The following is a 128,268-nucleotide window of genomic DNA, read 5'->3' on the forward strand; positions in this document are numbered from 1 at the left end:
AATATAATCTCTTGTCTCATACGAACGCAAGACCTCAACGACCATACTAACGATACGAGTAAGTCTTTATAACATTTTGCATCTGCTGGTTAATTAGGCTGCTAATTACCAGAAGGACCTGAGCGAGTAAGGGTGTATGAATAAATCACCTTCCACCTGATGCTGCCCTTGGTCACCTATCTGCAAATAAAAAACTAGTAGGAAGTGTTTAGTCTGTTGTGTGTTGCATCCTGGGGAAGAGGTCCGAAGGTAACGGTAATAAGCTGTACTGATTGACTTCCTTGGGTTATCCTGGGTTGGCTTAACGGAGGCTTTATCAGGTACAGCAGAGTTTATCAAGTACAGCAGGCTTTATCATGTGCAGCAGGCTTTATCAGGTGCAGCAGGCTTTATCAGGTACAGTAGGCTTACCAAGTACAACAGGCTTTATCAAGTGCAGGAAAAATGTTGCGAAACATTGATGTATATCGTGCCCAAAGGTAGCCATATTAGCTGCTGCTTCTGCTTCTGTTGTTACTGCTGCTGACGCTGCTTCTGTTGCTGCTATTGCTTCTGTTCCTGCTCCTGTTGCTGCTGTCGCTGCTGCTCCTCTTGTTGCTACTACTGCTCCTTCCGTTGCTGCTGTTGCTCCTTCTGTTGTTGCTGCTCCTGTTGTTCCTGCCCCTTCTCTTGCTGCTGCTGCTCCTTCTGTTGTTGCTGCTGCTCCTTCTGTTGCTGCTCCTTCTTCTGTTGCTGATTCTTTGTGTTTGTCTTCGTCTTCTCCTTGTTTCTGTGGTCTTACTCTTCTCATTGTCTTGTTCCCTTCCTTCTCCTCCTTATCTTCCTTCACCACTACCACTCCTCTTCCTCGCTTCTCTCACTTCCTTTTTTTGGTCTAAAAATTCTCTTATGTTCTTAACGTGTAAGTAAAGCCACTTTGATGGTTGAGGTTCGATCCTCCGTCTGCTCAAATAGTTCCTTCTTAATTAAAATTGAAATATTAAAGCTGGCAAGCTGCTCTTTAGACCAGAAGCTTGATAAATGTACCATCCTTCAGAAATTGTTGTATTTGAAGAACAAATTGTTAAACTAGACGCAAAACAAATATGTTATGACATGTGAGTAAACTGTTGTCAAGACTGACACCATTTTAACAGTGGTTGAGGCGTAGTAGTAGTGGCATTATTCCTATTCCTCTTCTTCTTCCTATTATTCTTCTTTCTATTATTCTTCCTATTCTTCTTCCTATTCTTCTTCTTCCTATTATTCTTCTTCCTATTATTCTTCTTTCTATTATTCTTCCTATTCTTCCTATTCTTCTTCTTCTTCCTATCCTTCTTCCTATTCTTCCTATTATTCTTCTTCCTATTATTCTTCCTATTCTTCTTCCTATTCTTCTTCTTCTTCCTATCCTTCTTCTTCCTATTCTTCTTTCTATTCTTCTTATTATTTACTAGATTATTTTTATTTGATTCATATTGGTATTATTATTATTAATATAGCTATTATTAATAGATTATCATTTTTATTATGATTCATATTGGTATTATTATTATTATTATTATTATTATTATTATAGCTATTATTAATAGATTATCATTTTTATTATGATTCATATTGCGTATTGTTAAAGTATTATTTTATAAGTATTATTATTATCATTACACAAGCGCTTAAAATGCAGTGTTATATAACACTTGGCGTACAGGAGATAATTAGGTTAGATTTAAGGGACATTAGCTCCAGTTCCTTGGATCAAGAGCCCTTCACCAGCTTCTCATGAAGGGGGGTGTCACAGACGGGTGGTTCAGATGCTAGTGAAGAACTCCTGATCCAAGCACCTGGAGCTAACAGACCTTCCCTCCTTCCTCGGATCAAACCAGATCACCTCTCAGTTCCCGGGCGCTGTATGACCCTTGCGAGTTTAGCGCTTCACACGACGGTTATTATTGTTTAGACAAAGTATATAATTTAATTATTTTACTGATCCTAAATATTTTTTTTTTTGTCTTTACGAAGTTTAACGTTGTTTTTACGACGTAAAATATTATTGGCTTCCTTTTTAGCTTATTTTTTTATAAATCCATCTATATATGTGTAAAAAAATGTTTCTTTTTTTATTATTTTAAGAGATATAGTTCATAAACAAGTATCACAAATAGTGATTGTAGGTAGAGGAATTTGAGAAGATGGAGGTAGGGGAAGTATGTTAGGTGCTGGTGGAGGTATTGTTAGGTGCTGGTGGAGGTATTGTTAGGTGCTGGTGGAGGTATTGTGTTAGGTGCTGGTGGAGGTATTGTTAGGTGCTGGTGGAGGTATTGTGTTAGGTGCTGGTGGAGGTATTGTTAGGTGCTGGTGGAGGTATTGTGTTAGGTGCTGGTGGAGGTATTGTTAGGTGCTGGTGGAGGTATTGTGTTAGGTGTTGCTGGATATATTGCGTTAGGTGCTGGTGGAGGTATTGTGTTAGGTGTTGCTGGAGGTATTGTGTTAAGTGTTGCTGGAGGTATCATGTTAGGTGCTGGTGGAGGTATCATGTTAGGCGCTGGTGGAGATATTGATAGGTGCTGGTGGAGGTATTGTTAGGTGCTGGTGGAGATATTGTTAGGTGCTGGTGGAGGTATTGTTAGGTGCTGGTGGAGGTATTGTTATGTGCTGGTGGAGGTATTGTTAGGTGTTGCTGGAGGTATTGCGTTAGGTGCTGGTGGAGGTATTGTGTTAGGTGCTGGTGGAGGTATTGTTACGTGCTGGTGGATGTAACATGTTTGGTGCTGGTAGAGGTATCGTGTTAGATGCTGGTGGATTTATCGTGTTAGGTGCTGGTGGAGGTATCATACTAGGTGGTGGTGTTAGGTACTGGTGGCAAGTCTAGAAAGAGGTAGGAGAGAGTGTTGAACTTCTCAAGCCAGTAACTTGCCTTTTAAGATGAAGCTTATTATGTATGCATAAATACGAAATACTAAAACGTTTACTGCTTATACGCTCAGAGGGAGACTTGCAGGGGCAGGAATGTTTTAATGGCTGCTTAAAGCTCTCTGAGGCAATTTAAGGCAAGGGTTGCTCGTTTCTTGTTGAGACGATTAAATGCATTTCTGTATTTACCCGATGCATATAGTTATTAGTGCCTTTTGATGGCACTAATTTCTTTATGGAACTTTTATAGTTTAGCTTAAAAGTGTATATATTTTTTTTTAAGTTTCACCGGTACTCTATTATCTGTATTTTGAGCTCAAAGATTTTTAACATTAGACAACCTGTAGAAACTTAAGTTTTCTAATTCCACATTCTGTTAGTACCTGCTATCGACGAAATTTACTTTTTGATATCTTGTTGTTGAAGAGATTACGACCTGTAACCTTCACCTTGTTCCTGTATACGTTATCTTGGTTTTCCGATGATTCTGAAGCCTTCACGAGTCACTGATGTAATCTTAATGTTCTGGGCTATAATTTTCTTATCAGTGTTATGCTTTCAGATGTACTGTTGTGAATAAATGAACCACGGTACGGGTGGGGGTTTGAACCCATGGCAAATGAGTAGTAAAACCCCAGGCCAGTTCGTAGGCCACTGGGCCAGTGGCCTACGAAGTGGCTAATACTGTGGTTTGTAATCGTGTTATTACGATTTCGTGAGTCAGATATGAATAAATGATTTGGAAAGCCAACGAGTTGATAAATGAGAGATTTGTGGAACTTTTGAGTATCTTTATTCTGGAAACGTTTCGCCAGTCAGTGGCCTCTTCAATTTGATGTAGAGAAAGGTGAAAGATAAGGAAAAGTTTGAGGTAATCAGTCCCTCCCCTGGAGTCGATGGACTGAACATATCGACTCCAGGCTGAGGGACTGATTGCCTCAAACTCCCCATCTTCCACTTTTCTCGGCATTGGTCTGAAGAAGCCAGTGACTGGCGAAACGTTTCCAGGATAAAGATACCCAGATGTTGCACAAGTGTCTCATATAGTTCTGTTGGCATTATATGATAGTGATAGCTTGTCAGGGAACTGGTTATTAGTTATCAAATAAGTGCTGGCTTTTCAGTGCTGGGTATCAGTGATTATGTAAGTGCTGGTTTACCATTGCTGCATTGCTGGGTATCAGTGGGTAAGTGCTGGTTACGTAAGTGCTGGCTAATCATTGCTGGGTATCAGTGATTGGTGTCCAGCCTCCACACATCTTCTCTCTCTCTCTCCCTCTCTCTCTCTCTCCCAGTAAGTGAACGAAACACACATCTTATGCATCCATACATTTTCCCCCTCTCCCATTCATTTTTTCATTAAGTTTGACTTCTCAGTGCTGGGAATCAGTGATGAAACAACTACTGGCTTATCAGTGTTGGATATCAATGGTTAAGCCACTGCTGGTTTACCTCGAATGGGTATCATTTCATAATAAATCCGCTGGCTTACCAAAGCTTATTTTTTTTCACCCTAGTTAAAAAGAAGAGAGACTAGTTACATGATGTACTGGAATAAATTCTTTTACACCCGCTCGTACTAGTTTATCTACCTTCAACAATTTATTCACTCTAAATCCTAGTTCTTTTTCGAGTGAGGGACTGGTTGATTATTATAATCAAAACGAAGCGCTAAGCCACAAGGGCTATACAGCGCTGCAGGGGACTGCTTGAATTATCAGTGTAGATAATTTTCTATCTTTCATTTTGCGACACAATAATTAAGCAATTTGAGTAGAATGTTAAGTAACAATCTAATACTATGTAGCTATTTAATTTTTTTTTGCACAGTGAACTAACCACTTCAGCGGCAGAATCTACAACGTATCGTGTAATACGGGTTCTTTGCCAGACTTTAAACTGACCTGATGTAGCGTAAATGATTTTTACTTGTAGAACATGTACGCAGTTTCATCATTAATACTGTATAAATTTCAGTGTATGTTGCAGCTCCTTTGTGCCTCAGCTCTATCCTTCTCCCTCGTTCCTCCCTCTATCCTTCTCCCTTACTCCGTCAAGCCCACTTACTCTCTTTCCCACCTCCCTCTCTCCGCCCCTACCTCTCTTCCCCTTTCACCATCACGCACCTCCACCTTCCTTCTCTTCAGCGCTGTTCCCTTGCTTCTTTTACTTTTCCTTCTTTGCTTCTTCCTCTGGCTTAGGTGACTGTGTGCAGTAATTAGTCACTCTTGAGGAAACTAGGATAACATAGCATCGTATCTCCAATATCCCCTATATCCCTGCCCTAGCATCACCACACTCTCTGCCCCAGCATCACCACACTCTCTGCCCCAGCATCACCACACTCTCTGCCCCAGCATCACCACACTCTCTGCCCCAGCATCACCACACTCTCTGCCCCAGCATCACCTTCAATGCCACAGCATCAACATCTTCCCTGCCCCAGCGTCACCATCTTCCCTGCCCCAGCATCACCACCTTCCCTGCCCCAGCATCACCACCCTCCTTGCCCCAGCATCATTACCCTCCCTGCCCCAGCGTCACCATCTTCCCTGCCCCAAGCATCACCACCCTCCCTGTTCCAGCATCACCACCCTCCTTACACCAGCATCACCCTCCCTACCCCAGCATCACCACCCTCCCTACCCCAGCATCACCACCCTCCCTACCACAGCATCACCACCCACCCTACCCCAGCATCACCACCCTCTCTCCCCCAGCATCACCACCCTCCCTACCCCAGCATCACCACCCTCCCTACACCCAGCATCACCACCCTCCCTGCCCCCAACATCACTACTCTTCCTGCTCCCAGCATCACCACACTCCCTGCCCCAGCATCACCACCCTCCCTGCCCCAGCATTGCCACCTTCCCTGCCCCAGCATCACCACCCTCCCTCAGCCAGTATCACCACCCTCCCTGCCCCAGCATCACCACCCTCCCTGCCCCAGCATCACCACCCTCCCTGCCCCAGCATCACCACCCTCCCTGCCCCAGCATCACCACCCTCCCTCAGCCAGCATCACTATCTTCCCTGCCCCAGCATCACCACCCTCCCCGTCCCCAGCATCACCACCCTCCCTGCCCCAGCATCACCACCCTCCCTGCCCCAGCATCACCACCCTCCCTGCCCCAGCATCGCCACTTCCCTGCCCCAGCATCACCACCTTCCCTGCCCCCAGCATCACCACCCTCCTTGCCCCAGCATCACCACCCTCCCTGCCCCAGCATCGCCACCTTACCTGTCCAAGCATCACCACCTTCCCTGCCCCCAGCATCACCACCCTCCTTGCCCCAGCATCACCACCCTCCCAGCCCCAGCATCACCCTCCCTGCCCCAGCATCACACTCCTTACCCCAGCATCACCACTCTCCCTGCCCCAGCATCACCACACTCCCTGCCCCAGCATCGCCACCTTCCCTGCCCCAGCATCACCTTCCCTGCCCCCAGCATCACCACCTTCCCTGCCCCCAGCATCACCACCTTCCCTGCCCCCAGCATCACCACCCTCCCTGCCCCAGCATCACCACCCTCCCTGCCCCAGCATCACCACCCTCCCTGCCCCAGCATTGCCACCTTACCTGCCCCAGCATCACCACCTTCCCTGCCCCCAGCATCACCACCCTCCTTGCCCCAGCATCACAACCCTCCCTGCCCCAGCATCACCCCCCTCCCTGCCCCAGCATCACCACCCTCCTTGCCCCAGCATCACCACCCTCCTTGCCCCAGCATCACCACTCTCTCTGCCCCAGCCTCACCACTCTCCCTGCCCCAGCATCGCCACCTTCCCTGCCCCAGCATCACCACCTTCCCTGCTCCAGCATCACCACCCTCCCTGCCCCCAGCATCACAACCTTCCCTGCCCCCAGCATCACCACCCTCCTTGCCACAGCATCACCACCCTCCCTGCCCCAGCATCACCACCTTCCCTGCCCCCAGCATCACCACCCTCCCAGCCCCCGCCTCACCACCCTCCCTGCCCCAGCATCACCACCCTCCCTGCCCCAGCATCACCACCCTCCCTGCCCCAGCATCACCACCCTCCCTGCCCCAGCATCGCCACTTCCCTGCCCCAGCATCACCACCTTCCCTGCCCCCAGCATCACCACCCTCCTTGCCCCAGCATCACCACCCTCCCTGCCCCAGCATCGCCACCTTACCTGTCCAAGCATCACCACCTTCCCTGCCCCAAGCATCACCACCCTCCTTGCCCCAGCATCACCACCCTCCCAGCCCCAGCATCACCCTCCCTGCCCCAGCATCACACTCCTTACCCCAGCATCACCACTCTCCCTGCCCCAGCATCACCACACTCCCTGCCCCAGCATCGCCACCTTCCCTGCCCCAGCATCACCTTCCCTGCCCCCAGCATCACCACCTTCCCTGCCCCCAGCATCACCACCTTCCCTGCCCCCAGCATCACCACCTTCCCTGCCCCCAGCATCACCACCTTCCCTGCCCCCAGCATCACCACCTTCCCTGCCCCCAGCATCACCACCCTCCGTGCCCCAGCATCACCACCCTCCCTGCCCCAGCATCACCACCCTCCCTGCCCCAGCATCACCACCCTCCCTGCCCCAGCATTGCCACCTTACCTGCCCCAGCATCACCACCTTCCCTGCCCCCAGCATCACCACCCTCCTTGCCCCAGCATCACAACCCTCCCTGCCCCAGCATCACCACCCTCCCTGCCCCAGCATCACCACCCTCCTTGCCCCAGCATCACCACCCTCCTTGCCCCAGCATCACCACTCTCTCTGCCCCAGCCTCACCACTCTCCCTGCCCCAGCATCGCCACCTTCCCTGCCCCAGCATCACCACCTTCCCTGCTCCAGCATCACCACCTTCCCTGCCCCCAGCATCACAACCTTCCCTGCCCCCAGCATCACCACCCTCCTTGCCACAGCATCACCACCCTCCCTGCCCCAGCATCACCACCCTTCCTGCCCCAGCATCACCACCCTCCCTGCCCCAGCATCACCACCCTCCTTGCCCCAGCATCACCGCCTTCCTTGCCCCAGCATCACCACCCTCCTTGCCCCAGCATCACCACTCTCCCTACCCCAGCATCATTCTCCCTGCCCCAGCATCACCACTCTCCCTGCCCCAGCAGCACCCTCCCTGCCCCAGCATCACCACCCTCCTTGCCCCAGCATCACCACTCTCCCTGCCCCAGCATCACCACTCTTCCTGCCCCAGCATCACCACCCTCCCTGCCCCAGCATCACCACCCTCCTTGCCCCAGCATCACCACCCTCCTTGCCCCAGCATCACCACCTTCCCTGCCCCCAGCATCACCACCTTCCCTGCCCCCAGCATCACCACCCTCCCTGCCCCAGCATCACCACCCTCCCTGCCCCAGCATCACCACCCTCCTTGCCCCAGCATCACCACTCCCCCTGCCCCAGCATCACCACCCTCCCTGCCCCAGCATCACCACCCTCCTTGCCCCAGCATCACCACCCTCCTTGCCCCAGCATCACCACCCTCCTTGCCCCAGCATCACCACCCTCCCTGCCCCAGCATCACCACTCTCCCTGCCCCAGCATCACTCTCCCTTCCCCAGTATCACCACTCTCCCTACCCCAGCATCACCACCATCCCTGCCCCAGCATCACCCTCCCTGCCCCAGTATCACCACTCTCCCTGCCCAAGCATCACCACTCTCCTTGCCCCAGCATCACTCTCCCTGCCCCAGCATCACCACCCTCCCTGCCCCAGCATCACCACCCTCCTTGCCCCAGCATCACCACTCTCCCTGCCCCAGCATCACCACCCTCCCTGCCCCAGCATCACCACCCTCCTTGCCCCAGCATCACCCTCCCTGCCCCAGCATCACCACTCTCCCTGCCCCAGCATCACCACTCTCCTTGCCCCAGCATCACCACCCTCCCTGCCCCAGCATCACCACCCTCCTTACCCCAGCATCACCACCCTCCTTACCCCAGCATCACCACCCTCCCTGCCCCAGCATCACCACCCTCCATGCCCCAGCATCACCATTCTCCCTGCCCCAGCATCACCACCCTCCTTGCCCCAGCATCACTCTCCCTGCCCCAGCATCACCACTCTCCCTGCCCCAGCATCACCCTCCCTGCCCCAGCATCACCACCCTCCCTGCCCCAGCATCAACACCCTCCCTGCCCCAGCATCACCACGCTCCCTGCCCCAGCATCACCACCCTCCCTGCCCCAGCATCACCACCCTCCCTCCCCCAGCATCACCACCCTCCCTGCCCCAGCATCACCAGTCTCCCTGTCCCAACATCACCACTCTCCCTGCCCCAGCATCACCACCCTCCCTGCCCCAGTATCACCAATCTCCCTGCCCCAGCATCACCACTCTCCCTGCCCCAGCATCACCACCCTCCCTGCCCCAGCATCACCACCCTCCCTGCCCCAGCATCACCACCCTCCCTGCCCCAGCATCACTCTCCCTGCCCCAGCATCACCACTCTCCCTGCCCCAGCATCACCACCCTCCCTGCCCCAGCATCACCACCCTCCCTGCCCCAGCATCAACACCCTCCCTGCCCCAGCATCACCACTCTCCCTGCCCCAGCATCACCACCCTCCCTGCCCCAGCATCACCACCCTCCTTGCCCCAGCATCACCACCCTCCTTGCCCCAGCATCACCACCCTCCTTGCCCCAGCATCACCACCCTCCCTGCCCCAGCATCACCACTCTCCCTGCCCCAGCATCACTCTCCCTTCCCCAGTATCACCACTCTCCCTACCCCAGCATCACCACCCTCCCTGCCCCAGCATCACCACCCTCCCTGCCCCAGTATCACCACTCTCCCTGCCCAAGCATCACCACTCTCCTTGCCCCAGCATCACCACTCTCCCTGCCCCAGCATCACCACCCTCCCTGCCCCAGCATCACCACCCTCCTTGCCCCAGCATCACCACTCTCCCTGCCCCAGCATCACCACCCTCCCTGCCCCAGCATCACCACCCTCCTTGCCCCAGCATCACCCTCCCTGCCCCAGCATCACCACTCTCCCTGCCCCAGCATCACTCTCCTTGCCCCAGCATCACCACCCTCCCTGCCCCAGCATCACCACCCTCCTTACCCCAGCATCACCACCCTCCCTGCCCCAGCATCACCACCCTCCCTGCCCCAGCATCACCACCCTCCTTGCCCCAGCATCACTCTCCCTGCCCCAGCATCACCACTCTCCCTGCCCCAGCATCACCACTCTCCCTGCCCCAGCATCACCACCCTCCCTGCCCCAGCATCACCACCCTCCCTGCCCCAGCATCACCACTCTCCCTGTCCCAACATCACCACTCTCTCTGCCCCAGCATCACCAACCTCCCTGCCCCAGTATCACCACTCTCCCTGTCCCAACATCACCACTCTCTCTGCCCCAGCATCACCAACCTCCCTGCCCCAGTATCACCACTCCCTGCCCCAGCATCACCACTCTCCCTGCCCCAGCATCACCACCCTCCCTGCCCCAGCATCACCACCCTCCCTGCCCCAGCATCACCACTCTCCCTGCCCCAGCATCACCACCCTCCCTGCCCCAGCATCACCACTCTCCCTGCCCCAGCATCACCACCCTCCTTGCCCCAGCATCACCACTCTCCCTGCCCCAGCATCACCACCCTCCCTGCCCCAGCATCACCACCCTCCTTGCCCCAGCATCACCACTCTCCCTGCCCCAGCATCACCACCCTCCTTGCCCCCAGCATCACCACTCTCCCTGCCCCAGCATCACCACCCTCCCTGCCCCAGCATCACCACTCTCCCTGCCCCAACATCACCACTCTCCCTGCCCCAGCATCACCACCCTCCCTGCCCCAGCATCACCACCCTCCCTGCCCCAGTATCACCACTCTCCCTGCCCCAGCATCACCACCCTCCCTGCCCCAGCATCACCACTCTCCCTGCCCCAGCATCACCACCCTCCCTGCCCCAGCATCACTCTCCCTGCCCCAGCATCACCACTCTCCCTGTCCCAGCATCACCACTCTTCTTCCCCAGCATCAAACTGTTGCACATGTGTTTATTTATCAACAAGCTATAGAATCAAGCGTGGTAGAAACAAAGTTGGTGCAGGGCAAACTTTTTAAAAAAAATTTCTCTAATATTTGTCAATAGAAGGTATGAGACAGGTATTCTCTAATCAAGGAAACGTTTATTCATGATAGTGATAAGAGGTGGTGGCAGTGGTGAGAAGAGCACGAGTAAATATTAAGGCTAGAGCCAGGTGGAACACGAGGAACACTGCAGAAGGCCTACTTGCCCATACTTCGCAAGTCCTTCTCAAACCCAAACTTACTTTCAAAAATATTTGCCCAACCCATTATCAGTCTTACCTGAGGAATAAGCTTTGATTCCCCTATTAACTCCTGTGCATGTCCCACTCAAAGCCAACCCCCCTCCCTTCCCCCTCTCACTCATGTATTGAATAATATAAGAATGGAACACGGTAGTAGGCCTTTTGGCCCATACTGGGCAGGTCCTTCTAACCTAAATTTGAAATTACCCAAGGTTTTATAAGAAGAGGAATATAAAGGGTGGTGAGAGGAGAGAGACTTGTTGTGGGTCTTACAACTCTTCTTAAACCAGCACTTACTCATACCTCTGGTACATTTACCACGTTTCCCTTCCCTTCCCCACGAGTGGCTCTCCACGACACGCTGTCTGCAAGATTGTCCCATTACCACATTTCCCCGGACGGTGATTCTCCGCCTGGTGGTGTCGTCGACCGGGGTCCTCCGGGGGGTGCTTGTGGCCACAGGTAATGACATCACGCCTCTGTCCCTCAGGGCCACAGCCTCAACCTTCACCCGTTTTCCTGTTTGCCCACACCGCCTCTCCCTCCCTCCCTCCCTCCATCCCTTTCCTGTCATGATTGGAATATTTGCCACATCAAGAGCTTCTTATCATCAGTGATTCTATTCTGAGATGTGTATGTTTTTGCATGTGAAACAAATATAAGAAAGCTTGTTCACGTTTTCAAGATTGCTGGTATTTTTCTGTCTCGTTAACGTGAAAGATGGCGGGGAAAACTTGCCATCTATTTCTTACATTCATTATCAACTTCACTTTCCTGTTTTTTAATTGTTGGTCATTTAATATTTAATTTACATTCTAGAAGGCCTAGTCTGAGCAGGCCTGCGTTAATGATGATTCTCGGAACCATTAACACGTGCAACTGCACACCGAAGGCAGCATTTCCAATGAGCTGTGAATTTAAAAGTGATGTAAACTGTACTTTTAGTTGCCCACCAAGAGGAAAATTTTCAGGTCCACTGTGTATTTTCTTTTTTTTTCAAATTAAAAACGAAGAGAATAAGCCAAAGTAAAGTAAATGATATGCAAGTGTTTCCTAATATTGTTTCGTCTGAGTGTTGACCTTGTGTGTGTGTGTGTGTGTGTGTTTTCCTGCCTGCATCACTTTGTTGTTCAGGTCACTACACTTCCTGACTGCTCTGAGGCTGAGAAATACTAACATCCCTTTAACTTCTCTGTTTTAAATTTGCAACTGTGCCGTCGTGTACCTGTTTCCTGCCTCTTGAACAGCCTGTTCGTTTGTGTATGTATATTTGTACGTGTGTGTGTGTGTTTGTGTGTGTGTTCGCTTGTATGCTTTATTTTTTTATTTTATACTCTTCAGTCTGTTTTGCTTACGTTTTTTTATTACAATGTAAATACCTTTATACGGAGGTTATTTATGTGCGGTGTTTTGAGAATCAAAGTTGTAGAGAAAAAAGGCAAGAAAAAAGGGAATTATAAAGGTTGGACAAATGTTGGCCAACCTTTGGACGAAGACCTACTTAGACTAGTGGATGGTACCACTATGACCCCGCCGCCTCCTGCTTTGCCTCACCTCACTACAGTATATAAGCTACGTCTACGGCGCTATATACATTCTACAAGATTGATGGACTCAACACATCGACTCCAGGCTGAGGGACTGATTACCTCAAACTACTCCTCTCCTTGCACCTTTCTGCTTTGTATTGGACTGATTAAGCCACTGTGTGGCGAAACGTTTCCTCAATAAAGATTTCCATATGTTGCATAAGTGTCTCAATCTTCAACTTGTCTTTTTTTCAACCCATTTATCTCATAATAAAGATGGCATGTTAAAGGAAGTAGTATAAGAGGGGACGAAGCAACAGATGATCATTTGGTTGCCGTTGGTTGAGTAGGTAATGTGATAGTTGTTGGTTGCCAGGAGCAAGCTCGACACAGCTATCAGGTGTGGGCGTGCTACTCCACCGTGGAAGACTCGCTGACAACACCCCTTCATCGTGGGGACCTACGTCATGGATGAGGACAAAAGGGGATGAGGAAGAGGAAGAGGAGGGAGTAGGAGGCATTGCCGTTCTTAGGGTTGCTAACCCAGGATAGCCCAAGGAATTCAAGTAATGTCGATTATTTTTATTTGACTCCTTCCGTTTCTTCTCTAGAATGCGTAATACAACAGATGACTAACACCTGTTGACTGCTAGGTGAGCAGGGACAGTGAGTTTAAGGAGACTTGTTAGCATGTCTTGAACTGCTCAAGATGCAACCCACAATAGTCTACTAATAACCAGTTTTCCGATTACTCTTAGGTGAACTGGAGCAGCAGGTGTTAAGACACCCATACGTCTCGCCTTGCCATGTTGCAGTCCGTGGTAATACTGTCGTAGAGTATACCAGCAGTATGTAAATAAGACACAGTGAGGTTTATGGTATTTTATTGTGAAGACGTTTCGTCCATCAGGGACTTTATTAATTCATACAAAGAAGAACAAAACATGGTTATTTATAGGGGTTAGACAGAGGTCCTGAGGTAAGAGGAGGTCAGGAAGACATGTGTGAATAATCAGCCCAGTAAGTGACGTTAGTTGATCGCAGTATCAGCTACTGGGAAAACAAACCTCACTAAAACTTCGGAGAGTGTGAATGATCCCGAGTTTTGATTAATTTTATTAGTTGTGACTGTTACCCTGGATTCTAAACATAATCTGCGACGGTCACTTTCTTTGATGGTAAGTCTTGCTTCCTAGAAGTTCATAGGAAGGTCATACGGTGAATAAATCACGGAACGTGTGAGTCTCGAACCTCTTGCTAGCGAGTCTTAAAACTCGCATGTCAGTGTGTTAAACTCCTTATGGTGCATATATATATACCTAGTTGGATGCATCTTAAAAGAGGCAGCTGACCCAGTAGTTAACGCACTGTCCTCTAAGTTTTAGGACTCACTCGCCATGGGTTCAAGCCCCACCATTCCCTGATTTGTTTGCAGTTGTGATATTACGATTTAGTGAGTCATACAGTGGTTCTCAAGTGTTTAGGTGTAGAGAACAGACGCATCGGTATTCGTTAATTAATACGTTCTTCAACTCTTGTACCTGTGAAATTCACTGATATATAAGTCTTGTCACAACCTTCACATGGTATATGGTGTACATGTACATACCGTCATTGGTGGACACTATGTGGATGAGCCACTGAACTTTATAACCCCCACTTAAACTGGATACCATTATCCGTATTTCAGTATATTCCATTATCCTTTTTCCAATATTCCTACCCGCTCGTTACCAGTCGTTCAGTCACTTTGCGTCTGGTCCAGCGACTCTTTGCATCACACACGACGGGTTGGCAGTTCCACCCTCATAAAATTCCTTCCTCGTACACACTACAACCTGTTCTCCACAAACTAGACAAGAAAAAAAATATGCTGTTCTGCATATCGCATAATCGTCTACGTGTTTTTCCTTTCTTTTCTCTCCAGTTCTTTTCTCTCGCTATCTTCTTCAGGCTCTTTCCTTCTGCTTTCCCCTTCTCTCTTCCCATCTATTCCTTCCCTCTTACGAGGGCTTAGCCAAGAGCCGTCCCCCCCCCCTCCAGAAAAAAAATAGTGTGTGTACTCTCCTATTTGTACTCACCTGCTTGTAGTTGCAAGGGTCGATTCACAGCTTCTGCCCCCCGCCAGGAGCGTGTGTGTGTGTGTGTGTGTGTCACGAAATCGTAATGCCACGATTGAAAACAAACCATACCACGGGCGGGAATAGAACCCGCGATCAGAGAGTTTTGAGACTTTGATCGCGGGTTCTATCCCCGCCTGTGGTATGGTGTGTGTACTCACCTATTTGTACCCACCTATTTGTACTCACCTATTTGTACTCACCTATTTGTACTCACCTATTTGTACTCACCTATTTGTGGTTGCAGGGGTCGATTCATAGCTCCTGGCCCCGCCTCTTCGCTGATTGCTGTGTGTGTGTGTGTGTGTGTGTGTGTGTGTGTGTGTGTGTGTGTGTGTGTGTGTGTGTGTGTGTGTGTGTGTGTGTGTGTGTCGTGACTGAGGTAAACTGCCTCATTTCCATACAGGTAAGGCGAGGGTTTTTTTTCTTGCAGAAAGTTGAGGATGTAGCATTACAGTGTGTTTGTTGGTTAAGAGGAGTTTGTATAGAGGGTGTTTTCTGATATAAAGATTTGTGTATTTGTTTCTATGTAATTAAGAAAATATAATTACGTGAGTTCTCGGGGGTTAAGATATAACTTGGGTAGTTTATTACTAGTGTCTGACTAGTGTGGTTCAGCTTCCTCGTGAGTTTCCTTGTTCTGGATCCTCCCGTGTTAATAAATACAATATGCGGCTTTATATAATTTCATTTTCAAGACTTTCCGTAAACTAGGGACTTCATGAATTCTTGTAACAAGCAGTGTGTTGTTTTCATCTCCTTGGTTGCGCTGCAATACACTGTGATCGTAAGAGTATCTCCGCTCATGCTGTGTTTTCCCAGTGTATGAAGCTGGTTGGTAACTTTCAATATCATCTCCTCCACAGCTAAGATAACAGCCTAGTGGTGTAATTCTACTTGTGTAATTCTACTTGGTTTGCCATTCAAAAGGAAGAGAGGGAAGGCGCCTTGATGCTGGTGAAAGATTCTTCATCCAGGGAATTTAGAGGCTCCCTTTCCATTCCTCCATTCAGACCTGGATGTTCCTGAAGCCTCCCATTCGCCAGATTTTGTACGACCTTGATGGGTTTAGCGCTTCTCCCTGGATATAAAATAATGCACTTCGTGGAACTGAACACTGCTCAGTTACTGGTCTTATGTGTGGTGGATCGCATTTTTAAATATTTTTATTGTAGTTCTTGAAGGCAGTTATAGTGTTTTCCAACTTTGTATTTACCTAGTTTTAATACATGTGACCCATTGCCATATATTGATGATTATAATTGTTTTATTAAAATAGTCCTTCACTTTATTCATGTCAACGCAACATCACTTCTTCCTAAATTGGCAAAGATTAGGATTCTAGCTAACAAAATTAGGGCGGCAGTTATAACCATCTCTGAATCCTGGTTGGATGATACGGTGACTGACGACGAGGTCAAAATAGAAGGTTACAATATAAAACGCTTAGATAGGAACAGAAAGGGTGGTGGAGTATGTGCCTACATTAGAAATGACTTAGCTTACAACCCAAGAGCTGATTTAAATAACAATAAACTGGAGATTCTATGGTTTGAAGTGCTGCTTCCTAAGACCAAACCCATCTTAGTAGGAACTAGTTACCGCCCTCCCACCCAGGACCAGTTCTTAGAAGACTTTTCCAGAGTATTGTCCGGACTTGAAAACAATTGCGAGACAATAATACTGGGAGACTTCAATATCTGTTTTCAGCAGCAAAATAACGGGCTATGCAAAAGGTATAAGCAAATTCTAGGTTTAAATAGTTACGCTCAACTAATTAATACACCAACCCGGGTCACACAGTTCTCAGCCGCCATAATTGACCACATACTTTGTAACCGCTCTGAGAACATTAGTCAGTCGGGCGTCATTACCATAGGTCTTAGTGAACATTTCATCATTTACTGCACTAGGAAAATCACTAGGGATAGGATAGGCCTACACAGGACAATAAAAATAGGTCAACTAGAAACTACAGTAAAGAAACACTGGTAAATAGGCTACACAATTGTGACTGGACAGAGATAAGTTGCACGGACGTAAGCGATGCCTGGGAAAAATTCAAAACAATGTTCACTACCATCCTTGATAATATTGCACCAGTTAAAGAGGTTAGGATTAAACGAAGAACTGAACCCTGGATGACTACTGAGATATTAGATAATATGAAATTCAGAAACCAGCTGCTAAAAAGATTTAAAGCAAACAGACAGGATATTGTAGCACTAAATGAATTCCAAAGGGTGAGGAACAGAGTGCAGAGACTTATAAAAGGAGCAAAGGCAAAGCACTATTGCTCAAAAATTGAAGAGTATAAGCATAACCCCAGAAAGCTCTGGCAACAACTAAAACAGTTGGGGTATAGCCGTAAGCCAGCAGATAGGTCTAACATAGTACTCACTATCGATAATGAGGTATGCCACGAAACATCTAAGGTGGCAAATTGCTTTAATTCTTACTACACATCTGTTGCATCAACACTAGTAAGTAAACTACCAGCTGCATCAAATACCTTTAACACACACTGATAAGTTTCAAACATACTATACTAATAAAGGGGTAACCCCAAACAGTTGTCAACTAGTAAGTGTATCTCATGACTATTAAAAATGAACTAAGCAGGTTAAACCCAACTAAGAGCACTGTCCCGGATAACATCCCGTCTAAGTTCCTAAAAGATGGTGCTTCTAAACTGTCAATCCCTATTGCTCACATAATAAATCTATCAATCACCACTAATACCGTACCGGAGGGGTTCAAGGAGGCCAGAGTTACTCCTATCTTCAAGAAAAATAGTAGGTCTGATGTAAGCAACTATAGGCCTGTTAGTATACTCAGTATAATATCCAAAATTCTAGAGAGGGCGGTGTACTCTCAAGCAGTTAAGTACCTTAATGACAACAACATTCTCCATAGCTATCAATCAGGCTTTAGAAGATCTTACTCAACCGACACATCCCTAAATAATCTGATGGATTACCTGAGAACTGAAATGTCAAAGGGGAACCTCATAGGTATGGTAACCTTAGACCTCCAAAAGGCCTTCGATACTGTCAACCACAATATATTACGTAAGAAACTTCAAGCTATCGGTATAGGTTCTGTAGATTGGTTGAAGTCCTACCTTAGCAACAGGAGACAAATTGTCAAAATCAACAAAACGGAATCAGAACCCCTGCCGATAGCATGTGGAGTTCCCCAAGGTAGTATTCTGGGTCCCTTATTATTCTTATGTTATGTCAATGACATGCCTATCAAGTGTCAAGTGCAAACTCCTACTGTATGCAGGTGACAGTGCTCTGTTAGTGTCAGGTAAAGACCCACAAGATATTGCTAATGTTTTAACACTGGAACTGGAGTCCTGAAGCAAATGGTTAGTAGACAACAAACTATCATTACACCTCAGGAAAACTGAAGCCATTCTCTTTGGCACGAAACAAACTGAGAAGGGTAAATAATTTTAATGTCCAGTGTAATGAGGAGCCCATCACTTTGGTTTCATCAGTAAAATATCTGGGAATCCCCTTTGACCCATGCATGTCAGGAGAATTGTTAGGGAACAGTGTAGTAAAGAAAGCGAATGCCAGACTGAAGTTCCTGTATAGACGAGCACAGTGTCTACCTACTGAGGCTCGCAGGACCCTATGTCTAGCCCTTATACAATGCCATATGGATTGCGCTTGCTCTTCATGGTACTCTGCCTTGACAAAAAAAACTGAAAGATAGACTGCAAATCACCCAGAACAAAATCGGAAGATTCATCCTGGGGCTGGGACCAAGAGAACATGTAGGCCAGGATGAATTACAGCAGTTGGATATGCTGAATGTTGAAGACAGAGTAAAACAACTGAAGCTAAATCATGTTTATAAAATTGCTCACAGTGTCCAGAATATCTTGCTGTCGATTTTGTCAAGGTCGGGAACCAGAGCAATCATAGTACGAGGGGGAGGGAGCACAACTTTGTAGTACCCACAGTCAGTGGCCAGGCTTCAAACACCTTTTATTGTACAGCAATAAAGGAATGGAACAGACTACCCGCACATGTCAAAGCCAGTCATAGCATGAACCAGTTCAAGAAGAGTGCCAAAAGGTGTCTGAAGAATGTAGCTACAGAAAGGGAGGGGAATGATTTTCTACTTTTTAGCTAACATACGTGTAAATTTTACCTTATTCCTAGTAATGACCCTCGTATTGTAGATAGTCTTAATGACCCTCGTGTAGTAGATAGTCTTAATGACCCTCGTGTAGTAGATAGTCTTTTTAGTATGATAATAAGATGTTATCTTCATTATAGAATAATAAGAAAATATTATAACCTTTATATTATAATAATAAGGTAAAAGGACCCCAATGGAAATAAGTCACTCTGTCTTGACTTTTTTGTGTTATCCCAGGTTCTCTACACATATGCTGCTATGTATGATAATTCTATGTAACTGTATTTGTGTATACCTGAATAAACTTACTTACTGAAGCTATTATTTGTGTATTCTTAGGGACAATTGTAATGTGATCCTACTCCCATTCCTATCTTTGACACGTTGAGCTGCGTACCCTTAAAGCTTTTCTCCAGTGCTCATTTATATTACCTTGTGGAGTTAAAACCAGAACGAAATATTTCACAACTAACCCACAGATTGGGTGGAAACTGCGGACGAATTTCGGGCCATGTCAGCCTCGACTAAGAGAGAAAAGGCGAGGAGGCCAGAAAATCGGTCATTGTGAGGTGATGTCAATGTCAGGAAAGAGCTCAGGTGAATAGAATATGAGAGTGAGGTGAGCCAATATGTCTTAAAAATTAGAATGTTTGACTGTGTACTGGGAAAGGCAGGTATTGATAGAAACAAAATCTTAGTCCAAAGATTCTTGTTAGAAATATTATGCATAATGATCGAGTCTAAAAGACAGCCTCTCTGAATGCCGGAAGAGGTACAGATACTGTTGACAAAGTAACCAGCATAAATAGGATGGTTATTGTATTCTAAACAAGAGCTTTCTTAGTGATCCTTGTATAATTATGTATCCCTCGTCTAGCCATCACATACTTAAAGGCATCTTTAGTGGGCACGGCAGACTAGTGGAGTACCCCAAGGATCAGTGCTTGAATTCGGTTCTATTCAGTGCAAAGTAATTAAATTAGAAGGGGAAAAGACAGAACGCGAAATGGAACTTAGGACATCGTCAGTAAGGGACACTACCCACAGGACCATCCCTCCGCAAGTGAATACACAATCACTTTCAACGATTGCAACCATGTATACGTGGGCGAAACATTCGGAGACCTCTGAACACCAATACACCAGAACCTACCTACCTACCTACCTCCCTCTCTCTCTCTCTCTCTCTCTCTCTCTCTCTCTCTCTCTCTCTCTCTCTCTCTCTCTCTCTCTCTCTCTCTCTCTCTCTCTCTCTCTCTCTCTCTCTCTCTCTCTCTCTCTCTCTCTCTCTCTGTTGCGCCTCCCCTCATTAATAAAGTTAAGTAAACCCCGCAGTTAGTTCGGTTTTTATCTCCGTGTATAATGAAATGTTAATGATCTGTGGGTAGTGTGGATTGTATGCTGTGTGGGTAATGTGGATTCTATGCTGTGTGGATAATGTGGATTCTATGCTGTGTGAATACAGTTATACATGGTGTGGTGTATGTTGCCTCTGTACGTACTGTATGTAGTATGATTGTGAAAGTGTACATTATGGATGTGGGTATCTAACGTATAATATTTCTGCTTGTATGTTGTGTGTGTGTATTTATGGGTCAGGAGAGGTTGTACACTGGCTGGGACAGGCGAGGTTGAACACACTGGCTGGGACAGGAGAGGTTCAACACACTGGCTGGGACAGGAGAGGTTCAACACACTGGCTGGGACAGGAGAGATTGAACACACTGGCGGGACAGGAGAGATTGAACACACTGGCTGGGACAGGCGAGGTTGTGTACACTAGCTGGGACAGGAGAGGTTGAACACACTGGCTGGGACGGAAGAGGTTGAACACACTGGCTGGGACGGGAGAGGTTGAACACACTGGCTGGGAGGGGACAGGCTGAACACACTGGCTGGGACGGGAGAGGTTGAACACACTGGCTGGGACGGGAGAGGTTGAACACACTAGCGGGGACGGGAGAGGTTGAACACACTGGCTGGGACGGGAGAGGTTGGACACACTGGCTGGGACGGGAGAGGTTGAACACACTGGCTGGGACGGGAGAGGTTGAACACACTGGCTGGGACGGGAGAGGTTGAACACATTGGCTGGGACGGGAGAGGTTGAACACACTGGCTGGGACGGGAGAGGTTGAACACACTGGATGTTCTGTCCTCTCTACCTCTCCACTCCTTAATTTACAGTGAATCACTAAAAAAAAATTACAGCTCGCCTTCACTCGAGGCCCTCCAGTCCTTGTTTGGGCTTCCTCCTCCTGGGCGTGGGCGCCGGCGTGGGCGCACTGAGGGTCATCTACGCCCTTTGTCATGTGATGCAACTTTCTAGAGGTTATGTGGTGTAAAAGGGGATGTGCTGGGGAATTGAACTAATGTAGGGTATTATATGGGGAAGAAAGAAATGCTGAAGGTGATTAGGGAAAAATAAGTCATTCAAAAAATATTAGATTTAAATTTAGTGGTCCTAGCTGCTATAGGCCTATAAGTTTTCCCCACATATCAGTGTCCTCCCTTCATGCATAAGGGGAATTGCCAACAAATCTCTGGCTATCGTCAATAGGAAATGTGACAAGTTCCTCGGATAAGGTTTTGACCATCCGGGCTGTTTGTTCCTACGTTGGACCGCATGAGGCCAGCTGTAAGAGCTTTGGTTTATCAAAGCTTGATCCACCAGGAAGCCTGGTCTGGGGCCGCGCCCCGTTGACCCCGATATTCTAGTTGTGTTTTCAGGGATGAAGCTATACTTCCTGACCCATCCACTCAACTCTTTAAGAATCTGCCTCACTGATTTCTGGCTTCCAACCTCCCTATTATACTTGATATTGAAGCTGTGTGTAGTGTTTACTCAACCAGTTAACGAGGGAGGTGTACATGATTAGTCACTGTTTCGTTATAACAGCTGTTGCCTCCAACTGTCTGACATTGGCAGTCAACACTTAAAATGTGTTATGTGGTTAAATTTTACATTTAATTTTATATTCAGTATTCATAAAACTATTATTATACAAAATGAAGATGTATGGTCCCTAAGTAGGAGGGAAGTGGGTGGTGAGGGAGTCTTATGGTCGCTGCGTGGGAGGGATGGAGGATGAGGATTTGTTATGGAGTCCTTGGTCCTTACCTGGGAGGAAGGGAGGGAGGTGGTAGGAAGGTAAGATTATAGTGGGGCCACTGGTCTCTTCTACATGGGAGGGAGTGACACCTTGAGGTCTTGCTGACGTGCTGATGCATTTAAATGAGGGAAAATCTTGACACCATTCATGTACACTCTTCTGTGTTTACCTTACTTGGCTAGAGGGCAGGCACCCAGAAGACGGAGAGTGAGAGGAGAGAAAGGTAGCGAAGAGTGATTGAGTGAGAGGTGGAGAGAGGAATGAGAGGTGGTGGTGAGTGAGAGGGGAAGGTAATAGAGATATTGGAAGGCGAGAAGGGACACGAGGATTAGATTAGAATGTAAAAATAGTTGAGCAGTGCAGACGATAATTCTGTAGCTCCAGGTAAGAAGACAATGTATCATCACGCATGACCATTATAACTATGTGTTGCATATTACGTGCGTGTAAATCTCTTTCAAGTTTAGGTGTGATGGAACGCATCGATTATGTTTTCTGACGTAAGTAAGGAGCCAGTGGACCAAAATGCGAGAATGCTTATGCACAGTTATCGTCAAAACCTCCTTACACAGTTGTTGGAAGTAACTTCATCAGTTTGGAATTTCGCTGCAGCAGTTCGTCGTCTTGTTTCAGCAGTTCGTCGTCTCGTTCCAGTGGAAGTAATTCGGAGTTTCACTCTGGCAGTAGTTTCTGCCCACTGATAAGGAGGACCAATCAGCTGCCTTCATTATTAAACTTTGTCACATGCAGTTTCAACTATGTCATTATAAATTACATTATAATTAATATTTTGTTATATTTACTATTTTACGTTAAACTATTTAAAGGGTATATTTTTATATATTGTAAGATATATTTTTTGATATGTTGTATGGTATATATTTTGTATATTGTAAGGTATATTTTTAAAGTAGTTGATTTTTATATTCTGCCATCATTTACCATCAAAATGTCAAGTGTTAATTGTTGCAGTTTTTTTTTTCAAGTAGCGAATAAACCGTCTTAGATTTTCTTTGTCGTAGAACAATTCGCCAGTTTGTGCTACAGAGGCTAGTAGTGAACGTCCCAGTGGTTGACCTGATAGCATTTGTAAGGTTTATTGTAAACGATTCCGAGGATCTACTCTTGATTTTATCATTGTCGTGGAACCTAACCTGCTTCAATAGGTTAGTAACAGTGGTGTCGTGGAACCAGTGGCCCCAACCTACGCCATTAATTTAAGTGAGAGTGGGAATTATGATACTGCTGATGGACATATGTGCTGCTCATAGCTATCTTTATTGCCGGTGCTTTACACTATTAATGTTATCCATTTTGCTGCCGTAGTGTGTTCCTGTGGACACATAAGTAAGCTTCTAGTAGTTTACCCGACTCAGGCTACGTCATATACTCCACAGATTACACTGTAAACTGTCCTTGGGTCCGGAGTGTTGCTTAGATGTCCTCGTTAAGTCTCGTATTATCTTGGTAGTGACCACAGAAACTTCTGTGTTAAACTTCTGTTGCACAGAAAGAGGGGATACTGTTGTGTATCATATCTGCTTTCCGCTTCCAGTAGATAATCACGTGTCGAGGGAAACCCAGTGATGGAGCATCTTTTTTGCATAGTTTTGTTGATCCGTCAGGAATTCGAAAATGAAGGCTCCCGGTGCTCGTAGAAAAAAATCCCATGGGCACTCCTTTCTTAAAAAATGGTCTGGTGATACTGACAAGATATGAAAAAAAAGACCTATACAATTCAGGAGATTTATGAGAGGAAATGTTTCCTCTAATAAATATCCTGAATTATACATAAGTGTCCTTTTCCACAGTCCTTTCTTACTCGTATTATGGTGGGAGAAAAATGAATAATGTCGTCATGGTTGGTGTCAGATATACTGTTCGTTTCGGGACGTTATTCTGTCTGGTAAGTCGGGCAGTTAAGAAGGGAAGCAAACTGTAGTCCCACCTGGTTTAGTTCACAGAAGTGCTGTAAATTAAATTGCCTGGGTACGATGACCAGCACATCGTCAGCGTATTTGAACCAAGCGATGTTTTGCCCAGTAATGCACCTGACTTCTGCGCCGTATCCAAGACACCACTCCCACGAGCCCTCCTAGGGTGGGGATGGTGCCAGAGCCAGAACTTGCTCCCACCTGCAGCTCCCAAGACTGCCACTCCCACGAACCCCCCTGGGGCGGGGCAGATGGCAGACCAGAGGCCTAGCTACTCCCTACGAGCCCCATGAGGGCAGGAAATGGGGCTAGGCTTGGGGACTGTTGGTCCCAGAAGATGAGGAGGTACTTGTACTTTCTCCCGTGAGAGACATAGGTCTCAAGACACAACACAGGGAGCCAAGAACCGGGTCACCATCTGGAAAAGACCCGGGCCGGGAGAGTACCAGCGAATCAAGAGTTTATTTAGTTTAATATGTTTATTATGCACCCCATACCCATCCTGTGGGCGGTAGTCAAAAGATTACAGAGGTACATAATTGGTCCAGGGACTGGACTCCAAAGTTTTGATAGCTGAGCAAGTTACAGAGGTAATGAACTCACAATTTACAAAGGTAATGAACTCACAATTTACAAAGGTAATGAACTCACAATTTACAATGGTAATGAACTCCAGGTAAGTCTGGTCACAATCATGACAAGTTACAAAGGTATTTACAGATTACAGAGGTACGTAATGGGTCCAGGGACTGGGCCCCCAAAGTTTTGATACCTGAACTAGGTACAAAGGTAATGAGCTCACAAGTTACAAAGGTAATGAATTCTGTAGAATGGTTATTTACGTTTATACTTTGGCTACAATCATGAACAAATTATAGAGTAATGAGCAATTCACACTTCCACACCCGGTCACAACTGTAATGAGTTATTGGTGCAAATATTGATTGTTGAGTCACACACACACACACACACACACACACACACACACACACACACACACACACACACACACACACACACACACTTTAGTTTAATATCTTTATGCACCCCATACCCATCCTGTGGGCGGTAGTCAAAAGATTACAAAGGTACATAATGGGTCCAGTGACTGGATCCCAAAGTTATGATAGCTGAACTAGTTACAAAGGTAATGAACTCCAGGTAGATCTGGTCACAATCATGGCAAGTTACAGAGGTAATGAATCAGCTTCACTCCTATACATGGTTACAGTCATGAACAAATTACAAAGTAATGAACCACTGATACGTCGAATCAAGAACAACAACATTTCTGCGCCGTACCTCCGCACTCTTTGTTTGTTCTGTTATGTACGTAAATATATTTATCCATAGCTCGTCTTCATCATCATACCATTTACAATCATATATGTTATGTACTTCAAAAATCCACCCGTGGATTAAACGTTGTGCCAATGAAGGACTCTGTTGCAATTAGTATCTTAACCACTTGTTTGCATTAGGCTAGGGTCTCTAGACACAAGCGTCATCCCACAGACTCGTAAAAAACACACTGATATAAACCCACTCCATAAAAGTGGCAGTAAATATAAAAACTAGTCCCCGCTACAACACGCGTGAAAAGTACCTACTTTTAAGAGAGACTTCTCACTGCCGAACATGTTGCCCCCTCCCTTTTTTTTCTGATACGCTGTTAAAATCAGCTTTTGTCAGTAACCTGCTGTGCCCTAACCTAAAATAAAAAAATATATATATTACCATTATTGTAAAGATACGTTAAGCATTTAACTCTGGGTATTGCGTACAATAACAAACGTTGTAAACCTTAGGATGAGTTGCAGTAAAGCACTTCGTACAAAGTTATAGACTGATAACGTAGAAATCATAACATTTAAACAATTCATGACAACACGAGTTTCCAGCATCACGTTCCTATATCTTGCAAAATGATACAAAACTACCATTTGGTTTTCGCCTCTTGAAGACAAACAAAATGACTTAATGTTCACAGATTTGGGAAAAACTTCAAATGTAACTGAATATGTTTTACAGATTTAAAATGGGCATGAAAGAAATAACTAGAAAAATGGGCGAGTGGATATTTACCTTTGAAACCCTTCGGACCTGAAGAGTACGTCAGCAAAGTGAAATCAGATGCCTCCACAGTGAAAAGCTCAAGCAACAGCATCCTTCCCGAATATGGAGGTAACCAAGTCAGATCTTATCTTCAAGGAACACAGTAGTGTTACTATCAATACTGTAAGGAAAATAATAGACTTTAAAACAAGATCCTTAAAACCAAGAGATGCTGAGTCACTGATGATCCTCTTTAAGGAACTTATGTGTAGATTAAAATATTCCTGTATTCTAACAGCCCAATTCAAGGTAGATGAAATTTCAGATCTGGACATTTTATCTTAAATTGATTCAAGAAATATAAGGTAAAGAATCCAGATTACTGGGATCGCCTAAAATATTTCAAACTGTACTACCTAGAACACAGGTAAGAAAGATATACAAAAATCTACAACTTGAGAATACTGGAGGCATTGGTTACAAATCTACACTCCGAATCAAATTCTTTTTGAAATTGAGTATGGCATATGGTCTCTCTCTCTCTCTCTCTCTCTCTCTCTCTCTCTCTCTCTCTCTCTCTCTCTCTCTCTCTCTCTCTCTCTCTCTCTCTCACACACACACACACATACACACAGTGATGAAAAGCAGATGGACACTAAGTACATTAGATGTAATACGCATAACGAGTACATTACTTTTTCAGTGCCTTTCTTTTAAGAATAAGGCTAATTACCGTCTTCCATGACGGAAGCTGAGCTGTTGCTTCAAACTATCGCTGATCACCCAGGATGTGGCGTCTTTTATCGGATATACGCTGTGGGCTACACCAGCCTAACTGACTACGTCTTCAACCAGGAGGCCTGGGCTGAGATCGAAGCTGGGACGATGATTCCGCTGGCCATTAATACTAGATTTCAAGTAAGGATACTTCAGCGGGTGTGGGCTTCCTATTTTTGTTTACCAGTCTCACATTGGCTACCAATGTGAGACTTCCAGTAAGCTGGACGGTGTGATTTTTACCCGATTTCTCAGTATTTGGAGTTATTTTTCTTAAGGTTTGTTCTTAACCACTGTTTTTTTTTTCTTTTCCTTCCCCGATTCTCATGACTTTACACTTGTTGACGTTCTACTCAATTATTCACTTAATTGAACACTCCTGTAACCTGCTCTGTCTTCTTGTAGCCTTTCCCAGTTTTTCTTTCTTTGAATATTTCTAATTAGCTTTTAGTCTTCTTTGAAGAGAGGTATAGGAGATAGTTTCCTCCTGTAGGATGAGAGGTATAGGAGATTTTTTCCTCCTGTAGGTCGTTTGTGAATATTAAACATAATATAGGTCTTTGTGGCCTTCCGTTATTTTACATTGCATCCATTACCCATACGGAATCTTCCTCGTTATCACTTTGTATTGTGTTTTTCTCTTATTCCTTGAAGCATTGAAGCGTGTTTCCTCACCCCGTACCTAGATTTCTGATCTACAGATCAATCACTGTTAGGGCACCGTGTCCGAGACCTTCACCCAGACCAGAACTAGGCCACATCTCGTTAGGTTTATCTCTTTGATTCAGTCGTGATGTGGCACGGCCGTGAGTTACGAAATCGTAATAGCACTACTGTAAACATACCCCACCCGTTCCGTGGTTTGTTTACGCTCGTGAGACGCTTGCTGGTGTTCCCTAGCAATCTCCAGTGATACACAAATTAATTCCTACTTTTTTGTTATCTGTGTGCATGTAATTGAATTATTTGAAATAATTTTCATTGAACGTTCAACACTAACAGTTTTTTTTTTACCCTTCCAGGTAAGTGTGAGTGGAATGGACGATCTGTTTCCCAAGGTAACTGCGAGTGGGATGCAAGATTGTTTCCCAAGGTAACTGCGAGTGGGATGCAAGATTGTTTCCCAAGGTAAGTGTTAGTCGAAATACCTGATTGTTTAAGTGTGAATTGGATGGAAATCCTAATTGTTTCCACAGATAAATGTTAGACAAGGCGAATGACGAGACCTGGAGGTAAGGGAAATGACCTGGAGAATAATGATCATGACCTGAGTAGGTACCAGGAAGACCTAATACGGCTGACCAGGACAGATTATTTGAAAGTTGGAGATCAAGGGGAAAGAGGCAGCAATGGAAGTCACAGATGCAAATGAGCTACAGGGACATCAGAGAATATTTATTTTGCCCCAGGGTGGTCAGAAAGTTCAATGACCTGCGTGAAGAAATATTAAAGCTGGACGCAATACACAGCTTTAGGAATAAGTACGATCAAAAAAAATGTGAATCCTGCATTGCCAGGATCAAGCGAATAGGCACCTGCACGCATGTACGTGCGCATAAGTGCGTACCTACTCTCCATCCTCTACTCTTAGTCCATTTTTTCTTCTCCAGAGCTTCTCGTTTGCCCTCTCAACGCTGAAAATCGTGTAGAGAGGCAGATGCGTTTCTCACGAAACATTAAGAATCATGTTCCAGGAACCTTAGACTGGGCCGGCTCACTGTTATTGAGTCCATCAGCCCATGTGTAGCGTCCACCTTCTCTGTAATGTGTACTCACCTATTTGTGGTTGCAGGGGTCGATTCACAGCTTCTGGCCACGGCTTTTCGCTAATCGCTATTAGGTCCACTTTCTTTCTGCACCATGAGTTTTATAGTGTGTGTTCACATACGTTTGTGAGCGCACGTGAGCGGTTTGTGTTTTGTGTGTTTTTGCTCACTGAATTTTAATTTGCAGTTTTCTAGCTCCCGTTCTTGCTTTCCTAACTGTTGGTTGACATGACTTATCTGTGTCATATTTACTTTTAAACTCTTGACCCAGTGGTGAGAGGTAAAACACCACTGGGCTACGGCTGTTGGTACAAAACTGTAATTACCTAAATATGTTGTTATTATTATTTGCGACTATTAGCCTTTAGTTGCTACCGGGTTTTGCTCTGTCACTTCCCTTTACCACCGAGTCTGTATTTAATACTATACAAATCATTTTTTTCATATTCTGTTACGCTCGTTTTTGTCTAAGCTATGCTAAATAGTAATATATATATATATATATATATATATATATATATATGTATATATATATGTATATATATATATGTATATATATATATATATATATATATATATATGTCGTGCCGAATATGTAAAACTGGTCAATTAGCAAGAACTCATTTAAAATTAAGTTCTTTCTAAAATTTTCTCTTATACGTTTAAAGATATATTTTTTTTCATTAATGTTAATGTAAAAATTTTTAATTTTGCTCCAAAAGAATCTTAGAAAACTTACCTAACCTTATTATAACAAGAACAATTTATTTTAGCCTAACTCAACCAAATATATTTTAGATTTGTTTACAATAATTTAATACTAAATAAACACAGTGAAATATATTTTTTTCGTTAGGTTCAGAATGATTTTAGCGAAATTATTGCATACAGAAATTTTCGCTTGCCCTATATGGCAAGATGAACGTTGCTATTTAAGCCAAGATCGCAAGTTCTGCCTATTCGGCACGACATATCTATATATATATATCTATATATATATATTATTATTATTATTTTTTTATTATCACACCGGCCGATTCCCACCAAGGCAGGGTGGCCCGAAAAAGAAAAACTTTCACCATCATTCACTCCATCACTGTCTTGCCAGAAGGGTGCTTTACACTACAGTTTTTAAACTGCAACATTAACACCCCTCCTTCAGAGTGCAGGCACTGTACTTCCCATCTCCAGGACTCAAGTCCGGCCTGCCGGTTTCCCTGAATCCCTTCATAAATGTTACTTTGCTCACACTCCAACAGCACGTCAAGTATTAAAAACCATTTGTCTCCATTCACTCCTATCAAACACGCTCAAGCATGCCTGCTGGAAGTCCAAGCCCCTCGCACACAAAACCTCCTTTACCCCCTCCCTCCAACCCTTCCTAGGCCGACCCCTACCCCGCCTTCCTTCCACTACAGACTGATACACTCTTGAAGTCATTCTGTTTCGCTCCATTCTCTCTACATGTCCGAACCACCTCAACAACCCTTCCTCAGCCCTCTGGACAACAGTTTTGGTAATCCCGCACCTCCTCCTAACTTCCAAACTACGAATTCTCTGCATTATATTCACACCACACATTGCCCTCAGACATGACATCTCCACTGCCTCCAGCCTTCTCCTCGCTGCAACATTCATCACCCACGCTTCACACCCATATAAGAGCGTTGGTAAAACTATACTCTCATACATTCCCCTCTTTGCCTCCAAGGACAAAGTTCTTTGTCTCCACAGACTCCTAAGTGCACCACTCACTCTTTTTCCCTCATCAATTCTATGATTCACCTCATCTTTCATAGACCCATCCGCTGACACGTCCACTCCCAAATATCTGAATACGTTCACCTCCTCCATACTCTCTCCCTCCAATCTGATATTCAATCTTTCATCACCTAATCTTTTTGTTATCCTCATAACCTTACTCTTTCCTGTATTCACCTTTAATTTTCTTCTTTTGCACACCCTACCAAATTCATCCACCAATCTCTGCAACTTCTCTTCAGAATCTCCCAAGAGCACAGTGTCATCAGCAAAGAGCAGCTGTGACAACTCCCACTTTGTGTGTGATTCTTTATCTTTTAACTCCACGCCTCTTGCCAAGACCCTCGCATTTACTTCTCTTACAACCCCATCTATAAATATATTAAACAACCACGGTGACATCACACATCCTTGTCTAAGGCCTACTTTTACTGGGAAAAAATTTCCCTCTTTCCTACATACTCTAACTTGAGCCTCACTATCCTCGTAAAAACTCTTCACTGCTTTCAGTAACCTACCTCCTACACCATACACTTGCAACATCTGCCACATTGCCCCCCTATCCACCCTGTCATACGCCTTTTCCAAATCCATAAATGCCACAAAGACCTCTTTAGCCTTATCTAAATACTGTTCACTTATATGTTTCACTGTAAACACCTGGTCCACACACCCCCTACCTTTCCTAAAGCCTCCTTGTTCATCTGCTATCCTATTCTCCGTCTTACTCTTAATTCTTTCAATTATAACTCTACCATACACTTTACCAGGTACACTCAACAGACTTATCCCCCTATAATTTTTGCACTCTCTTTTATCCCCTTTGCCTTTATACAAAGGAACTATGCATGCTCTCTGCCAATCCCTAGGTACCTTACCCTCTTCCATACATTTATTAAACAATTGCACCAACCACTCCAAAACTATATCCCCACCTGCTTTTAACATTTCTATCTTTATCCCATCAATCCCGGCTGCCTTACCCCCTTTCATTTTACCTACTGCCTCACGAACTTCCCCCACACTCACAACTGGCTCTTCCTCACTCCTACAAGATGTTATTCCTCCTTGCCCTATACACGAAATCACAGCTTCCCTATCTTCATCAACATTTAACAATTCCTCAAAATATTCCTTCCATCTTCCCAATACCTCTAACTCTCCATTTAATAACTCTCCTCTCCTATTTTTAACTGACAAATCCATTTGTTCTCTAGGCTTTCTTAACTTATTAATCTCACTCCAAAACTTTTTCTTATTTTCAACAAAATTTGTTGATAACATCTCACCCACTCTCTCATTTGCTCTCTTTTTACATTGCTTCACCACTCTCTTAACCTCTCTCTTTTTCTCCATATACTCTTCCCTCCTTGCATCACTTCTACTTTGTAAAAACTTCTCATATGCTAACTTTTTCTCCCTTACTACTCTCTTTACATCATCATTCCACCAATCGCTCCTCTTCCCTCCTGCACCCACTTTCCTGTAACCACAAACTTCTGCTGAACACTCTAACACTACATTTTTAAACCTACCCCATACCTCTTCGACCCCATTGCCTATGCTCTCATTAGCCCATCTATCCTCCAATAGCTGTTTATATCTTACCCTAACTGCCTCCTCTTTTAGTTTATAAACCTTCACCTCTCTCTTCCCTGATGCTTCTATTCTCCTTGTATCCCATCTACCTTTTACTCTCAGTGTAGCTACAACTAGAAAGTGATCTGATATATCTGTGGCCCCTCTATAAACATGTACATCCTGAAGTCTACTCAACAGTCTTTTATCTACCAATACATAATCCAACAAACTACTGTCATTTCGCCCTACATCATATCGTGTATACTTATTTATCCTCTTTTTCTTAAAATATGTATTACCTATAACTAAACCCCTTTCTATACAAAGTTCAATCAAAGGGCTCCCATTATCATTTACACCTGGCACCCCAAACTTACCTACCACACCCTCTCTAAAAGTTTCTCCTACTTTAGCATTCAAGTCCCCTACCACAATTACTCTCTCACTTGGTTCAAAGGCTCCTATACATTCACTTAACATCTCCCAAAATCTCTCTCTCTCCTCTGCATTCCTCTCTTCTCCAGGTGCATACACGCTTATTATGACCCACTTCTCGCATCCAACCTTTACTTTAATCCACATAATTCTTGAATTTACACATTCATATTCTCTTTTCTCCTTCCATAACTGATCATTTAACATTACTGCTACCCCTTCCTTTGCTCTAACTCTCTCAGATACTCCAGATTTAATCCCATTTATTTCCCCCCACTGAAACTCTCCTACCCCCTTCAGCTTTGTTTCGCTTAGGGCCAGGACATCCAACTTCTTTTCATTCATAACATCAGCAAACATCTGTTTCTTGTCATCCGCACTACATCCACGCACATTTAAGCAACCCAGTTTTATAAAGTTTTTCTTCTTCTCTTTTTTAGTAATTGTATACAGGAGAAGGGGTTACTAGCCCATTGCTCCCGGCATTTTAGTCGCCTCATACGACACGCATGGCTTACGGAGGAAAGATTCTTTTCCACTTCCCCATGGACAATAGAAGAAATAAAAAAGAACAAGAGCTATTTAGAAAAAGGAGAAAAACCTAGATGTATGTATATATATATATGCATGTGCGTGTCTGTGAAGTGTGACCAAAGTGTTAGTAGGAGTAGCAAGATATCCCTGTTATCTTAGCGTGTTTATGAGACAGAAAAAGAAACCAGCAATCCTACCATCATGCAAAACAATTACAGGTTTTTGTTTCACAGTCATCTGGCAGGACGGTAGTACTTCCCTGGGTGGTTGCTGTCTACCAACCTACTACCTAACTATATATATATATCTATATATATATATATATATATATATATATATATATATATATATATATATATATATATATATATATATTTCAAGTATGTTTTATTTAAAGACAAAAATACATTGGCCATACATTCACAAAAATACAACAGAAAGCGCACACACACACACACACACACACACACACACACACACACTAGAGTATTTTGTACACCTGTATCTTGTTCGCGGTCGTTCCAGAGACCCAGTGGCAAGTTCAGTCAGCCATTCCAGCCTTTTAAGTTTTATTTCAAAAACCACCTGGGGGGCAAATCTATATTTTCTTTAGTTTCTGTTTGTCTTCAAAGCTGAAGCTCCTCACAAGAGTTCAAACCTGAGACCTCGTCTTACATATGTGGTCAGTGCTGCTTTAAGGACTTTCTCTTCATATATCGAAAAGCTGTTCTTACGTTGGCTGCGGCTTGCTGTGCCTTTCACGTACATTAGTTAGGAACATTGTGGTCGAACGAGATTTTATTGGTTAAGCATCTGTTGCTACAAAATTATTATATTCACTGTGTGTTAAATTCATAAGACCGTGAGAAATAGAAGGCAGTCAGATTTAAACTAAGTAGAGGGAGGGTAGTTCCAGTACCTTGGATCTAGAGCCTTCAGCATCAAGGCACCACCTTGAAGGGTTGCTAGTGAAGGCATCTTTTTTTCACCCTCGCTCCGCCCCTTGACGTCAGTGACAGCACCTGCAAAAGCCAGCAGCGACTCGCTTTTAATACTTCACCAGGCAAAACTCCCTCTACGACCACTTAACACACTGAGACCTCAATAACCTGCCTGTTAATGGTGCACCAGTCACTGGCAGCTGGTGCTTGTTCTCCTGCACGGTGCACTGATCACTGGCAGCTGGTGCTTGTTCTCATACACGGTATATCAATCATTGGCAGTTGGGACTGGTTCTGCACGGTGTACTAATCACCAGCAGCTGGTACTTGTTCATATACACATAGCAAGCTTGCTTGTAGCTATTACGTAGGAGAGCGATCTTGCTGAAGCGCGGGGCAGTAAAACTTTTTGGTTCTTTGAAAGTCGGATTTTTATGTAACAAATCACATTTAAGCGGTTAATAACTATATAATTATCTTGTAAAATAAGCAAACTACCGTACAAGCCCACAGCACTTTGTATTGCTACAGAAAATTACTCCATTGTTCATCTGTCACAACCTTACTGGGCTTCACTGCTAGTTTGTCACTACTATATATATTAATTTTGCACATATCCCAGTGTCATCAAACTAAGGTTTTAGTCTCATAGATAAGGCCTGCCAAGGTTTCGGAGCTCATGGCTACTGGATGCACGGGCATTATACCAACAGGTATCAGAAAAAAATCACATCATCAACTATTATAACCCAGGAGTCCAAATGGCCTGTTATCCTGGGTGTAAAGGGAGCAAAATAAACACAGCAGAAAACTTTTGACTTATATTATCCTTCACCAATTTAGAACAGCAATATGTACACTATATACACTATGTACAGTGATAGGTATTAGTGCACTCCACGGTAAGCAAGGCAGAATAGAAGCCACAAGAGAGCAGACCGTGCTTCAACCAGATCTAGAATGGGAATAACAAGGGCAGACAGGAGAGTGGTACCCACATAACCTCTGCGATTGCCAAAACCATCTTCTTGGCTGGAACCTGGTTACTAGTTGAACGACGGGGCGCCATCGTCAACTCTCAATCACCTGACTCAAGAAATCGTAATGACACGATTGCAAATAAACCATACCCCCGGCCGGGATTGAACCCGCGGTCATAGTCTCAAAACTCCAGCCCGTCGCGTTAGCCACTAGACCAGCTAGCCACAATAAGATTCATCCAACTAGGTATATTTCTACACCATAGGAAAGTTAGCACAAGCACCTCTGTGACCACAAATGCAAGTTTTTACAGACGAATCTCCAGCTAGCGTGGCCGTGACGAACTCTAGCTCAAGTCCCTTCACTGCCGTCAACATGACTCAAGAAATCGTAATGACACGATTGCAAATAAACCATACCCCCGGCCGGGATTGAACCCGCGGTCATAGAGTCTCAAAACTCCAGCCCGTCGCGTTAGCCACTAGACCAGCTAGCCACAATAAGATTCATCCAACTAGGTATATTTGCAATCGTGTCATTACGATTTCTTGAGTCATGTTGACGGCAGTGAAGGGACTTGAGCTAGAGTTCGTCACGGCCACGCTAGCTGGAGATTCGTCTGTAAAAACTTGCATTTGTGGTCACAGAGGTGCCTGTGCTAACTTTCCTATGGTGTAGAAATATACCTAGTTGGATGAATCTTATTGTGGCTAGCTGGTGTAGTGGCTAACGCGACGGGCTGGAGTTTTGAGACTATGACCGCGGGTTCAATCCCGGCCGGGGGTATGGTTTCTCAATCACCTGGTTCGCTGGTTGGGGGAGATAGCCTGTAAATGAGGGTGTGTACATGCGCCGAATAAAGGTTACGTACTCTTTGCATGCCACATCAACTTATGACTTAATAAAGCTCTTCCCTGAGAGAACCATTGACCTCGTGTCTTACTAAGAGCTGCTACCTAAAAGGCTCTTTCAAATTGACGTTTACTGGTGCAGCTCGCTTCAGTATGTATGACAGAATTCTGTCTCTTTCAGTGGCTGAGGTTGGTCAAGTTAAATTATATCTGAGAAACAGTTGCGCAGTTTCAGGATCGTTAATATTTACAGACCTCAAGGTGTCGGTAGCTCTAGACACGTAGATTGCGTCCTGATTGACTAGGTGTCTACATCTAATAAACCACTACAATCATCCTCCTGTTTCTAGTTCCTGCTTACCTTTAGATCCCTGTTTACAGTGACTGCTTATTGATAAGTATTTCCAGTTAGGACTCAGCCATAGATCCCTGTTTTGTGGTTATGCTCCTTTCAGTACCTATGGAGATATATTTTCTAATACCGTTACGTTTGTTACATCAAGCTCACGTAGTAGTGCTTCGTGCGTGCGTGCGTGCGTGCGTGTGTACTCGCCTAGTTGTGGTTACAGGGGTCGATTCATAGCTCCTGGCCCCGCCTCTTCACTGGCCGCTACTCTGCGTGTGTGTGTGTGTGTGTGTGTGTGTTTTGTTACCTTCCTTTGAATCCGCTTTCAATAGCTGTTCAACTTCTAATCCCTGTTTTTAATAGCTGCTTAACTTTGAATCCCTGTTTCCAGTAGCGGCTTAACTTTGAATCCCTACTTCCAGTAGCTGCTTAATTTTGAATCCCTGTTTTTAATAGCTTACCATAGGATCATGGTTTGAAGAAGCCGCCTGCCTCTGAATGATTTTTCTAATAGCCCCTGAGTATCGATCGCCTGTATCCAGTAATCCATAAAGGACGGATCATTGTATTTAGTAGCCTTAAACACCGACTGCTATTACTAGTAGCATCAGTGTTGCGGCGGCCATCATGTCCACCAGTTTCTGAGTCTTTAACCCATGTTTCCAGTAGCCGATGAGTTTTAAACCTATATTTCCAATAGCTGATGAATTTTAAACCCGTTTCAAGTAGCCGATGAGTTGTAAACTTATTTCCAGTAGCTGATAATTAAAACCTGTGTTTCTCTAACTTTCCTTTTCTCTTGGACTGTGTTCTGTCAGAGGTTTTACAGTCCAAGAATATAACAGTCTGTGTAGATCCTGTTAAAGCTCTGTGCAAAGTGTAACATTGTCACAGTAAAAGCTGGTGTTGTGTTACACTCATCACTGGTGTTACACTCATCACTGGTGTTACACTCATCACTGGTGTTACACTCATCACTGGTGTTACACTCATCACTGGTGTTACACTCATCACTGGTGTTACACTCATCACTGGTGTTACACTCATCACTGGTGTTACACTCATCACTGGCGTTACACTCATCACTGGCGTTACACTCATCACTGGCGTTACACTCATCACTGGCGTTACACTCATCACTGGCGTTACACTCATCACTGGTGTTACACTCATCACTGGTGTTACACTCATCACTGGTGTTACACTCATCACTGGTGTTACACTCATCACTGGTGTTACACTCATCACTGGTGTTGTGTTACACTCATCACTGGTGTTACACTCATCACTGGTGTTACACTCATCACTGGTGTTACACTCATCACTGGTGTTACACTCATCACTGGTGTTACACTCATCACTGGTGTTACACTCATCACTGGCGTTACACTCATCACTGGCGTTACACTCATCACTGGCGTTACACTCATCACTGGCGTTACACTCATCACTGGCGTTACACTCATCACTGGTGTTACACTCATCACTGGTGTTACACTCATCACTGGTGTTACACTCATCACTGGTGTTAGGTTATATTAATCACTCAAAGCGTTTGTTGCGGCTTTCATGTCTCTCTCTTGAGTGTTTCCTCTTTATGACGCTTCATCTGCTGCCTTCTGTTCTACCACCTGCTGTCTCTTGTTCTACCACCTGCTGTCTCTTGTTCTACCACCTGCTGTCTCTTGTTCTACCACCTGCTGTCTCTTGTTCTACCACCTGCTGTCTCTTGTTCTACCACCTGCTGTCTCTTGTTCTACCACCTGCTGCCTCCTGTTCTACCACCTGCTGTCTCTTGTTCTACCACCTGCTGCCTCCTGTTCTACCACCTGCTGACTCTTGTTCTACCACCTGCTTCCTCTTGTTCCACCACCTGCTGCCTCTTGTTCCACCACCTTCTGCCTCTTATTTCACTCCCTATTGCCTCTGCTTTTAATTTCACCACCTATTGCATCTAACCACCTCCCGGTCCACCTATGACTTCGCCCTTGCTCCACCTATTACCTTCTTCCCTCCCCCCACTCCACCTGTTGACTCTTTCTCCTACTTCCCCACCTGAGACCTTATCCCTCCCGCTCCACCTGTTGCTGCGTCCTCCCCCCCCTCCGCTCCACCTTTTCCCTACTGCTCTACTACTTGTTGCCTTACACCCCCCCCCCCTTCCCACTCCACTACCTGTTGCCTCCTGCTCCACCACCTGTTGCCTATGGCTTCACGGTTACTTCTTTACCACCTGTTGCTTTTTTTCTTCGGCAGTTGCCTATAGCATGACTGTTACTTCTTTGCAACCTGTTGCCTCTCGCCTGTTGCCTTAACCTGTTGTCTATAGCATGAATGTTGCTTCTTTACCACCTGTTGCCTCTTTTCTTCACCTGTTGCCTATAGCATGACTGTTGCTTCTTTACCACCTGTTGCCTACTTCACCTCTGCTGTTGTCTCCTTCGCCTGTTGCCTCCTTCCTTCACCTGTTGCCTCCTTCCTTCACCTTTTGCCTCCTTCCTTTCCCTGTTAACTCGACACATCTCTGTTGGCCTCGCCTCCTGTATTGTGGGTTGTGTGGTCGGTCAGGGTGGTCGTGTTGTTTACCATCCACCCTGGATGGTACCTGAGGTACTATGTCTCTGTAAGTGGTAGTTGGAGAGGCATCAGTGAGTGGTTCCCTTAATGAGCTTGACCAGCTTCCCCGAGCATGATTCGGTTCTTGCTTCAAGTTATGAGATGTCTGATGGGTGGAAGAACTAGGTATAGATGTGGTTGGAAGAACTAGGTATGGGTGTGGGTGGAAGAACTAGGTGTGGGTGGAAGAACTAGGCATGGGTGTGGGTGGAAGAACTAGGCATGGGTGTGGGTGGAAGAACTAGGCATGGGTGTGGGTGGAAGAACTAGGTATTGGTGTGGGTGGAAGAACTAGGTATGGGTGTGGGCAGAGGAACTAGGCATGACTGTGGGTGGAAGAACTAGGTATGGGTGTGGGTGGAAGAACTAGGCATGGATATGGGTGGAAGAACTAGGCACGGGTGTCATGTGGGTTTCGATAACGTGGATGGGATAAGAATACTCACGTAGGCTGGTAGTACGTATAATATAACGGAAAGTATGGGAAGGCACCAACAGCCGACCTGCCTCTCTCTGCTCCCTATCTTGACTGACTCACAGTGCCTATGGGTGAGGGGGTGTTTGAAATCCTCCCAGAGATGACACCCATTCTGCATATATCAATCTCACCCTAGTAGAGTTGGGGTTAAATGTAAATAACCTGTATAGATGAATAATTACAGTATCAACTTATCAGTATTCAAGAATTTTTTTTTGTGTTCACGTTCTCTCCGAATTCTGAGAGTTAACAATCTAGATTTGAGTGCACCGAATCTGCCTTTCTGTTAAACTCTTCCTCAGAATCCATAGATCACATGAATACAGATCGATCGATCAAATTTTTTTTTATCACTTCTATTGTGTAATCTCAACGTTGAGTTTCATTCGATGAGTTGTGCTATATTATACCTTGTATTGCATTACAGTTTTATTACAGTTTCAATTATGTAAGCTTTCATTCCAATATTCTACTTGTGTATGTTATAATGTTCAATTGTTGTGTAATTTGACTTTGTATAGAATCAGCCCAAGCCGTACACCTGCCGTCTCTAGTTTGTATTAGTTGTATGTCGGGACGACATACGTTAGCGTCGCCGAGCTCTCAGTAGTAGTACCAGTTCCTAGTAACCAGTTACCAGTAACCAGTGTACCAGTAGATGACTCACTACCAACCGTCTGTGTGAATCATTGACTGTATTCATATTGCTGCTGACCATAGCAGGATTTCAAACACCCTCACCTGTAGGCACTATGAGTCAGTCGTAGTTAGCCAGCAGAGAGAGACAGGTCGGCTGTTGGCGCTTCCCATACTTCCCGTTATATATTATACGTACTACCAGCCTACATGAGTATTTTTACCCATCCACGTATCGAAAACCCACATGACACGGGTGTGGGTGGAAGAACTAGGTATAGGTGTGGGTGGAAGAACTAGGTATGGGTGTGGGTGGAGGAACTAGGTATGGGTGTGGGTGTAGGAACTAGGTATGGGTGTGGGTGGAAGAACTAGGTATGGGTGTGGGTGGAAGAACTAGGTATGGGTGTGGGTGGAGGAACTAGGTATGGGTGTGGGTGGAGGAACTAGGTATGGGTGTGGGTGTAGGAACTAGGTATGGGTATGGGTGTGGGTGTAGGAACTAGGTATGGGTGTGGGTGGAAGAACTAGGTATGGGTGTGGGTGGAAGAACTAGGTATGGGTGTGGGTGGAGGAACTAGGTATGGGTGTGGGTGTAGGAACTAAGTATGGGTGTAGGAACTAAGTATAGGTGTGGGTGCAGGAACTAAATATAGGTGTGGGTGCAGGAACTAGGTATGGGTGTGGGTGGAAGAACTAGGTATGGGTATGGTTGTGGGTGTAGGAACTAGGTATGGGTGTGGGTGGAAGAACTAAGTATGGATGTGGGTGGAGGAACTAGGTATGGGTGTGGGTGGAGGAACTAGGTATGGGTGTGGGTGGAGGAACTAGGTATGGGTGTGGGTGGAGGAACTAGTTATGGGTGTGGGTGGAGGGACTAGGTATAGTTGTGGGCGGAAGAACTAGGTATGGATGTGGGTGGAAGAACTAGGTATTGTGGGTGGAAGATCTAGGTATGGGTGTAGGTGGAGGAACTAGGTATGGGTGTGGGTGGAGGAACTAGGTATGAGTATTGGGGGAGGATCTAGGTATGGCTGTGGGTGGAGGAATTAGGTATGGGTATGGGTGGAGGATCTAGGTATAGTTGTGGGCGGAAGAACTAGGTATGGATGTGGGTGGAAGAACTAGGTATTGTGGGTGGAGGAACTAGGTATGGGTGTAGATGGAGGAACTAGGTATGGGTGTGGGTGGAGGAATTAGGTATGGGTATGGGTGGAGGATCTTGGTATGGGTGTGGGTGGAGGAATTAGGTATGGGTATGGGTGGAGGATCTTGGTATGGCTGTGGGTGGAGGAATTAGGTATGGGTATGGGTGGAGGATCTTGGTATGGCTGTGGGTGGAGGAATTAGGTATGGGTATGGGTGGAGGATCTTGGTATGGGTGTGGATGGAAGAACTAGGTATAGGTGTGGCAGTGATCAAGAATTAGGACATGTAATGCGAGGGAGTTGCTACTCGTACGTTGTGTTCATGCTGTCGGTTCTCTCAGCAACAAACTATACCAGTATCGTCATGACAATTAAATTGGTGACTGTTTAATGAGAGTTTTGAACAGTGATTACTTGACTTGGAATTTTATAGTGTGCTCGGTTGCTCCCAGTTCTGTGTTCGCAGGTCAGAGCTTTTTTTTTATTGCGTTTATCATGGTTTCAATTATTGCCGTTATGGTATGTTATGGTTGGTTAATTTTATTGCTATAGGACAAACTAACCTAAATAAACCTAAGCAAATCTAAATGGAGACATTTACCATAAAGCTTATCGTGCCACTCTGGCTGCTCTCGTCCTGATTATCAGTGTGTTTAATTAATGTGGATTGTTCAGTGCAAGATGTGGTGGAGGCTTGAATGCTTCCAGTTTGTACTAACCTGTATGACTGTCAGCTGTAGCGCAGAAGCATCTTTCAAGGGAAAGGACTCTTGATTCAAAGAATTTGTAGCTACCCTGTCCTTCGGGAAAACGTCTGGTGGCCGAAAATAAGCAAGAAACTTCTAAATCTGCACTATCATCACTGGTGGTGAGAGAGTGGGCTCCTCTTGTATTTACCTTTGGTCATGAAGATCCATGAATGACTCGCCTGCGCCAGGAAACACATGTCGTGTTTTTTGACAAATCTTACCTAACCTAACCTGTTGCTATACTTGGCTCAAGATTTTTTTTTCTTACCTGTGACGTGTTTGAAGTTTTTTCCTACTGTCGTGGCCAGACAGTGAATGGGCGGATGCTGAAGTGGACACTGCTGTATCTAGTGTGATCTGTACTGACTTCTGCAACGCAGTTTCAGGCTCGATGGGCCTTACAGAGCAGCAGCAAGTTGGCGGCATTCAACAGGACGTGAATATTTGAGAAATCATCACCATGACGATGCTGGGCATCGTGCTTCTGTTTGTGTCACTTGTAGTGTTGCTACGGCTGACTGTGTAGTTTTAAAGTCGTATTCTGAGTTTTCACCTTTTAGAATCGTGAATAGACTTTGTATCCGCCGGGGAATCAACAGAGATTGTAGCCGAATCTGTGTGTTGTACTCGTTGATGAAGTTTTTAATGGATGTGCGAGAGCAGGAAGACACTAACACCGATCACAGGTATATCATGAATCAGATATGGAATATTTTCATTTAATATGACTGTTTCTGATTTAGTAGCAAAGGAACTTGTTGATAGACACTTGACCTGTTGCGTAGTATCTGCCTAGAGGTTCGGGGGTCAACGCCCAGGGGCCTGGCCTATGATCAGGCCTCCAGAGGTGTATATTTTGTTTACCTCCGCCACTGTGTGTGTGTGTGTGTGTGTGTACTGATCTACGTGTGGTTGTAGGGGTCGATTCATAGCTCCTGGCCCCGGTGTGTGTATATGTCTTCTTGCTTGGTTGTTTCTCCTGGTGTCTGCGTGAGGGTATGACTATGGTAGTATCCAGAATGTTGAACGAGTGCCTAGTTTTAGTATTGTTAGGCTCCGTTCCCTTGCTGCCTTTGCCATTTTACTCCGTCATCTAAGCCTCCGCCGTGAGTGTGTGACCAGCATCACCACCACCACCGCCGCCTCCGCCGCCACCAGCCGCCGCCCGGGTGAGGCAGGGAGAGGGAGGCAGTCAGCGTGCGGGCCCCGTGGCAGCCAGGTGCCGGCGGCTTGCACCTTCCCACTATCACAGTGTCGTCTGTCTCACCCCCGCCACGGGTTAAACTCGTCCCCCCCACACACTGTCTCCCCTTAACCTCCCCTCCCCCATCAGTGCCCCAGTGCCCGACTCTTCCCCCAACTGGGGTGAACGTGGAGTAAGTCGCAGTTACGCAGTGTTACGGCAATATATTGGCTCCTATTGGTACTGTTTGTTCAGTTGAACACTTCCCTGGAGTGAGTAATGATCTCAGTGCACGGTTCTAGACTCTAGCCCCTCTTATGGAAAATTATATTAGAAAAGCAGTCAACTAAGAATGGAAAAAACAGGTTGAAATTGGTGTTAAAGTGAATGAAGCCTAACTACCGTGGGGGTTTAGACAACACAAGCAGAGAGTGTAGCACTCAAAGTGTCTTGATAGTATGTTGCGAGTGACAGCTCTCTTAAGTGTTCATCATGTTTTAACTAAAGTGTCAATCGTGTCTGTTAACCCGAGTGTTAATCATTACATCTGTGTCCTGTAATCAGGGCCAATCATCATGTCTGTGTCGTTTTAAATTGAGTGTCATTCATGTATATCTTATCAGTGTCATTTACCATGTTTGTGTCGTCTTATAAGTGTCACTTATGTCTGTCAGCTTATCTGTCATATACGTCTGTGTTGTGTTATCCCTGCCAGTCATCAGTATTAGTCAAGTCTGTCGTCTTATCAGTATCATTGTTATATATCAATCTCGTATGTGGCGTCTAATTGGTGTCACTTATCTTTTATTTTATGGGTGTCAGGTTATCATGTCAATGTCGTGTAAGTGTCGTAAGATCTTGAACAGTGCTAGAGAAACAAGACTTAAGACCTCAACAGGTTCTAGATTGGAAATTGAAAGTATATGTTATTGCCAGCCTCGTGTGTGGATTGCCAAAACCTACGTGATGCTGATAGGAGCTTGATCTGTGATGGCGAGAGAAGTACGTCAGTTGAGCTGAGACAGTGCATCCCAGAGTTGGAAGGGGCTACATAGTTTCTTACATTATAGCCATGACTTCCCGAAGGTGAAAAGGACTTCACTGAATTTGAAGTATCTCCTAATTTCCCAAAGTTTGAAAAGGCTGTCGCTCAGGATTTGCATTTCCTTTCCGAAGTTGAGAAGGGATTGCTTCTTGGGTTTGAAGCATCACCTCACTTCTTGAAAGGTTGCAAAGAGACTAGTCATATTGTAAAGTGAGGTTCAGCAACAAGTCTGAAGGGTAGCATTCAACATAAGCATGACTAGACGATGGAAATAGAATATCTCGGCTAGTTGAATTTTTCTGATGAAGAAGAATAGGAATGTCATTGATTTGCTGTAAGAGAATGTACAGTTTTAAATCAGTACGTTTGGAAATTTTCAAAATAGAATAGAACAGGAGATAGTCAACAACTATACTTGACGAATATATATATATATATATATATATATATATATATATATATATATATATATATATATATATATATATATATATATATATATGCAGTAGGATCACATTAAACAGGTGATATCACAATATGCAGAACAAACACAGTGCCTTGATAATGTGAGAAAACACGAAAGCGCTTGGAAGATGATCTCCGACGGAGATGGTAACTCAGTCCATTTTTTCGTTACATTGTATTTCAGTCTCGATGTGCATTTCTGTCGGTCTGTTGAAAAGTGTCCGCTGCACTTGATATTTCATTATATGCTATATATTTTGTGCTGAACGCAAATTACAGTAGAACACACTTCGTTGTACCTCTTGAAACATCCGAGAAGTGAAGTGCTTGGGAAAAGTTGTCATCCCTGGCAGGTAACGTCTGTGTTCTAATATGCTTTCATCCTACGTGAAATTAACATGATCACCATGTATACCTGGAGGGGGTTGAGGGGGTCAACGCCCCCGCATCCCGGTCCGTGATCAGGCCACGAGGTGGATTAGGGCCTGATCACTCAGGCTGTTACTGCTGGCCACACGTAAACCGACGTATGAGCCACAGCCCGGTTGGTCAGAAACTGAATTCAGGTGCCTATCCAGCGCCTTTTGAAGACAGCCAGGAGTCTATTCGTAATCCCCCTTATGTATGCTGAGAGGCAGTTAGTCTTGTGGAAAGCATTCACTGTTATTATTGTTTTGGTAGCGCTGAACTCGTGCTAGTTATACAACGTAGGTGGACTAGGAGGTAAGCAGATTTGATCCGAGAGAGGCGTAGCTCGATTCCCTTGAATTAAGAGCTCTCATCGGCACCAAGGCACACCATTTAATAAAGAAATGAATGGTATCTTTGCAGTAAGAGAAAGATATAAAAACGTGGGTAGAAAGGCAGGTTAACATAAGACCACCACGACACAACTGAGAGAAAGTTCTTACTCACACATTCTGTAAAATATGTTCCAGACAGCAGAAAGACGAGTTCCCGGTTGCAGAAAATTGCGTTCCTGATGTGGAAAATATTCAGCGTTCCAGGTGGCAAAGAGATGCCTTTTCTTGTAGTGATAGGAGCGGTGGCAGGAAGATGAGAGGGTCCTTCCTGGTGGCAGGAAGATGAGAGGGTCCTTCCTGGTGGCAGGAAGATGAGAAGGTCCTTCCTGGTGGCAGGAAGATGAGAGGGTCCTTCCTGGTGGCAGGAAGATGAGAAGGTCCTTCCTGGTGGCAGGAAGATGAGAAGGTCCTTTCTGGTGGCAGGAAGATGAGAAAGTCCTTCCTGGTGGCAGGAAGATGAGAAGGTCCTTCCTGGTGGCAGGAAGATGAGAAGGTCCTTCCTGGTGGCAGGAAGATGAGAAGGTCCTTCCTGGTGGCAGGAAGACGAGAAGGTCCTTCCTGGTGGCAGGAAGATGAGAAGGTCCTTCCTGGTGGCAGGAAGATGAGAAGGTCCTTCCTGGTGGCAGGAAGATGAGAGGGTCCTTCCTGGTGGCAGGAAGATGAGAGGGTCCTTCCTGGTGGCAGGAAGATGAGAGGGTCCTTCCTGGTGGCAGGAAGATGAGAAGGTCCTTCCTGGTGGCAGGAAGATGAGAAGGTCCTTCCTGGTGGCAGGAAGATGAGAAGGTCCTTCCTGGTGGCAGGAAGATGAGAAGGTCCTTCCTGGTGGCAGGAAGATGAGAAGGTCCTTCCTGGTGGCAGGAAGATGAGAAGGTTCTTCCTGGTGGCAGAAAGATGAGAAGGTCCTTCCTGGTGGCAGAAAGATGAGAAGGTCCTTCCTGGTGGCAGAAAGATGAGAAGGTCCTTCCTGGTGGCAGGAAGATGAGAAGGTCCTTCCTGGTGGCAGGAAGATGAGAAGGTCCTTCCTGGTGGCAGGAAGATGAGAAGGTCCTTCCTGGTGGCAGGAAGATGAGAAGGTCCTTCCTGGTGGCAGGAAGATGAGAAGGTTCTTCCTGGTGGCAGGAAGATGAGAAGGTCCTTCCTGGTGGCAGGAAGATGAGAAGGTCCTTCCTGGTGGCAGGAAGATGAGAGGTCCTTCCTGGTGGCAAGAAGATGAGAGGTCTTTCCTGGTGGCAGGAAGATCAGAAGGTCCTTCCTGGTGGCAGGAATGTGAGAGGACCCTCCCTGGTGGCAGGACTGTGAGAGGACCCTCCCTGGTGGCAGGAATGTGAGAGGGCCCTCCCTGGTGGCAGTGAGATGAGAGGACCCTCCCTGGTGGCAGTGAGATGAGAGGACCCTCCCTGGTGGCAGGAATGTGAGAGGGCCCTCCCTGGTGGCAGTGAGATGAGAGGACCCTCCCTGGTGGCAGTGAGATGAGAGGACCCTCCCTGGTGGTAGGAAGATGAGAGGACCCTCCCTGGTGGTAGGAGGATGAGAGGACCCTTCCAGGTGGCAGTGAGATGAGAGGACCCTCCCTGGTGGCAGGAAGATGAGAGGATCCTCCCTGGTGGCAGGAAGATGAGAGGACCCTCGCTGGTGGCAGTGAGATGAGAGGACCCTCCCTGGTGGCAGTGAGATGAGAGGACCCTCCCTGGTGGCAGTGAGATGAGAGGACCCTCCCTGGTGGTAGGAAGATGAGAGGACCCTCCCTGGTGGCAGTGAGATGAGAGGACCCTCCCAGATGGCAGGAATGAGAGGATCCTCCCTGGTGGCAGGAAGATGAGAGGACCCTCCCTGGTGGCAGGAAGATGAGAGGACCCTCCTCGGTGGCAGGAAGATGAGAGAACCCTCCCCGGTGGCAGGAAGATGAGAGGACCCTCCTCGGTGGCAGTGAGATGAGAGGACCCTCCCTGGTGGTAGTGGGATAAGAGGACCCTCCCTCGTGGTAGGAAGATGAGAGGACCCTCCCCGGGGGCAGGAAGACGAGAGGACCCTCCCCGGTGGTAGGAAGATGAGAGGACCCTCCCTGGTGGCAGTAAGATGAGAGAACCCTCCCTGGTGGCAATAAGATGAGATCACTGTAATAAGAAGTGATGGTAGTAGCATAACATTAAATCAAGAGCTCCCCTGGGCAATCATCCTGACTTGACTGTGCGGCACTATAGTGATCAACACTTCGTGCCTCGGACTACCAGGCGCACTGCTTTCCTCTGATTGTAACCTAGTTTGTGTGTAACAGACTTTATTTGCAGCTGCTCGCTCAGTCATCGTGATGTTAAGGGTTATTTCCTCATCACTTGGTTATTAGAGATAGTTCTAATAGTGTCACTACTTGTCAACTATTCTGGTAATTGATTATTTATTTATAAGAGCATAAAAACATAAGAATGGAGGAACACTGCAGAAGACCTACTGGCCCATGCAAGGCAGGGCCTTTTCAAAACGACCTCTACTTAAATCTACTCAAAAAATAACTCCCGTACCCAATGACACCAATCAAACCCAGCCCTTCCCACTCATATATTTGTCCAATCTCTTCTACTCAAGGTCCTAGCCTCTATCACCGCACTGGGATGATTGTTCCACGCATCTACAACTCTGTTAGAAAACCAGTACTTACCTATGTCCTTTCTAAATCTAAATTTATCCAACTTAAATCCATTATTTCTGGTTTTTACCTGGTTCGACACCCTCAGTACTTTATTAATATCTCCTTTGTTTATGCCCATCATCCACTTATACACTTCAATGATATCTTCCCTCATTCTACGTCTCTCCAGAGAGTGGAGATTTAAGGCTTTAAATCTATCTTCATACGGGAGATTCCTTACACAGTAAATCATTTTAGTCATTCTTCTCTGCATATTCTCTAATGAGTCTATATCCATCCTATAGTAAGGGGACCAAAACTGAGCAGCATAATCTAAATGAGGCCTCACTAGTGATGTATAGAGCTGGAAAATAACTTTTGGACTTTTGTTACTTATACTTCTTGAGATAAATCCAAGTAATCTGTTAGCCTTATTGCGCACACTAAAGCACTGCTGTCTTGGCTTTAGATTTCTGCTCACCATGACTCCCAAGTCTTTTTCACATCCTGTATGATCAAGCTCTACTTCACCTAGATTATATCTTCGAGGGTTATTTTCATTACCAAGGACTATTTTCATTACCCGTGTGGGTCATTCACAGTAAGGATTGTGTGGGTCATTTTGAGCTAGGATTGTGTGGATTATTCAGAGCTTGGATTATTTTGGTAATTCAGAGCAAAGGATTGGTGGAGGCTAGAAATACACGCTAATCTGAAAGCCGCGCCTGGTAGCTTTTATTACTGTCGACTAAAAACTACTCATTTTATTTTCTTATTGTTGAACAAAGTGCCACAGGTTATTGTTTGTGCAGCTAGTTGTGGTGGCTATGTTATTCCTGTTTGTGGTAGAGTATAATACCACTTTTCGCCTTTGTGACAGAATAATCAGTGTCACTATATGTTGGCAATGCTTATGACCGAGTACACTGCCACTCGTCTTGTAGCTTAGTCTAATATTACTACCTGTTGTTTGCTCAGTTGGTGGAAGAACTTTTGCTTTAATACTCTTGTTTACACTTCTAGTCACAGTAAACTCAAGTTTATAAGTAAATTATTTGTAGTGCCGCTGCCCACCCTCATACTCTTACTACCCAAGACATTCTCTTCAAGATCTCGTACTCGGAAATTTAAAGGTAGTCGAGACATTGCAAGTTATTTTCTTGTACTTATAGAATAAAGGCGAGCGTATTGGATTCCCTTATAAAGACAGATAATGGACTCTGTTTCAATGTCCTCAGTGCCTGTCCACCTCACTGCTGTATTACAGTATTCGCGGAATCCTCTCCTTATCAACTAACAAGACTTAGGAGAGTTTTAACAAAATTTAATGGGGTTTTTAACTGATGTTGGTTAATTTAACTTGGTACAAGAGTAATTATTTGTGTTGAGTGCTAATGTTTGTTGTTTTTGTTTGCTAATTTTATCCCTGTTTCTATTTTGAACATTTTCTCTGTGGTTATGAGTGACCTATATTGTCAGTGCTCCGTAAATTTTTTTTTTACTGTTAGTAATTCAACTTCTATTACTACTACTACTACTACTACTACTACTACTATTCCTATTATTATTATTACTGTTACTACAACCACCACCACCAAACAAACAAACAACGAACTCGGTATCATTTTTTTAATAGTCATAAGAGAATTGTTAACATCGAGGGGAGTGCCGGTATGACCTTCCCCACACCGAATTCCCCCACCTGTTCTATCCCCTCCCCTCTTCCTGTACGAACCCCTCCCCCTGTACCTGTTCTAACCCCTCCCCTCTCCCTCTACCTGTTCTAACCCCTCCCCTCTCCCTCTACCTGTTCTAACCCCTCCCCCCTCTCCCTGTGCTAACCCCCCTCCCTTTACCTGTTCTAACCCCCCCTTTTTTTACCTGTTCTAACCTCCTTCCCTCTACCTGTTCTAACCCCTCTCCCTCTACCTGTCCTAATATCTCCTCACCCCCTACCTGTCCTATCACCTCTCCTCTCTACCTGTCCTTCCATTCCCCACCGCAATTCAGGAAAAATGTGAAGTGACATAGGTTAAATGTTTGTCCCAGGGGCGGCGACCAGCAACCTCGTTCCTCATTCGTTTAAAATGTAATTACCTGACACGGGGAATGATGGGAATATCAGCCACGCGGAATGTAAGGGAGTGAGACGGTGGGGGAGAATGGTAGGAATATCAGTCATGTGGGATGTAAGGAAGTAAGGGTAAGGTGTGAGATAATAAGAATATCAGCCAAGTGAAATATAAGGAAGTTAGGGGTGGGGAGAATGAGAGGAATATCAGTCGTGTGAGGTATGAACGAGTGAGGGGAGATAATGAGAAGAACCATGTGCCGTATGAGGAAGTTTGAGAATGATGGAACTTGTACTCGGCTAAGATGTAGATACTAGTTATTAATGTTAATAATTCAGGGGCAATGTTCGCGTTCTTGTGGGAATCTTCAGGTTCATATATCTAATGAAGAGAACCTCAATTGGAGGTCGAAATATACATTCGTGTTTTTAAGGTATGTTTATTCTCCTCATTGAGGCTGTGGGTCCCTAATCAGCACTGAAGGTGCGCCTTCCTGTGTAGTGTGTGTGTGTACTCACCTAGTTGAGGTTGTACTCACCTAGTTGAGGTTGCGGGGGTCGAGTCCGAGCTCCTGGCCCCGCCTCTTCACTGATCGCTACTAGGTCACTCTCCCTGAGCCGTGAGCTTTATCATACCTCTGCTTAAAGCTATGTATGGATCCTGCCTCCACTACATCGCTTCCCAAACTATTCCACTTACTGACTACTCTGTGGCTGAAGAAATACTTGTGTGTGTGTGTGTGTTGTTGTTGGTAAATTTGGTCAATTTGCAGGAACTCGTTTAAAATTAAGTCCTTTCTAAAAATGTCTTTCAAATGTTCAAAGATATATTTTTTTCATTTGTTAATGTAAAAATTAATTTTGTACCAAAAGAACCCTAGAAAACTTACCTAACCTTATTATAACAAGCGCTATTTAATTTAACCTAATTTAACTAAATATATTTTAGATAACTTTACAGTAATTTTATAATAAACTCAATGAAATTATTTTTTTTTTCGTTAGGTTCAGAACGATTTTTGCGAAATTATTGCATACACAAATTTTCGCTTGCCTTATTCGGAAAGAAGAGCGTTGTTATTTAAGCCAAAATCGCAAGTTTTCGGCACGACATATATATGTTTAACACTCCTGCGATTGGCCGGGAATCGAACGTCCGATACGCTGAGTCGCCGAGTTTGTCCTGTTCGGCACAATAAAAATTTATTATTGCCATAAATCAGCGAAAATCATTCTGACCATAACGAAAAAAAATATATATTCAATTAATTTGATGAAATGTTAAATAAAATTAAAATGACCTATGCTATATATTGCAAAAGTTGGCTAAAAAAAATTTAGGCTAGTTTAAGTGAGGCTTCTAAGTTAGTTTTGATCTAAAAATAAAAATCTTTATATCATTGCCATTGTCAAAAATGATCTATCATTCTCTAAAATATTTTGGGGGGGGAAATTTTAGGTTAAATTTTAATAATTAAGGAAGTTCGGTAAATTCAACTTATCAGGCACGGTATATATATTACATTTACACACATACATCGCGCCCAATATGCCGAACTTGTCCAATAAGCAGAATACCCCTAAAAATTGTACTTTTTCCAAAAAATTATTTTTACTGATAAATATACTATTTTTATTAACAATGATGTTAGATTTGGACCAGAGCTAATTCTTTTTATCCGAAGTCTACTAATATCACAGACCTGTGTAAGTATATTTAATATTCCTTAAAACCAATGATATATATGTTTTTCATTATGTTCAGATTGATTTTCGAAGATTTATCTTATACACTAAGCTTATATACTAAGCTTATTCACTAAGCTTATTCACTAAGCTTATTCACTAAGCTTATTCACTAAGCTTATTCGACAGAAGAAACCATTGCTTTGGAGGTCTAATTCACCGGTTTATTCGACACACGTATATATTTTGATGCCAATGGCATCTAGTCTTAATTACAATGATTAACGTGTTTCAGATACGCTTAGTATCATTAGTACATTGTCCGTCCACTATTCAGTTACGCATTTTTTTTTTTTTGTTTCTTGTACGAATTTGTTTTGCTTCCCCTGTGGTAAATAATTAACTCTCTCCTGTCTTAATTTCCTTCTTCATTATTTAGTAATCTTCTTGACCCAGTCTCCCTTAATTAACTTTTCCATTTTTCGCTACTTTCAGTGTCGCAAAATTTCATAAAATTAAAACTCGGGAATCCATAATTTTTTAAATAAAATAATATGAAAGCAGCCAAAAATAAATACAAAATATACGTTTCATTATCCTAAGCAATTTCCTAATTAATATTCTAATTAATATTATTTTTAAGCCTGTATACATGGAAATGAAGGAGAAAGGAGTGGAAAAAATGGCAGGGTACTCACGTGAAAGCCAGTGTGCCATGATTCACATAAAAACAAGGGAGACTGTGTTGTGTCAACACCTATAAGCCTTAAAGGTAATTACTAGCTATACCACTAATATATTCACCAATATTTGAATATCATCGCCTAATCACTCAAAATAATACCATCGTTCCGGAAGATCGTTGAAAACGTCACTTCACTCGTATATAATTTTCTTTAATCTTTCAGAATACGTACATGTCATCGTAATGACAGGAATACGAACCCATTTTTTTTTATCTTCCAGATGAAAACAATAACGTGTGCAACACTCGGTTACTTGGACAGGATAATTATCTAATCAGCAAACAGTCGCCTCCTCGTACCATTGAAGAGCGTGACTTCAGTTCCAGGTATCGAGAGGTCAAAAGATTTTAAATGAGTACTGATGTTAAGGTTTTGAGTATATAATAATAATAATAATGAAACTATTTCTACCTGATGCGTATTTTTTTTTTACGAAGATGCATGACATTTAAGCATACAAAAGTAAAGAAGAGCATATCGGGCCTTTTCTACTGAATTAAGAAAAAAACTTGATACGAAACGAGTCACTACCTCTTCCATTCAACCTACCATGGTTCGTGAAGCTACCCTTGCCACATTATTGGGGAAAATTTTTTAGTTGAGTGATTTTTCTGCCGTCATGGCTCTCGGGTACGTTTCTCCCACCCCCCCTCACTAAACTTGGTATCCTATTGAATTCTGAATTCTCTACTCTCATACGTATATGTGTAGGGATATGTGTGTGTATGTGTACTTTTTATGCAGTATGCATATTTACATTATATATATATATATATATATATATATATATATATATATATATATATATATATATATATATATATATATATATGTGTAGAGAAGTTTAATGTATGTATATACACATGTTTGCCTGAGTACAGTGTGGGTTTGTACATGTATACATGTGGGTATTTGTGTATGCTTAAATATACATAGGTATAAAATACTTCTGTATATATAAACACTTAGTACAGAATATTATAACATTGCATAGAGCAGTATATCATAGTATAGCACAGCATATTTAGTACAGCATAGGAAAATACAGCATAATATAGTATGTAGTATAATACAGCATAATATAGTATAGTATAACATAGTATAGTGTAGAATATTATTGTATATTAAAGTATAGTACATTAGGAGTATATCTGTTTTATTGTCCGTACTGACAAGCTTTATTTCTGGACATTTAGTTTTTATTTTAATATTTAAGAGTGGATTTGCTCTCATATATATATATATATATATATATATATATATATATATATATATATATATATATATATATATATATGTATATATATATATATATATATATATATATATATATATATATATATATATATATATTTATATAGGATGGGGTCCACCTCTGGTGTAAATTGTGGGACCCATAGCCTCGGAGAAGTGGATAAAAAGGCTTCAAGGAAGAATATTTGGATTTCTTCCTGAAGCCATTTGAATATATTTGAATATATTTATATATATATATATATATATATATATATATATATATATATATATATATATATATATATATATATATATATAAAATCACACACACATACAGAGAAAGTTTTCTTCCCTGAATACACACGCACCTGACTGTATCCTCAAATGCAGGTGTTGAATTTAGGCAGGTGGCTCTTCATGTAAATTACTGAGTCATTTGTGTGTGAGGTGAGAGTCATGTGTGAGGAGTGAACGTCGTTCCTAAAGTGACGAGCGAGGGGTCGTGAGTGAGGACTCCGGGTCTTGAGGAGGTCTGAGTCCTCGTATGTCAGTTTCTTGATATTGTCGTAGAGTAATAGTAAAATCTTCGTTCCACTTATTTAACGAAAGTATCATTGCTTTTTAAGCCAGGTCTGCAAAGTGTGACTGTAGAGCAAGAAATGTTTGCAGATGGTTTTATGGTAGTTCACCGAAATAATATTCTTTGCTTCATATATCAGTGTGCTGGAGAAAATATTTTTTATTCACTAATAATTCATATTTATACAAGAATATGAATGTAAATTGTTTTAAAATAATATTGTTGACTAAATTATCCCCAGTTTGATTAAATTTAAAGCCTTTGAAAATATTTCATATTATATAAAGAAGCTTTGTGACCCTTACTGCTTACCTTTTCTCAATAATCGTAATACTCTTGCGATATATTATAATTAATCTATTAGACAAATCTTTGTTTTTGGGCTACAAAAAGTCTTTATTGGCCTAGTGAAAATTGAAGACTCGTGAATAATCTTGGTGAGGGTGGTGAACTCTAGCTGCTCCTCCTGTGTTTCTCACACGAGTGTATACAGGCGTCCTTACATGGCGTCGCTATATATCGATCATATTCTTCACTTTGTATACTTTCCCCAGTCTTCTTTATCATTTTTTCCCACTACACAACACCTCATCTCCCTCTCCATCCTCTTACATTTTTCCCAAAATTCCCTCAGTCATTCTTTCCACTTTTACTCTACTCCTCACCTCACCTACTCCTGCTCTCACATCCTTCACTCTCAACTCACCCTTTCCATTCCTCACTTATCCACTCTTCCCTCACCCTCTCAACGCTCACTCTTAGTCTTTCCACTATCACCGGTACCACCTTCTTTACCCTTTCCGCCATGCCCGGTGGGAGAGGAGGGGAGAAAGAGAGGGATGGAGTGGGATGGAGGGAGGGGGGATGGCACACATTCTGTCATTTTAAAAACAAAAGGCGAGTAGGAGAATGCAAATTAATGCTAGTTACGTTTCGATGGTTTATTAAAAAAAAAAATACCAGAAAAAAGTCATTGGAGAGAAGTGAAAAAGAAAATGTCACCTCTAGATCAAGAAGCTTACTTAGTGTACAGTTTTCAGGTGGAAATTTTTTGTATAGTTAAATGTGTTCGCTACTGTGACAGACTGGAAAGTTGCTCACTCACACAAGACTCACGTTCCTCACACACAAGACTCACGTTCCTCACACACGACTCACGTTCCTCACACACGACTCACGTTCCTCACACACACACGACTCACGTTCCTCACACACACACGACTCACGTTCCTCACACACACGACTCACGTTCCTCACACACGACTCACGTTCCTCACACACACGACTCACGTTCCTCACACACACGACTCACGTTCCTCACACACACACGACTCACGTTCCTCACACACACGACTCACGTTTCTCACACACGACTCACGTTCCTCACACACACGACTCACGTTCCTCACACACAGGACCCACGTTCCTCACACACGACTCACGTTCCTCACACACACGACTCACGTTCCTCACACATACGACTCACGTTCCTCACACACATGACTCACGTTCCTCACAAACGACTCGTACGCTGGCTGCAAGAGTAGCGTTTCCGTCTCAGGATTAGCGGACAAAGGATTGAGCCTCCATCACTCCTGCTCAGAATGAACCATACCACACGGGTTAACGTTTCACGCTAGTATAAGAATAACAACTTTGATAATTTTCCCATGAGAGAATATTTTTTTGAACTATAAGACTTTATAAAAGTTACTCTTACAATGAACCAAAGAAATCCAATTTGAGAGGAAAATACGACGAGCGAAGTAGCAAACGAGCTTGAAGAAAGGAAAACAGTACAGATAGGAACCAACAGATCCCTTATCCATCATTACGATATGTGTCAAGTTAGCTATGTATATATATATATATATATATATATATATATATATATATATATATATATATATATATATATATATAGAGAGAGAGAGAGAGAGAGAGAAACAAGGTCAGTAGATTGCAAAATGTTGTTGCTAGTCTATAAGTATCTGGCAATACGGTTTGCATGAAGATAATGACTTATAATGCAAAGTGTGTGGAGAGAGACAGGGCTGTACGGTGGAGCATTATGTAGATTAAGCTTAATGTGTCCAAGCATCAACCTTTCAGAGTCACCTCCATACAAACGTTACAGGATATGGCAAAACAAATCATTGTTCATGATAATTTATCTGAAATCTTGAGGCTGTATCCGCATTTTGCATCGAGTAGATGAGCGAACTGTTATTATAGGGATTGCAGCCCAGGATCTGTATGAAGTTATTGTAAAATGCGGAATGATTAATATTGGTTCTTAGTGATGTAACACTGGTCAGTGGAGTCTGACGAAGACCCATTGTGACCACTTAATCATGTTTTTTGCACTATCACTCACAGGATGAGCTTCGGGTACACAACAAACCAGCCACTCAGACGGCACAACAAACCCCACAGCCTCGGGCTGTGGGGTTTGTTGTGAAAAGAATGAATGGAGAAAAGGATAAATGGAAGGAACCAAAGTGGGTAGGGAATTAAAAAAAAATACTATGAAATTTCAACAAAGCTTGAAGGTATCCCATTCTAACACCTCTAGTGATAATCGTTCACATTTCAACGTTCCCTGGCAACGCTTGGCTCCCATTCATGCCAGACGCAGTTTTCTATTTTTTTTATGGATTACAAAAAATGTTTAGTTTTATGTAGCGTAATCTAACCTTTCTCGACATAAAATTGCATTTGCAATTTTCAAATCAGTTCTGGAAGATTGACGTTAAGAACCACGTAAGAAAATTTATGTAGAAAATGAAGATAGGTTGTTGAGGGAGGTGTGGAGTGGAGTAAGGTTGTTGAGGGAGGTGTGGACTGGAGTAAGGTTGTTGAGGGAGGTGTGGAGTGGAGTAAGGTTGTTGAGGGAGGTGTGGAGTGGGAGGGGGCAGCACCAGGGCGGTACAACACATTAATCTCACTATGCACCACCATACAATACCACCATACAATAAACCACCACCATGAACCACAATACTATGCACCATAAACCACCATACTATAAGCGACCACTATAAATCATAAACCACCGTACCATACACCATAAATTGCACCATACAACCTCAAAACCACTATTCCATACACCACAAACCACCACCATACCATAAGCGACCAATATACATCATAAATCACTACGATAATATAATTGACCACTATACTATAGAAACAACCATATACACCATAAACCACCATAACATGCACCCTAAAGCACCACTATACGCCATAAACCACCATACACCTTAACTCGCCATACAACATAAATTACCACTATACCATAAACCAAAATCATACCATACACCACCATAAACCATCACCATACCATACACCACCCAACTACGTACCTTCACTATTTGCTAAGAATGTTGACATCCTCTATCACCCCTTACCTTTAAAGTTAGTCACGACGTTATCCACACTTTCTTCTGTTTCTCCTCCCTTCCCTCTCACTTGACCTTCACATCTCCCTTCCCTCTTTACTCTCACCAGACAACGTATTGCACTTTTTATGGGTTTGTATTTTCGAGTTTTATCAGCAAATTTAAATTGCAAGTGAACTAATATCCAAAATAACTACAAATGTAGTTATATGTAAAATTACAAATGTACTGATATATAAAATAACTACAAATGTACACGTGTATAAAATAATTACAAAGGTACACGTAACCAAAATGCCTACAAATGTACGCGTAGCCAACAGAACTACCTTATCTATTTATCTAACAAATTTATAATTATTAATCAACAGAGCTGAAGTTTACATTTATTAACAGAACTGTCGTTTACATTTATTAACAGAGCTGCCGTTTACATTTATTAACAGAGCCGGCGTTTGCATTTATTAATAACCAACAGTTGTCGTACTGTATATATTTATTTATAAATATTAGACAACAGCGGTATAAATTGTTTAATCTGAAGAATAATACACCTAAATGAAGCTCAAGTTATTCTCTATAACTACATCTGAATACTGGTAAATATATTGATTTTCTTTACATACACTTGAAAAGAGATTTATTTCTGTTTACACCTTAACTTATACATTTCATCTTTACCACAAACCTCTGAGGTGCTCAAATACTTATTCTTGAACACAGCAACACGCCACTACACTGGCATGTAGTGTTTTCTAAGAAATATGCAATAAGATCACAGTAAACAGATGATATCATAATATGCAAAAGTACCACAGTGAAAAAATAGATTCCAGGCACTTTTGCGATTTCTCACATTATCAAGGATGCTGTGAGAAATCGTTAAATCTATTGTAATTGCACTGTTTTTCACTGTGATCATTATATATATATATATATATATATATATATATATATATATATATATATATATATATATATATATATATATAATGTCGTGCCGAATATGTAAAACTGGTTAATTAGCAAGAACTCATTTAAAATTAAGTCCTTTCTAAAATTTTATCTTATACGTTTAAATATATATTTTTTTCATTAATGTTAATGTAAAAATTTATAATTTTGCACCAAAAGGAACTTAGAAAACTTACCTAACCTTATTATAACAAGAAAAATTTATTTTATCCTAACCCAACTAAATACATTTTAGATTTGTTTACAATAGTTTAATACTAAACAAATACAGTGAAATATATTTTTTTCGTTAGGTTCAGAATGATTTTGGCGAAATTATTGCATACACAAATTTTCACTTGTCCTGTATGGCAAGATGAGCGTTGCTATTTAAGCCAAGATCGCAAGTTCTGCCTATTCGGCACGACATATATATATATATATATATATATATATATATATATATATATATATATATATATATATATATATATATATATATATATATATATATATATATATAATTTTCTCTTATACGTTTAAAGATATATTTTTTCATTAATATTAATGTAAAAAATTTTAATTTTGCTTCAAAAGAATCTTAGAAAACTTACCTAACCTTTATTTTAGCCTAACCTTTATATTAGCTTAACCCAACTAAATATATTTTAGATTTGTTTACAGTAATTTAATACTAAACAAACACAGCGAAATATATTTTTTTCGTTAGGTTCAGAATGATTTTGGCGAAATTATTGCATACACAAATTTTCACTTGTCCTGTATGGCAAGATGAGCGTTGCTTTTTAAGCCAAGATCGCAAGCTCTGCCTATTCGGCACGACATATATATATATATATATATATATATATATATATATATATAATTTATTATATAATGTGCCGAATAGGTAAAACTGGTCAATTAGCGAGAACTGGTTTAAAATTGTCCTTTTTAAAATTTTCTCTGTACGTTTAAAGATATATTTTTTTCATTCGTATTAGTGTAAAAATAATAATTTTGTACCAAAAGAACCTTAGAAAACTTGCATAACATTATTATAACAAAAGCAATTTATTTTAGCATAATCCAAGTAAATATATTTTAGATGAGTTTACGATAATTTAATAAACAAACACAATGAAATATATTTTTTGGTTAAGTTCATAATTATTTTTTGGCGAAATTATTGCATACTCAAATTTAGCTTGCCTTATTCGGCAAGAAGAGCGTTGCTGTTTAAGCCCAAATCGCAAGTTTTATCTATTCGGCACGACATATATGTATATGCAAGACACACACACACACACACACACACACACACACACACACACACACACACACACACACACACACACACACACACACACACACACACACTCAGCGAAGAGGCGGGGCCAGGAGTTATGACTCGACCCCTGCAACCACAAATAGGTGAGTACAAATAGGTGAGTACACACCACACACACACCACACACACACACACCACACACACACACCACACACACACACCACACACACACACCACACACACACACCACACACACACACCACACACACACACCACACACACCACACACACACACCACACACACACACCACACACACACACCACACACACACACCACACACACACACCACACACACCACACACACACACCACACACACACACCACACACACACACCACACACACACCACACACACACCACACACACACACCACACACACACACCACACACACACACACCACACACACACCACACACACACCACACACACACCACACACACACCACACACACACCACACACACACACACACACACACACACACACACACACACACACACACACACACACACACACACACACGTGTACCAGTACATCACAGTGAATTATTTATGGTCTAAAACCTTATACGCGAACAAATGGCCACGTATCTCTACATGCTTGGTGCTGCACGGAGTACGTTGTGTGTTAGTGGTGTTGAGTCAATTATGACACTGATTACTAGTAGGTTGTAGGTACTAGCTGTCAAAGGCACTTGTCGATAGACTGTGTACTCGCCTAATTGTACTCTCCTAATTGTGGTTGCAAAGGTCGAGACTCAGCCCCTGGCTCCGCCTCTTCACTGATCGCTACTAAGTCTTCTTTCTCTGGTATGTGTGTGTGTGTGCGTGCGTGCATGCATGCGTGTGGGTGTGTGTGGGTGCGTGCGTGTTATTGATGATGATTGGTATGAGACAGGTTAACGTGTATGTCGTGTATTCTTGATGTTGACGCACTCACGAATTAGACAGGTGACGGGCAGGGCATGCGTTGATGGAGGCAGTGACCAGGGTATGTAATTAATCAATACTGCGGCTGCGCGGCGTCATCGATGCCAACACCACTGAGCAGGGAACACTAATGATGGTCGACACCTGCGTGACATTAATTACGCCCTTGACAGCAATTACGCCTTTGACAGTAATAGCGCTACACACCTGTGCTGCGTCACTGGTGCTTGTGTGTTGCATTTGGAGTGTTTGGCCCACCTTTTTCATTATTATTATTATTATTATTATTATTATTATTATTATTATTATTATTATTATTATTATTAACGATTTCTAAGTTATTTTGTTTAACGTCAAAAGCTTAGCGAGCTTGACTTATGGTGTACATGTAATAAGTAGTCTTTAATGACCCTCGTCAATCTATAGACGTGAACCAAACAGTCACATCAACAGTGTCATTATCGTAATAATGTTGGTAGAATTATCGACAGGATGTTAGGTAAAAGGACACATAAGTGCAGCTAATGCGATATTTTATTGTGTCAACGTTTCGCACTCCGAAGAGTTTAGTCAGACCGTTACGGCCATAACAGCTTGACAGAGCTCGTGGAGAGCGAAACGTTGCCACAATAAAATGTAGCATTAGTTGCAGTTGTGCCCTTTTACCTAACATATTGTCATTATCATTTAAATTACCGCTACGGCTTGATAAATTAAAACACAGAACTTTCTCTTAAGTTAACCCGGCTTTTTTATGCAGCTTCTCCGCTTTGATATTTGCTTCTTATACACGTTTGATACAGAGATGACACATTCATACGATACATTAGGATGATAATAGAAATACATAAATTTAAGTTTTAAGTATACTTTACACCATACTTTGTGGTACCTTCGATTGAGGTAGACTTCTGTATTTACCTGTTCTAGCCTCTTGCTATGTTTATATATTTGTTCTAGCCTCTTGCTGTGTTTATATATTTGTTCTAGCCTCTTGCTGTGTTTATATACTTGTTATAGCCTCTTCCTATGTTTATATCTTTATTTACTATAAGTACATGTACAAGGTATACAGACCTAGCTTGACATCAGTGACATATTTCTGTATAGGAAGCTGCTTGTTATGCTGAGCATTTCGGGCAAATTAGGTCAATTTTGTCCCAGGATTCGACCCACACCAGTCGACTAACACCCAGGTACCCATTTTACACTGATGGGTGAACAGGGACAGCAGGTGTGTTATGGAAACACGTCCCTAATGTTTTTCAACCGTACCGGAGGAGATTCGAACTCCGTACCTCAGTGTGTGAGCTGAGTGCGCGTTGCTTTGAAAAAGAATTATATTTCTAAATTTCTTTCCCTCATAATATGTATTATTTTTCTTTGATATTAGAAGACCTAAGATGGAAGAGGCGAGAATGATGGAAGACACGAGAATGAAAACACACAAGCGTTTCTCTCATAACTTTGTAGAGCTCCCCTTGAACGAAACGTTATGATGTAACCTTGTTCAGTGTTTTGTCTTCTCATCCACTGGGTGACTTTTACATCCTGGTTGAGTTGTCTGTTAGAGGTGTTCTGGGGATTATCTTCACCAGGACCAGGTCTCAGACCAGGCCTCTTAGGTTAGCAAGGGAATATTACAGGATTAAGGTCTCTTGAGAAGCACAAAGAGTAAAGCAATATGTATACTGAGTGTCAGTTGAAGTTTGTAACATTCGCCTATCTTCTTACATGCTTGGGTAATGACAAGCTTTAATTAGAAGAACGTTTCATTCTTAAAACGTCGCCACAAGAATTGTGTTTTGCAGCATGCGTCTTGTCTTTACGCTGGCCAGCAATTCACCCTTTCACACACAATACCTGACGTATACCTGGAGGGTGTTCAGGAGGTTAACGCTTCCCCGGCCCGGTCCATGACCAGGTCAGTTTGCGTGCTGGCCGCAAGCAATCCGACGTACTAACCACAACCCTGCTGGTCATGTACTGACTTTAGGTGCCTGTCCTGCTCTCTCTCACGAGAGGTGAATCTCGTTCCCCGTATGCTGTTTGCCAGACTCAATTTTCCTTGTAAATTGTAAATTGCAGTGGTCGGAGAAATGGCAGATGCAGTTTAATATTGACAAATGCAAAGTTCTAAATGTTGGACAGTTAAATAACCATGCCACATATAAACTAAATAATGTAGATCTTATTACTACTGATTGCGAAAAGGATTTAGGAGTTCTGGTTAGTAGTAATCTAAAACCAAGACAACAGTGCATTAGTGTTCGCAATAAAGCTAAGAGAATTCTTGGCTTCATGTCTAGAAGCATAAATAATAGAAGTCCTCAGGTTGTTCTTCAACTCTATATATCGTTGGTTAGGCCTCATTTAGACTATGCTGCTCGGTTCTGGTCACCGTATTACAGAATGGATATAAATGCTCTGGAAAACGTACAGAGAAGGATGACAAAGATGATCGCATGTATCAGAAATCTTCCCTATGAGGATAGACTGAGGGCCCTGAATCTGCACTCTCGAAAGGCGTAGAATTAGGGGGGATATGATCGAGGTGTATAAATGGAAAACGGGAATAAATAAAGGAGATGTAAATAACGTGCTGAAAATTTCCAGCCAAGACAGGACTCGCAGCAATAGTTTTAAGTTGGAAAAATTCAGATTCAGGAAGGATATAGGAAAGTACTGGTTTGGTAAGAGTTGTGGATGAGTGGAACAAACTCCCGAGTACAGTTATTGAGGCTAAAACGTTGTGTAGTTTTAAAAATAGGTTAGATAAATACATGAGTGGGTGTGAGTTGGACCTGACTAGCTTGTGCTGCTGGGTCTGGTACAGTGCTCCATCCTTGAGTGGAGGTGACCAGACTGGGTGGGTCATTGGGCTAATCCCTGGGGGGGGGGTGGACATGGACCTGCTCCGCATGGGTCAGTAGGCCTGTTGCAGTGTTCCTTCTTTCTTATGTTCTTATTTGTGACTTCTAGTCGTGTGATTAGTTAGTGGTTAAAGTCTGACCGGAAAGTCGTCATTAGTTTCTCTTATCTGCGGGTTATCTGTGTATTGTTCCAGTCATGGTATTGTGTCTTTATTCTTTATAGTCAGCGTCTTGACACGAGCTATGGTTGCGTTTTTATTTGTGATTTTGCATCTGAATAGTTTTGATTACATTGTAATGATTTCTGTAACCTGACAGAAAATATTTCACGGTACCAACAGTGCTAATGATATCAGCAGAAGAATGAAAATCATGAGTGAAACTGTTCCCAGCTAATGTATTTTTATACGATGTTTCGGTCCTTTCTGGCACCTTATCTAGTGAATTCATATTGGTCTTTGACGATACGAAACATCGTCTGAAGTTTGATCTCCAACCTGATTGTTAATTGTGAATAATAGGAAATTGATGACATCAAGTGTTAAACATATAAATCGTTGATTCACGTGATTGTACATCAATAGTCACTCATCAAGCAATATAATATTTGATGGCTCTGATAAATATTACAATATGGAATATACTCTTCAATGACGTTGATTAAAATCCATTACGTGCGGTATTTAACGCTGCCGAAATATTAAAAAAAAATGCTTTCAAAATTTCCTGCATTTTTTGTACTTTTATCTTCATAAGGATTGCGATCGGTACATTACTGCCAAAAATTGACCGTGTAACTTAGGAGCCTGGGAAGTAAGACTTCTTCTAAGGCACAGGTGGAACAAGTTCTTGTGACGTGTTTTGAACAGAAGCCACACAGAGAATGGTACATACCGAGTAGGATGTAAATACTGAAGATCTCGTCTGAATTTAATATTGCTGGAGACCATCGTTGTCTTAACAGTGTTGCCGTGCATGAGTTAAGGTGACTGTACTCTAGTTAGTAGGGAACTAAGTATTACGTATTTGGATGTTTTTTTTTTTTTTTAAAGCGATCTCTCTCTCTCTCTCTCTCTCTCTCTCTCTCTCTCTCTCTCTCTCTCTCTCTCTCTCTCTCTCTCTCTCTCTCTCTCTCTCTCTCTCTCTCTTCCTTCACACACACACACACACACACACACACACACACACACACACACGTGCAAAACAAGTCAAGTGTCTATCGACATTGCCTTTGACAGCCGGTAAGTAACGCAAGAAGTTACTACCACTGGCGTGCTTGGCCCACCATGTTTGTTCTCTGTAGAGTGAGATCCTGAAATATTCCTGAGTAAAGACAATCCCAAACTGTTGAAGACTCGAGTTTCCCGTTTTGGATGTTGGAGACGTGCTTGTAAAGACCAGTCAGTCTAGCCGTATACCATGTCTCCATTCCATGTATATTTCAGTCTTTGGTAATGGTAAATTGGTGGTGTATATTTCAGAGTTTCTGGTTATAGTAAGCTGGTAGTGTATATTTCAGAAACTCTGGTAACAGTAAGCTGGTAGTGTATATTTCAGAAGCTCTGGTAGCAGTAAGCTGGTAGTGTATATTTCAGAATCTTTGGTAACAGTAAGCTGGTAGTGTATATTTCAGAAACTCTGGTAACAGTAAGCTGGTAGTGTGTATTTCGGAAACTCTGGTAACAGTAAGCTGGTAGTGTATATTTGAGAATCTCTGGTAACAGTAAGCTGGTAGTGTATATTTCAGAATCTCTGGTAACAGTAAGCTGGTAGTGTGTATTTCGGAAACTCTGGTAACAGTAAGCTGGTAGTGTATATTTCAGAATCTCTGGTAACGGTAAGCTGGTGAAAGGTCGAGAAGGTGAGACATCAGGTTAAAAGCACCGAGGTAAAATCTCTTGCTAAGCGTATTTGTTAGAATTAATTAGTTAAGTGTAGGTTAGAGAAAATAAGAAGAGAGCAGACGAATATTATTTAGTATGAGGTATAAAGGTAATAGCTAGTGTACTGCATTATGAACTAGAAGATGAAAGAGGATCAAGGAGAGTCATGAATTAAGAGGATCAAGGAGAGTCATGAATTAAGAGGATCAAGGAGAGTCATGAATTAAGAGGATCAAGGAGAGTCATGAATTAAGAGGATCAAGGAGAGTCATGAATTAAGAGGATCAAGGAGAGTCATGAATTAAGAGGATCAAGGAGAGTCATGAATTAAGAGGGTCAAGGAAAGTCATGAATTAAGAGGGGTCAAGGAAAGTCATGAATTAAGAGGATCAAGGAAAGTTGTAATGAATTAAGAGGATCAAGGAGAGTTGTAATGAATTAAGAGGATCAAGGAGAGTTTTAATGAATTAAGAGAATCAAGGAGAGTCATTATAGATTCAGAGGATGACTGGGAGAGTCGTTATTAGGTATCCCCCCAAAAGGATATACCTACGAATCACATAACGGGTGGGGCAACCCATAAGTTTAAATCCCACCCGTTCAGCAATTTTCTGCAAAAGTGTTCTTACGATTTCCAGAGTCATAATATAATTGGTGTAGAGTTTTTCCCCACCACTTCTCCCTCCCTCCGAGGTTTTCGGGTAACCTGAGAACGTCCCTTGTACCTTAGTTTAACTTATAACGCTGGTGTAAACTTCGTAAAGGAAGGTCCATAATTTTTATTGGATTGCTTAAGTCCCAATTTCATTGTCAGTATTGGGTGTTATTTTTCTCCTTGCGATTGCGTGAGAATGAGGCCCTTTCTTAAATAGTTCACATATACGGTGTTGTATCTAATGCAAAGCAGTGATAAGATTTGTTATTAACCGTGTAGGGTCAACTTTACCAGTTTATAAGGCCTGGTGCTGCTTCACATCCCAAGGCCAAGTTGGTTGTGCAACTTGTTTGGGTGTTGACTACAATAGTTTGTGTGTCTTAGTTCGGTTCTCAATAGCGTATTTGCTGTCATCCCTGGTAGTTGCTGCATCAGGTCATTAATGTTATTAGTTGTGCTTGCCTCTTCAGCTCATTTTTATCCGTTGTATCTTCTGTCTCGGCTCATCCATGGTATATGCTGCCTCAACACATCATCCATGGTATATGCTGCCTCAACACATCATCCATGGTATATGCTGCCTCAGCACATCATCCAAGGTATATTCTGCCTCAGCACATCATCCATGATATATTCTGCCTCAGCACATCAACCATGAGATATGCTGCCTCAGCACATCATCCGTGGTATATGCTGCCTCAGCACATCATCCGTGGTATATGCTGCCTCAGCACATCATCCGTGGTATATGCTGCCTCAGCACATCATCCGTGGTATATGCTGACCCAGCACATCATCCATGGTATATACTGCCTCAGCACACCATCCATTGTATATACTGCCTCAGCACATCATGATATATCCTGCCTCAGCACATCATCCATGGTACATGCTGCCTCAGCACATCAACCATGGTACATGCTGCCTCATCACATCATGGTATATGCCGCCTCAGCACATCATTCATGGTATATGCTGCCTCAGCACATCATCCATGGTATATGCTGCCTCAGCACATCATCCATGGTATATGCTGCCTCAGCACATCATCCATGGTATATGCTGCCTCAGCACATCATCCATGGTATATGCTGCCTCAGCACATCATCCATGGTATATGCCGCCTCAGCATATCATCCATGGTATATGCTGCCTCAGCACATCATCCATGGTATATGCTGCCTCAGCACATCATCCATGGTATATGCCGCCTCAGCACATCATCCATGGTATATGCTGCCTCAGCACATCATCCATGGTATATGCTGCCTCAGCACATCATCCATGGTATATGCTGCCTCAGCACATCATCCATGGTATATGCTGCCTCAGCACATCATCCATGGTATATGCTGCCTCAGCACATCATCCATGGTATATGCTGCCTCAGCACATCATCCATGGTATATGCCGCCTCAGCACATCATCCATGGTATATGCTGCCTCAGCACATCATCCATGGTATATGCTGCCTCAGCACATCATCCATGGTATATGCTGCCTCATCTCCTTGTCATTCGTGGTTGGTAAGACACATGCAACACCTGGGTGTCTTTATTTCAGAATAAAGATACGCAAGTGTTGCACATGTCTTATTTATAAATTTGTCTGTATTATATACCATTTCTGCTGCCACCTGTGGTACCTGCTGCCACCTGTGGTACCTGCTGCCACCCGTGGTACCTACTACCACCCGTGGTACCTGCTGCCACACGTGGATCCTGCTGCCACCCGTGGTTTCTACTGCCACCCGTGGTTCCTACTGCCACCCGTGGTACCTGCTGCCACACGTGGATCCTGCTGCCCTCCGTGGTTCCTGCTGCCCTCCGTGGTTCCTGCTGCCAACCATGGCTCCTGCTGCCACCCGTGGTACCTGCTGCCATCTGTGCTTCCTGCTGCCACCCATGGTACCTGCTGCCACCCGTGGTACCCGCTGCCACCCGTGGTACCTGCTGCCACCCGTGGTACCTACTGCCACACGTAGTTCCTGCTGCCACCCGTGGTTCCTGCTGCCACCCGTGGTTCCTGCTGCCACCCGTGGTACCTGCTGCCACCCATGGTTCCTGCTGCCACCCGTGGTTCCTGCTGCCACCCGTGGTTCCTGCTGCCACCCGTGGTACCTGCTGCCACCCGTGGTACCTGCTGCCACCCGTGGTTCCTGCTGCCACCCGTGGTACCTGCTGCCACCCGTGGTACCTGCTGCCACCCGTGGTTCCTGCTGCCACCCGTGGTACCTGCTGCCACCCGTGGTTCCTGCTGCCACCCGTGGTACCTGCTGCCACCCGTGGTACCTGCTGCCACCCGTGGTTCCTGCTGCCACCCGTGGTACCTGCTGCCACCCGTGGTACCTGCTGCCACACGTAGTTCCTGCTGCCACCCGTGGTACCTGCTGCCACCCATGGTTCCTGCTACCACCAGTGGTACCTACTGCCACCCGTGGTTCTTGCTGCTACCCGTGGTACCTGCTGCCACCCGTGGTACCTGCTTCTTCAGTTCACAGTATGGGGTGCTGCTGCCTCAGCTCATCAATGAGACTGCAGCTTCCAAGGTGGGGTTTTAGCTGGTATCTTTAGAAGAAAACGATTTCGTTTTATTGTTTTGTTTTAACTGCGTTTTACAGTTACCTTTTTCTTCCGGTAAACTCCAGCGGAAATTATATGCTGGGAAATAAACCATGAATCATTTGTGAGAGGAAAACCTTTATCGTGACTTAAACGTGGAAGAGCAAAATTATATAAAAAATTACATATAAAAAAACATTTATATCACAGAATTATATATGGAAAAGCAAATGTATATGGTTGAAACTAGTTTACCTCTCGTTATCCTTACAATGTATGACTCGTGTGGGTTTAGTGTTACCCCCATGAATATCCTGAATTACAAACAATAATGAGCCTAGTCGAATTCGGAAAATGTAGATCACTCGTGTATAATTATTTTTTATTTATTTCAGAATGTGCTAAGTGTATTGTGAATATGATAAGTATAAGTGAAACGTGAAAAAATGTAAGTGAAAAGTTCAGAACATTGCTTTGAAAATTGAATTTGTGATTTAAGATTAAGATAGTGACGGTTGAAAATTATTTACTAGATATATATAAATTGATGCGAGTTATTGGCTGAAAGAGTGCATGTAAAAAGAGTTTTTAGTGAATATTAATTTAGAAGAGGGTAGAGGAGAGGGTCGGTGGGGTGATCATTTTAGTTGGTTCACTGGGTAATACATTCACCATGGCTGCTCCTGGCGAACACACAGAAGAAGGTGCCCCCTCTCACTCCTTCCTGTACCCTAAACCCGGCGACATCCTCTCCAGAAGCCACGGCCACGTCACCACTGGCTTCAGCAAGTCCATACAGACTCATTCTGTGAGCAGCACCAGCAGCTTCCAGACCTCCACTTTCCTCACAACTGAACCGGTCAGCATCCTGGGCAAAGGGAGGCATCATTCTGGCAGTTCAATAATTTCCTCAGCAAGTCCGAAGCATAGTGTCAAGTTTTCAGAGCCAGAAGGCGCAGTCTGTAGAGATCGAACCCCAGAGAGCCCTCATTTCAGGCCTCTCGGACAGGAAAAATTCAAACACCAAGATATTTTCAAGTTCAAAGTCAATGAGGGATCATCCATACACAGAAATGTCACTCACGGGATTGGAAGCATACCAGAGACGTCAGCTATCAGTGTCAACGAGAGTACCAACTTCAGGTACACAGAGTCCTCGAAGCTTGTAGGAACTTCTTACCGCTGCCCAGACAGTCCTCGCTCAAAAACCCGGATGATCACGCGTACGCCCGACCGCAACTCCATAATCGCCTCCATGGAGTTAAAAGTTCCATCCTTCCACGACCTGGGAGTCCCTATGTCGGGCAGCAGCGGAGGAGGACTGACGCCCTTGTTGGGTCCCCCAGAGAGACGGGGATTGACCATCCTGTCCCCACACAATCCAACGCCCGAACTCCATTTCTCATCGACCTTCACAGTGAGAACTCGCAAGGGAAAAACCATCGTGTTGCCCAAGTTGAGGATACCAGCCTTCCAGTCACACTCCCATGACAGCATTTTTCTTGGGTAAGTTCAGTAGCTCTTGATTTTCCTTTGGTAACTAAAACTTGATTTTCCTGGATAAGTTAGATTCTTGCTTTCCTTCGTGCAAATTCACTAACCAACTTTCTCTCGTGTAACTTACTAACTTTTTTCCATGGTTCCTAATTTTACTATGTTACAGTAAAACTAAAATTTTGATCACAACATTATTTGTAAACGCAGGTGCTTACTAATAAGGTAAATGGAATTTATTTATTCTGTTTGTATACAGATTTCAAGTTAGTATAACAATTAGATCTCAATGGTAGGCCCATTAAACAAACTTTCATAATGAGATTATTCAGAGTAAACTTTGATATAGGTACTAAACAAATTCGCTGTTGTAATCGGCATACTTGTAGACTCCTGTCTTCAGGAGCTCATGAAGAAATACTTAGGTAACCTGGCTGTGGTGCTTACATCGTCATGCGTGCAGGAAACCCCAACAACCAGATACATCAGGTCATCAGCAGGAAGGCCTGATGTGGGGCCGGAACGCGGGGTCGTTGATCCTCGTGAACATCTGATAAAACCACATGAAAAGCCGGCCAGAGAAGAAGCATGTTGGTACAGATTGTAGGAGAGGTGCAATATAATACCGGAGCTGCATGTGTTTAGATGCATATAAACAAAATCTGTTGGATTTAGAACCGCTTCACTTCCTCACGGTCGAGTACCTTCCTGAAGAACCAGTGACCTGAATGAGGTTAAGCTTTATCTGTCTGTGAGAAACATTGTGATCTGGGGAAGGTGGGTGGTACTATCCTCAGCATGATACACCTGGGGTGGTACCAGCCTCAGCATGATACACCTGGGGTGGTACCACCCTCAGCATGATACACCTGGGGTGGTACTAGCCTCAGCATGATACACCTGGGGTGGTACCACCCTCAGCATGATACACCTGGGGTGGTACTAGCCTCAGCATGATACACCTAGGGTGGTACCAGCCTCAACATGATACACCTGGGGTGGTACCAGCCTCAGCATGATACTTCTGGGGTGGTACCAGCCTCAGTATGATACACCTGGGGTGGTTCCAGCCTCAGCATGATACACCTGGGGTGGTACCAATCTCAGAATGATACACATACATGAAATACAACTGAGAATGATAATACACGCACATCAGGGTGAAATACAGCTGAGGATGATACGTACCTGGTGAAAAGAGTATGGAATGAAACACACTTAATGTAATACAGCGTAAGATGATGCACATGTAGGTGAAGTATAGAGTGGGGTGATACCTCGAGGAAATGGTTGGGTATGATGCAAGGTTTTGGTAATTGCATACGAGTGTCAACACTCGATACACGTGTTGAATGCAAGATTCATTGACTCAGCCTCAGCACGAGTCATGTCCTGTGTGCAGCCTCAGCACGAGTCATGTCCTGTGTGCAGCCTCAGCACGAGTCATGTCCTGTGTGCAGCCTCAGCACGAGTCATGTCCTGTGTGAAGCCAGTACGACTATTAATATTTCTCTCAGATTTATAAGTAATGTTTAGAGAGGTCTTGACTCTTACATTCTCCTTCAAGTGTCATGTTACATCATTTACAACACTTCAGTGTAATATTCATACCTAAAAGTTTAAATAATCTTCACATAATAACCTGTAGTCTAAGTACATCGGATCACTAACAGCCTTTATGGTCAGAGATCAGGCCGCGACAACAGGACGGAGGATCAAGCCTTCACAGCTGCTTGCCGTGAGAGAGTAACCGATCAAAATATTTTTTTTTCATATACTGAATACTTTGTGTGTGTGTGTGTGTGTGTGTGTGTGTGTGTGTGTGTGTGTGTGTATGTGTGTATGTTTGTATGTATATATATATATATATATATATATATATATATATATATATATATATATATATATATATATATATATTATATTATATTAAAATACTGTCCTTCATCTTCATTTGACAGATAATATTTCTTATTTTCATTTGTCTCTGGTATTGAATTTAACAATATATAATATGCATATTTCCATTACACGATTTTGTCTCGGGGTCAGACTCTTCTATTTTCTATCAGTGCTTCGTTATAGCCGATATTCACATTTCATTTTTTACATTTTTTTTTTTTAAAGATTGCCGTGTGTTTTATTTTTTAAATTATTATCGTATTTGAATAGTTCTGTTGAATCAGCATCTTGTCTAGCTCTCTTAAGAGTTTGTTAACGTTTTTTGTTCATCTAGCAGTAAATAGATAACCAGTTGTTAGTAGACAGTTGTAGGTGGCATCCAGGTGTAAGTCGACAGTTGTAGGTGGCATCCAGGTGTAAGTAGACAGTTATAGGTGGCATCCAGGTGTAAGTAGACAGTTATAGGTGGCATCCAGGTGTAAGTCGACAGTTGTAGGTGGCATCCAGGTGTAAGTAGACAGTTATAGGTGGCATCCAGGTGTAAGTAGACAGTTATAGGTGGCATCCAGGTGTAAGTAGACAGTTATAGGTGGCATCCAGGTGTAAGTAGACAGTTGTAGGTGGCATCCAGGTGTAAGTAGACAGTTATAGGTGGCATCCAGGTGTAAGTAGACAGTTGTAGGTGGCATCCAGGTGTAAGTAGACAGTTATAGGTGGCATCCAGGTGTAAGTAGACAGTTATAGGTGGCATCCAGGTGTAAGTAGACAGTTGTAGGTGGCATCCAGGTGTAAGTAGACAGTTGTAGGTGGCATCCAGGTGTAAGTAGACAGTTGTAGGTGGCATCCAGGTGTAAGTAGACAGTTATAGGTGGCATCCAAGTGTAAGTAGACAGTTGTAGGTGGCATCCAAGTATAAGTAGACAGTTGTAGGTGGCATCCAGGTGTAAGTAGACAGTTGTAGGTGGCATCCAGGTGTAAGTAGACAGTTGTAGGTGGCATCCAGGTGTAAGTAGACAGTTGTAGGTGGCATCCAGGTGTAAGTAGACAGTTGTAGGTGGCATCCAGGTGTAAGTAGACAGTTGTAGGTGGCATCCAGGTGTAAGTAGACAGTTATAGGTGGCATCCAAGTGTAAGTAGACAGTTATAGGTGGCATCCAAGTATAAGTAGACAGTTGTAGGTGGCATCCAGGTGTAAGTAGACAGTTGTAGGTGGCATCCAGGTGTAAGTAGACAGTTGTAGGTGGCATCCAAGTGTAAGTAGACAGTTATAGGTGGCATCAAGTGTAAGTAGACAGTTATAGGTGGCATCCAAGTGTAAGTAGACAGTTGTAGGTGGCATCCAAGTATAAAGAGACAGTTGTAGGTGGCATCCAGGTATAAGTAGACAGTTGTAGGTGGCATCCAGGTGTAAGTAGACAGTTGTAGGTGGCATCCAGGTGTAAGTAGACAGTAGTAGGTGGCATCCAGGTGTAAGTAGACAGTTGTAGGTGGCATCCAATTGATGGTAATATAATTTATATTGTGATGAACTTTCAAACGGGACGATGTAAGGTGCCAGCTCTTAATTAGAGCTGAGCTCTAATTATTTTTTTCGCCGAGTTAAATTTTTCTCAGCTCTAATTTAAATGTTTTTCTGAGCTCTTAATTTAAAATATTTTTTCCGAGCTCTAAAATATTTCTTTTGAGCCTTAATATACTTTTTTTTCTGTTCTCTTAAAAGTATATCCTTCTCGTGTGCTGGATTTCCACATTTAAAGCACTATGTTGAAGATGTTATAAGATACCGTCAAGTTGATGCTTAAGACACATGAGCAACAGCGCCTTAACACCTGCCGAATATATAAGCCTACTGTGTAGGCGAAACGTTTCAACAATAAAGATACCAAACTCTTGCACATGTGTCTTAATCAGTATTTAAATAGCTGCTCTTCTCTCGAGTTTGAACTCTTTAATATGTTCATTTGCTTATTATATGTCGTCAACATTTACCTCTGTGCGTTATCTCTTGTTTCCATCTCAAAGTTGACTGGTTATCAACTTGTATCACTCATTTGAATTCTGGTCTACACAAACACATACAAGCGTGTCTAGGATGCTGCAAGAGACTGTATCCCATCTCTGCTACCGGATATTGTAATTTGTTTTTGTGGTGCACAGGGCTGGAAATTCGGTGAGATGCATCTGTGATTCTTCTTGGTTTATTCAGATAGATACAAAATTAATAAGATATGACTTAAAATGACTGCTCTTGTTCACTTGAATGTGTTTCAACTCAGGATATTACACTTGCTCACCACCGTCACCACTCCCTCTCCTCTCAGTACATTCCACTTGCTCATTACCCTCATTTTATGTGTGCCTGTGGCCGCTGGCTCATGTGTCAGGATCTGTCCGTGCTCCTAGCCAACTCTCATCCATGTAAGAGGCATAATGAAAGTTATTCCTGAAAGATGGGTCTTCTGTCTCTTGAATCTGTGCCAATGTCTCTCTCCTCTTGAATCTTTTGTTTATGCTTGTTAAATCCGCTATGAGAATAGCTTTACCACAAGTTTGACCTTGCAAGGGGGGTATATTAGTAAAGTCCTGTTCTCCTGCTGTATCATAAACTGTATTCTTTGTTGAGTTAGCGATTAGGTTGGAAAAAGTTACAGATGTGGATTAAATTCAGCATAGGTAAATGTAAACACTAGCTTTAGCAGTATAATGATTAAATGTGAATATCATTTGTAACAAAGCTGACAGTTCTAGTGTTTGTAAACGAGAATTTTTCATTATAAACATCAAAAACTAATTAAAACGTTTAAACCTTGAATTAAATACAACACAGTGTTCTGGTCTAGGTACAGCATAAAAAATAAAGGTTAGGTAAGGTTTGTCAGGAAACAGGACTAAGTGTTTCCTGACGCGGGTCTTAGTCAGATGATGACCCGCCATTGGAGCTTTTGGTCATCTGAACGAGGCCTTCAGCTGGCTTACGGTTCACCCCTTTAAAAATTAATGGTTATTGTTATTATAACCATTCTTGAAAAAAATTAAGATAAATTTAAAGTATTTGTTCATTTCCCCTCAAGGAAGGTTCCTTGATGCTGGTGAGGGGCTCTTGATGTAGGGAATTGGATTTGTGCTCCATTTCCCTAAATTAAATCTGAATACCTTCCACAAATCCTCACAGGCGCTGTATAATCCTACGGGTTTAGAAGAATCGCAAGTTGTATTAGTCACAAGGCCGTGGGGGAAACAATTCACTGGAGACCCCACGTTACGGTCAGTCTTGGACCATTGTTAAGGACAGACTGAGAAGTTGTCAAAAGGTTTCTCTTCTAACTGCGAATTTTTGGTATTATTATTATTATTATTATATTCAAGGGGGAGCGCTAAACCCGTAGAATTATACAGCGCATGTGGGAGGGGGGATGTAGGGTATTCAGGCTCAATTCAGGGAACCGGAGCACAAATCCAATTCCCTAGATCAAGAGCCCCTCACCAGCGTCAAGGAACCTCCCTTGAGGGGATCTAACTGCGAATTTTTGGTAAATCGCAAATTACAGCCATTTTTCCAAAATGGCGGCGATAGCTCACCTGGGATCAGTCAGGATGTTTATAATGTTAAGGAACATTTAAAACATTCTTGCCTAATAATATAAAATTCATATACATTAAATTTAAGACACATGTGCAACATCTGGGTATCTTTATTGTAGACGTTTCGCCATTCATTGGCTTTATCAATACAAATTCCAGGACATAACTGGGGAATCCCGCCTACCAGTGACTATGTCCTCGTCTGCTACCCGTCCCATTTCCACCTGACGTTAGTATATAAACGTCAGGCGCCTTGCTTTTGCTTCAGAATCTCCACGACTACGGTGCTCTTCGCACCTATTCCTAGGTTGAGGGACTGATTACCTCATCTTCTGTATATAGTTCTACTATCTTCAAGTTATGTCCTGGAATTTGTATTGATAAAACCACTGAATGGCGAAACGTCTACAATAAAGATACCCAGATGTTGCACATGTCTTAATTTCATCTTGTCGGTATTGTATACCATTCTTTTACTACTTTAAATTTATATAAATGTCAGACTAGTTCAAGCTGAGAGGAACACTACAGTGGTATACAGGAGAGCATCTCTGAACGCACAACACATCAAACCTTGAAGAGAATGGGTAGCATATATTTATATAAATGTGGATTACACTACCCAATAGCTTTTCATTACGATTTAATTCAACATTTTTTTCTTAGTTTCCTCGAACAAGAGTAATCAAACTTATATAAATTTGCATTATTACTCCTGGTTACGGTTGTTACGTTTGTGTGTGTAAATAATTACTGTTTCTTTATTTTCCAGCTGACAGTACTCTTGGTCGTTCAACTATAATTTTTGTGTCTAGCATTGTGCATGCTTGTGTATATAATTTTCTTTAGTCCATATTCTCGTGATAAATATTCATGGTTCCACATGACAATTTTGTGTTATTAAGTCTTTCCATATATATTTAATAATTGCATTTTGCATGAAGGTGATCACCCGATTTTACTACAGTATTTGTTTATAAGAACATGAAGGAGGAACACTGCATCAGGCCCACCAGTCAAACCCAAACCCGCCAATAAAAATATTCCCCCAACCCATTTTTATCAGTGTTACCCAAGGAATAAGCATTGATAACTCTATTAATTCAAGTGCAATTCCCATTCAAATCTAACCCCTCTCACTCGTGTATTTAACCTATAACTGAAGCTACCCAAGCTTTTAGCTTCAGTGATCCTGCTAGGTAGACTGTTCAACTCATCAACTACTCTATTTCCAAACAGGACTTTCCTGTATCCTTTCTAAATCTTTCCAAATTGCATCCATTATTTCGAGTTCTTTCTTGAAGGGATATCCTCAGAATCTTATTTGTATCGCCACTTAGTATAATACTTGGTAACAGATATCGACAAGTTGGTTTGAAAAGAGACGTTAGAAAAGACAACGTTTTGGTCCTATGACTTTGATCATATTGCCTCTTTTCTATCTCCTTTTTTTGAGCTGTTCTTTGTTCACATGAAGGCAGTAATGGAGAAGAAATACTGTTTACAGAATACTGTTTACAGAAAATACTGTTTACCGAAAATACTGTTTACAGAAAATACTGTTTACAGAAAATACTGTTTACAGAAAATTGTTTTGTGTTTAGCTACGTCATGTAATCACAGAAATGTGTATTTTGTTTGCATATTTTTATGGAGCAGTTACAAACACAATTACAAATTTAATTTTATATAAACGAGAAATTGTCGTGTAATACAAGAGGTGTATGTATTTTTTTATAAAAATAAATAGATGTATCACTGTACTGCTACACTATTTTATATGATGGTTACACAGTGGGAATAGACGCTAAATATTTTTGCCCCTCTTATTCCCTCACGTAGGACGGGACTCGTACAAGATGTTGATTTGTGTGTTGGGTGTGGGTAAAATTGGAGCCATCTCTTGGCATACCTTTCATTTGGGCAGTTGACATTTTTCGATTGTGTTGACAGTTGAGTGGTCGATGATCACTGTCCTAGAAGTTAATTAGTCAGGTGAGATTCCTTAAGAACATTGGCTATGTACAATATAATCAGGACAATCTGATGGCAGGCCAGGTCGAGGCTAGAGATAAGTCGTGTTGTTGGGTTCTCTAAACCCTTCATACTCTCTTTCCCTACCCCTTCACCCTCTCCTGTTTCCCTCACCTCTCCACCTTTTTCCCTCTCTCTACCTCCCCCATCTCTTTCTCCAACATCCTAGAGTGTTAGTTTTCCTGAGTTGAAGTATTTTCAGTCGATGTAAAGCTGTCATCGTGTCTAGATTTATATTCCTTGCTGGCAATTTAGTTGGCACCAGCGATTGTTTAACCAGCAGGTACAAGAGTGATCCTCTTGCAACACTCCCGGACACGCTGCTCACTGCTTGTATGTCTGCTTCATTATTTACATAGATTTTCCTGGACAAGAGAGAGAGTCCTAGGCAGCACCTACTTTGGTCTGACGGTGATGGTGGCCTGTTCGTAAGGAAAGCGAATATAAACTCATAAAAAATAAGGAAAAGAACACTTGTATACAGTTCAGGACAGTAAAGGAAACGTTTCGCCACTCTTGGCTTCTGTCCTAATTGGGATTAATAAAGCCACTCGTAGCAAAACTTTTCCTCTATTAAATGTCCTGAACTGTACACAAATGTGCTTTTGCACAGTCATAATAATATAAGAACATTGGATCATTGCAATAGACCTAGTGATCCATGGTAACAATAAATAACAAAAAAAGGCACATGGTAGGCAGGTCTATCTCACACTGTGAGATTGTGTCCTAACGCAGGTCTTAGTCACAGGATGACGACCAGTTAGGTAGTCAAGGATTTGCTGTTGAAAATGGTGTAAAATGCCGACAAGTTGACAATCAAGAAACATGTGGAGCAGTTGGGTATTTTTACTGTTGAAACGTTTCGCCTACGCAGTAGGCTAATTCAATCAAGTACAGAGGTGAATATATTGCTGGCGTCTTTACCTCGCCACTTCTCCTGCTGTTTACGATACATTCTCCTCAGTATTTGAAAAACGCCTACTGTATAGGCGAAGCTTTTCAACAGGATAGATACCTAACTGTTGCCCTTGTGTTTGAATTATCGAACATCCCCTTTTAAAATGGCAAGAATCATCTCATGATTGTTAATATAGCAAGAATCACACATGATTGTTAAAATAGCAAGAATCAGTGATCACATCAACGTTGTTAAGTTGGTACCTCTCAGGAACTGACGTGCACTGAGTGGGCTACGTACCTCTCAGGGACTGATGTGCACTGAGGGGGCTACGTACCTCTCAGGGACTGATGTGCACTGAGGGGGCTACGTACCTCTCAGGGACTGATGTGCACTGAGGGGGCTACGTACCTCTCAGGGACTGATGTGCACTGAGGGGGCTACGTACCTCTCAGGAACTGACGTGCACCGAGGGGGCTACGTACCTCTCAGGAACTGACGTGCACCGAGGGGGCTACGTACCTCTCAGGAACTGACGTGCACTGAGGGGGCTACGTACCTCTCAGGAACTGACGTGCACTGAGGGGGCTACGTACCTCTCAGGAACTGACGTGCACTGAGGGGGCTACGTACCTCTCAGGGACTGACGTGCACCGAGGGGCTGCGAGTTGTTTACAATGGCCTGAAAATCAAGTGAGCAAATAGTACTAGGATGTATTTATTAGAGACCGTTTCGGTCCTGAGACCTTGATCACTTCACACACACACACACACACACACACACACACACACACACACACACACACACACACACACACACACACACACACACACACAGTTTGGAATCCACACCTAGTCAAGCACGTCAAGAAATTAGAGAAAGTGCAAAGGTTTGCAACAAGACTAGTCCCAGAGCTACGGGGATTCTCCTGCGAAGAAAGGTTGAGGGAAATCGGCCTGACTACACTGGAGGACGGGAGGGTCAGGGGAGACATGATAACGACATATAAAATACTGCGCGGAATAGACAAGGTGGACAAAGACGGGATGTTTCAGAGAAGGGACACAGACACAAGAGGTCACAATTGGAAGTTGAAGACTCAGATGAATCAAAGGGATGTTACGAAGTATTTCTTCAATCACAGAGTAGTCAGACCGTGGAATAGCCTAGAAAGTGACGTAGTGGAGGCGGGAACCATACATAGTTGTAAGGCGAGGTATGATAAAACTCATGGGGCAGGGAGAGAGAGGACCTAGTAGCAATCAGCGAAGAGGCGGGGCCAGGAGCTATGAATCGACCCCTGCAACCACAAATAGGTGAGTACACACACACGGAAGTATTTCTTCAGCCACAGAGTTGTTAGGAAGTGGAATAGTCTGGCAAGCGATGTAGAACTATACATAGTTTTAAGACGAGGTATGATAAAGCTCATGGAGCAGGGAGAGGGAGGACCCAGTGAAGAGGCGGGGCCAGGAGCTGAGTCTCCACCCCTGTAAACACAATTAGGCGAGTACAATTAGGTGTACACACACACACACACACACACACTACCTCTGCTTCTACTTACCTACCTCTGTGTTAGAAATGGTCAAGGTCCAATGACCGAAACGTTTTCTGTTCTAGTGTTTCTCACGTGTCTTTTTAAAGCAGTTTGTCGGTATCAATTACCAAGGTTTATACGAAGAAATGGCCATCATATATGTAAGCCATTTAAGTCACGGCTATAGCAAGGATTCTATTATTTTTTCAATATAATATTTTTCCTTGGTGTTGGTGAAAAGTTCTTGATCCAAGAAGTTAGAGCTACCCCTAACTTCCTCGAATCGAACCTGATTCTCTCATTTCTTAGGCGACCTGTAACGAGCATTAGATGATGATATTGCACTCTGCCTCACACTGCCTGCTGTAAGCAGCGTGGAGCCTCCACCAGTGATTACTGTTGGTGTCGATACACACACACAGTGTCCTCTCCTTGCGGATGATTGTTCTCCTTGTTGTCTTACTCGTCCGCTTTCCATCTCCTCGCTGTGGAGAGGTCTTCAGAAATACCTCGCGTAAACATTTCTCTCGTGCAGGATCACTAACATGCAGTTACTGATGTTTTTGTTGCTTGGTTGATCACTGTACTGTTCCATATTTGCATGTCGACGACAGACATCAAATGTTAGTCGTGAAAGCAGTGATACAGTACTAGTACACCATAGAAACTAAGCCACTAATTGATGTTTTTTGTTTCAGGAGGTACCGAAATTTAGTTTCAGAGTTGTGAATTACTCTAGCCATAGTATTGTGCTTTTTCTAGTGTGTTTTTTCTCCATTATTCAGCTTTGTCTGTCGGTTGTCTCCAGATTGTGTTTATATACTACTCTCGTCCCAGCCTTTAAAATCTGCACCATATTGTAGTCTTTATTTTTGGATACGAGTTATTAACGCCGAAAACGTAATACGTAATTTCTTGTTAACCCCGAATTCGCAATGTGTAACTTTTTCTTACTACGTTGTATTTTAAACATATTCAATATTGTGAATTTTTATTTCCTACCATGTTATTGTCAGTGATGTTTTCTTGATTCAGGTGCTGGCAGGTCACTCAGGAAGACGTACGGTAAGACTTCCTATGTGACTTAGAGAAGGACTTGTATATATATACAGAACTAGGTGAGTGCAGGTAGTGTGTGTGTGTCTCACGACTAACAGAGGGTGAACCTACCTCACTTACGCTAAATTACCCCATACTGGATTACCGCTTCGCATTAATAACAATAATAATGTTTGTGTACAAAGTAAGTCATGTATCTTTATATACGCCATCTGGGGAAGGCAGTATCTCCTTGTACATAATTTCTGGGGAAGGCAGTATCTCCTTGTACATAATTTGAGGAGTCCTGTAAACAAGTTTTGGCTGGACTTGTATATACAACTTACGGCATTACTTGCTTGAGTAGAGAGCATTGTTTACGCAGGGAGCATTCACGAGTTTTCAGTTAAGATTTCTCATTTAAATTGGGAAGGAAGAGTGGATCATGTACAGTATAGTCTTGAAGTTTAGAATCCATATTAACCACAACATTTGTCAAAACTTAAGTGAACAGATTTAATTCATCCTCAGAGACCCAGTTAGGGTAAAGAATTAACATAAGTATCTTTGAGTATTCAGATTGTGAAAGAGTCGTTCGTGTAGACAGAGGCGGGTCAAGCACACCTCTCCTGCCCGACCCGACCATGCCTCTTGTACCATGGAGGAAGAGGCTGCTTTTATTCCTTCTTTTTATGCACCTCCGAGCGCCTCTTGCATAGCTCTCAACTCCTAGACGAGATGTATTTTGTTTGTAGTATATCACGGACTACTTAGCTGTAAACGTAAGGTCACGAGGGGTCGAGGATCAAAGGGAATTATCGTACAATTATTTCTTCATCCTCAAGCACAAGCGAAGTATGAGAAAGGTATCTTAAAGAGGCTCTTCTGCTTGAAGTTGTTGCCGCGGGAAGAACTGTCTTCACCAGCGGAGGATGTGAGAGGCTTACTGAGGAATGTGATGTATTGACCTCAGTACAGTGGTAGGCTATTATCCTTGTGGTTATTCATCTCTCAGTGCTTTTATGTCTATTTCAGTCTTCCTTCCTTATCTACTTTACCTCAGTACCGTGGTAGGCTTTATTCTTATGCGCTCTCTCTCTCTCTCTCTCTCTCTCTCTCTCTCTCTCTCTCTCTCTCTCTCTCTCTCTCTCTCTCTCTCTCTCTCTCTCTGTATCTATCAATCTATCTCTTTTTGATGTATTTTTATATAATTTTTAACACTGACGTAAATTGTTCTTACTTCGTTGTTATCATTTGTTCCATCTTTCTTCTGATTAAAATTCTTCTTCATTCTTGTCTTTTTCTTCTGTCTTTATTCGTTCACTCTTTTCTTTTCTCTCCGAACTTCATTCGCCAAATCCTGCAAGATTCACTACTCACTAATTGGTGGTCTCATAAACCGTTTCGTTGTGTGTAATCATTTGTAGTTTCAGGTGTCGAGTCTTAGCCCCTGGCGTCAGCTGAGTCTTGCCACTTTCTGGATTCACACTTTCTTAGCTTCGTTGGTCCTGTTAGACCTGTTCTTAAAATTATGTATGAAACCCACCCCGCTGCTTCTTAGTCCAGATCATTCCACTTCTTGACCAACTTCAGACAAAAGAAATAGTTTCTGACATTTCTATGACAGCCTTTTACATACAATTGTGCCCCCGTGTACCTGTTTCCTGTCTTTTGAACAGCTTTTCCATGTCCACCCTATCATGTCCTCTGAGTATTATGGTATATTTATGTCTTCCCTGGTTCTTCTATTTTCTAATACCATGAGGTTCCTCTAGCCTCTTCTCATAGCACATTTCTTTTAGCTCTGTGACTGATGTCGCTGCATTCATCAGCAGTTTCTCCACTTTCTTAACATGCTGTATTGAGTAAGGATTTCATGCTGGTGCTGCAGACTCAAAGCTGGGCCTAACGTGCGTCGTATATAGGACTGTGAATGACTTGTTCAGATTCCTGAAAGCTGATCTTGCAAAAAAATTGCCAAATGAGCATTGTTTGTTTCTCTCATCTCTTAAACGATCCACTGGTTTCTGATTAGCAGTACAACCCATTATCTCTCCTATTTCTTCTTTCTCTCCTCGAGGTTGTCTTACTTATTTTTTAGTTCATCATTTTTGTTTGATAATCCATATGCATTTGTATACCACATTCTGAGCTTTGGTTTGTGTTGATGCTTTCCGTTTGCTTCTCATTTGTAAGGATAAAAGTAAGGCTGAAGCTAGTGTGTACATTGTTACCTCTAGAGGGGTGGTAAGGGGTATAGCGTGCTCTCACAGAGTTGTACTTACCGAGGTGTTTTTGCGGGAGTCGAGACTTTGAGCATTTTTTCTTGCCTTCTAGACTACCTTGATGGGTATCACTGACCTCTGGCCTCTTGGGCTTTATCATATCTACTCTTATAAGTGTGCATTATGTTTGCCTGCACCACTGCCTCATAAACCAGAAACAGTATTGGTCCTAACACTGATCCTTGCTGAACCCTGCTTCCCGGACCAACATTCTTTTCGTCCTTTCTGTCAGGTACCCAATGATTCACCCGAGTACGTTTCATGTTATTCTTGTCTGCAGCTTAAGTTTTTGCCCCAGTCTTGTGTAGAGTGCTACTTCTAATAGTCCCCACTTGGAGAGAATTTGTTGTGGGCCTAGTTACCCTGAATGCCCACCAAAGGGCACTGCCTCAAGTTAGACATACGCAGCCATGCCTCACTCTCACTCCTAGACCTGCGGCCTTCCAGTTAACAAGCTCCCCTCCCGGAATGGTTTCGGCACACCTCAACACTGCCCGCTGTGAACTCCATTGTTCCAATAAAGACGAAGCTAGTCAACGGCCGTATGTCTCGCCTTCCTCTAAGCTACCCGGTAAGTTACTAAAACCCAAAAGGCAGTTAAAACAGTTCATAGCTCCTGTCCCCGCCTCTTCGCTAGTCACTACTAGGTCCACTCTATTCCAAGAGCCTTATAGTAACCTTATCTTAAAGCTATGTATGGATCCTGCCTCCACTACTTCACTCTTCAGATTAATCCTATTCCTGACAATACCTCTCACTATTTTATACGTCGTTATCATGTCCCCCTTATCCCTCCTGTCCTCCAGTGTCGTCAGATTGAGCTTCCTTAACCTCTCCTCGTAGGGCATACCCCCTTAGCTCCGAGACTAGTCTTGTTGCAGACCTGTGTGTGTGTGTGTGTACTTACCTAATTATGGTTGCAGGGGTCGATTCATGGCTCCTGGCCCCGCCTCTTCACTGGTCGCTACTAGGTCATTCTCTCCCTGCTCCATGAGCTTTATCATACATCTTGTGTGTGTGTATATATGTATGTGTGTGTGTTTGTGAGTGTGTGTGTGTTTGTGACCTGTCCGCAGCACGACCTCACCTGAATGGCACTCGCCTTATCTCTAGCAGCCAAGGTACGAGAGTCACTAATGGGTGAGAATTGAGAGAGATTGCAGGGGTGGGGGACGAAGGAGAGGAAGAGATGAGGGAGGGAGGGAAGTGGATGAGCGAGGGGAGCATAATTAGGTGTGGGCGGGGGGCGGCTAGTGAGTACTCACCTAATTGTGGTTGCAGGGGTCGAGACTCAACTCCTGGACCCGCCTCTTCACTGATCACTACTAGGTCCTCTTTTTTTTTTTTTTTACACAGGGTTTGACAAGGTTAAGGATCACTAACTTTATTGACAAGCTATTTACAGGTTAAGGATTCCTAACTTTATTGGCAAGCTAAGAGCTGTTACCTACATCAGCTCATTTGAAATCATTTTTGTTATAAGACATACAAGTAGGGAACAGGATGAAGTTGGAGCCATCTGTGGGCCAGCATTTTCATTTGATCAACTGACTTTATCTCGTTGACATAATGTTGTACGAATGTGTTCCAGGCTCGAGTCATTCTCTCTCTCTCTCTCTCTCTCTCTCTCTCTCTCTCTCTCTCTCTCTCTCTGGTCCCTGAGCTTTGTCATACCTCGTCTTGAAGCTATGTATGGTTCCTGCCTCCATTACATCACTTGCTAGGCTATTCCACTTCCTAACTACTCTATGGCTGAAGAAATACTTCCTAACATCCCTGTGACTCGTCTGAGTCTTCAGCTTCCTTGTTTCTGTATCCCCTCTCCGGAACATCTTGTCTCTGTCCACCTTATCTATTCCACGCATTGTCAGTGGACGTGGTTGGCTAGGGAGTCAGTGTCAGAGGGTATGGAATGAGGAGAACAGCCATTAAATGTCTGAATCAGTCATGGTGATGGAGAAGTGACTTTAATCTTTAGGGAGTGAAGTGGCTAGAAAGTGAGTGAAGCCGACTAAGGAGGGGGCTTAGTGGGTTAGTGTGTGGTGGGAGAGAGCGGGAACCTGACTGACAAAAAGGCTTAGTGGGTTAGTGTGTGGTGGGAGAGAGCGTGAAGCCACCACTTGTGCTACATGACCGTGGCTTTTCATCATATATAAGCCGGCTCCAACACAACTTACTCTGTTGTCCAGCGGAAGTCTTCGGTCAGATGACCAAAAGCTCCAGCTGCCGGGGCCATCATATGACTAAGACCCGCGATAGGACACACTTGTTCTGTTTCCTGACGAACTTGCCTAACCTAATTTTAGCTCCAGCATTCACTTCATCTGCAGCACCAACACCTGTTGTAGCTCCAGCTCCAACACTGTCGCCAATCTATTGCCAGTACACATTGTCATTGTACCCCAAACACTATCTTCACCTCCGTCTCCAACACTGCAGCACAAACACTATCAGAAATGTTAGCCCAAACAAGAAAGACTGTATCACCTTCTACCCTTCCTCTACACATCCATTCCTGCTCCCAGATCATAACTGATATTTCCACATTCAACAATAGTAGTAGTTTTAAGAGTACGTGTGATAACTGTTAGTGTTGAGTCATCCTTAACAGGTTACGTGAGGTATTGAGAGAGTATGGTGTTATGCTGAGGGAAGTATTAGTTTGCATGCTGAGTGGGTCGCTTTTCATATTTGGGGATATGTGGTGCATTGGTGAGTCAGTAGGTGGGTGGATCATTAAGTGGGCTGGTGTAATCTGGTAATGTGATAGACTATTTTGAATAATGGCAATTCCCAAGAGATAATAACTCCAGCAGTGCTGGAATGAAAGGTTTAAAGCCTAGATAATTGAGGAAGCGGTACTGGAATACTTGGCGATATCCTCATTAAGTTTCCCAGCTCAGGTTAACAGATTTTAACACCTTGGAATATGTCTGGGAAACAGTTACACAGGGGATATAAAAGGTATGATATTCGGTAGAATAGGATAGCAGCACACTTTTTATACATTCAAATTTGATAAAAAACAATGATGTATTATACATTACAAGGGAGAAAGGGAGCTTCTGGGAATGTTCTGATTGAAACCTAGTCAGCAAGACACTGGGTTAAAATCATAATTGATTGAAACCTAGTCAGCAAGACACTGGGTTAAAATCATAATTGATTGAAACCTAGTCAGCAAGACACTGGGTTAAAATCGTAATTGATTGAAACCTAGTCAGCAAGACACTGGGTTAAAATCATAATTGATTGAAACCTAGTCAGCAAGACACTGGGTTAAAATCATAATAAGTGAGAAGGTGAGTGAGAATTCCCAAGTTAAACAGAAAGTTAGGGAGGATTGCAAGGATTGAGAAGAGAAAATGGGATCAGCTTGCAACGACGAAGCAAATCTCGAGGGATAAACACAAGAGGGACGCGATGGAAGGACAGAGAAAGCTAAGAAAAACAGGGAGAGGCAAAGCATGAAGAAAAGAGATAGATATGGGGGAAGAAGAATGTCGAGAGGGAAGAAGAGATTAAGTAGAAGGGGAGATGGGAAAGTGACAAAAGTATTATTGCAAGCAACGTGGAAGTCGGAAGCAACGAAGTAAGCACCTGTGCATGATTGGGCCTTCATCTGTGTAGTGCTGAATTTTAATATTTATTTTTTGACAGTGCTTACAATGACAACCAAACATGCGCCAGTAAACTTTGTGGTGGATAACGATTGGACATGCAAGGGAAGAGTGAGTAAACATGCAGGAGAAAGCTGACAGGGAGAGACAAGTGGGAAGGATGAAAGTGAGAGAGCTGTCGTTCTTTTATTTCTTGTTTATTTGTCGTTGTTCGTCATTCAGGGTCATCAGTCGTCGTCGTTGTGCTTACCAATGTCGTCGTCGTCGCCACAGCTTGTCATTGTATTAATTTTTACTGGCACTTTTAGACCTGTCCGTTGCTCAGCTGTGTCCCAGTGATGTATATATAGTTGATCGAATTAAATACTTGGCTTATATGAATTGCACTCAGAAAACACACACACACACACACACGCACGCACGCAACAGTCAAGGACCAGGTAGTCAGGCTCAGGAAGGAAGGAGGGCAGATCACAAGAAACGATCACGAAGTATGTGAGGAGCTCAACTTGAGATTCAAAGAAGTGTTCACAGAGGAGACAGAAGGGACTCCAGAAAGACGGAGAGGCGGGGTACACCAAGTGTTGGACACAATACATACAACCGAGGAAGAAGTGAAGAGGCTGCTAAGCGAGCTAGATACTTCAGAGGCGATGGGGCCGGATAACATCTCTCCATGGGTTCTGAGAGTGTGAGCAAAGACACTTTGTGTACCACTAACAACAACCTTCAACACATCTATCGAAACAGGGCGACTACCTGAAGCATGGAAGACAGCAAATGTAGTTCCAATTTTTAAAAAAGGAGACAGACACGAAGCATTAAACGACAGACCAATGTCACTCACATGTATAGTATGCAAAGTCATGGAGAAGATTATCAGGAGAAGAGTGGTGGAGCACTTAGAAAGGAATGAGCTTATCAACGACAGCCAGCACGGTTTCAGGGACGTCAAATTCTGTGTCACAAACCTACTGGAGTTCTATGGTAGGGTGAAAGCAGTAAGACGAGAGAGAGAGAGAGAGAGAGAGAGAGAGAGGGGTGGGTAGATTGCATTTTCTTGGACTGTAAGGCGTCGTTTGAACAGTTCCACACAAGAGATTAGTGTAAAAGCTGGAGGACCAGGAAGGGATAACAGGGAAGGCATTGCAGTGGCTCAGGGAATACTTGTCGGGAAGACAACAGCGAGTCATGGTACGTGGCGAGGTGTCAGAATGGGCGCCTGTGACCAGCGGGGTTCCGCAGGGGTCAGTCCTAGGACCGGTGCTGTTTCTGGTATTTGTGAACGACATGACGGAAGGATTAGACTCCGAAGTGTCCCTATTTGCATATGATGTGAAGTTGAGAAGAATTCAATCGGACGAGGACCAGGCAGAACTACAAAGGGATTGGACAGACTGCAGGCCTGGTCCAGCAACTGGCTCCTGGAGTTCAACCCCACCAAGTGCAAAGTCATGAAAATTGGGGAAGGGCAAAGAAGATCGCAGACGGGATACTGTCTAAGGGGCCAGAAACTACAAACCTCACTCAAGGAAAAGGATCTTGGGGTAAGTATAACACCAGGCACATCTCCTGAGGCGCACATCAACCAAATAACTGCTGCAACATACGGGCGCCTAGCAAACCTAAGAAGAGCATTCCGACATCTCAATAAGAAATCGTTCAGGACCCTGTGCACTATGTACGTCAGGCCTATATTGGAGTATGCGGCACCAATTTGGAAGTCACACCTAGCCAAGCACGTAAGGAAACTAGAGAAAGTGAAAGGGTTTGCAGCAAACCTAGTCACGGAGCTAAAGGGTGTGTCCTACGAAGAGAGGTTAAGGGAAATCGACCTGACGACACTTGAAGACAGGAGAGATAGGGGGGATATGATAACGACATTTAGAATACTGAGAGGAGTCGACAAGGTGGGCAGAGAAAGGATGTTCCAGAGATGGGACACAGCAACAAGGGGGCACAGTTGGAAATTTAAGACTCAGATGGATCACAGGGATGTTAAGAAGTATTTCTTTAGTCACAGAGTTGTCAGGAAGTGGAATAGTCTGGGAAGTAATGTAGTGGAGGCAGGATTCATACATAGCTTCAAGAAGAGGTATGATAAAGCTCATGGAGCAGTAAGAGTGACCTAGTAGCGACCAGTGAAGAGGCGGGACCAGGAGCTGTGGATCGACCCCTGCAACCATAACTAGGTGAGTACACTCAGCAGAGAGTAAACCCAGTAACGGTCAGCGAAAAGGCTGGGCTAGAAGCTGAGACTTGATCCCTGCATCCACATTTAGGGAAGTACATCTAGGTGAATGTTCTTCACCTGCATGGTAGGAAACCGAGTAACATCAAGGGAGGAAACTTGAAATAGGCGAGTAGGGGATTAAGTGACTGAATTACTCTCCAACATTAGAGAGAGGAAACCTTGAGAAGCCTAATCTGAGGCCGGGCTGTGAAGATTAAAAAAAATAACTAGATACCAGTCACAGGGAAGACACAGGACTGTACACAAATAACCCACACATAGGAGAGAGAAGCTTACAACGACGTTTCGGTCCTACTTGGACCATTTAAATCACACTAACAGAAGAGTCGTAAACTCCTCTCTTCTATGTTCGGGTTATTTGTGTATCGTTCCAGTCACGGTATTGTGCCTTTTTTTTGTTAGTTATATAGGCTTCTCTCTCTTATGAACGGTTTATTTATGTATTGTTCAAGTCACGGTATTGTGCTTTTTTGTTCTTCACGTGGACTGGGTTTACAGGTGGTCAGATAAATGTCTGCTGTTCCTCACTACAAACAGATGCAAAATACGGACGATCAGGGAGATGAAAAGACAAGAAATCCAGGATAAACATTGCATGTTGTGCAAGAAAGGTATAAAATACCGACAATATGAAAGTTAAGACACATGTGCAACATCTGGATATCTTTATTGTAGACGTTTCGCCATCCAGTGGCTTTATCAATACAGATTCTAGGACATAATAGGAAGACAGTAGAACTATATACAAAAGATGAGGTAATCAGTCCCTCGGCCTTGGAGTTAGTGTTCACAGCATCGTGGTGGAGGAGAGTCTGGAGCAAAGGCAGGAAGACTGGCGTTTTTATAGGCGTCAGTGGATGGGACGGGCAGCAGACGAGGGCAGTCACTGGTAGGCGGGATTCCCCAGTGGAAGTAGGTCCTTCCCAAAGAGATGGGTTAGTTGCAGCAGCCGTGAAGAAGGTCTTGTAGATGTCCTCTGAACCAAGATTCCATGATGTTGCAGTGTCTGACAAGTTGTGCAAGAAAGGTATAAAATACCGACAATATGAAAGTTAAGACACATGTGCAACATCTGGATATCTTTATTGTAGACGTTTCGCCATCCAGTGGCTTTATCAATACAGATTCTAGGACATAATAGGAAGACAGTAGAACTATATACAAAAGATGAGGTAATCAGTCCCTCGGCCTTGGAGTTAGTGTTCACAGCATCGTGGTGGAGGAGAGTCTGGAGCAAAGGCAGGAAGACTGGCGTTTTTATAGGCGTCAGTGGATGGGACGGGCAGCAGACGAGGGCAGTCACTGGTAGGCGGGATTCCCCAGTGGAAGTAGGTCTTCCTATTATGTCCTAGAATCTGTATTGATAAAGCCACTGGATGGCGAAACGTCTACAATAAAGATATCCAGATGTTGCACATGTGTCTTAACTTTCATAAACATTGCATATTTCAAGATGATGGCGGGGAAAAGCAGGCTCGGAAATTATCTACAGGTGCACAAATAACCCGCACATAAAAGAGAGAAGCTTACGACGACGTTTCGGTCCGACTTGGACCATTGACAAAGTCACACTAACCAGAGGTGGAGCAGGACGGCTATATATAGGCAGGAAGAAGAGGTGGTGGTAGTAGTAGTAGTAGTACAAGAGTTGTATATAATACCGACAAGATGAAATTAAGACACATGCACAACACCCGGGCATCCCCAACGTAGACGTTTCGCCATCCAGCCAGCCACTGGATGGCGAAACGTCCACAACAAAGACAACCAGACGCCGCACATGTGTCTTAATTTCATCAGCGGAGTCTGGTGGCTGGCTGGATGGCGAAACGTCTACGTTGGGGATGCCCGGGTGTTGTGCATGTGTCTTAATTTCATCTTGTCGGTATTATATACAACTCTTGTACTACTACTACTACTACCACCACCTCTTCTTCCTGCCTATATATAGCCGTCCTGCTCCACCTCTGGTTAGTGTGACTTTGTCAATGGTCCAAGTCGGACCGAAACGTCGTCGTAAGCTCCTCTCTTTTATGTGCGGGTTATTTGTGTATCGTTCCAGTCACGGTATTGTGCCTTTTTTTGTTATTTATCTACAGGTGTACATGAAGACAGATATTTGAATGGTTAGGGTCTCTGGAAAGAGAATGAGTGTGATAGCAAGCTATTTGAAAATGTGCTACCTGAAATCAGATTATAACTTGAAATACTGAGGAGATATCTGAGAGCCAGGCAAAAATGAGGAATCCGACCTACAGCCATAGACTATGACAAAAAATTGAGGGGATAAAAGCTAGAAAGAGAGAGAAAGACACAAACAGACAGTTATATTGCCCACCCGAAGAAAAAAAAGGTTATCATTTCCCAACAGAGCAGACATCATTATACAGACCTGGTAACCAGACCCTGTCGACTGCCATTACACAAACATACCAGACCTCGCCAGCATTAATCCGCCAACTTACTCCACTCATACCACCCATGTGTTCCAGAGTTAAAACGCCACATGCAAGGATTAAAGGCAGTGGAAATGGCCTTGATGGAAAAAAATAGAGAAAGCTATGATAGCCACAGATAAGGTCATAAAACAGATGCGTGCAAAATATAGTATAGAAAAAAATGGGATTTCTCACAATTATTGTGATGAAATGAATAAAAATAAAAAGGCCTGCTCTCTACCTACTGATTTTTTGTATTCCAAACTGGCCATCATGAGCATAGCTCAGCCAGTGACTACAAATTGGTAATTACAAACAGATGACTGTAAACGCCATTCTTTTTTCCACTTGCATAATTTTTGTTATTTACAGGTCAGACATAAAGTAAACAAAGGATAGAACTGTTAACTAGGAAGCAGCTCGCCCGAGGACACAGGTTTATTTTACCGTTGAAAACAGCGCTGAGCAAAGCATTAATTAATTACTTTGTGTGAAATGGGAATGTATTTAGTGATGGAATATATCCAGTGATAGAATGATGCTAACATTTTGCGATATTGTGTGTGGATCACAGCAGACCTGGATCTCTGATAATGTCGATCACAGCAGACCTGGATCTCTGATAATGTCGATCACAGCAGACTTGGATCTCTGATAATGTCGATCACAGCAGACCTGGATCTCTGATAATGTCGACAGTAAGAGTAATAAACTTCGGTCTTTGATAAATAATGTTGATAATGTCGATCACAGCAGACTTGGATCTCTGATAATGTCGATCACAGCAGACCTGATAATGTCGACAGTAAGAGTAATAAACTTCGGTCTCTGATAAATAATGTTGAAAATGAGGCATAATAACGACAAGTTGAAGAATAACATACATGTGCTACAGTTTGATATCTTTATTGTGATTAAAACGTTTCACCTGCACAGTCGACGTCTTCAGTCAAATGCAGAGGCAGCAGGTGTAGTAACGAAGATATTGTAATCAGTCCATCAACCTTGGAGAAATAGTATTTGAGGTGGCCAACAAGGAAAAAGTGTTCAGTTCCATTGTCTCGAACGTGAAGCTGAAACAGTAAGATGGACTCACAAAATCGTAATGACACGATTGCAAGCAAACCGCGGTACGGGTGGGGATTGAACTCACGGCACGCGAGTCGTAAAACTCACTTGCTGTGAGTTCAAGCCCCCACCCGTACCGTGTTTTTTTTTTTTTTCAAGAAGGATGGAGTCTTAAATACTGACGGAGGTGAGGTGTTAATGTCTCGATGACGTAGCCGGAGGCGGGGACCACTAGTGCAAGAAGGCAAGAACTTGAGGAGCACTGCAGAAGGCTTACTGGATGAAGGAGACTAATCTCGCTGACTGAAAGTTAATTAATAGTGAATATCACGGGAATGGAGGCTGTTTATGTTGAGTAGAGGGAGTATAAAAACCTGAAGGTAAGAAGAGGAGAGCAACAGTGTCAGCCATATTGTTGCATAAATATTAAGTCTGCCGCAAGAGATAGTAAAGAAAAGAAATTAATTAAAAAATGCGGCAAATAAACGTGGAGGTAATGTTTTGTAGTGTCTTATACCATCCTTAATGTATATACTTACAACATTAATTGTAAATGATAAACATTTTGTGTTTTGTACGGAAGAATTAATGATACTTCTGAGTGCTATAAAAAAAATTAATTAATCGTTGATATTGTAATACTAGCATAACGTGATATTGTTTTGTACGGTACATGAATTTAATAATTGTTCATGCCTGGGGAGTCCGTACTGGCTGTTCTGTTGGGACTCCTGTTGAGAAACGAGTGTGGACTTGGTAATGTACTAATTGGCGAGTACTGAGTATTAATTTGTGTGAGTACAGAGCGGTTCTAGACAATAAAGTGGTTTGCCACCTTATTGTCTAGAAGCCACTGTGTGGCGAAACGTTTCCTGAATAAAGATTCCCATATGCTGCATAAGTGTCTCAATCTTCAAAGTGGTTTGCCACCAGATTGACCCCTGAAACTGACTAGCAAATACTACTGTGAAACAAAAGCTGAACCTGGACTAACTGGGATACCTTTGATGAATTCCGATATTTTTTTAACTCCCAGAGCCCGGCCTTTGGACAGGGCTCTGGTGCTTGCCTGTTCAATCAGGCTGTTGCTGCTGGTGGCCCGCTAACCCACATGTCCATCACAGCCTGGTTGATCTGGCACCTAGTGAAGATACTTTTCCAGTTTCCTCTTGAAGACTTCTACACTTGTCCCAGCAGCGTTTCTGATATTTTCTGTTAAGATGCTGAATAACAAGGGGTCACGGATATTGGCATATTGTTCCCTTATTGTGCCCACTGCACCACCTGCTTTTCACGGGGTTTATTTTACATTTCCATATATCACACTCCAGTGTGTTGTTATAGCAGTGTATAAATTTGGGACAAAGCCTTCAAGTACTTTCCAGGTATATATTATCATGCATCCCTCCTCCGCTCCAGCGAGTACATAATTAGGAATTTAAGACATTCTCAGTAATTTAAATGTTTTTTGGCGAAGGTTAGGGGAGGTATCACGGCATGCAATATATCCTGGTAGGCTATTTTAAAATGACACAGGAGGGATTAGAATGCATGGGCTTCAGTAGAACCTGAAGTGCCAGATGAATCAAAGGGAATCCTTCTCTTCATCATGTAAAGATTTCACAGAGCATAAAGCCTTTCTGTGCAAGTGAAATTAGTTAAAAAATATATAGCAAAATAAATGTATAAATGAATTAGGGATTCCAAGAGAGGTGTTTGCCCAGTTTGTTTCCCTAGCAAATTTGCATTATCACGTAGTAGTAATAATATAATCTTCTACAAGTGCATTATACAGCTTATAAAGACGTAGCTGACGTCAAAGATTTACTATATAGAAAGTACCTTGTTATGCAGAGCATTTATGGCAAATTAGGTTCATTTTGTCCCCAGGATGCGACCCACACCAGTTGACTAACACGCAGGTACCCATTTTATAATGATGGGTGAACATGGACAGCAGGTGTCTTAAGGAAACGCGTCCTAATGTTTTCCAGCCGTACCGGGGATTCGATCTCAGGACCTCGGTGTTTGAGCTGAGTGGGCTAACGATCGAGCTACGGGACACCCTAAGATAGGACTGCCCTTGCCCAAGGGCTATAAACAATACATCACTTGTCCAAACTCCTACACTCCTTAGAGAGCCAGTGACGGGTCACCCTCTGGAAGAGACTCGTGTCAGGACTTCATTCCTACTGAGTAGATAACCGTCAGTCCTTCTCGCTTCAGCGTGACTTGCCAGTGGTTCGAGTCGAACAGAAACGTTATTACTTTTTCCTCCTCTAAATGCAGATTATTTGTGTAATTTTTTTATTATTATTAAAATAGTACGTTGACTGAGGCCGCAATGAACTAGACATGACGTGAATTTGCAATTTCGGCTGATTAATATAATTAATGATTGTTGTCCTGCCATGTCTCTGCTGGTTATTTGACACATTATATCATGTGTTCATCAAGGTATTGTAATGAGTAATGTGTCCTGTCATCACCACCATCAGGTCCCTGTGGATGCCACACAAAATGAGAAATAACCTTTTGAGACGTTTCACTCACGGCAGACGTCTCAACGGCGATGTTTGGCCAAGTAGTGACTTATTGTCATGTAAATACATTTGTATGTTTATTATTACATACCTGATATAAATATTGTACACTTTGTTTGGTAGATAAGATGTTGGTACAGTGAATGTTCTTCAACACGTCTTTGTATTGCAGTTGGTAGTGTGACTTTCAATCATCTCATTCCTCGGTTTATCTGTACGTCCAGTCTTGTGTTAGCCTTTTAATACTCAGATTGAAACTCACAAATATTCAGAATGAAACTCCCAAATACTCAAATTCGAAAAAAGCAAATACTCAAAATATAAACATTGTCTAAATGTTACATGTTAGAAAATATAATGGAGAAACGCGTGAGAGTAATCACCTTAGTAGTCACCTGAAAGGTGGCCGCCGCCACCGCTGCCAAGCTTGGTCATGAAATATGAAGGGTAAGTTAGACTAGCCTGGTCTGGTAAATGTGATGGACGGTAATGTTTTATCTGTGCGCGCGCGAAACAGCAGTAAGACAAGAGAGATAGGGGTGGGTGGATTGCATCTTCTTGGACTGCAAGAAGGCGTTTGACACAGTTCCACACAAGAGATTGGTGCAAAAACTGGAGGACCAAGCAGGGAATACTTGTCAGGAAGACAGCAGCGAGTCATGGTACGTGGCGAGGTGTCAGAGTGGGCACCTGTGACCAGCGGGGTCCCGCAGGGGTCAGTCCTAGGACCAGTGCTGTTTCTGGTATTTGTGAACGACATGACGGACCTGTTTGCAGATGACACATCGAAGACCAGGCAGAACTACAAAGGGATCTGGACAGGCTGCAGACATCAAAGAAGGCCGCAGACGGAGTAGGGGGTCAGAGACTACAAACCTCACTCAAGGAAAAAGATCTGGGGTGAGTATAACACCAGGCACATCTCCTGAAGCGCACATGACCAGTGTAACACCTAGAGGCGGGGCCAGGAGCTATGAATCGACCCCTGCATCCACAAGTAGGCGAGTACACACACACACACAATACAGGCTTAGGGAACAAAGGCTGCAGAGCTTCCTGAAAGGGAAGGACTTTAAGGTTCATAGTCCTAAGTACTTCACCCGAGGCACACAGCAACCCAGTAACGGCTGCAGGAGTTATTTACGACCCTATACGCGGTATATGTCAGGCCATCTTGGAGTATGCAGTGTCAGTATAGAACCCACATCTAATAAAACATGCAAAGAAGCTGGCAAAAGAGCAAAGGTTTGCAGCAAAACTAGTCCTAGAGGTATAAGGGGTATGAACTATGAGAAGCTATTACAACCCAGGTTTCCAAATGGCCTGTTATCCCGGGTGTAATGGGAGCAAAATAAACACAGCAGAAAAAGTTTAGACTTATATTATCCTTCACCAATTTAGAACAGCAATATGTACACTATGTACAGTGATAAGTATAGTGCACTCCACGGTAAGCAAGGCAGAAATAGAAGCCACAAGATAGCAGACCGTGCTTCAACCAGCTCTAGAATGGGAATGACAAGGGCAGACAGGAGAGTGGTACCCACATAACCTCTGCGATTGCCAAAACCATCTTCTTATTGGCTAGAACCTGGTCACTAGTTGAACGACGGGGCCCCATCATCAACTCTTAGCAACCTGGTTCGCTGGTTGGGGGAGATAGCCTGTAAATGAGGGTGTGTACATGCGCCGAATAAAGGTTACGTACTCTTTGCATGCCACAGAAGCTTTCAAATGAGGTAAATCTAACGATGTTAGAGGACAGGACCAGAGGTGACATGATTACGACGTACATAAAACCGAGAGGCATTAACAGGGTAGACGTGTTTGAGAGGCGCGTCTCGGAAACACGAAGCCACATCTGGAAGCTAAAAACACAAATGACTCACAATGATTTTAAAAAATGCTCCTTTAACTTTAGTGTGGTCAGGAAGTGGAATATCCTAGACAGCGAAGTGAGAAGAGTCACAATCCATAGTTTTAAGAATAGGTATGAGAGGGCTCATGCAACAAGGAGAGTGTGAACCCAGCTGAGAAAGGGGGCCAGGAACTAAGACTTGATCCCTGCATCTTGAATTAGGCGAGTACAATTAGACAAGTACAAACACACACACACACACTCTCCCCTCTTCCTCTCTCATCACTCCCTCTCCCATCTTATCCTCTCCCAGATAGCTGAAAGCTGGCTAATGCAGTCCCTATATTTCAGAAGGGTGACACAGGAAGCACTTCACATCAGGCCAATGTTATTAATATGAAACCTGCCCAAAGTAATGAAGATTATCAGGAGGAAGGATTCTAGAGCACCTAGATAGGATTAGTTTCATCAGAGGAAACCCACAGGCACTCAGACATGTCTAGCGTATCTGCTGAAGCTCCTTGATGGCTACTTGGATAACGCAAGACAGGGATGAACAGACTGCATCGTCTTAAGAGAACGCCAGGAAACATATGACATGATTTTTCCACTAAACTTATTCACAATCTACGGGATCCAGCCGGAGTGAACAGTAAAAATAATTTAGTATTGGCTACTACTGTTCTTGGTATATATAAACAGTCACAAGCGAGAGATAACTGCAACTATGGTAATCAGTCAAGTAACCGCTGATGCCCAGTCCGAATAAGTGGAGATAAAGACAGGGAACGATAGACTACATAGTAGATACTGGGAAGAACTTCAATTATTATTGAAGAAAAATGATGTGTATTCACATACCATACCATAACACCAGAGATCTTTCTCTACCTTTTTTCATTAGTTTCTTGTAATTTAGTTTATTTTTAACTTTGCAGTACTTGCACTCATTTCGATCTCCTGTAGCTCAGCATACTGTCATCTAGTAGAAAAAATACGTCCTGCAATATTTTTGTCGCTTCTTTCAGAATTGAAAAATCGTTCTTTTTCTATCCGTTACCAATTCAATTATAATTTCAGTTATTTTTACCACAGCGTCGCATAGGTTTATAAATGCTTAGTGTTGGTTCGTGTGTACTCGCCTAGTTGTAAATCCTGACCTTCCCTCTTAACTCTTAATGAACGGTTCCAATGAATTCTGGCTTCCAGGGCCCGAGCATACCTTCTATTGAAACCCTTTATAACATTTGCCTCCACCTCCTCTTCATCTAGTGCGTAGCACTTGTAAATAAAGGCTGAAAATGTACTTCGTAACGTCCCTGTATCGTATCGTCTGTAGCTGCCCCCCACCCCCCCCGGCTCCGTCCAAAATCCCAAACAGACGCTCTCTGTCCACACAATTTAAACGCCTGAGTATACTGTATGTCGTGAAGTCTCTCTTGTTTCCTGTTCTAGTGTGTGTACTCGCCTAATTGTGGTTACAGGGGTCGAGACTCAGCTCCTCTGTGTGTGTGTGTGTGTTACCATTTTGTCTTAGGCACATGTCGATTAGACACTAGGCCTGGTGTGTGTGTGTACTCACCTAATTGTGGTTGCAGGGATCGAGACTCAGCTCCTGGCCCCGAGACTCAGCTCCTGGCCCCGTGTGTGTGTGTGTTTGTGTTTGTGTGTGACGTGTGTGACATGTGTGTGTGTGACGTGTGTGTGTGTGTGTGTGTGTGTGTGTGTGTTACCATTTTGTCCTTGTGTGTGTGTGTGACGTGTGTGTGACGTGTGTGTGTGACGTGTGTGTGTGACTGTGTGTGTGTGTGTGTGTGTGTTAGTTACCATTTTGTCCTAGGCACATGTCGATTAGACACTAGGCCTTGTGTGTATGTGTGTGTGTGAGACGTGTGACGTGTGTGTGACGTGTGTGTGTGTGTGACGTGTGTGTGAGACGTGTGTGTGTGTGTGACGTGTGTGTGTGTGTGTGTGTGTGTGACGTGTGTGTGTGTTACCATTTTGTCCTAGGCACATGTCGATTAGACACAAGGCCTTTGTGTGTGTGTGTGTGCGCGCGCGCGCGTGCGTGTTTTGTGTGTTTTGTTTTTGTGTGTGTGTATGTGTGTGTGTGTGTGTGTGTGTGTGTGTGTGTGTGTGTACTCACCTAATTGTACTCACCTAATTGTAGTTGCAGGGGTCGAGACTCAACTCCTGGCCCCACCTCTTCACTGAACGCTACTAGGTCCTCTCTCTCCCTGCTCCATGAGCTTTATCATACCTCGTCTTAAAGCTATGTATGGTGTGTGTGTGTGTGTGTGTGTGTGTCGCGCACGCGCGCTCTAAGGTCAGTCTTGAGCGTGGGTGTTTTAGTAAAAGTTGCTGGGCTGTTGTTATCAAGTTTATCAGAATATTTCATTGCTATCGTAAACTACTTGTGCGAGTTCTCGTGGAAGTTCTGAAGAAAAATATCGGGGTTATTAACCGTCTGCAATTTAGCGAAGGTTTTAACCCGGACAGATTAATACGGTGATTAAATAAGAGGGGAGAGGCGAGGCTCTTGAATTAACTCGTAGGGTAAAACTGAATACTCGTGCAGCGGGGAATTTTATATATGAAATTTGATTATCAGAATGGTATTTTTCAATAAAATTTATTTACTTGGGTATCAATGAAGAGCAATAGATAGTAAATAATAATAAAAAGGCAGATTGATAAATGCGTAACTGTAGACAGAAACTGTTTCCCGTAGACAGGAAAATGTTTAGATATATATGTAAGTGTAATAAGTTCACAGTAAACAGATATCATAATATGTAGAACAATATGAAAAAAATAGTGAAATTTCAAGAGCTTTCGTTGTTTCTCACATTACTAATGAACTGTAAAAGTAAAAGTTCCTTGATAATGTGAAAAATCACGAAAGCACTTGGGAATTTCACTATTTTATCACAGTGGTTGTATCATAGGGATGGGGCAATACCTAAATTTTTGTCGAATACCGATACATCAAAATTAGATGATACCCATAAGAATACTGAGGTACTTCCTTAATATATCATAATGGTATTTGAAAAAAAGGTCAAGAGAGGCCTGAGCTTGCTACCATCTGCAGCTCATAAGACTGCCATCCCCACGAGCCCCTTTGAGGCGGGGTAGATGGCAGACCAGAGGCCTAGCTTCTCCCTACGAGCCCCGTGAGGGCGGGGAATGTGGCTAGGCCTGGGGACACTTGGTCCCAAAGATGAGGAGGTACTTGTACCTCCTCCCATGGGAGACTTAAGTCTCGAGACACTCCCCAGATAGGGAGCCAAGGCCGGGTCACCACTACTTGGAAAAGACCCGGGCCAGGAGAATACCGGCGAATAAAAAAAAAATGGTATTCGTCAACAAATAACTGAGTAAGACTTATATACAACAGTAAAGTTGAAAATTGTGAAAAAAATACCGAGTAGATGATTAAGACACTCGTACAATAGTTGGGTATCTTTATTGTTGAAGTATTTCACCTACACAGTAAGCTTCGTCAGTCAAAATACAGAGGCAGTATGTGTAGTAGTGAAATGATGATGTAATCAGTCTATCATCCTTGGAGAAATAGTATTGAGGTTGTCAGTCCCTCAGTCCTACTGGCCTATACAAGGCAGGTCATTATCAAAACCACCCATTCCCGCCCACGTATTTGTCAAGCCTTTTCCCGAAGCTGCCCAAGAATTTGCTTCAGTACCTCAGGTACTAATCAAACTCAGGCTCTCTTCAGTCAGCTGTTTATCCGATCTCTCTTAAGGTCTTCTATTATCCTACTTCGGCAGATTATGTATTTTTATTTCCGAAACGTTTCACCTATACTGTACGCTTCTTCAGTCGACTACAGAGGTTAGTAAATATGGAGATAGCAGAAACTGTGATCAGTCCCTCAATCTTAGTTTTGTGGTGGTCAGTCCCTCAACCTTGAAGTAATATTCAGGTGGTCAGTCCTTCAGTCATGAGGAATGTACAGCTTCAAAGTCTAGAACAAGGTTAAGCGTGAAAATGTAGCCTTGGTCATTTCTGCAGTCGACTGAAGACGCCGACTGTGTAGGCGAAACGTTTCGGGAGATAAACACCTAATTGATGAACATGTTTTACTCGTATACATAAAAATATTTGATATAAAAAGTATGACCAAGGCCGTAGCAAACATCATCTTAGTAGACATCCAATTTCTTTATTATTTACGTTTCGGATGTAACATTATCCATCATCAGAATCTAAAATTACAATAAGAGTAATGCAGCTTTTAAAATTTAAAATCCCAATTAAAATAAAAAATCTGAAACACTGTACAAAGTACATAATTTAGTAAGTAATGTACTGTGTACAGTGCTACAGATTTAAATTTTAATTAGGATTTTAAATGATTACTTGTGTTGTAATTTTATATTCTGATGATGGATAATGTTACATCCGAAACGTTAATAATAAAGAAGGTTGGTTTTCCTCGTAGAATCTACATTACTAATATAAATATTTGAATATGGTTAGTGTGACAAGAGATAAATGTAACTGAGACACTGGTCATCATCGTACTGCAGACAAGGAACTTTTCGCCTCTACTGGTTAACAACCCAATTTGCTCTCGGAAAATTGCTCTCCGCTTACAAAAAAAAAATAATTTGGGCTGTGATTGGTTGTGGACCATCCAGCAGCGCTGCTTGATTACTTTATTCAAATATAGTTAAAAGTAATTAGTGTGTCCACCAGTAATTAAGAAACATAAGGACATTTTGCAGAGCGTTTATTGTGATTTTTCGTTCAGATCGAAACATCGGAATAAGGGCTTAATCTACAAACTCGCTGCCACGTTTCAGTATATAACCCACTGGCCACATGCTTTCTGTTACAGGCTAAACGACTGATTATCTTGCACCAAGACTGATGTCTCCAGGAGTGTGACTCATTTCTGTATTCGACTGATGAAACCTGCAGCGCAGGCGACACCTTCATCAATAAAAATAAATCTTAAACTGTATATTCATCATACTTGTCGACGCCATTTGCCAGTTAAAGGAAAAACACGTCCACATAACCGTCCAAAGATTTTAATTAAACTCTGTTAATAATTACAATCCAAACTAGTGGTAATTGTTTATTCTCGTAATTATAATTTAATGAAACATTAAATGGTACATTTAATTAACCCGCAACATTAAGGTACTAATTAACCGGAAATATTAGGTACATTTAATTAACCCAAACTGTTAAGGTAATTAACCTAAAACATTGAAGTACCCTACCCTTCCCTTCCCCAATCCTTGTTAAACCTGTTTATGACTCTAGTAGTATGGTGATACCCACAAGTTGTAAGAAACGTTTCGCCCCAAGTTGGGTTTGACTGAAGAAGCCATTGAGGCGAAAAGTACTTTTCCTGTATGTCTTAAACAGTACACGCGTGTCATCTGCCTACAAAATCTGATTACCTCCCGTTCCTCAAGCCTAAGGGTTTAGGACTTTCTCACCAATATTGTATTAACAGTAGTGTAAATTTCACCTGTTGTAAAAGTAAGTTTTGAATTTGTATTAAAAGAATGTATGCAGGAGCGTAAGTACGTTTTTTTTTCTTCTTTTTTTTATAAGATCACCTCGACTAGAGAAGCAATTTATTTTTTACATTACTTCCCAGGGATGTGATACTGCTGGCGTGGCGTCATGGGCTTGGTGAGGCTCACTCAATGACTGACTGCACTGTGAGGGTGGGTTTGTAGAAGACATTCCAGGAGCTATTAACCCGGTATAACCCAACAAAGCCACACTATTTGTATTGGTCCCTTCTGGTCCAGGATGCAACCCATAACTTTAGATTGGCTTGTAGGTGCCTGTTTGGTGCTGGGTGAACAGGGGCAACAGGTATAAGGAGACTTGCCCGAGGCGTCTCGCCCAAGCCGAGGATCAGATACTGGTCCTTGTGCTATGGACGCCAGCGTGTTACTAGTAACGGGATGTAGGAAATACCAGGTTTCCTGCGTAGCTACGCAATTAGCCTGAATGGATGTAGGTGTTACACGTGTTGTGTGAGGCTTCACTTGTTATAAATGTAGGTGTTACACGTGTTGTGTGAGGCTTCACTTGTTATAAATGTAGGTGTTACACTTGCGTGAGGTTTCAGCTGTTATAAATGTAAGTGTTAAACTTGAGCTGAGTAAAAACTAACACGTTTGTAACTGTGTTTTACCGTTTCAATAAACACTCTTAAAAATCTTTTCTACGTAGTGCGATTTTTTTTTAAATTCGATTGGAAAAAGTACATGGAAAATTTAATATCTCTTGGAAAGTCTTTTATATCATGCGCTACTCATGCTGTATGGGTCGGTGAAGTTTTTTGGGTATTTGTGTACACCGAAATTACCCACTAAATTTGAAAATTAATAGAAAACTACCAAACATTTATATTATTATATGAATCTAGTAATATATATATATATATATATATAAATGCCTCTACGTCCACAGCAGGACTCGAACCTCAGGTAAGAGATTTGAAATGCTTAACAATTCGTTGTCCACTGCATGTGGCAGGATTTGATGAAATAACTTTGAAAACAAGCCTGGCGCCCCGGGGTATGGGATAACATCATCTAGTTACGACTAGGCGCCCATACTTACCGGAGGTCTGGCTCCGTGGTAAAGTACTGTGGACTCTGATACAGAGTTTGCAGGTTCGAGTCCTGCTGTTTGCGTAGAGACAATGTTTGTAAATTACCTTCGTTATTCCCGAAATTTTCATATTTACCCCATTTGGAGTAATTTATCCCTGTTCCCCGACTCCTGAACTATAGAGTAACTTTTTAAAAGAGCTGATTGTGTGGGCCAGTAGGCCTACCACAGTGCTCCTCCATTCTTATGTTCTTAATATGTGATATGTTACAGGAGTGTTGCGCTGCTTGGCCTCGTTCACTACTGGGTTACTTGACGCTTGATAAATGACTCACTTGTGCAATATTTAGGTATTGTTATTCTGGGAGCGTTCTGCCAGCCAGTAGCCTCTTCTATAGGATACAAAAAAAAAAATGAAAAAAGTGGGGAAGCCACTGGCTGGCGAGACGTTTCCAGAATAATGATACCCAAATGTTGCACAAGTCTCTTATTATCAACTTGTGGGTTTTCTAAAACTATTTATTTATACTTGACACCTGCCTGGTGTTAAATACAGAAACATCTCCACGGCTAATGTTGAGAATTATTGTCTATGTTGAGAATTATTACCTATGTATATGTTGAGAATTGTTATCTATGTATATGTTGAGAATTATTATCTATGTGTATGTTGAGAATTATTATCTATGTACATGGCGTGCTGTACGAGCCTTCAGGGTCTTGCTGTTTCCTGTGAAATTTGTAAGTGACCAAAGCTCTAGTCACCTTGCGGGTCATATTTAGGTCAGATATTTCCGTTCTGTTATATGTATACTGTGGTATTTCTTCATATGTATAAGTGAGTGATTGAGGCTCGAACCTCTATTCACTGATTAACAGCGAGAAGAAAAGATACTCTGGTTTCTGTAGAAGCTTAGTCCAGAGTTCCTGTTTAAGATATTTAGATAGCATATAGCATGTTACTTATGTTAGGATGACAGCGAAGACATTCTGCGTGATGGATTGCATTCAGGCTGTTAATTTATTATACACCCTACATCTATCCCGTGGACGGGATAAATGTGGGGTGTAACATAAACACATTTTTGTACATATTCTAACGTTTATATTTAATCTGTTACAGGGCAGATTTAAGGATATTTGTTCAAATTGTCTGATAAGTCATATTCACTAATGCTATTTTGTACTGCGTGTCTCAGTAAGTGGGCAATCAGGAGGTCAGGTAAACATAGCTCTTGCTTTAACTCTGTAGATTAAATCGCCATACAGTACTGTATGTGAAATAAGAGACACTGATAACAAAAACTTTTAATAGAATATATCGCTTAAGTCTGGGCTGTATTAAAAAAAGATTCTCTGCTGCCATTGTTATATTTCTATTTGTCGGATTCTGCCATCGACAACCTAAAATACTGTGAAGTTAATATTGAATATAAAGATTGATCTGCAAGAATTTTTTCTGCTTAGAAATTTTGTTGCAAACCTTAATTGTAATCTTCAAGTGGCACTTGAGTTAACTTGGGAAGCAGTGAATTAACTGTCTCAGCATAGTAACGGAGATGTAAAGTTTAAACATTAGTTTTAAAAATTTGTTCTTATCTTTCTCCTTTGTCTTTCTTATTCTCTATATCCTTCTCTTCCTCCTCCTCTTCGTCTTCTTGATCTTCCTCATCAAATCTAGGTCAGTAAACTTCTATGAATGTGACAAGATTTGCTGAACTGGTTCCACATCTGTTTACTCGTATGTTGAGAAACATCTTCACATTCTGAACTCTCAAAAGCATTCGACGAATATGTTTATTACATTAAAGGCAGATGCAACCCTCATTAGTATGTCAGCGAAATCTCACCGTAAACTGGCTCCGGGTTTTAAGTTGTCGAGAATGTTTTCACGACCGCAAGGGTCATGCGGCCTTTGGCTGTGCGCGCCCTCTGGCCTCCTGAGTGCCAAGACTGGCCCCCAAAATAAGCTAAGCTGTGCTACTTTGGGAGTAGAAGGGTGCTCTACCTCCCCGAGCTGTCTCGAGAGGCATTGTTTACCCCCACACCGAGAAACCACATACACTTTCCACACCTACAAGCACACCCACGTTACCTCTGCTGTGTGTGGATACACATTCATTTCACATCTGCAAACGAGCGTATTAATTTTGCCTGCCACTAGAGGTTTCTTTTCTTCACCTGCAAGTAAGCGTTCTTTCCCTCCACACCTGCAAGTGAATGAACTCTCCCACTACACCTGAAAATTAACGTACACTTTATATTTGCAAGCGAACACAAACGCATCACAACTGCAGACACTGCAGCGTCACTCCATCTCTGCATTTAACAAGTTTTTTCAGCAAGCGAGTTTACCATCTACGTCTGCAAACGCACGCCGAAGGCATTCCACACCTGCAGCTGAAAACATTCAACATACCTACAACGAAGCTTAACACCCACCCACCCACAAGTAGGAATATTCTTTACACCAACAAAGACGCCCTGTTCTCACTCTTAAAAAAATACTTAAGAATTTGGACACATACGCTCACATCATGTTAGATATATACGGTTGGACAAATAGTTATAAAAATGACCCAACATACATGTTAGACCAAAATAAGAAGATACAGAGATAGTGTGCCGAAAATGTAGATAACCCTAGAGTATATCTAAAGAAGTGTGAATAATGTCATGGTTGGTTAATAAGCGGGTAAGGTAAGGCTTCATAGTCACCTATTCACAAAAGCTATAAAAGGTTACGGGAAAATAAAAGATTATCCCTATCAACGAGGTAAAAGCTACAAACGTAAATTGTAAAAAAAAAAAGTGACGAAACTGATAGAAGGTTTGTCACAAATGGTGGTAGAATACTGGCATGGCATCCAGGCGGAGGTTGTAGATGGTATACCAAGTGGAAAATATAAATAATATAAAATATACGATAGGGACAGATAGGTAACTACGAGTAATAACTCAGCCACCCACCTCACACACTTACACAGGAGCAAAAACTTACCCAAACTTAAAAAAACAAATGATAATATATTACCTAGTAATATACTTAATATACATCTTTTTCTGAAGTGTAAATTCTGAAACAGTGTTTTCATAATTTTTAAAGAATGTTGAGTTGCTGCAGCTGTTTCTGATGGGTTGAAAAATACTGAGGATTTTTATTATATCTGTCTTTGGCTTAATTTGCATTTTTTCACAAGCGCAGGTTGTTGAGGTGTATTGTGCTGGACGCCAACAGATGTAGCGGGCGTGTATGTAGACACCTTATTACACATGCCTAATACGGGGACCTCGTTTTAAATCATATCCTCGTATTACGTTAATTTTCACATGCGATCCCCAAAGTCAGTATCTGAATGCTTACTGTAAAATTATACATGTAATTTTCTATATTTTAAATTAGGTTTAGGTACGCATCCCTATAACAGAATATTTAACTACAAATAGGAAAATTAAAGGAAATGGCTGCCGCAGTAGCAACAGTAGGAAACGTAGGAATTTGTACGTGTACTGCGAGACTAGTCTGCAGGTTATGGTGTTTGTTTGATCTCTTTTTTTCCAGATGTCTTGAAAATGCCTCTTCCCGTTGATTACTTAAATTCTGATATCACTCTGGAGTGCCTTTACTTTTGTATGGGGATACAAGTCCGTCACTTATGCGGGAAGAAACTCCACCGACATGGGTCTCAGATATTCATTTTTTTTTCTTTTGCCTCTGTTGACAAATAAAATACCAGCACGACTACTACCTGCTTAAGTAGGTAGTAGTTGTGGTGGTATTTAATGAACACACTTCAGTGTGTTCATTAAATACCACCAAGACTACTACACTCTCAAGTGTCTTCACTAAATGAGGCTTGCTACTGAATGTGAGATGTGGGTTTTTTGGCTTTAACCTGTAAACCACCAACATTGTTTAGTAGCGCCAGTTTTATCGGATATTACTTATTAATTTTCAAATGTCTTGAAAACTGTTTTTGAAAGTGAACAACAAATCCCATGTAAATGCTTCGGAGTTGTATAGTTTACTGTACGAATCTGCATCATTGCAAGTCACTCTTTTTTTTTTTCTTCCTGGATTCATTAGGTAAGCTCGTGATTTTTTCAACGTTACCCCCCATCACCAATTTTGATTTTAGGTCTACGCCCTCAGAATTTCATTTTGTTTTGAGGTAAGATACTTTACATACATATGAGGAACACTGGCCATGGATGCTGAGTGTCTCTGCTCTGAATGACTCACAAGGGATTGTTAGCGTTCCGTAAAATGATAATTCCCTTAACACTGTAAATTCTAGTGTTAAAGACAGTGTTGCGCGCTGGTGGCCGATTTCAGGCTTCAACTCTTCGTGTGTTTTGGGAACCTTTCTCCGAGGACGAATGAAAGGAATAATCTACACATGGTTTCTGGTGGTCACATTTTATCTTAGTGTACCAGAAAGTTTTTTATATATATATATATATATACTTGTTTTCTTAGATTTTTTTTTGGGGGGGGGGGGATTTTTTTAGGTTGTGCCATAAAAAAGTTCAATCAGAAATTGTGACACAAAACTTCTTATAAGCATTACATGATTTTTTTAGACAGTTTACGTATTTTGTATAAATTTGTAAAGCGATATATTTTTATTTTTTAAGTGTATTCACAGACTAGACAAATGATTGAAAATTTTGGTAATAGTACAGTGTGGTAAAAAAAATTAATATTTTTAAATTATTTTTTAAAAGGCACTTGATCATTACTATATCCCTAATAAGTTTAAATATTGGCTGTAACTGGGTAAACTTCTGATACAAAGACATGTAATGTAGAGCAAGACTACGTTTAGCTGAGCTTTCTCTAATCTACCTTGATGAAATTCAGAGAATTAAAGCTTTTTCCTGAGAGAAACGTGTGCTTATACCCACTGGTTGGTAAACTGATGTAGTCACCAAAATTCAGGCATGTCGTCTGCAACTGAGGATCTCGTGCACATCCTCCGGCCTTGGAATATGTATTGTAAGTTTAGTGTAGGTCGTTTATCCCTTGTCATTCTTTACTCTTTTGCACCATGTTAACTTTTTTTTTTTTTACTCGCCGATTTGTTATGAAAAAAAGAACGATAGCTTTTACAACTGTCACCATTTTTATTTTCTCGTTTCTCAGTTTACAAACTAAGACCTGGTGTATTGTTTTGGTGTATTTCAAAGCTCAGCTTTAAAGTGTACTACTACCTCCCAGGATGCCACCCACGAATTGTTCCCAGGTGCCTATTATAGGTGAAGATGGTCAACTGGTGTTAGGAGTCTCGTCCATGCGTCTCGTCTCGTCTAGAAATTGAACCCGGGTTCTTTCAGTTGTTAACCAGAGACTTAGCCACGGTTCATCTCCGCACATCAAGTGCATTCAAGAGGAAAGTTAAATTTTTGTTTACATACAAGTGATTTAAGTAGGTGTGAGGGTTCTTCCTAGTTTTATGTGCTTAGAATTACTTTCTCAAGTTCCGACTGTCTCTAAAAATTTAAAGTGCTTACGTGGCCATATTTCATACTAAAGAGCTTTAAGTATTATAAATTGCCAGTAATTTAAGGGCATAAATTGCTAAGTACTCGCATCGTATTCAGTGCAGTTGTGTTGGGTATAAATTATGTTCAAAGGTAGGAAGGTTCTGCAGTGTTGAAAGATGAGAGGGGTCAGCTCAATAACAGTGATAAGGAAATGTGTAGAATTTTTAACACATACATTTTTAACACATACAGGAGGATACCAGCGATATTCCAGAAATGATAAATTATGTAGAACAGGACGATAATAAACTGTGCACGATTAGGGTCACAAGTGACATGGTCCTTAGGCAAATAGATAAATTAAAACCTAACAAATCCCCAGGCCCTGATGAACTGTATGCAAAGGTTCTAAAGGAATGTAAAAAGGAGCTTAGCAAACCTTTGGCTAATCTTTTCAACTTATCACTACAAACTGGCATGGTGCCAGATAAGTGGAAAATGGCAAATGTGATACCTATTTTCAAAGCAGGTGACAGGTCCTTAGCTTCGAACTATAGACCAATAAGCCTAACCTTCATAGTGGGAAAATTTATGGAATCAATAATTGCGGAGGCAGTTCGTAGCCACCTTGAAAAGCATAAATTAATCAACGAATCTCAGCATGGTTTTACAAAGGGGCGTTCCTGCCTTACGAATTTATTAACTTTTTTCACTAAGGTATTTGAGGAGGTAGATCATGGTAATGAATATGAAGTAAGGCTTTTGACAGGGTCCCACATCAGAGACTATTGAGGAAAATTAAGGCACATGGAATAGGAGGAGAAATTTTTTCCTGGATAGAGGCATGGTTGACAAATAGGCAGCAGAGAGTTTGCATAAATGGGGAGAAATCAGAGTGGGGAAGCGTCACGAGCGGTGTTCCACAGGGGTCAGTGTTGGGCCCCCTGCTGTTCACAATCTACATAAACGACATAGATGAGGGCATAAAGAGCGACATCAGCAAGTTTGCCGATGACACCAAAATAGGCCGTCGAATTCATTCTGACGAGGACATTAGAGCACTCCAGGAAGATTTGAATAGACTGATGCAGTGGTCGGAGAAGTGGCAGATGCAGTTTAATATAGACAAATGCAAAGTTCTAAATGTTGGACAGGACAATAACCATGCCACATATAAACTAAATAATGTAGATCTTAATATTACGGATTGCGAAAAAGATTTAGGAGTTCTGGTTAGCAGTAATCTGAAACCAAGACAACAGTGCATAAGTGTTCGCAATAAAGCTAATAGAATCCTTGGCTTCACATCAAGAAGCATAAATAATAGGAGTCCTCAGGTTGTTCTTCAACTCTATACATCCTTGGTTAGGCCTCATTTAGATTATCCTGCACAGTTTTGGTCACTGTATTACAGAATGGATATAAATGCTCTGGAAAATGTACAAAGGAGGATGACAAAGTTGATCCTTTGTATCAGAAACCTTCCCTACGAGGATAGACTAAGGGCCCTGAATCTGCACTCTCTAGAAAGACGTAGAATTAGGGGGGATATGATTGAGGTGTATAAATGGAAGACAGGAATAAATAAAGGGGATGTAAATAGTGTGCTGAAAATATCTAGCCTAGACAGGACTCGCAGCAATGGTTTTAAGTTGGAAAAATTCAGATTCAGGAAGGATATAGGAAAGTACTGGTTTGGTAATAGAGTTGTGGATGAGTGGAACAAACTCCCGAGTACAGTTATAGAGGCCAGAACGTTGTGTAGCTTTAAAAATAGGTTGGATAAATACATGAGTGGATGTGGGTAGGTGTGAGTTGGACCTGATAGCTTGTGCTACCAGGTCGGTTGCCGTGTTCCTCCCTTAAGTCAATGTGACCTGACCTGACTAGGTTGGGTGCATTTGCTTAAGCCGGTAGGAGACTTGGACCTGCCTCGCATGGGCCAGTAGGCCTGCTGCAGTGTTCCTTCGTTCTTATGTTCTTAAGACAAGAGAGAGAGAGAGAGAGAGAGAGAGAGAGAGAGAGAGAGAGAGAGAGAGAGAGATGGGAGGAACACTTTCTTTATAACATAATATAACAAAAAAAAATGTGGTGAGGTACACTGTGTTGGGAGAGCCGAGTACCTCGACTCGATTGCTATGAGGGCGTCGAACTTTAACTAGTTGGTACGGATACTTAGGAATTGTTTAATGGGTTAGCATTATAGGTAGGAGGTGGTGTTTGGGCAGCTCGAGCTGTTTGTGTGGAGGCTGGTGTGTATGTGTGTACTCGCCTATTTTAGGTTGCAGGGGTCGATTCATTGCTCCTGGCCCCATCTCTTCACTGGTCACTACTAGGTCCTCTCTCTCTCCCTGCTCCATGAGCTTTATCAACCCTTGTCTTAAAACTATGTATGGTTACTGCCTCCACTACGTCACTTGCTAGACTATTTTACTTCCTGACCACTCTGTGACTAAAGAAATATTTCCTAACATCCCTTTGACTCATCTGAGTCTTCAACTTTCAATTGTGACCCTTTTGTTTCTGTGTCCCCTCTCTGGAACATCCTGTCTCGGTCTACCTTGTCAATTCCTCGCAGTATTTTATATGTTGTTATCATGTCTCCCCTAACCCTTCTGTCCACCAGTGTCGTCAGACCGATTTCCCTTAACCTTTCTTCGTAGGACAATCCCCTTAGCTCTTGCACTAGTCTTGTTGCAAACCTTTGCACTTTCTCTAATTTCTTGACGTGCTTGACCAGGTGTGGGTTCCAAACTGGTGCTGCATACTCCAGTATGGGCCTGACATACACAGTGTACAGAGTCTTGAACAATTCCTTACTGAGGCATCGGAACGCTATTCTCAGGTTTGCCGGGCGCCCATTTGCTGCAGCAGTTATCTGGTTGATGTGCGCCTCGGGAGATATAATCGGTATTATGCTCACTATACTCGGTATTATGCTTGTGTGTGATGGTGTGGGTAGGGTTGGTGTGTATGGGTAGGTGAATGAATGTGCTTATGTTTCTGGTTAGGATAGGTAAGGCTCGTCAGGCTCCTGACCCGCCGTTGGAGCTTCTGGTCATCTGACCGAGGCCTTCCGCAGGTTTACCGGTCAATCCCGTTTAATAACTATGGTCATAGTTATAACCATTTAGTGACTTTCTTGGTTGGTATTTGTAAGTGGAGTGGGTGAAGATTTGTTTGGTTGCTGTGACATGATTCTTGGTAGTGTAACAACACTAGTGGGTTAGAAACACTTCTCCCGGTAATCTGCCAGATGATAACTTACCTCTACTGTAAAATAGAGCTATTATGGAGAAAAAAATAAATTAGAGGCAGGTAATCAATGAATTGAGCTAATTAAGATCACTGACAAGTAGAGCAAAAGTTTAATTAATGTTTAGAATAGACTTCCTCCCTTTTTTGTGCTAAGTAATTTTTCGATTTCAATTACCTGGGGAAGGTCGACAATGAGCGGCCAAGTCAGCGTGTTATGGATTTGTGGAGAGGTCTCTCTCTGGCTGCCTCTACCTCCCCCCCCTTCTCTCTGCTTCTACCTCCCCCCCTCTCACTGCCTCTGCCTCCCCCATCTCACTGCCACTACCTCCCTCTCTGCCTCTATCTCCCTTCTCTCTCCCCATCTATCTCCATATCTCTGCCTCCCTCTCTTCTCTCTCTCTCTTTTCCACTTCTCTACATACCTACAGAGTTATTTATAGCAGTACAAGTGGATGAAGTTTCAGTGGTAAGTGTAGTGTTGTAGTGGGTGCAAGACGCCAAGGCCTCCCAGCAACACTTGGAGCTGACGTAACTGTATTCACTTGGGATTTACCTGTTACCTGTTTCGGGAGTTTTTCCAATCCCGCGGCCCGGCTGAGGACCAGGCCTTCCTACTGAGTGCCTGGTCGACTAAGTTGCTGCTATTAGCAGCCTACCGGCCCACATATCCATCACAGCCTTGTTGATTTGGGACACCGCAGAGGTTGTTTTAAATAATATTGTGATAGTAACAAACTGTCGAGTTCAGTATCCTGAACTGTACACTAAGAGTCCTTTTACACACCGTGGTGTTAGTTATCTAGTTTAATATTTAAAGCTTTTTTACGCTGGTTCTTGCAATATTGTTATCTGCTGTGTAGCAGCGAGGGGACTGAAAACTCTAGGACCACGGATGTTGATACAACATATGTACGCTCAAGTGTTTCAGATATTTTTTCCATTTGCTCACTTCATCTCTTTTTGTTCTTTATATTCTACTTTTCATAAGATATTTATTAAAAGTGATATCGGGAGAAGTACTGATCCTTGGAAGACAATAATGTCAATGTCTCGAGAAGATATTTATCTTCAAAAGTTTTGTCTTCAAAAATTATCACTGTAGTAATTTGCCTTTAATTTCTTCTACGTTTTGTATTTTCTAGATAAGATTTTCACGAGAAATAATTCAAAAAGTTTTTTTTTTTTTTTTTTTTTCTTAAGTATATTCAGTAAGACTACCCATTTCTTTCTTGTGTAATTTTTTTTAATTTGCCAAAGATGTTTCAGAAGACTGAAAAAAGACAATTTTCAATTTAATGATAGAAAATTTTCTTTTTTTTTTTTTTAGGTTTAGCTAGGCCTGTATATATACGCTGTGTTGCTACCCGTCTCTCTTAGAAATGTTCCCTGATGGGCGAAACGTCTTCTCAGTAAAGTGGCAGAAACCGCATATTGTTTTAGTAGCTAATATTAGACAGGCATGTAGCATGTTAGGTAAACAAGTTTTACCATTCGTCTGCTAGTTTATCTTTTATATATATAATTCTAGCAATGATTCAGAGCCGATTAAGTTCCTCACCTTTATCTTCCAGAGGGAGTTGTTTTGATACTGGGAATTAGAGCTAACCACCTCTTCTTTAGCATTTCGACATCAGTATTTTACTATTGATAATAAAACACATTCCTTCCACACCCATGTCTCGTACGTCTTTATTATTTTTTTTATTATATCCGATATTACTCTATTTTCAGTGTTCTTCAATGTGTTCATACTTGTATTTTTAAGCATTTAAGGTTGGAGATTATATCACCAGTGGTGTGTCTAATTATTTGGATTATAATGTGATATCATTACAGTGATGTGTTCACTCAGGAGGACGAGTGGTGTTGGACATTGAACCAGTTGTCATGCCTCTCACTGGCCTTGATGCTAGTGAGGAAGGGGGCTCTTGATCCAAGAAATTACACCTATCCATCCATTGATCGGGCCTAACTGTTGCCCAGGAACTGTATGACCCATAAAGGTGCAATGCTTCCCCATGAATGTAATCAGTATTTCATACACGTGTTGCTCCCTGCTCACCTCAGCTACACTGGGCACTTATGGGCAGCATCCGTGAAAAATTTACCATTCATTGTGCAAGATGACTCCAGTCAGACTGCAAGTGTTCAAATGATGGATACTCGGTATCCACACACTGCTTGATCAAACCACGGAACGGGTGGGGGTCGGAACCCGTATCGTGGCTTGTTTGCAATCGTGCTATAACGATTTCGTGAGTTGTACAAGAATGGTATACAATACCGACATGATGTAACTAAGACACATGTGCAACATCTGGGTATCTTTATTGTAGACGTTTCGCCATCCAGTGGCTTTATCAATACAAATTCCAGGACATAACTTGAAGACAGTAGAACTATGTACAGAAGATGAGGTAATCAGTCCCTCAACCTAGGAGTAGGTGCGAAGAGCACCGTAGTCGTGGAGATTCTGAAGCAGAAGCAAGGCGCCTGACGCTTATATACTAACGTCAGGTGAAAATGGGACGTTTAGCAGACGAGGGCATAGTCACTGGTAGGTGGGATTCCCCAGTGGAAGTAGGTCCTACCCAAAGAGATGGGTTAGTTGTAGAAGGAGTAGGTCCTACCCATCTCTTTGGGCAGGACCTACTTCCACTGGGGAATCCCGCCTACCAGTGACTATGCCCTCGTCTGCTAAACGTCCCATTTTCACCTGACGTTAGTATATAAGCGTCAGGCGCCTTGCTTCTGCTTCAGAGTCTCCACGACTACGGTGCTCTTCGCACCTACTCCTAGGTTGAGGGATTGATTATCTCATCTTCTGTACATAGTTCTACTGTCTTCAAGTTATGTCCTGGAATTTGTATTGATAAAGCCACTGGATGGCGAAACGTCTACAATAAAGATACCCAGATGTTGCACATGTGGGATTTCGTGAGTCATGACTGCTTTTGATGTTAATAAGAACAGTCTTCCTTCTGTTGCCTCACACTTGCTCGATCTAGGTTCATCTTTCGTGTTAAAGCTTCTTTCCTCCTCCTCATTTGGATCTCCTGTGCTCTTTGAAACATAATATACGCAAAAAAGAAATGATGTCAAGGAAAATTATTGCGTTGTACGAGAAACTCGTATTTTAATACCGTATCCTTCAAACTTTTACGTAAGTGTATAGTTCTTCAGACGTACACGTAAGTGTATAAGCTCTTCAGACTTGTACGTTTACCCCATTTTTTCACGTTTTTTAGTAAGGGTCCTGCATAATGGTCTAAAAGTAGCTTTAGGATATGATCTGGTAAGCCAAAAGTAGGTATAGATCTGATGACTCAAAGCTCTTCCGAGTGAGTCTTTATATAACAAAGATCCGCGTCACGATCAATTTTTCCTGACGAATAAAATACCTCCCGAGTGCCTTGTTTGGTTCCAGTAATGTTTTCTTTCCTTCTAGTTTATTTTACTCTTAGCTGCGTCATATGCAAAAGTTCGCATGGTACGCAAGTCTGTATTATCGTAGTATGATTGTAGTCTCATAATTATTGTATAGAGCAGGTATCATTATCTATCCCTCCTTTCTCTGAAGTTCAGTGTGTATATGTATACTCTCTTGTTATCTACCACTCTTTATTATTGTTTTGTTTGCTTCCTTACATTTAATAAAAACAAGAGATGATGATGATGCTCAGAAGCACCAGTAGACAGAGTATCCGGCTCCAATACACAAACATTTTGACTTCGTTTCCGAGAAAAGCGAGACGTGTAGGTAAATTCTGCTGCCCTTGTTTATCTAGCTGTAATTAGTTACTAGAGTGTTAGACCTGATATGGATCGCAGCCTGAGGAGTGGCACACCTTAAATAGAACTTGTCTGTACACAAAATATGTTGAACACCGGAAACTTTCAGCATCGCATCACCTCTTACACAAATCATTCTCTGAAACAGATGCGCCTCAGCTAATGACGTCAAAGCCTTCCCGTCTGTCACTACCATGCGTTCCAACACCTCTCCTTATCCACTCTGGTGTGATGGATGAGGTGTGTATATAAGCTTGTCTTGTGTAGAGAAAGTATCATTATTTTTCACCTTTTTGTTCTTGTCTCTTTGTATAGAACACATTTCTTTATCTCTGCATTTAAATTTATTTATTATCTCGTTGAATAGATAACTTCTCTCGTTAGTATTTTCCATGTATTTTCTTGTTTATTTTATAATTATTTAGAGAAGTTTTCTTCTATTTGCTCTCCTTCTGTTGTTATATCTCCTTAGCTCATTGTATATCCCCTCCTCGTATTGTTCTGTCTCGTTATCATAGAACAAAGTCGATGTCTTGTTACATCCCCCCCTCTTGTTACACTTGAATGGTCCTCAGCGGGAAGCACCCGTTGTAAACAAGTTAATTGTGGACTTAAGCTTGCTGGCTACCTACCCCACACCTTCTGGTACTGTACCTCTGTTGGGACATAAGGTACTACTACCTTACTAGCTGTATCCAAAGATACACACACACGAAAGTAGTGTTTCCTGCTACCACTGAGTCCTGATTTTTCACTGCAGACATATACCTTTGATGAGTTTCGAGAGTATTATTACTCCCGGAGGCCGGCACTGGTCATATAATTGAGCATAAATGCTGTAGAACAACTGCGTAAATTATATTTAACTGAATCTCACCTGTCAAGATAAAATCAAGGTGTATGTCAACTTTTACGACCTGTGAGAATCATTTGCTCCTGTGAGAGTCGGTTGTTCCTGTGAGAGTCAGCTGTTCCTGTGAGAGTCAGCTGTTCCTGTGAGATTCAGCTGTTCCTGTAAGAGTCAGTTGTTCTTGTAAGAGTCAGCTGTTTGTAGGTGCCAGTTACAGACCATATAGGACTGGCTACCTTTTACCCTTTTAAGATCCCCTATGTAGTTATTTACAACCTCTTTATCATTTGAGAGATAATTCTATAAAAAAATTAAAAGAACTGTGAGTGTCGTAACCAGATGTAACCTGTGTGCCTTCCCCGTCCCCCTCTATTTTAATGACGGAATTTGAGAAATTCGTGCAAAACATTGAGGTGCTTCTGGTCGGCACTTGAAAGTTGATTAATTATAACTCATCATGAGGCAGCGAGCCGACAAGTAGACGAGAAGACATTCAAAACATCGTAATCCTTAATTGTGTATAGTTCGCTCAAAGAGAGAAAGAACTGTATTAGATTAATATAACTTGATAAAGAATCCCACGAGTGAAATGTTTTTATAAAGGCTTACGCTGTTTTATGTTTTTCTTCACGCGATGTTCAAGGATAAAAAATTCATCAGCGTATATCTTTTGCGTGTGTTGTCAAATCCCTTTGTAAAACCCTCGTATTGCAGGATTAAGAAATGCGTAAATTGCAAGGGATTATAATAGTAACCTGGAGTTTGATTAATAATTAATATGTCTTCAGTCCTTTGTAAACATAAGCATTTTTTAAAATTAGTTTTCTGAAACGCAAATCAGAGTTGGATAAGACAGAAATAGTGGAAATGTTCAGTCACAATGAAAGCAGCTCACTGGGGCTACTCCACCACTTAACACTGGCGTCAAACCAGCACTGACGTCGGCACTGCCACTATCGTCAGCACCACCACATGGCTGCTGTACCACTTGCCTCGTATCTGCTTCCATTTGATAAACGAGAGTTAATCGACGTGGGTTGAGTGTGCACTTTAAAAATATTCCACTTACCCGAGGATGGGGAGAGCAATTAGAAAGATTGAGGCAGTGATGAGTTGTCTTCGGTAGCTCTGGAAAAATAGCACTTGTCAGGAGAAATGCTTTTGACTTGGTGTCTGGATTTATAGCAAAGAGGCAGACGGGCAGAAGACATACAAAGGTTTATCATTACATCAATAATATACAGTACTGACAAGTAAAGGATAAGACACTTATTCAACGGATTGGTATCTGTATTATGAAGGCGTTTATCTGGAGTTTATAAGGCGTTTCGCTAACGAGTGGCTGAGGGACTGATTACCTTGTCTGCTGTCTCTAGCTTGAAAAAGCCACTGGTTGGCGGAACGTCTTGATAATACAGGTACCCAGGTATTGCACATGTCTTATTCATATTGTACACATTATATTTGAAAAATTAGGCAGCTACAAGAGTAAAAATTATGGATGAGTGTGTTTGTATCGGCCATGTTGACAGGTCAGACAGGAGGACGAGTAAACAGATTTATATGTAGACCGACAGGTGGAGACGGACATAAGAGACAGAGAGGGAAAAGTCAACAAACAGACCATGACCCACAGATTTACAGAATTTAAAAAAAAATATGAATAAGCAGGTGGATGATCAAGATTTTTAAATTATTTTCAAAAGGCTATTTACATACAGTCGTAAAATTTCCAGATATATTGTTTTATTTTGACATAAACTGCAATATTTTCTTTCGTCTTACTTCCCATATAACGTTCGAAGCCCTGGCTATTCAACTAAAAATAAAAATACTAGTATAATAAGGAATAATATACAAGTCAACATAATGGCTTTATGCAAACCTGCAACTACCTGAAAGACCAGACTTCAGGCACTGAAGTGCAGTTTAGGAACCAATATTATTGACATAGTTTTTCTATGATACTGGTTTAAAAAAAATTATAACGCATGTGGAACGTTAAATATAAAGGTTAAAGTGTATCATAGGATTATTTTTATCAAAAATATGTCGGTATTTGTGTACCATTGTTATCGAGAATTCAGGTGATTGAAAAACCAACTTGGATCTTTTTGATGTCATGTATCTATTTTGGATGTCATGTATCTATTTCATAGATCCAGAGACAGTTGTTGGAAGGATGAATATCAGAGTGTATTTATCGGCGAATACGTTTCCAATTACAAAAAAAAAAAAAAAAACAGTAAAATATTGCTGGTGCTACAGGCGAGCTGAACTTCCACGCCATTACCAATACAATTAAAAAAAATGACAATGAGGAAGAGGTACATGTGTAGGAATAAAGAATTTAGTAAAGTTTGTTGGTAAAGTAAAACTGTTCAAACACGTTATTTCAATTTTCAAATGTTTTTATTGATATAAAAATATAAATACTTGAAAGTATATCTACATTGCTGGCAATATCTCTAAATTTTTGTCATGAAAATTTAATAATGATAATGCATTGTTTTATAAATGCTAAATAAACTTGGATTTATATATTATGTTTAAATTTATAAATAATTTCACTGTGACAGTTAATAAATGTTTACAAATTGGAATGGTGGACGTATTTCATGTAAAAACAAAGAATGAGTTACTTATTTTCCCATTCTGCCCTCTATATTTGTAAGATCCCAAATACATGAGATTGAGCTCTTTTGCAGGTGGTGCCCAGAGTCACTGCTACAATGGATGGTACCTTCTGCCCACCCTGCATCGTTACCACCCAAAGATTAAATGATACCAACACCAGCACAATTCCTTGTCTCAACTATTACTAGGGACCCCAGTTCAAACCTGAAGCCGCTGGATAGGAACATGTTTATACCTGTTTCCCAGTTAAAAGGACACCGATGCAATTAATGTGACAGTTTTTGTGACAATGTTTCGCTTCCAAGAGCTTTGGCAAGACTAAAAAAGCTCCTGGAGACTAATACGTTGCAATAATAAAATGTAAAATTAGATACGTGTGTTCTTTTACCTAACATTTTGTCGGAAATTCTACCATTATTTCTACCTATTGCCCAGTTCACCTAGTGGTAAGTACCTGGTTGTTAGGTGACTGGTGTGGGTAGCTTTCTGGGTCTGCCTGGGTCATTTTCTTTGTGATAATAGTATAAAGTCCTCTACCACCACCTCTCATCTTCCAACTTTTCGCTTAGTTTATTAGGGTAGTTTTCTTATGCAATTCCCATCGTTAATCCCTTTACCGAGCAAGCCAATAAATTTATTGGCTTGCCTGGTAAAGGGGTTATTGATGTATCCTGTAATTACAAATACTATTTTATTTTTCAAGTTAGAGTATTGTTGGTTTCTGAAGAGACGAGTTATACATGTCGCCTAAAATGCGTCTTTCATCACAGCTTAACCACAAATTGGATGAGACGACTGTCATGGATCGCTAAGTTATGACTTGACAATATTCCATGACGAACCAAAACGTCGTTAAGTTTTAAAATCTGTGGGTAAGTTGCGAATTGTTTCAGCCAATGAGCAATGAGTTTGGAAATGTGAGTACAGTTGTTAAAGCAGCTACAGCCAGCTGCAGGGAGGACTCAGTGTAACTTGGTTGTAACTCCGTAGTGCCACATGAAAGATATTCTTAGAGGGAATGAGGCGCTAAGAAATATTTACGGGTTGCCGAGGCAGGTGTGGGTATCAGCCTCCTAATTTGGCACCTATTGCATCAAGCTTTTGCCAAGAGGACACCATATTAACACAGCAATACTCCGGCGTTTGTTAAGGCTTCCAGGGTAGGTACCTTTACTTACATGCTTGCTACCACACTCCCTTCACTTCAGGGGAAGGGGGTGTAGCTGTGCCCTCATGCACCCAAAACCCGCCTCTGTGACTCGTTCAGTTACCCTGTCAGTTCCCCTTAGTATTTTGTACATCGTAATCACGTCACCTTCGGTCTTCCTGTTTTCTTCTCATCAGGTTTTGCTCTTCTAGCTCCTCCTTATAAGCTCATACCCTTCACCTCTGGAAATAATCTTGTATTACAAAATATTAACTTTTTCCAGCTCTTTTACATGCAGGTTCCATACTGGCACTATGCACTCCAAAATGGCCTGACATATACCGTGTATAGGGCCGTGAATGCCTCCTTGTTGAGGGTCCTCAAAGCTCACTCTTAAATTTTCCAAGTTGGGTTTTGCTGCAGTGGTTATTTAGTTGATGTGAGCCTCAGGCGACCTTTTAGTTTTCCAGGCTCGTGTATATCCTTTCCTTCTATTCGTCGTTTTTTTCTCATTAATTTAAAATTGCAACAGGGATACAAGCAGACTCTTCTGGCATGGCATTCACATATACCAAAAACGGTAGTAGATAGTTTTATTCTTCTTTCTCTCTCTATTTTTTCTATATTAGAACGTTTTGTCATTAATATTTTTCGCATGAGTATTTTATCTTGTCATCAACATTTATGTATTCAGGGTGGTGGTAGAGAGGAAAATAATAAGAGTATAGTGTTGTATAGTGAGGTGCGTCGTTCTTGGGAGAATCATGCTCTTAATTTAGCCATTCATGGGTGTGTTTCTCTCTCTCTCTCTCTCTCTCTCTCTCTCTCTCTCTCTCTCTCTCCTGATACACAGACGCTGACTCGACCCTTCCCTACCACCTGACTTCCCCCTGTAACCCTCAGTATTGTGAGGAGCTCACCCTGAGTCTCTCACTGACTTCCAAGGAAGCACTCACAAGTCACACAGACTTGACAGTACTAAAATACGTATTCATATACGTAAACATTCATCCTGGTGTGAATGATTTCTGCATTGCAATTCGGCTGTTATTTTTTTCCCCTCAGCTAACGCCTACTACTTTACACCACTAGTGATATAAACCAAAGATTCATTTATCAATTTTTTTTCACCTGTGTATTATCATCCGATGAGTTCGTTGCGTAGATTCTATTGTTAAACAGTGAGTCTCCGGGTACTCGTCCAAGAGTTGTGTTTATGCTCTGCACTCACCCAGCAGTTCGTATTTTCCAGTGCGAGTCACCCAACAGACGCAAGACTCGTCCAACAGACGCAGGACTCACACTAATAACAGATGGAATGATTAATATCGGATTTTCCTTTTTAGCTTTCGCTTTTCCTGGATTTCACTGGGAGAAAGGACTGAGGAGTTTTGTTATACACAAACTGTACTTACAGAGGAATAACAATGTGCCTTTTAATTGCATAGTTTTTCTGTGTACACATTTTCGCCATACTTGAAATATATATATATATATATATATATATATATATATATATATATATATATATATATATATATATATATATATATATATATTGAAATGGCTGGTGTAAATATATAGTTTCATATACGTGTACCACTTCACGTTGCTTGTATATTGCATGTTGTAGGTATTACAATATACACACCTGCCATTCTCTCTCTCTCTCTCTCTCTCTCAATGAGGGGTGGAGATATGTTGAAGCTTTTAACTGTTGTATCGGCACGCCTCTGGCTTGACAGTGAGGGAGTGAGTGATGATTAAAGTTTTTCTTTATTTTTTTTGGGTCACCCTGCCTTTGTGGGAAACATCCGTTGTGTATGTCTACATATATATATATAAAGGCTTCAAGGAAGGGTATTTGGATTTCTTCCTGAAGCCGTTTAAATATTCCACTTCCCCTACCACCCCATCTTTTCATTCTTTTTTACCAATAGGTATATTTTATTAAATAATATGGTACAAAAGGTTTAAGAGATACATTGTTGATATACAGATGGCATATACAGTACATGAGATGTGAGAGATACATGTCTAGTACATATTAGTACATATTGTTTCATGTTTGTCATTGATTATAATGCAAAAATCTTATCCAGCTCTTCAGAACTGGGGCGCGAGCCCGAAATACAGCAGGCATTACCCCTCTGAACAGCAGCGCTGAGTCGCTGGAACAGAAAACTAGCTGCCCTGGGATCCCTAGTTACCCTGTTGAGTCTATTGCCTAGCTCCTTAAGAAACTTAGATGCACTCTTTCCCCATGAGCCGAGGGTCTCTGAGCCTATGGGAACAATCATATATGCATGTATACATGTGAACACGCGCGCGCGCGCACACACACTGTAACTCGACCTTCAACCACATATAAGGGAGTACACATGCATAATGTAGCAGTTCGGTCAGAAATACTCTGGGCACTTCTCTGCCGGGTTTTAGCATGATAACTTCCAATCAGTGAAACCTATCTTAGCAAACATCAGGAATGAGTGTGAATATCTGAAGGGAATCTTGCCATGGCGAAAAGACTGCGTTAACGAGTATTGTGTCTGTGGATTCGGTGAGAGGGATGCAAAGGGTGTGTAGAAATATGTTCTTCCCAGGGAAGGGAACAGATGTTAGAGAAGGAAGAGGAGGTGGAGGAGAAGAATAAAAATGATTGTTTAATATCTTTCAAACGTCAACAACAAGCATGATGAGCTCCTCGCTTGTTTTTTTTTTCACTGTGTAGAGCGTCACGTGTATTTTGCGATAGTGGGTGATATTGTCAGTGTTTGGCCTGGGTGCCTAGTGTCAGTCACCTCTCATCCTCCTTTCCCTTTCATGAGGGCTGTCAGTCCACTTTGCCTCTACGAAGGACCAGTCCAGTCCACCTCCACCCACACGTTTCCTTCCCAACCAGCACAGCCTCCCTTGACACATTGAGCAATGGTAGATATTGTTGCAGCTAGTCAATCACACAACAGGGGAAACAGTGCATCGAACAATGTGAGGAGACGCACATGTCAGGTGTGTGGAGAACATCGAGCTCTCATTAGTAATGGAGCTACACACACACACACACGCGCGCGCGCGCGCGCACGAACGTTCCACTTGCAGCCTAATAAGTTGTAATGACTTCTTGGTACAATCAAAGCCTCTACAAACAGGACCTTATCTCACATCCCTAAAGCAGGTCGTGTACATGCTATAGGTGAGTCCATAAACCTTCTCAGGCATGTCAATGAAGGGAAAGCAACTCAGAAGCCTGAGGCAGCATCAGGACATGACGCAACCTGCTTCTACTTGGCAACGTTTGACTAACAGCACTAGCAATAGACGAAAAAAACACAGGCCTCAACAGTCATCAGAGCAATAGTAACTTTTCTAGAGCATATAACTTGATCTGTTTGCCCCATCAACACACGAATCGCCGAGGTAAACACGAGGAAATTGACACAGATAGCAAGAAAGTTTGCGTAAATGGTGTAAAAACGTAATAAAGGTAACACAGAGCAATCAGAATAACCACCAGTGATGACAAAATCGTCTCCAGAGATGCTTCAGCAGCTCAGACACTAAGAAATATGAACCAACCCCAGGGAGGTCAGTGTCACCACCAACTTTACTGATGACCCCTATCTCAGAACGTAAGAGTTAGTTATTCACAGAACGATTATGCCATTTCGTCAGGTCTCTCAGTTGAGAGGCACACTGGAATACGACCACAGCACATCATGGGAAATATGGGTACGATATGCTAGATGCTCAAAGAATTTGAAATTGCGAGGCACTAGGGTTAAGGCAGCATAGATATAAGCTAAAAATTCAGATGTGCCACGGGGATGTTAGGAAATACTTCTTTAGTTTCATGGACGTGAATAAGTAGAATGAGCCAGATGACGAGGAATTGTTAGAAGCAGACTCTATACACAGTTTCAAGAGAGGCCAGGGATACATAACGACGATTGTACACAAATAACCCGCACATAGAAGAGAGGAGCTTACGACGACGTTTCGGTCCGACCTGGACCATTTACAAAGGCACACTAACAAAAATAGAGGAGGGAGTATTTATAGGCTAGCAGGCTATGGTTTAAGTCGGACCGAAACGTCGCCGTAAGCTCCTCTCTTCTATGTGCAGGTTATTTGTGTATTGTTTCGGTCACGGTATTGTGTCTTTTTTGTTATTCGACGATTGTAGTTTACTGGTCAAGACCAGGAGGTAAAAATGGACCTTCAAAAAACATAAGTCAGCTAGTACTCGCAAACCTCTTGATTCTCTAAACAGACCAACGTATCATTATCTTAATGGAGCTTAAGAAACCCACATCCTTCCTAACAGTTTACAAGACATTCATCCATCATCGTCCTGCTATATACATACACAGTCTCGCATCTATATCCTTTTCCGTTGCACCAATTACTGCCTCTGTTCTTATATCTCTTCCTGTTTACTTCTACTATATATCTGTTTCTCTCTTTTCATCCTTATTTTTATTTTTTAATACTTTTACCTTTACAATAACTACTACTACTACTTATTTATTAAATCTTCTCATTTCTGTTTTTAGTAATTTTTTCCATTTTACTATTTTTACCATGACTTCTTATCCTTTTCTTACTATCAACAAGCGCAGCTACAAATGTTGAATGGTGCAATAATTAAGGCAGTAATTGTATTTCTTTCATTACAGGTATGTGGGAAGGAGAGCCGCTTAATTAAGGTGGTGCCAAGACTCACATTAGAGGGTAATGTATTGTCCTCCTCTGTATGTCCTTATAACAAATGAAAAATAACCAACCAAGCATAATTCGAAATTAATGTAGTATGAGTACTTGAAATCGAGTGGTCTAAAACTATTTTAACTATTAATATCTGTGCATTTTTATAATGTCGTTATGTTAATGGTATATAATAGCATTAATATAAGTTTTTTCTTAGTCCAATACAGAGAGTAGATACTAATGACAGTAGAATTGGTGAAAAATTTAAGGTGATCAGTCCCTTAGCCTCCATAAGAGATTTTCAAGTCCTCAGCCTTGAAAGGTATTATTCAGTCCCTCAGCCTGATGTATCTGAAGCATGAAAACTGAGACTTAAATACACAAGCCAGGGGAGATCATCGCAGTCGAACGGGAACCAATAATGGAAGGAGGTAATGCCTAAGAGATGGACCAGAAGTAGGCAGTGGAATTAAAGTTATCCTTTCTACCAGGATTCCATAGCGTTCTTGTGTCAAATAAATATTACAGTAACGCTACACAATACCGACAAGTTGATGAAGAAGACACTAGTAATGCGTGTAACATCATGGATTTTTGGTAGAGAGTTACTTTCAAATCTGTTGCCTACGTATGGCTTAAGTCTTGGGCATGACTTCCTCCCACAGTCTGTTCCCGCCCGATTGTGATATCCTCTTTTGTTGTAACCTTCCTCTGGCTCGAATATTTAAGTCTCCACCGTCATGACTCAGTTTCATCCAAGCTGAGAAACTGAACATCTGTCAAAGCTGAGAGACTGAACACCTCAAATTTTTCACTCCATTTCTTTCACCGTCCCCAGTATTTATTTTCTGTTGGAGTGAAAAAGGCACTGGTTGGCGAAACATCAATAAAGATACCCAGATGTTAAACGCATTTATAACACGGCATGGTAATCTTGACCCACGTTGTCATGTCGATAGTGTGGCCAGAGGCCAAGGAAAGAACTATCTATACTTATCTGACCCCACCTGTCTAGATAGAAGTAACAGTATCTGGAGAGTAGATTAGCTCTTAGCAAATATCTTTATAGACCGTTAGATTTTCGATTATATCTATTTCTCATGTACGCTCTTACTCTGTTAGGCTAAAAGTCTGTCGACTGCACCTGGGTTCGGTAAGGCTGCAGTTCACTAGTACGCTCATGAATACTGCAATCCTCAAGATAGAGAATATAATAAACATTGTTGTGTATGTTCTCTTGAGATATACACATCTATCGGTGTATACGTTGAGTGTATCCTTCTCCTTCCCTCCATTCCCTCCTCCCTCCTCCTCCCGGTAATTTATCCCGTTAAAGGGGAGAGTACCATGAACATCAGCATCAGCGAGGCAACATAGCCAGGTTTCTGATAATTGAAATAACTGAAGCAGAGGTGTTATTGGCAGCAACACCTGGCATCACCTATTCCCTCGAGGTTGCCTCAGTGAGAGGACTCATCTACCCTAATGGGTTGGGTTAAAGTGAAACATGTCAGGTTGGGTAAGATTTCATTAGGCCACTGATAGGCTTCGTCTTATTTCCGTGCTCCAAACTTGAGAAACCAGACCATCTGCCTAAGAAAACTTGACTTCAGAAAAAAATTACAAAATGTGTGGAAAGTAGCATTGGTACTGCTACATAATTAACATACTCTCCCTTGAGATCAGGTTTAAATAAATTACCCTAAGCTATTTATACATAAAAGTAAAAAATATCCACATTACGTATGCTATCTCGCTGTAACAACAGCCGGGCAAACACTAAGATTTTTACGAATTTCTAGTTATAGGAGGAGAGTTCAGCTCCTGCTGTTTCGTTGTATAGTTACTGTTTCACATAGTGTCTGAAATCTGAAGGAGTGTAAGGATGTTGCAGTTCGGAGGATTAACTGTAACGTGATGTAGGCTCGCTTCTGACAAGACAGTCATTGATTGAGTAATAGTGAACAAAGAGGCACAGTACCTTGATTAGGTGTAACAGTTAAAAATCCTGGGCCCGTCTGGGCTTAGCAAATTAGCCAATCACAAATCCTAGCCCCATTTGGGCTTAGCAATTACACAATTGTTATAGTTACGTAGCAGTTACACACTGGAATAATATACATATGACCCACATATAGGAGAGAGAAGCTTACGACGACGTTTCGGTCCGACTTGGACCATTTACAAAGTCACTTTGTAAATGGTCAAAATCGGACCGAAACGTCGTCGTCGTAAGGTTCTCTCTCCTGTGTGCGGGTTATTTGTGTAACGAGTAATGGTGAACCCTTTTCCCGTTTTTTTTCAAGTCACCCTCCCTCGGTGGGAGACTGTTTTGTTGTGTTTTATATATATATATATATATATATATATATATATATATATATATATATATATATATATATATATATATATATATAGATATATATATATATATATAGAGAGAGAGAGAGAGAGAGAGAGAGAGAGAGAGATTTTAAATT

General features: G+C 42.4%; 1 protein-coding gene across 2 annotated transcripts; it reads left to right on the forward strand.

Annotated features, from left to right (window-relative positions):
* The first annotated feature begins 42,902 nt into the window (after positions 1-42,902).
* On the forward strand, positions 42,903-120,299 carry LOC128687692 (uncharacterized). Of its 2 annotated transcripts, none has more exons than XM_053775283.2 (3): positions 42,903-43,067; positions 69,136-70,246; positions 120,006-120,299. In XM_053775283.2, the coding sequence occupies exons 2-3, from the start codon at positions 69,414-69,416 to the stop codon at positions 120,076-120,078; spliced, it is 906 nt and encodes a 301-aa protein (XP_053631258.1). In that variant the 5' UTR covers positions 42,903-43,067; positions 69,136-69,413; the 3' UTR covers positions 120,079-120,299. The 2 variants fall into 2 exon arrangements, with proteins under 2 accessions (XP_053631258.1, XP_069940294.1); XM_070084193.1 differs by lacking the exon at positions 120,006-120,299 and adding an exon at positions 81,230-81,278.
* The last annotated feature ends 7,969 nt before the right edge of the window (positions 120,300-128,268 follow it).

The sequence above is a fragment of the Cherax quadricarinatus genome, chromosome 11, assembly GCF_038502225.1.
Source record: "Cherax quadricarinatus isolate ZL_2023a chromosome 11, ASM3850222v1, whole genome shotgun sequence".
In the NCBI taxonomy this organism is placed as follows: domain Eukaryota; kingdom Metazoa; phylum Arthropoda; class Malacostraca; order Decapoda; family Parastacidae; genus Cherax; species Cherax quadricarinatus.

Bases quoted from the DNA above. Each gene is read 5' to 3' on its own strand.
- LOC128687692 (XM_053775283.2), top strand. From the start codon at position 69,414: ATGGCTGCTCCTGGCGAACACACAGAAGAAGGTGCCCCCTCTCACTCC. The intron at 70,247-120,005 runs GTAAGTTCAGTA...GCTCTTTTGCAG, and splicing joins CATGACAGCATTTTTCTTGG to GTGGTGCCCAGAGTCACTGC.